General features: G+C 36.0%; 4 protein-coding genes and 2 long non-coding RNA genes across 12 annotated transcripts; 5 read left to right on the top strand and 1 right to left on the bottom strand.

The window, feature by feature from the left end:
* Positions 1-14,640: 14,640 nt before the first annotated feature.
* Positions 14,641-36,074, top strand: LOC113040947 (laminin subunit gamma-1-like). The gene is made up of 28 exons (XM_026199165.1): positions 14,641-14,757; positions 17,510-17,848; positions 21,110-21,240; positions 22,670-22,836; positions 24,210-24,398; positions 24,599-24,716; positions 24,902-25,000; positions 26,264-26,400; positions 26,536-26,658; positions 26,754-26,943; positions 27,388-27,500; positions 27,664-27,885; positions 28,306-28,494; positions 28,580-28,825; positions 29,279-29,432; positions 29,530-29,672; positions 29,787-29,965; positions 30,059-30,215; positions 30,470-30,675; positions 30,798-30,877; positions 30,970-31,107; positions 31,241-31,385; positions 31,476-31,625; positions 32,156-32,270; positions 32,382-32,581; positions 32,691-32,849; positions 32,934-33,033; positions 34,006-36,074. Exons 1-28 carry the CDS (start codon positions 14,641-14,643, stop codon positions 34,260-34,262), a joined length of 4,563 nt encoding a protein of 1,520 aa, XP_026054950.1. The 3' UTR covers positions 34,263-36,074.
* Positions 36,075-39,267: 3,193 nt separating this feature from the next.
* LOC113119068 (laminin subunit gamma-2-like) lies at positions 39,268-51,528 on the top strand. Its single transcript, XM_026288262.1, has 22 exons — positions 39,268-39,532; positions 42,043-42,219; positions 43,095-43,218; positions 43,310-43,452; positions 43,540-43,671; positions 43,769-43,958; positions 44,184-44,296; positions 44,402-44,617; positions 44,707-44,883; positions 45,130-45,363; positions 45,471-45,607; positions 46,203-46,359; positions 46,449-46,654; positions 46,770-46,849; positions 47,290-47,427; positions 47,553-47,697; positions 47,879-48,028; positions 48,258-48,372; positions 49,431-49,627; positions 49,840-49,998; positions 50,102-50,201; positions 50,771-51,528. The coding sequence occupies exons 1-22, from the start codon at positions 39,457-39,459 to the stop codon at positions 51,022-51,024; spliced, it is 3,420 nt and encodes a 1,139-aa protein (XP_026144047.1). The 5' UTR covers positions 39,268-39,456; the 3' UTR covers positions 51,025-51,528.
* A 312-nt stretch (positions 51,529-51,840) lies between these two features.
* Positions 51,841-60,335, bottom strand: LOC113119079 (nicotinamide/nicotinic acid mononucleotide adenylyltransferase 2-like). Its single transcript, XM_026288273.1, has 11 exons — positions 60,093-60,335; positions 58,263-58,351; positions 57,180-57,247; positions 56,980-57,058; positions 56,773-56,890; positions 56,611-56,691; positions 55,759-55,803; positions 55,309-55,385; positions 53,795-53,896; positions 53,563-53,630; positions 51,841-53,487 (listed from the first exon to the last, which is right to left on the bottom strand). The coding sequence occupies exons 1-11, from the start codon at positions 60,175-60,177 to the stop codon at positions 53,385-53,387; spliced, it is 915 nt and encodes a 304-aa protein (XP_026144058.1). The 5' UTR covers positions 60,178-60,335; the 3' UTR covers positions 51,841-53,384.
* Positions 60,336-62,545: 2,210 nt separating this feature from the next.
* On the top strand, positions 62,546-82,594 carry LOC113119012 (protein SMG7-like). Of its 5 annotated transcripts, none has more exons than XM_026288258.1 (23): positions 62,546-62,697; positions 66,435-66,466; positions 66,815-66,932; positions 67,044-67,176; positions 71,407-71,578; positions 71,703-71,774; positions 71,874-72,024; positions 72,126-72,261; positions 72,409-72,571; positions 73,315-73,471; positions 73,755-73,825; positions 73,911-73,971; positions 74,082-74,201; positions 74,375-74,786; positions 74,873-75,008; positions 75,104-75,468; positions 75,655-75,999; positions 77,660-77,809; positions 78,276-78,353; positions 78,695-78,848; positions 78,995-79,165; positions 79,536-79,690; positions 79,837-82,594. In XM_026288258.1, the coding sequence occupies exons 1-23, from the start codon at positions 62,672-62,674 to the stop codon at positions 79,948-79,950; spliced, it is 3,492 nt and encodes a 1,163-aa protein (XP_026144043.1). In that variant the 5' UTR covers positions 62,546-62,671; the 3' UTR covers positions 79,951-82,594. The 5 variants fall into 5 exon arrangements, with proteins under 5 accessions (XP_026144043.1, XP_026144042.1, XP_026144040.1 ...); XM_026288257.1 differs by having other exon boundaries at positions 74,867-75,008; positions 78,698-78,848; XM_026288255.1 differs by having other exon boundaries at positions 74,867-75,008.
* A 5,303-nt stretch (positions 82,595-87,897) lies between these two features.
* Positions 87,898-89,843, top strand: LOC113118991 (uncharacterized). Of its 3 annotated transcripts, XR_003294410.1 has the most exons (5): positions 87,898-87,912; positions 88,044-88,311; positions 88,897-89,189; positions 89,323-89,388; positions 89,520-89,843. It is a non-coding gene; the product is annotated as an uncharacterized LOC113118991 (long non-coding RNA). The 3 variants fall into 3 exon arrangements; XR_003294409.1 differs by lacking the exon at positions 87,898-87,912 and having other exon boundaries at positions 87,944-88,311; positions 89,520-89,841; XR_003294411.1 differs by lacking the exons at positions 87,898-87,912; positions 88,044-88,311 and adding an exon at positions 88,344-88,549 and having other exon boundaries at positions 89,520-89,841.
* Positions 89,844-92,559: 2,716 nt separating this feature from the next.
* LOC113118980 (uncharacterized) lies at positions 92,560-93,453 on the top strand. The gene is made up of 3 exons (XR_003294408.1): positions 92,560-92,726; positions 92,889-93,045; positions 93,258-93,453. It is a non-coding gene; the product is annotated as an uncharacterized LOC113118980 (long non-coding RNA).
* Positions 93,454-144,179: the final 50,726 nt, after the last annotated feature.

Genomic DNA, 144,179 nt, shown 5'->3' with positions numbered 1-144,179 from the left:
TTTGAGCTCTCAAGCTCGTTATTTCAACGCGGTATGCATCAGGAGCGCAACTGCCCAAGCGCTTTGGAAAGGATGAGAAAACTGTGTGTGTGTGTGTGTGTGTGTGTGTGTGTGTTAACTCACTGGACGCATTGACACATGCAACCACAGGCCTACAGACATATTCAGCTGAGCAAGCCAAATGAAGCGAGCGAAAAGTAGGCCCATTTCGACAGAAAGGGCAACGAAGTTACTTGCAAAATATGCTACGCGGTATTAAAATAAAGCAGTAGTGCAAGTACAATGCAGTATCACTTGCGACGCAAACATACACAAGCAAATGAAAGGTGCTACCCAAAGCTGGTCACTCAAGCGAGACGTTATCTCTTTATTCCCGGGACATCTGTGCCATCGGAGAAGGTGTTTTCTGTCGCGTCCCTCATAACATGTAACATTTTTATTTAATTTTTTATACAAATGTAAAAAAAGAAAAGAAATTATCGCAGCCGAAAAAATATCGAGGTTATTTTTGTTATCGAGCAATTAATGATTTATCGACTATCGCGACAGGCCTAGATGAGGCACTGGTGTTAAGGATCTTGTAGCTATCAGATGATAGCGTTAGAGGTTAGTAATTAACATTCAGGGTCTGCTGCAGCTCCTCTCTTCTGTCTATCGGATGTCTGGTCATCTGATTACACTGTTCAGTTTGGAAGTTTTTTTTTTTTTCTTGTCCACTGAAAATATGCAGAGTAAGAACAATATATTACAGTGTTGACTGTCTCCTAGATGTCACCAAATGTTATCTTGGTTCAACTGTATCTTTCTGCTCCTGGCGATACAGGAGTTCTCTTACAGAAAACGGACACAGAGGGATGTCAGTTACAATTCAAGACATTGCAAAGTAGAAAAGAATGTGTCATGCTTTGAGACAAAGTATGATCAGTCATGTTATCATCTCCTTGCCTTTTATCATTTTTTTATCCTGAGACCTGGATACTTTCCCTGTGCTTTCCTGAAGTCTTGTTGTAGCTGTAGCAGCTGTCTTGTAGCCATCTACATTGTTCGTTTTCAGCGCCAAATTTAGGCCCGGCAGACTGAACTAACTTGACTGACTTCCATTCTTTTTTTTTGTCCTCAGAGCTTGCTATTGTAGCATGTGCTTGATTTTCTGCCTGGCACAAAACAGCATTTTCAAGTCTGTGCTCATTAGCATGCCTAGCATACTCTCCTGAGCCTTCACAAGACAGTATGAGGAGGAAGAAGAGAGTGACCACACAGGAGCCCCTTTCACACTGCACGTCGGACCCGCAATATTCCCGTAACATTGCCTGGTCGCCTTCTGTGTGAAAGCAACCACGTCCCGGAATTGATTACCGAATCGAACCCGGGTCGGGGACATAGTAACATTGCGGTAATCGCTCCGGAACGAGCGCTGTGTGAACAAAAGCCAGATCTAATTCGGTATCGAAGTGATGACGCGCGTTATCGCGCGACTCTTTTACCGGCTGTTTTGAAGGAAGATCAACATTCGCGACGAAAACACATGTGCAAACTGTAATGAAGCAGAGATCAGTTAGTTCCTCACTTTCCGCGCTGACGCAGAGATCGTTTGCTTGCTTCAGTTAAAGTATAACGTGCCAAGCGTTGTCGACTCGTACATTACACGTCACGCGTTGATGTCACATGTCGTTACGGGATCTTCAAGGGTTGTGTGTGAAAGCACGCACATATACCGGGTCATCACTGGCAGTGTGAAAGTGCAAAATCTAGCGACCAGGGAACAATTACAGGAACACTTTACCCCTGTATTTGCCGGAATGGCAGTGTGAAAGGGGCTAGAGAAAAATCACAGCGCAGAAAAGACAGCGCAACACTCAGTATGGGGACTTTAACAAAGGACTTCTCGCCTTTAGTTAAACTGGCCTCATTTGTAAATGCATAACTTGCATTGTGTGCATGTTTATATTATGTATATATAATTTATAATTAGGGTTATATATTTGAATATTTTAGTGTGACGAACTCGTTGATTATTGTCTTTACAATAAATTAGCTACATCTTCGTAAAGTAAAAAAAAAAAAAAACGTTTTCACATGGTGGTAAATTCTTCAGTAAACTTTTGTTCAGCCAGCATCTTTTATAGTCTTATTGTAGAATAGAACGAAACAGGATTGTGTAAAGTACTGCCAACTGTCATATGATTGGCTAAAACCTGAAATCTTTCTTAACACATGCTGGTTCAGACTAAACACTGCGATTATCCCCTCAAGAAAATCTGTGATGAAAATCTTTGAAAATCAAAACCCTACAGCCAGCAGCTACAGCTGTGATGAGAGCAACGAATGAATGACTTGAGGTGATTTTGTCTATTAAAGTAAAGAGATAGACAGATGTCTCCTTCCTCTTATCAATCTCAGAAAGGACCCTTTGAAAAGAGCAATTATCCCCTTTGGATCTGCGCTGTATCTTTTTTGCTCCTGTAATGGCTGTTATCGCGCTGGCTCTTTGCGCTGTGTTTTATTAAGGGAAAAGCTGAGGGTGACAGACATGAAGTTGCCAGCTGATTGTTGAATCTTATTGGAAGAGAACAGAGTGATGGTGTTATGGTCCTGGTGTTTTAAATATCCCACTTGCCAGCTTTAATATAATTTAGCCTCTCAATGTTGATAATCTTAATGCATAAAGGGATAGTTTGCTTAAAAATGAAAATCCCGTCTTCTTTTATTCTTCTACATATTCATGACAAACCTATGTATGACTTTCATGGTATGCACATTGCCATAATTGGGAAAGAAGTCATCAGTTTATGATCTCATCATCCATAGCCCCTCACCTGATAAAACCACAAATCCAGCCACAGCTGAACCCGGGGCTGTTGGGAATGGGATCAAGTGAGTGGTTTGACCCGAAAGAGGCTCCTGTCCTCTGGAGGCATCGCTGAAGGAAGTTCTCTGGACAGACTGTTTGTGGGGGGCTCTTCCTCTCTGTCTGAATTTATTTTATTTTTTTTCCACAGGAAATTATTAAATGCCTCAGGAAGACCTTTCTCCTAATTATAGATACAGTCTGTGTTTATGCGTCTGTGAATGTGACAAGATGGAAAGCGATGCATTGCGCAGGCTTGCAGACGCTTGCAGTGTAATTTTACCTTGTTTTGTGTAAAGAACCATCCTCTTATAGTAGATGGGAAAGGAGAGGGGAAAATGGAGAGAAGCCATAAACGGATAATTATGGAGAATGTGTCCGACACACCAAGTGTTTTACACTTTCAGTCTCCTTTACACAGGAGACTGAAAAACTAAAGTGAAATCTTCTTGGTAGTGTCACCAGTGAAGACCTTTACTGCAGCTGCTCTCGATAAGTTCCATTCAGCAGACACACATTTGACGTGTATGACCTCGGGCTTTAATGTAAGCAGGTAACTCTGTTAGCTGTGGTTACGCAAACAGGATGTTTGTCCTTTGCCGCAGGATATGTGTTTACTTTCTTGCGGTTTTCTCAAAAACATGGGAATTTATTGGTCACAAAGTGCGAGAACCCACAAAATAAGAACATTTTAGCATACTAACTGGACTGATATATCAAAAAGCCCATCTCTATGCTCAATGGGCAAAATAGTGACTAGTTGTCTAAATATTTGAATATTTCAGAGATGGCTGATTTACCCCGAAGAGGTTTTAACCCTGAGAAGTCAGAAGTTTAAATAAAGGGTGTAGTAAATAATATCAGGGATTGTTATTTTTTTGACCCTTCACTTATGGGGCGGTCACACTGCACTTTTCTCTTCCATTCATACGCATGCGAATGCGTCAGACTGGAAACGCAAGCTCATGCGAAGAATTTCGCATTTCATTGCGTTCCAAAGTTCAAGTTTGGTGAACTCTGACCTGCGAATTCGCATCGCGTGAAGATGTGGGACCAGTAGAAGATCGATACGTCACTGCGTGGCCTCTCTGTACAGAAATTAAAAAATGAAGGAAGCAATATATAACTAGCTGTAGCCGGCGTCCTATTTTATATAATACATATTTAAAAGATTATAAAAATAAAATAAAAAAGAAGCTGCATAGTTCGTAGTGTCAGTGGAAACAGGAACAGATGGTACATTTGAATGAGGACGTTTTATATTTTTTTTATTGCTTAGGGCGTATATGTTTATACAGAGAGAGATACAGAGATTGCAATATAATAAGACGCTTTCGACGCCGTCGCAAAAGACACAGTACAAGCACATATTAATGTTGTGATACCTGTGGAGAGACCGTTTTATCTGGCTCCCGCCCATTCGCATCGGCGTCAGAAATAATTTTGCACGTTTAAAGTCTAATGTGACCGCCCCTTTAGAATGTAATCTCAATCTCTTTTTGAGAAAGCACTTAAAATATCATGTACCCCGGCACAGGGGAGGAGGAGGTGGAGGGCCAAATGAGGAGTTTGGCAGCACTTCAGTAACTGTTTATGCAGCTGTTGCATGTCCTGCATCCATGTTTAAACATGCATCTGTTAAACAGTGCCTGCTTTTTCCTTGCATGATCTCAAATAGGTTCAAACATCCTCCTCCCGTTTCCCAAGTTCAACTCCTCTAGAAATGTTCGAGATTTTTGTTGGTTTGGAACGATGCCGTCGCATGCCTTAAAGGCCTGAAGTTAATGAACAGTGAAATGAAGTGTTGAGCCAAGGCACCCTGTGGAATAGATTTTGTCAATGTAAAGTTATGAGTGTTGCGGAGTTTATCATTAACTCTTCTGTATACATGTGCAGACCTGAAAGAATGAGAAGAGGTGTGTCCTCATTTTGCCCAAGTTAAGCTGAATCAAGTGCATTGGTGGCATAATGCTGATTACCACAAATCTATTTTATCTTGTTTGTATCTTTTTATTATTATAAGATTGAATTTTATTCTTTGTTTATTATTTTTGAGCAAAAATCCAGGTTTTAGTGAGTCACTTTTTTAATTTTTGAAGGATTTAAAGCCAGAATTGAACTTCATAACTTTATAAAAACTCTTTATCTGGTAAAACTTGTCTATTACTTAAGCTGCAAGGTTTTTCTTTACAACTACTTTTTCTTTTACAACTTTACACAGAAAATCGTAGTAAATGATTCGTTTTGACAAATAAAATCAACATAAAAATGGTTCTACCATTGATTGTAAGTGTCTCACTGTAACCTAGCAAACCCTGTTAATCTTGTAGTAATCATCAACATTGTCACAAACTCTTGCTAGTTAAGCTTAACTTGTTTGAGATGAAGTGTTTTAAATGATTGCAATTCTGTTTGACTGATCACCATATTTTGCAGGTGACCTTTTAATTGCATTTCATAAGTTCACAAACTGACTGTCGTACACACTTTTACTATTTTTAACGCTAGACTGAACAAGACCAGACTAGTTAGTGCTTAGCTTCTCTGGCTGTCTAGAACTCAACAAGTTACCACCATGCGTGGAGTTACAGCACAATAAAAGCCTGTTGTTATGACTAGTCAACCACAAAAATTTGTCTATGAATGCTGTGTGATGTGGTTCGTAGGAGGCTGTGATGTGTGGCCTAGTGTCCCTGAGCGTCTGCACTGCGGTGTGGTTTGAAACGCATCAATGTCTTGAAGCTTTACCTTAAAGCTTCCCCTTGAACCAGTGATGACAGCATTTGGTTTCATAGAATAATATTCAAAAGAAAGCACATCTTTAATACTTGATTTTACTTAATACTATGCAGTGATTCATGGTTAAATTTAATGAAACTGATCCTTGTCAGTGAAGTCGAACATTTTCTAAAGATTCGTTTTGCCAGTCTGATTATGTAATATAAATAGATGCAGTGAAGAGGGATCATTTTAAACTGTTGTTATTGTTGTGTGATGAATATGTTCTTTAGATTTGTCAATAATCATTTACCTTGGTCTATTTTACTCTATAATTGCATATAGTTTTCGTTGATGCGGCTTGGTATGGTTCACTTTTGGGGGGTTTTCCACTGGATACAATACCTGGTACTGTTTCTAGTACCACCTCGGTTGAGGTTCCAAGTGAACCTTACCATTACCAGAACATGAAATGTAAACTCTGCTAATCACAGATTGGCCAGAAATAATCTTTACTACCTGTGTCACTGAACTTTTGACACAAACACAACAGAAGCGGTCCTTTCCATCTCCCACACAGCCGCGTCCACACAGCTTTCAAAAGTATACTCAACCGCAGATGAGCAAGCCCTCTTAATGACGAAAATAACATAATGCCGACGGTGCACGGATGGCCGGAAAATACTTTGGCCTTTACGCGATCTGCAACCGGACGATAATTTGCCAGTTCGGAAATCAGAATTTCTAGACAATTGTTTACCTTCATTGCCATGAAATAAGGCTTGAAAGCAGTAAAAGTAAAAATGTTGAACATTGTTTATTTGCCCTGTTGGTTGATTTGTGAGAAGGGTGTAACAATTGATAAGTTTGCAAATGTTATATTGACTTAAAAAAAAAAAATCTATTTAATGTACATTGTACTGTACATGTACTGTACATTTAAATAGCCAACATAATTACTCTGTTTAAAGAAGTGAGTAAACAGTACAGTTTGTGCTGTCCAGGCTGGTGGTGTGTGTTGTGGGAGTGTGGACGCTAACAGATGTTCGACATTTCTCCCAGCAGGCCAATGGGCAGATGGTGAAAAGTTATGTACAGGAAAAAAAAAAAACGGCCATGCCCACATGTTTAAAAAGTCAAAGCTGTCATTGTTCATCCCACCATTGAAGAATGCAGTGTGTTCATGAGAGGAAGTCTAATTGGACCAGTAGCATTGGGCTGAGGCTTTCCCTCCAGACAGACCCCCACTCATGTACTCCCAGCACTCCCTAATCATTCTAGTTCCGCCTCTAGGGTCTCCCTCTCTCTTTTTCTATCTTTCTTGGGCACCTCAGGCTATGTTTGAGACGTTTGGAAGTGTTTGGTGCTGAAGGAATGCTGAGAGAGATCCAAGCTTACAATTACCTCACCCTAAAGAACCACCTTTCTCCTGGAACAGTAGAAATAGTCTCTTTTTTTTATATATATAAACTGGATATGACTTTATTTTGTTTTGTTTTCAACAATCTGGGTAAAAATGTAATATGATTATTGGAAATGTTATTTTAGATGAATGTTGTTCAATGGTCATCTATTGAGGAATGGGTCTCCTAAATGACAGAGGACTCTTGTGACCTGACCAACGCCTTCCTTCAGCCCCACCTAAAGAGGCAGGCCTGAACATACAGGGTGTAGCTCAAAACCAATTTCTGTCATCGTGGGCAATGCCAAAAACAGAGCAAATGGTTTTTCGCACCATAAATCTCTCACTAAAATGTCCACCAACATTACATTTCAGTGTGGCTTCTAATCAGTTTAGCCATAATTATAAACATTCACACAGCAGTAAACTCACAACAGTAAAACTTTCAGAGTTGTTTAGGTAACGTAGACACTTATTCAGTTTTACTCCGTCTTGTAAACAGCTTCGTGAATTACTGTCGTCCCCTGCGAGCCAGTCAGCCTGGGGCCCGAGACGAGATTCCATTTGCTGCTTTGTTGAATGAATGCATCTTTCTTTTGTTTTAACAGAGCTGTAGCTCAATTGTTGTTGGTCTTTATCACCTCAAACATCTCTTAATAGAGCTTCAGGGTAAGCTGAAAGGTGTGAATTCATAGCACGGCCTTTGGCAAAGTACTCCACCTCTTTTTTTTTTCTTTTTTTTTTTTTTTACACCCAGGAATGTCAATCCTGAATGGAATCCCTGATTGCAAAGATTTGGGTCTCACCTTTTGAAACTTATGAATGGGCAAGACTCCCACCACACAATGAGACCTGCACATTAGTGTTATTTGGTGTTTGTTTTCAGAGGATTTAATTGGGGTCATGTGACAGTTGCATACCAACAAGTCGGACCATGTTAATGTGATGTGATTTTCAGAGTCGGGTTTCTTGGCAGTTGAGACCAATCAGTGGCCTCTCCATTTCAAAAGACACTTTAGTGATTTCCCCATAAAACTTGGATTTACCTTTGGCACACAAATTAAATACGTTCGATACTTAAGGGCTAAATCTTTTGCCCTCCACCTTGCCAAGCAAGCACGCACAAGTCCTTTGAGAACAAGCCCCTCTTCTTCATTAGACAGGCATTCCTAACAAAGGTATTGTTTTAGTTTTTGTGTTTTCTTTACACTTGCTCTAATCACAGACTGCCCACCATGTTTAAGGATCAACTACTAAGCAGCCATTAGGGCCTTTAATGTACAGTACTAAAGTACTGGTACGATTTTGTGCAAACTATTTCCTAGTACCATTTAAAGGGTCGCATTCGCACGAACCGTGTGTACTAGGCCGTGACGTAAGCCGGTGAACAGCGATGTCATTTGTGCGCGGCATTCAACAACGTAAACAAAAAAGAACAACGTTAACAACAGGAGGATGGAGGGCGCTGTCATCGGAGCTGTTTTTTTGGTATGTCTCGCGGGTTTCACAATAATGGACATGGAATGTCAATGTATACGGAAAGTGATTGAAAGAACGGAAAGGAGGATTAAGAATCTCCAACGACAACTGGCAGTGCTACATTTGCTACAAGTGCCAGCACGCCCGTCTATTTATCGCTGTTCATCATACTTGCGAAATAAGTTGACACAATGTTTACAGTAAGTTACACAGCGTTTTAAATCATGACGGGTGAGGGTGTTTTCGAATGCGTCTGTCCAATCAATGTCTACTTGCGTCACGATTAGTATCAGTTGTGCTGGTTAGACCCTGCTCCGGAGTAGGAGCTAATTTGGTTCTCGAAAAAGGCAGTCCGGTACTAAAATCGCACCTAGTTCCTTCGGTGTTTAATCTTTAGTCTGAATTTAGTCTTTATCTTAGGGCCAATGTGTTCCCATCTCAAGGCTCTGTCTTTCCTCCCTGTCCTGTCACTGTCTCTCCTCACGCTTGGTTTTAAGTGGATTTATGGTGGTCTCTTTATGCCGCGTTTCCACCGAAATTACCCGGAACATTTTTACCAGGAACTTTTTTTCCCAGGAACTTTTTTCCCCCCAGACCTGTTGCTTTCTGCGTTTCCACCGCGGTGTAAAGTACCGGGTAGATTAGGCAAATGACTGGTGAGGTCTGCGCGCGTTTCTCAATACAAATACCTCTGATTAAAAAAAAAAAAAAAAAAAAGTACGCTGTCGCTGATTTTGGACGTGCATCCTCGGTAGTTAGTTCAGACTTTGTGCATTCGACTGGGGAGTGTGATGTCTGCAACTATGCAAGTCCGGTAAATCTATAAACAGCAGCGTAACTATATACTATATATATATATATATATATATATATATATATATATATATATATATATATATATATATATATATATATATATATATATATATATATGATACTTGATACTTGATAACTTCAGTCAGCTCGTCTTGGCTACTGCAATTTTCCCTACTGTATATTTACAATAAAACGAAATATGATATCAAATACCACTGCCTCCTTTCGTTTTCATTTAAGCATAATAACAACTGCAGAAATGTACTTAGTTCAGGGAAATGTGTATATGCAGCCATTACAATGAAAGAAATATTATATAGACTTGCCTTTTTATTTTCATTTTTACATATAGATAAATTGAATACAGACCAAATAAAACCTGTTAGATTTACCCCGCAGCTGAATTATATGTTATGTTTTAACCACTAAAGACACATCAGAGCCAGCGGCGCATATCAGAAGGTCTATCCCAGGACAGGCTGCTCTCTGCGGATACATGAGGACTGAGCTCCCGCTGATCGAGTGGAGCTCACCGTCTACGAGATCGGCGAAACACATTTTTAAATAGGCGCTGTCTTTATAAATAAACAACAGATTTGAGTTTCAAACAACTACATTCTCGCCTGAAATACTTTTAAAATTACATTTCATGACACAATAACAGTAATATTTTGAAAATGTTGATCCGAATAAATGGTGGTTGAACTCAACCAATGCTGCGTGAACTCAACCAATCAGCATGTTTAGCGCCAAAGTCCCGCCCCCGAAAGTTCCGGAACTTTAAAAAAGTACCACCTCGCCAGCAGGGACTTTCTGGGGGGCATTTTTTTACCCGGAACTTTTATTTAGTTCCTGGTTCCTGCGGTGGAAACACACCAAGTACCGGACCAAGTCCCTAGTTCCTGGGTAAAGTTCCTGCGGTGGAAACGCGGCTTTAGACAGCTGCTGCCTTTCTTTGCACATTTTTCAGTGTTGGGCTCATCCTGAAATGTTATGATATATAGCGCCACAAGCACAATGCACATTTGTCTGTGAGGCTGGTTTTAAAATTCAAAACTTGGGTCTAAAACAAAGAATTTGATTCAGTTTGGACTTTAGAAGGATGTTTAGATGGACAGAAATGTAGAGCAATGTTTATTTATGCCAAGGAGAGGGAGTTGCAGTGTTGTAGCAGCTGAGAACACTATGAGAATTAAACTGTAATTTTAAACTTTTAATGTTTGGAAATTTTTTAAATGATAAGATAAGATTTGTTTGGTAAGATATTTTTTTTGTTTGTTTTTAAAAGAAGAATCTTATAATCGCCAGGGTTGCGTTTATTTGATCAACAGTAAAAACAGTAATATTGTAAAATATTTTTAGAAAAGTAGTTTTAATATCAATCAATCACCTTTATTTATATAGTGCTTTAAACAAAATACATTGCGTCAAAGCACTGAACAACATTCATTTGGAAAACAGTGTCTCAATAATGCAAAATGATAGTTAAAGGCAGTTCATAAATACATACATTTAATACATAAAGTAATTTATTCCTGTCGTGTCAAAGCTGAATTTCCAGCAGCCGTTACTCCAGTCTTTAGTGTCATATAGTCCTTCAGAAATTCAGAAATTCTCATGCTGTTTCGCTGCTGAATGTTTTTTTTTTTTCGTAAAAATCATAATGTATTTTTTCTTCAGGATTCTTTGACTAGATTTTCTTGTAACAGTGTAAAAGTCTTTAATGCCATTTCTTTAATGCCAAATAATTAAATGCCAATTAAATGTGTCCTTGCTGAATAAAAGTAGAAATTTCCTTAAAAAAGCTTACTGAGTAGAATGAAATGGTGGGTTAGCAAGGCCTGTGTTTTTATGGTTTGCACACAAGCCTCAGCATGTTGCCTGAGCCCTTCTCTCATCTTTCATAATGACCAGTTAAGCCACAATGAACCACACAGTGATGTTTCATGAACTTCCTCACCTCCTTCAGAGGACGGGCCTTAAATTTAATGCCATACATTTATATCTTCCCTTTTCCCTCTTTTACAATGCCAGTAAAGTCTTTTGCACCCAGACTAATGATCTTTTGATGACAGATGCAGGTGATGAGAATTGCATTTTGAGTTCTGAACCATACAGTATTTTTTTAATAGCACCTCTTATCACAAAAAGATCATGAGAAATGCTTTATTATATAATGTGGCTTAATGCATTTTTCTATTCATCCTTGCACCTCATTATGTACTTTTTTATGGCAACAGTTTTTGCTCAACCAAGGTGAATCTCTCATGTGTGCCTTGCATTGTTTGATTTAGTGACAAGTTTCATCAAATATTTCTCTTCCCCCCGTGGTCTTGGATGTTATCTTCTGTGTTTTATCTCTTTCTCTTAGTCTTTCTATCATGTCCCCTTGATCATTAACAGATGTTCCTTCTCTCTCTTTCAATCTCTCTTTCGGTCTGTTTGAGGCGTCACTAAATGCGGAAACACATTCCAGTCACTTCAACCAATTACCAACCCCCTTCACTCTTCGACTCCTCCTGTCCTTGTCACACAGTCTCAGTTCTGGTTATAGGTATGAGACGGAGAGAAATTGCATCCTAATGAGTCTGTTTACAGCAAAGGCTCAGTACCCAAGGCTGATAACCAGAGATATGGTGACCTTGAACAAAGCACACAAACAAACCCAGACCGCCCGAAGGGTGTTGTCCCTATGATAAGTGTTCTAACTCATCCCAGTGTCACAAGTTTTCTGTTCGGGGAGCCACACAGCTTTTATCATCAATACCCTGATTGTTCTGGAAGAAGTGGTGGAATTTCTCTGACTCTTCTGCTCAGGGTGGTCCTGAATTTGAAGGTCTTGGTACACCCATCCACCTCTGTCATGCATTCATTCGTTCAACGCTCTTCATGGACTTCTCACAACTTCTTCGTGAGTGAAATAATGTGGCAGCTTTTTTGTTGTATTATTTACACGCACTTAAATTAAGAATATACTGTGGGATACAAAAAAATAATAATTCTGAAATTCTTGGAAGAACGTAGGCTTAAAAAAAAGTTACTATAAAAATTGTTAAATAAAAACTATTGTAAATAAAAAATTTAATATATATATATTATAAAATGGAATTAAATGTACTGTATTACAATAAAAAAAGTTGGATTAATGTCGACTTCATATCTGCATTCAGTGGCAGCAGTAATGAATATGTGATTAGGCACTGAGGAATTTCCCATTAATGTGAAGGTAAAAGAGCCCTTCAATTTGCCTCCATATAAGCCTAATTAAGTTGCGTTTGTGAAAAGCCTTTTTAACTGCTGGAGTAGACCTCGACTTCACAACAACCAGCGAAATTGACTTTTTTCCCATGAGGATTACCAAATAAAACCAGCAATCACACAATAATCAACGACTAGCTGTGCGTTATATGATTTGAATGCACAACGTTGAGGCGAAGAACCACCCGACGCGCAGTAAATTATCCTGCTTATGCCATGGACCTTTCCAGCATTCACATATTAAAGATGTTAATAATATTTGCGCTGTAATATTTGACTTCAACAATAAAATGACTGTTATTATCATCAGTTGCAACTTGTTAGATGAGATAGAATGTTTATAGGAAGCAAGTTATAATATAGACAATGATTACACTAACCTGGAACTACCTGTGCAGTTAAACAAATTTAATCAACACCTTCCACCCAATCAGAATCGAGTATTCAGACAGACCATGGCATAATACTAAATAATACTATTTACTACACAAATCTCTTACATTCTAAAATATAGTCAGATTTAATTTGTTTCAAATGCTCTAATATCTTCTCCATCCTAATATGTCTACCTTCTGGTCATTTCAATTTTTCTCAGCTTCAGGGGTCACCTGTGGTTACTTCCCTCACAGCTGCAGTCAATTATGGTTTAGGTCTGAGTAATGTCTGCTCTGTTGACCCAAAGGAAATTATTAATCATCCAAATGATGTGCAATATTTTGGGGATCACAAGAACATCAGGTTTTGTTTTAACCTGGCATATGAAAATATTAAATATACATAAAAATTGCATATGTCTTATTAGCAGTGTTGTGGGTAACGTGTTACAAAGTAACGCGTCAGAGTACTCTAATTACTTTTTTCCTGAAATGTGTAACTTAACGCGTTAGTTTCGTGCGTAAGTAATCAGTAACTTAGTTATTTTTTAAAAAAAGTAATCCGTTATTTTAAGGAAAGGAAAATCCCGACTGCAGCCTGCTTTTTGTCAGACAGTAGGCCTAGGTCTACTGTGCCACCTGCGGATGTATCAGCGGAGCCGAAGCTCTGTGATCGTAAAGTCAATGGCTGTGATGCGTCTGTGCCCTGCGCCTGACCCTGTGTGTGTGTGTGTGTTTTTTATTTTTTTTCGAACTCCCGGCAAGATGGCAGAGAGGACAGCGTTTTGTTTATGGAAGTACGCACATTATTTTCAATTTGTCAACCGAAAAAGAAAAGAACATAACGGTAAAATGCACACTCTGTGAGTGACACTTTAATAATAATTAGTTCGGCTATTAAGCGATTTGTCATTTGCCTGTGTGGCAGTGAAGGATTTAATTCGGTTTGTTATCATTTTTGTTTCACAGGCAGATGTTAATTTCTGTTAGATCGTTGGCTGGCTGGTTGTTCATCATTTCTAAATGGATTTAAATCTGCAAGCCTGTTTAAGGTTGTGTTTACAAGTAAGCATACTTGTACTTTGATAACTGCATTATTTAAAGTTAAAGAAAAATCAGGAGTTATCTTGTGGTGCTCATAATAGTAGCCTAGGCTACCCGGGCTGGGTAACGTTAGGTGCGAATTTTGATTAATAATATGTTCTGTGATAATAAATAAATAAAACGCAATGTGGAATAGCCTATTGCTGACTGTCTTTCCTGTTATTGTTATCCTGCAGTGTTAATTTAGTCGGATGACTGATGTTATTCATTGTCGGGAGTCACGACTTCTAGGTGCATTTCAATGGGCCGGGGGCTGTGTCTGTCATGTGTGAGCCGCTGCAAACTGCTTTTAATTTTTGGTAACGCATGAGTACTCTAACGCGTTACTTTTATGAATAGGTAATGCTGTATCATAACTGATTACTTTTAATTGATGGTAACGTTGTAACCTAACTAACTACTTTCCAAAGTAACTATACCCAACACTGCTTATTAGGATGTTTTTTTTTTTCTTCGCTCTGATAAAAGTGCTTTGTATCACCTTTGCTGAAGTGATATAACTGTAAATGTAATGTATTTTACTACTATTATCCATCTGCCTCAATGTTTGGAGATGTTTGAAACAGTCCTCCACATTAATTCCAGTATGTAGACTGAAATCACAGCCTCTCAGTCTCCAGTGGCTTGGTGACAAAGATGAGATGTCATCAAGTGTAAGTTCAAAGAGCGTCCAGCGCAGAGTCCCCGCAGGGCCTGACCCTTTCCTCTTCATGTGTGCCCTGGCTTCAGTCATGCTTTTGAGCTCCAGCCCTGCTCCAGTGAGCACTATGAGTCAGTGCTCAAGTGCTCTTTGTCTGTCCTCCTGAAACGCATTGGCTATGTGAAGGAGCTTTTTTGTTTTGCTCTCAGCCAGCTTCTGGCTCATTTCTTCACTGGTTTGCCAAAAGATTTGGTTCATCTTGTTTTGCAAGGTTGCTGGGGAGACTTCAGAGGTGAGGCATCAATGATGGCACTGTTTGCCGTGTCGTCAGCAAAGTACATGTACGTATAACTCATGTGAATGTTTTAAGCCAAGGCATTGCATTGTTTGGGTGTTAGGTTTTGTAAGTCATCCTGCTGTTGTCGGATCCATGGCATAGCAGTGCCATATGTGGATGCGTTGGGTTGAGGACTTGAATGAGAAATGGTCCTATTTTGGCCCAATGTTCTTGCAATCGTTCCCAGTCTTTGTTTCATTGCACCTGACCTGCAGTCAATTACGATATGATCAAGAGACAAATTAAGGTAAAATCATGGCTTGAAAACATCTGGATAAGGGTTATGAGTAAGAGTTAGCAGCTGTCCACCGAGAGAGGAGTAGAATTTGAAAGGCCCGTGAGAAATATGGACATGTATTGGATAAAACTCATGCTGGAAAATACCTTTGACTCGCTTTCCAGTGTTCATGCATGGGAATAATGTCTTATTTCATGAGTGTGACCATCATCATTTTCACTCTTGCAAGAGCCAGTGCAGTGATTCTGTAAAAGCCAGTCGCTCTTAAAATGATGGTTCAACAAAGCATTAGAAATCTTTCATTTACTCACCCTCATGCTGTTCCAAATCCAGTCTCATTTTACATGAACATTGAAGAATTTTATCCAAAGTATGTTGTGGATATTCCATAAAGATTCATACTTGTGGAAAGTGGGTATCCAATGTCCCCTTTAATACTTTTTAGGATCATGACAACTAGCTATTTGTTGGTGAATGAAACTTTGAAGTCTTTGATTCACCTTTGAGTCATTGTCAACTTTTGTAAGGCACTACGTGCGGCATTGTCAACTTGTTCACTGCCAGAAAAGCAGAAAGCTCACACCCTGTTGTAAAAATCTCTCTCACTTCTGTTGAACTTTGACCTTGACAGCATGATGTGTGCAGGAGGCTCCTAAAAGTCAGCAAGTTCATTTTCATGTTAACAGCCATAATACCCTCAGAGACTGCTGCAAGGTATGAATCTCTTTGTCATTGCTTTGCATCAGTCCCTGCTTTAGCTGCACTTTTTGATGCAATCTCTGTGTATTTATTTAACACACATTGTCCCTAGTTTTTGCGGATTTGTTTGGAGAGCAAATTCTTTGCTAAAAACCAAACTTGGCCCTTCTAAAAGATAGTGTCATTTTCTTCACACTAAAAGAATGATGTCTTTCCATGCCACTTCCATTTGGCCCCCCGGTTGCAGTTTCTCCCAAACACACCACGTAGCTTGCTCAGACATGCAAAAATATGTTTTTACAAGCTCCATATAATTGCTGGAGAACCTCGCAAAGCTTCTGAAATCCAGACTAGCACAAAAAAACGAAGCTTCTTGTAAAAAAAAAAAAAAAAAAAAAGGTGTGAGATTATGCTCGTCTTTTTACAAGACAATGTTTTATTGCATGTCGTGCTTTAAATAGTGAAAAGAAGGACTTCAGGGTGATTGATGATGAAATGATTACAATTGTGGCGGAGAGATAAAAAGAGAGTTTAAAAGAAGAGATTAAACCGAGAGATTTAAAAAACATAAACTAGTTTAAAACAAGTGCCAGGTTCTCAAAAGTAGTAGTAGTTTTTTTTCTTTACATTTTGAATACATTATTATTTTTAAAAATATATTAATGTTTTTAACAGATTTGTTTTGTTGTTGTTTAAATATTTAAATTAATTCATAAACACCATCTGACATTTTTTACAACCTGAATTTATCAAAAAAAAAAAATATATATATAAGCAATTAAAAACCTACTCTTCAAAGAAGTGGTGCATTCAAGTCATGGTCAATTATACATTTCGTTATACTTTAAATAATGCACCAACAATATTATGTCACATTCATTTGAAAATTGGGAATTCCCCCTCATATTTCTAAGGTGGTTACAGCCCTGATTATTTCAGCAGCTAGAGGGAAGAAATGAGCAGAACAATGGAAATTTGAGGGCACGGATTTGCTGATCTTATCAGACAGGAAGGAACTCTTAGGCATTTTCAGTGGAACGAGGTTATGCTTGCATGGCGTTATGCCAGCTGCGTATAATATCAGGCTTGTCTGCTTAACCTTGATCCCTTTTTCTGTGCAATCTTTCAGAGATGTGTGTATGTTTGGCACCTGCAGTGCTGACTTAGTGTCTTATCCAGTCCTTGAATCCAGCTCTATCTGCTAGTGGGCCGTACCGAAGCACAGATTGTTTAGAAAAGAGAGCGTATGGTATCCAATCATCTTCCACTTTATCTGAACTCTGTTCTACCTTTAGTTTTCAGACGCTACTAACAGTCTATCTGTGTGATATCTGCTTTGCATTCTCTGTACTGTACGTTATAGAGCACATCTCCCTAATCTCACTCCTGTGTTTACCTAAATATATGCTGCATATCCTCACGGTACCTGATTCTATGTTTATCTGTAACTTCCCCATGCAATGCGTGCCAACTCCGCAAACCAACTATTTAAAATCGGTTGCATTTCCCATTTAATTATTAGCAATGATCCGTCCATCGCTGTTTTAGTGCTTAAATCTTGGTGTTAAATCTTTTCAATGTGTTAAACCGCAGTAGTCAGTGCCTTATGTTGCCTTCTCTCTTTTTCTAGGCAAGGCTTTCGACATCACCTATGTGCGTCTGAAGTTTCACACCAGTCGTCCTGAGAGCTTTGCCATCTACAAGCGCACTAGTGAAGACGGGCCCTGGATTCCCTACCAGTACTACAGCGGCTCCTGCGAGAAGACCTACAGCAAGATCAACCGCGGCTTCATCCGCACCGGTGAGGACGAGCAGCAGGCTCTGTGCACGGATGAGTTCAGTGACATCTCACCGCTCAGCGGAGGAAACGTGGCCTTCTCCACACTCGAGGGCCGACCCAGCGCTTATAATTTCGACAACAGCCCTGTACTGCAGGTAAACAAGTCTCCTGTCTCTTTTTTTATCTTTCATTCACCCTCCCTTGACTGCTCGTACTCATGAAGTCAAAAGCGTTCACATCAGTCACAGTCTCAGAAATAAGGAATCGAAAACTCTGTTTCCAGATGTGTGGTTGTGTTGTAATGTGTGACTGCAGCCAAGTTACTTTTCCAAGATTTTACTTTCCAGATTGAGTAACATTCCACTGCCTCAAACAAACAGCTCGTCATTTAGAAGTGTTTGCATGTGAGAGATATTAGTATTTGGAAAATATTACGATACAACTTCACATTTTCATTTACTGTATTTTGGAAAAAGTTGCACTGTAGTTGATAGTAGTTAATAGTAATACAAGTGATAAAATTGATATAGTAATAGTAAAATATTTGTAGGATTGGCACATTTGTAAAATCGTAAATAGTAATACGTTTTTAAGAAATCTCTTCTGCACACCAAGGCTGCATTAGTCTGAAAAAAAAGAGAAGAAAAAAAACAGGAATATTGTGAAATATTGTTATTACTTTATTTTATGTTACCGTTTCAGTATATTTTAAAATTGTATTTATTCTTGTATAGCTATTTACTCTTCAGTTCCACGTGATCAATTGATCAATTCAGTGCATCCTCAAAGTTTTTTAATTTGAATTTAAAGTCAAAATCTTGCTGAGCCCAAACTTTTTATTGGTGCTATACTTTTATTTGTATTATTTGTTTATTTTTTATTTATTGTTGAGCGCCATTATTTTTTTGCTTCATAGAAGAATGAATTTTATTTGTTAAATTGGTTTTACAACATGTTTCTGACCGTTACACACCACAGGGTTACTGTTATGCAAAAATCCTACTGTTACTTTGTTTCATTTCAACAGAACTTGATATATTTCCCGAGACCACAATCACAGCCAAAAAAAAAACAACATTTTTCAGACTAATTAGCTGAATAAGAGACAGACGCTCATCCCAATGTGAGCTGAGTCAGTCCTTCCGTGTGCTGACTGTGGAATTTGTTGTCAGGCAGAGAAAGCGCTCTGCATGCCAAACCTAAACAAGATGCTGCCGTGGTTACAGGGAGGCGAAAAGAGGTTAAGTGTGAGATATGAGCAGGAGTGGGTGGACAGCAGATAATGTAGGACAGGCAGGCAGGCTGGGGTTTGTTTGTGTGACCCGTGCTGCGCTGTCCAGGTGCCACATCGTCTCCCGCTCACTCAGCACAGCCAAAAATTGCAACATGTTACTAGGTGACACCCCACAATTTCCCACCACATTCTGATTGTGCGCGGCTGTGCACAGACACAGCTGGAAAAGAGTGCATGTGCAAGTGATGGACAACGTGCAGCGTGAACACAAGAGCTGGAACACTGGGGTCTGATTTGTTGTCTTGAATCACTTTTTTTCACCATGTGCTTTTATGTGTTGAAAATTCAAGTCGGTCCCCATGGTTTCTAATTTACCAAAGAGAATTTAATATAGATAGTGGTTTATATTCATGCAGGATGGCGCCTGCAGTCAGTGTTTCTAGTTATGTTGCGTCCTTTTAGTTATTTTGGGAGCTCTTTAGTGCATCATTGGTACTTGATTAGTATTCACGTTTATATATTTATATTCTGTACCACCAAACAAGTGCTTCACGTGTCTTCTAATTTTATTGAGAAAATTAAGCCATATTATTATAGTAAACATTTGTTTATATTTCTATTAATTTTTGTATAATGTTGTTTTTCATTTGTAACGTTACCTTTACCAAATGTACAATTTTAGCTCTGTTGCCAGATACTTCCATATCAGACATCTCATATGCCATAAAGCTATTAATACCGAAGCCCCAAACTCTTTTTATAGGAATGGATCTGTTTCTGTGGGTTTTAAATGGCTGTCATACGCTGTTCTAGAAGCGTGTGTTGAAAGTAGACGGACTAGGTTTGTTTGTGGACTTTTGAATATGATCCGCAACAAACTGGCTTCACTCATCAGCTTTCATTAATATCATTAGTTGATCATGAGCCGTTAGTTTTATATGTACTCTTTTTTGTTGTTGTTGTTGTTTCCAAGCAGTGCTAATAGTTAGATCTGGTTGTATCTCATTTCTTGGGGGTTGAAAAGGGTTAAAGTGAAAGCGAACTCAAATGTGAAAATCCTGTCATCATCGTTTTGGTTAAAACACATGATGTAAGTTTTCCGTGAAACACAATCGGAGTCCTGTTTGCTCTTTTCCAGACACTGAAAGCGGATGGTGACTACAACCGTCAAGCTCAAAAAATGACCTTATACTACTGAGTAGTACAAACAGTTTTGGCAGATTTATTTATGTATCTCCTCCAAATATGAAGTTCAAGAAAATAATCAGATGACAGAGCTTGTGTTTTAAGTGTGTAGTGCTGTCATGTATTTTTAAAATTGATTATTATAAAAAATATATATTTATTTTAATAGTATATTAGAAACACTATAAATATGGAGCATTTGACTGTAAGTTACTTTAAGTATACTGCCCATTCCTAAACTATAGTATAGCTTTGATCATTAGTGATAATCCTCATATTTCTTTGGGATAAATCTGTGTTTATGTAGCATGTTTCTCTAGGGGAAGAGAAGTGTGAAATCGTTGGCTGTCTTCCCAAACAGGAACATGCTCTGAATCACGGCCGTCAGCTGTGGATAAGGTGTCAGAATGACTTGAGGACGTTTCCTCCTCAGTTCCAGCAGATGTTTGGTGGACTGAAAACGTTCACTGTTGTTACAGGGTTGCCTGGCTCCACTTTAACCGCTGTGTTATTGTCAACCCTGCTTGTAAAATAACAACATTTATAGTGAAACTAGAGGAAATGCGTGCAAAGCTTTTAGGAAAAGGACTGAAGTCTTGGTCTGAGTCATGTTTTCGTTGGTTCCTGAGATTGCTTCCATTGGCACTCCCTGAATGTGGCCACAAACAGGCAAAGTTCAACTGCAAGTACGAGTGCGGCATCATTCTAAATGACATTTACATGCTGAACGTCACACTGGCGTTTTTCTTTTCCCATGAAACCTTTCTGCAGACATTACAGTGCCTCAAACAGCAGGTTTTGTTTAGATTAGAGGCCGGAGGATGTGTTTGCTTTTGACGTCTGAACACAGAACAGATGGGAAGAATTCTGCCCTGCTAAAACCTCTCTAATAACTACTGCAAGCTCATCTACGACTAGTCTTTCTCTAGCTACATTCTTGCTTTTACGGTCTCGTTTTTTTAAAAGCCTAATTTGTAATTCTGTTTCTCTCTATCAGGACTGGGTGACTGCCACGGACATCAGAGTGACTCTGAACAGATTAAACACTTTCGGAGATGAAGTTTTCAACGATCCCAAAGTTCTCAAATCCTACTACTACGCCATCTCTGACTTCGCTGTTGGAGGAAGGTACGTTTTCACCCTGTTGCTTCACTCTCCAGCGTTAATATGTCAGTATATAGTTTAATGAAGCATTGACATATCTTCCTTGTATTCAGACCATGGATATCAGCAGCTCCATCTGGAATGCTGGACATGTGACGCGAAATATGATTTTTTTTTCAGTGTGCAAACAAAAAAAAACAAGAACCACCGCTTTAAAAGATTAGATCGTTGCAGTGTGAGCTTTCACGCTTTGAGTGAAATAGGTTGATTTGGGACGCACTGCTTCATTTCAAAATCTTTCTGCATGGGAAAACTCACTCTCTGTGAGAGCAAGCCTCTAGTTAATAGATAATAGCACAAGAATTTCTTGTTTTAAACCAGTTTGTTCAATTCTATATGCAAAAAAAAGGACCAAAACGATGAATTCCTATGCAATTTATCTTAACTTAAGGTACAAAAATTTAAGAACTACCTCTTTGCTTCCTGTCTGTGGAATCTTTAAACCCTGACAGTGAGCTTTAGAGATGAAGGCCGTATGAGGGATCAGAGCGCTGTCGAGCAAGCGTGAAACATCTCTAGGTGCAGCATTGCATGTCTTTTCACCTTAAACTGTTTGAAATGTGGAGCAGATTTCCATTACACAGCCCACATTCCCTACATTCCTGCCTGGGAGTGCTGGATTATAGAGCGCAGTGGAACTGGAATGGGGCGGGCGGAGAGTCTGGAAAGGGAACTGAACAAGGCTGAGGCTGAAGGGAATCATTTAAACCTGCTGCCTTATAGCCCGTGTGCTCCTGTCCAGCTTCAACATCAGTGCTCACGGAGAGCCGTATGTTCCTCAAGTGATCGGATCAACAGAAACGTAGCATCCTGGGAGTTTTACTTTATCCGTGTTAAATATACAGTATATAAGTATTAGGGAAAATGCACGTCAGATGAGTGCACATCCTCCAAGTTATGATTCCTCACGTCACCTTTTCCATGAGGCTTTGCCAAGGATCACCTGAGACAATGTGCAAGAGGTGGCTTTAACTGCACAAGCCCTCTCTTGTCCCGAGTCCTCTGTCAAGGTGTCTTTGTTGGTGAATATGTTTGTTGCGTTCGTTCGTGTGCTCGCATTTAACCCGTCCAAGTGCACACACACAGTAGTGAACACACACACCCACCGTGAACTTTATTACTGCATATTCTCACCCGCTGTATCTAAGGATGGGCAGAATAAAGAAACCCACATCAGCTACTCAATCTCAAAACAAAGGTGCAGTGACGTTTCAGTGATAGGCTCAGCAAACATCATCAGAGCTCTGTGTTTGAACAGCTTTGCGGCACGTTTGTGTCTGCTTGGTTTGTGTTACAACGGCAGTATGTGTAGTCATACAGCAAGCGTGCCCTATCATTGTGTGCTGGCCCTTTTGCACCTGACCGGTCTGTTACCTTCTCCCTCACCACCCAGGTGCAAGTGTAACGGCCACGCCAGCGAGTGTGTGAAGAACGAGCGCAGCAAGCTGGTGTGTAACTGCAAACACAACACAGAGGGACCAAACTGCAACGTGTGCAAGCCCTTCTACAATGACCGTCCCTGGAGGAGAGCCACCGGTGATAACGCCAACGAGTGTCTGCGTAAGTTTGGTCTTACATGTTTAGACAACTCTTCCTCGAAAAAAGACTCATTTTGCTTTAACTGGTTTCCTACATATAATAGAAAAATTCAAATTCAAATTTTTTTTAAACTGCCAAGCTTCAAGAAAATCATGACCTTCTATCTTGTAACTTGTAACAGATTTGTGCACTGTATTCCAAATATGTGCGTGTATTTACACTTTTGTTTAAAAAGTCGGGATATGTAAAACTTTTTAAATAATTTATTAGATTTATTTAGCTAGTATGCTTTAAATTAATACAAAACCAACAGTGAAGACATTTATAGTGTTAGAAAATAAAATAAATGCTGTTATTTTCAACTTCCCCTTAGATTTCATTCATACTCTGAACGTTATTGAAGATATTTTAATTGAAATCTTAAACCGTTAAAATGATATTCACTGCTAGTTTTCTACCAGAGCTCTCGAATCTCATTTACACGTGTTAAATGACGTTTTGTTTGTAGACGTGTCATACATCGTTGTTGTCATTAACACACCATTAGTCCTCAGAAGTCATGTGACTGATTCAGCTAATTTAAAAAAATAAAAGATTCTGAGACTATGTTCCTCAAAGTTTATGTATACATTTCAAACGAAGGCAATAATCACATGCTTTTAAGATATATTTGTCCTTTTGGGAGCTAGCATGGAAATCAATTTATTTTACAATTGCGGGAAACAAAATCTTAAGTCCTGACTAAGGTCATTTGTGCCACCTTTTGTATTTCAGAAAAAAAAAACTCAAATTAAATTTAGTAGCACATAGTTTAAAAGACATATGGGGTAGAAAATATAAGTAAACTATTTGGGGGTTAACTATCGATGTCCTCTCAGCATTCAGTGGAATAAGTAGAAAGATTCCAAATCGCAGCTGTTTGACCTCCGTCATGAGTACATGGAGAACTGCAGTCTTTCCACACAGACTAACCTCCTCCATAATGAGTCACTTGTTTTCTTAAACTAATGTTATATTATAGAAGAAGGGGCTTTTGGGGACCTCCCTCCCCTTCTTTGGATGCATACATGCAGACACTTCCTGGAAATGCATGACTAATGTGCACATCTGATGTACAGCAGCCCGAGAGCTAGAGTTCTCACACCCACACAGCTCCTGCTCGTCCATCATCTTATTTCCATTTCTCTCTCATGAATGTGTCCACTAATTGCTCAAGCAGAAATCTTACTCGAAGTCCTGATGACTGCCGAACCACATCTGCGTAATTCAGTTCCAGATTGTTCAAGCATTTATTTCGTGTACAGATGTGATCGTCTGCGTAATAGTCACATTAATGCCACCCCAGGGAATTGTTACGTCTAAGTTCTGACCTGGAGGATGTGTCTCTGTTTCAGCTTGTGACTGTAATGGAAAGAGTGGCGAATGTTATTTCGATTCGGAGTTGTATCGTGCCACTGGTCACGGAGGGCACTGCCGAAACTGTGCTGACAATACGGATGGACCGAACTGTGAGCGATGCCGGGACAACTACTACAGAGACTCCTCCGGCCAGCGCTGTCTCTCCTGCAGCTGCAACCCTGTTGGTGCGTAACAGACCAGCCCAACTTTTTGTTTTTTTTGTTCATAATCAAGGAGAAAAATGAAACCGAACAGTATGAGAAAAATGATTTGACGTGAGGGAATCAATAGGGTTTAATTTGAACATTTTGTTTCGGTGTAAATTTGAACATTCCCCTGGAGCTTGAGTTCCTAACCATTTGTTTTACCGGTTCTTCCCCTACAGGTTCCCTCAGTACCCAGTGTGACATCACCGGCAGATGTAGCTGTAAGGCAGGAGTGACGGGCGATAAGTGTGACAGATGCCAGCCTGGTTATCACACATTGACTGCGGCAGGCTGCAGGTAAAGCTGGCATGGCTTAAACCGCCAGCCTGAAACACGTTCTCACACTTTATGACTTTTTAAGGACCCCAGAAACTGTCTTTCTTTTCGATGAAGGTTATATTTGATTTGCAGACCCTTTAATCAGTGTTGTTAAAGTTGATTATTTCTCCTTGACCTTCTTGCTCCCTCTTTCCCCTCTACAGTCGCTGCTCTTGTAATCGAGCCGGAAGCACGCAGGTGTGTGATGTCCAAACCGGACGCTGCCAATGTAAGGAAAACGTGGATGGATTCAACTGTGACAGGTCAGACTCCACACACAATGGCAACACCCCTGCTGTTAGTGTTGTACATACTTGACTTGTTCACAAGGGCAAATGTTGCAATTACTAAGATTGTTTAAATATGTTCTCAAATTAGAAACGAGTCATCAACAGAATTAAATTGAGCATCACGGTCCCAAAAGTCCAATAAAGATCATCCACTTTTCAGCCCCTGCTCAGTTATTAGGATGTATGTCAAAGCTTTTATAAACACTTTTAAAAAGGGGCGTCTGCCGTTTAGACAGTTTTTCTAATAGAAAGTCCCTATGCGGGTGACACACAGAGGCTCTGAAGCCATGTGTGTGTCTGAGAAACCGAATTAGGACTCTCAGTGTCAGATGGAAGAGAAAATAGCTCAGGGATGGCCAGGTTTCCCAGCCAGACCATGTAGGGCCTCCGGACTTGCAGTCACCAAAGTTGAACTACCCTGGTGTTCTGCCTGTTGACTGGTGATGGGCTGTTTCTACATTTTTCATTATGTGTTTGGAATTTACCGATTCATTTTTCTCAAATAAAATACACAAAACGTTTTGAGAGGAGTCTTTTAACACTCACCAAGGCTGTATTTATTTGATACTACAGTAAAATACTATTACACATTCAAATAAAATATTGTAAAACATTTTTATAATGTATTTTGAAATATAATTGATTCTTGTGATGGCAAAGCTGAATTTTCAGCAGTATTCAGGAATCATTCCAGTATGCTGGTTAAGTGCTCAAATATTTATTTTAGTTATCAGTTTTGTCCTCCGAAATACTTTAGTAGAAACCATGGTATATATATTTGTCAGGATTATTTAATGAATGGAATGGAATGTTCCAGAGAACAGATTTTATTTGAAATCAAAATCTTTTGTTTTATTATACATAAACATTAACATTAACAATGTTTTATACACAGATGTATGAATGGTGCTTGTGAAAAATGTTACATAAAATCTAAATTATGGTTAAAATCTCAATTATAAGTGTCATTGTAATTACTATGACAATAATTAAAATAAATATCATTATAATAATTAAAATAATATTTAATAATAAAATAAATGATTATTTTGAAAATATTTGAGTAGTTCTCAGCCGCATACGTGTTTATAGTGGTTTTGAAATATGTAAAGAGAGAATTGTATTTACATGGGACAAGAAGTAATTAAAATGATTAAAATGTCCCTGAACTTTACAAATCCATTTATCAGCCATCCTGTCTCATTACTAATTAACTCTTTTGCCTCTTTCTCTCAGGTGTAAACTGGGCTACTTTAACCTGGACCCCCAGAATCCTCAGGGATGTACTCCATGCTTCTGCTTCCAGCATTCCACTGTGTGTGAAAGTGCTGATGGCTACAGCATACACAAAGTTACCTCCACCTTCGACAGGGGTAAGTATCCAAACATTAGGGTCAACATCCTGTTTATACTGATTCCTAAAGTTATACTAGTGCCAATGTAAAATCAGCCACAGTTTCAAAGGATTGTGATAAGGAGAAAGAATAATATTCGTTATGTGTGTATAGATGAAGAGGGCTGGAGGGGACAGAAGAGAGACGGCTCTAGCGTTCCTGTGCAGTGGTCACCCACCACTCGAGAGATCTCCCTCATCTCAGAAGACTACATCCCCATCTACTTTGTGGCTCCAGGTATAATAGGAGACATGGTTTCCTCTGTATGATAAAGAGACAGAAGATTGCATGAATAAGACTGTTCTAATCATCTTTCGTTTTTGTTACTGTAGAGAAGTTTCTTGGTGATCAGCTGCTGAGCTACGGTCAGAACCTCACGCTGAACTTCAGGATTCAGCGACATGATGCACGACTCTCAGCGGAGGACGTTGTGCTGGAAGGGGCCGGCCATCGGGTTGCTGTGCCACTTATTGCCCAGGGCAATTCCTACCCAGGAGAGGAAACACAAACCTTTGTGTTTAGGTGAGGTCTTTTTTAGTAAAACTAGGGCTGGTCAAATTAATAAAAACAAAAGCTATCAAGATTGACATATTCAAGTACATAAGAATACAAAAACACTTATATTGTGAAATAGTATTACAATTTAAAATAACTGTTTTCCATTTATTATTATATTTCGATGTATTATTCCTGTTATGGCAAAGCTACATTTTCTGCATTATTCAGTAATATTTTATAAAAATAAAAAAAAGAATTATACTATGAATATTAACTGCATGCTGTAAATTGCAAGTCAAATTCATCATAATACTGTGACATATATTGCATGCATTGTTCCATAAAAATAAAATATATATAGAATTCATAGTCATCTTTTTCATCTTTTTGCAGATTAGTTGATTTATACATATGGTTAGCTTATCTGATGTACTCCTAATGTTAAAAATCATCTCTTTTCTCGTTTAGACTCCATGACACTACTGACTATCCTTGGAGACCCACCATAAAACACGCCGACTTCCAGAAACTTCTGCACAATCTGACTTCGGTTATGATTCGTGGAACCTACAGTGCAAGGAGTACGTCTACTAATTCACTAATTCACAAAGCTGTGTTTTTAGACATTCTTTTAAGACAAAATAGGAAGGACAAAATGACAATAACCTTGGGTTCTCTGTTGCAAGACTCTTAAGGTCATTTTAACGGATACTTGAACTAACTTTAATAATGTTTCTGCTGTAGGTGCAGGTTATTTAGACAACGTGTCCCTTGTGACTGCCCGCCGTGGCCCTGGAACTCCTGCTCGTTGGGTTGAGAGGTGTACGTGTCCTAAGGGTTACGTGGGACAGCACTGTGAGCAATGCGATCTGGGATATAGGAGGAGCCAACCTGAGCTGGGCCGCTTTAGCAGTTGTGAATCCTGCAACTGCCATGGACACAGTGACAGTTGCGACCCTGTGACAGGTTCGTCATCACAACTGACTTATTTGTATTTCTTTGCCATAGTTTTGATATTTAATTTACTTCTCTGCTCCCAGGAGACTGGATCTTGATTTCATTACGGAAAGTCATGTGCTCTAAATGCATGCAATATGAAAACCACTGAAATCAAATTTATTTTAGATAATATCTATACTTTGTTTTTTACCCATAAAGGTCTTAAAAGACTTTTGAGCAATACGAAAATTACATTTTAAGATTCAAGCCAAAACAGAGTTGTGCAAATACATATTTCTGGATTTTTCTAAATATGCAATGGTTACTCAAAATTCCCTCTGTACATGCTAAACTGCAGTAATGCTACTTCTTCCTTTGTGTTTATAAAATGTTGCCATCTTGTGGTGATATGTGGTATTACATGGTCTCTTTGTCTCAAACTTGCAGGATTGTGTAACTGCCAGCACAGCACCACCGGCAAGAGCTGCGAGAGGTGTAAGGACGGGTTCTACGGTGACTCCACGGTCGGCTCTCCTTCAGACTGTGAACCCTGTCCCTGCCCCGCAGGTGCCACGTGTGCTGTGGTGCCCAGGACCAAAGAGGTGGTCTGTACAAACTGCCCAAATGGAACCACAGGTACAGGCTCTGAGCATTCAATCTGTTTGGAGATTCAATATAGTAAATAATATAACACATGATCTCCACCTTTAACTGTCTCCAGGTAAGAGGTGTGAATTATGTGATGATGGCTTCTTCGGGGACCCTCTTGGTTCAAATGGACGAGTCAGGGCGTGCCGTGCCTGCAGCTGCAACAACAACATCGACCCCAATGCTGTAGGCAACTGTAACCGAGAGACGGGCGAATGCCTCAAGTGCATCTACAACACAGCCGGAGTCTTCTGTGACCGTTGCAAAGAGGGTTTCTACGGCAATGCCCGTGCCGCAAATGTATCAGACAAATGCAAATGTGAGTGTTTATTTCTTATCTTATAGGGGTTTATTTCATGATATGTATGTATATATATATATATATATATATATATATACATACATACATACATACACTACCATTCAAAAAACAATAGTACATTTATTTAGCAAGTACGCATTAGCTTCATTAAAAGTGGCAATGAAGACAATTTATTGCATGTTACAAATGATTTTGAAATAAATTCTGTTCTGCTGAACTAGTCAAAGAGTTTTTGAACACTGATAATAATTATAAAAGCACCAAATTAACATATTAGAATGGTTTCTGAAGGATCATGTGACACTGAAGTCTAGAGTAATAGCTTTGCCATCTTAAAATAGAAACGTAATTTTAAATATAATAATGTTTCCCAGTTTTACTGTATTTAAAAAAAAAAAAAAAAAAAAAAAAACATTTATTTTCTAAACCTTTCTTTTTCCACCTCTGCAGCGTGTTCGTGCTCTCCGTACGGGACAGTGGACAGCAAGACGACCTGCTCTCAGGTGATGGGTCAGTGTCAGTGTCTTCCCCATGTCATTGACAGAGACTGCAGTGCGTGTGAGCCTGGTTTCTACAACCTTCAGAGCGGCAAGGGCTGTGAACGGTATTTGGTTTATTTCTCTCTCTCTCATTTTCTTAATGATATAGGATCGACAGAACTGCAAGTTTTTTAAAACGAATCTTTCAATTTGTTTCCTCAGATGCAACTGTGACCCTATCGGCTCCACAAACGGTCAGTGTGATATCGTTAGAGGCCAATGCGAGTGTCAGCCAGGGGTCACAGGTCAACACTGTGAGCGCTGTGAGGTCAACTTCTTTGGATTCAGTTCGTCGGGTTGCAAACGTACGGTGTCCTGCTCTTTTGCCTTTCTACAGCAGTTCTGCTAAATGCACAATTGCTTTAGAATTGATCTTATATCTTAGATCTGTTCCATTTACCATTGGTTTGGTTTTGCAGCTTGCGACTGTGACCCAGAAGGCTCAGAGTCTGCTCAGTGCAAGGAAAACGGGCGTTGTCAGTGTCGCCCAGGCTTCGTGGGAGCTCGCTGCGACATGTGTGAGGAGAACTACTTCTACAACCGCTCCACTCCAGGTTGTCAGCAGTGTCCCAGCTGTTACAGCCTGGTCAGAGACAAGGTTAGAGATCATCTTATGAACACGGGACTTTACGTTTCATTACAGAGCAGATAACTTCTTATACCTCAGATTTTTCTTTTCTTCTCTTTACAGGTGAACCAGCAGAGACAGAAGCTCCATGAGCTACAGAATTTGATTGATAATCTGGACAATACTGAGAATACAGTGAGTGACAAGGCCTTCGAGGAAAGACTGAAGGAGGCAGAGAAAACAATAATGGACTTACTGCAAGAGGCTCAGGCTAGCAAAGGTATCGTCTGACAGTGTAACAAGTTTCGAAAAATTTCTTATAGTGTTAAATGCCCCCCAAAAAACAAATGAGATTTAAAAAAAATGTAATAGGTCATCATATTGATTAACTATATAAAATAAGAACAACTAATATATATATATATATATTAAAGGCAAATAAAACAAGTACTTATATTTTTAAATTGATAATAGAGCAGATATATTTCACTTTACATAATTATAATTTTGTTATCTTTAACAATTATAATGCAGAAGTGGATAAAGCCCTTTTGGACCGTCTAAACAACATCAACAAGACCCTGAACAACCAGTGGAACCGACTGCAGAACATCAAGATCACCGTGGACAGCACAGGAACGCAGGCAGATCGAGCACGGAAGCGAGTCCACGACGCAGAGGACCTGATCAACACCGCTAGAGAGGAGCTGAACAAAGCCAAGGAGGCCATCAGTAAAGTGGTGAGATTTCTACCGCACCGCCAAGAGAGAATACCGTAATATCCCACAAATACCTTCAGCTAATGGCAGCGGAGGCCATTGAAATGTCTGTTTTTTTTCATCCTTATCATCTGTTCCTGTAGGATATTAAAATCCCCACAACCTCTGGAGATCCAAACAATATGACACTTCTGGCAGAAGAAGCCCGCGTACTGTCCGAAAAGTGAGTTACAGTATTTCACGCTGTGTTAATAATGATTTTTCATACCACCTACTACAGTTTTATTCAGTATTTTTCTATGGCTCTTTGCACAGACATAAAGCAGATGCTGATCAGATCGAGAAGATCGCAAAGGACGCCAATGACACTTCCACGAAGGCCTATAATATGCTGAAGAAGGCCCTCGATGGCGAGAACAAGACGAGCAATGACATTGATGAACTCAACAGGAAGTATGTCTTGGACGTCACATTAAATGCGACTTTCATGTCTTGTCAATATTCTTGTATCGAATAGGAAAGTATCAAAGATTTTAAATGCAGTTGGTCGTGCTTTACAACTAAATTGCTGTTCGTATGTGCGCAGATACGTCGAAGCAAAGGATCTAGCCAAGAACCTGGAGAAACAGGCTGCTAAAATACAAGCTGAAGCAGAAGAGGCAGGAGACAAAGCTTTGAAGATCTACGCCAACCTGACCAGCTTGCCCCGAATCGACACCAAAACATTAGAGGTGCTGACTTCATGATGTTTTATCATTCTTACTGAATTTGCACAATCAGCGTGGATGCATCTATAATCCGGTCTCTTGAATTTATCTCAGAATGAGGCCAATAAGATAAAGAAGGAGGCATCAGACCTGGACAAACTAATAGACAAGACTGAGAAGGAGTACAATGACCTGAGAGAGGACCTGAGGGGCAAAGAGACGGAGGTCCGCAAACTACTGGAAAAAGGAAAAACTGAGCAACAGGTACGAATGCTTTTTGACTTTTAATGTACTTGTTTTGTTTGGAATTAGTTTAAAGATTTTGAAGAAATGGTGAGAATATTTAGTTGCTGTTCAGTTTAGCAGTTCTTTCACACGTTTGATATGTAATAGTCAAACACATGCAATGAGGCACAGGAGTTTCTTAAATGATGCTGATAAGAGACAAGCGATAGTCCATAGTCTCATTCTAATCTGATTGAGTTCAGTGTCAAGAGCTGAACCATGACACAATTCTTAAGAAATCTGCTCGCAGTGTGAGTTATTTTTGCAGTGTTTGATGAAGGTTGGCATTTCAGGAAGAGCATTTACATGATTACTTTTAGACTAAAATATATATCGCGTATTTGTTCCCCCGCTGTATTGCTATTCATTCTCATAAGTAATTATGTTCATGATGAAAGTCCAAAACTTCACCTTCTGAATGGTAGCCAGACAAGGCATTGAAGAGAGCGGTGTAAGAACTCAACCATTCTTGTGTTTTCCATCTCTCGTTCCGCTTCGGACTTCTTCAGACAGCTGATCAGTTGCTGGCTCGTGCGGACGCAGCAAAGGCCTTGGCTGAGGAGGCAGCAAAAAAAGGCACCGCTACCTTCCGAGAGGCCCAGGACATTCTGAACAACCTCAGAGGTGAGAGCTCTTAAGAGAGAGAGAGAGAGAGAGGAGGAATAAATAAAGATCTAAACATCAAAGTAAATACGTGTTTAAAAATGTATTTATTAATATTTGTCTTTCTTTCAGATTTTGACAAGAGAGTCAATGACAACAAAACTGCTGCTGAGGATGCCATGAGGCGAATCCCAGAAATCAATGCGACAATCAATGAAGCCAATGAGAAGACCCGACGGGCCGAGGCAGCTTTAGGCAACGCAGCTGCAGATGCTAAAGAAGCTAAAACGAAGGCAGAGGAAGCTGAGAAAATAGCTAATGATGTGCAGAAGGTACATGTTGAGTTTCAAATGAAGAATATCAAAAACATACAAAAGTTGTGGGATGTCTGTGAACTTATCAGACTGTGCCTTTATTTGATTTGCCCTTTTTTTTTATCAGGGTTCAGCAAAGACAAAGACGGATGCAGAAAAAGCTTTTGAAGACACCATGAAACTGGATGGAGAGGTGAACAGCATGATGGACCAGCTCACAGCTGCTGAGAAAGAGCTAGAGAAGAAGAAAGCTGAAGCAGATGCTGACATGATGATGGCAGCCATGGTGGGTTATGGCCTGGACTAAATGTGTTCTATTTGTTTTAAAATCGTTTTATAGACATTGAATTAACTTTGCTCTCCTTCACAGGCATCTAATAACGCTAAAGAAGCTGAGGACAATGCCAAAAATGCCAAAAATGCTGTCAAGACAGTGCTGGGCACAATCAATGAATTATTAAAGCAGCTCAGTAAGACACACGATTAATTAATTACATTTTTTTGTGGCAGACTTATAATTGAAAAATAATTAAAATCATGATAGATGTCATCTACTTTCCTTGATGCCTGTTTAAAGATGTGTGTTATGCGTTAAATTGCTTAAATTGAAATAAAAATAAAAATATGCATTTTTAGCTTATAGACGGTTTCATCGGGCGCACGCGCCTGGACCTAAGTTAACTTCCGGTCTGTGTTGTGTATATCGGTCTGGCTGCGGTGTCATCTACAAACACAGTTAAAGTCAAGGTGATGAGTAGACTGAAGTTGGGCTCAGGTGGCTGTGCAGCGGGATGTGTTTCCCATACATTTATTTATTTTTGGAGACTCGCCACAATTTTAAAACTGATCGATTTTCAAAAAGGCTTCGTTAAATAAACATGAGTAACGTTACGTAACGTACTGCATGTTTAATAATAATAATTCCTTACATTTATGTTTAAATATCAAAACGAGGCACGGGTGTTTTTATATCGCTGTATTTCTGAAAGAAGACTTGCATGTTATATGCGTGATAAAGCAGCGTGTGAGCGTACCAGCTCTGCTGTGTTTACAGCTGTTACTGGGGAAACCTCTATTTCTCCCGCTTTATGTCTATGCTTTAAAACATCTCCTGCTGGCAAATAAAGAATTAGCATTTTCATTAAGTCCGCCTGATCCACACAGAAAACACATTTTGTTTGTTATCAAAAAATATCTACTCTAGAGGGACTTGGCCTTTGTTATTGATTCTATTTGGAGTCTACCAGAAGTTAAGTTAGGTCCACAAAAGCGCTCACGCGCATTAACGTTTGTTTATGTTGATGCCGTTGAAACCGTCTATACTACTGTTGGGATTGATGATCATTTTATTTTCCTTGTTATACTGCGCAAGAAGAATGCACTTCTGTGAAATGTGTGGCGACTTAAACACCTTAATATAACACCACCTCATCCTCTTCCAGACAACATCGATAAGGTGGATCTGAGCAAGCTGAATCAGATCGAAAACGCTCTGAAAGATGCCAAGGACAAGATGGCAGGAAGTGACCTGGACAAGAAGCTGAAGGAGCTGAACGACATCGCTAAGAGCCAGGAGGACATGATCAGCGACTACGACCGTCAGATCCAAGACATTCGAAAGGACATCATGAACCTCAACGACATCAAGAACACTCTGCCAGAGGGCTGCTTCAACACTCCGTCTCTGGAGCGGCCTTAACCTCTTCACGCCACACCGCTACGTCTGCCTTACACTCCCTGTGTTCTTCAGCATCCCTCGCCACCAAAACAGCCCTTGTTTTGTTTCAGATTCTTTTACTTGCATTTTATTTCCTTTTATTAGGTTACTGTTTGTTTGTATTTCTGTACGTTTCTTCAAAATCATGTTTTACAAACAGAAGACAAAAGCAGCTTTTAATCTTTTGATACGCAGAAATGCTATGTGAAGAGGAATGGCCATGTGTGTGTGTGTGTGTGTGTGTGTGTGTGTGTGTGTGTTTGTCTGTATTTGTGTGTGCATGAGCTGTTAGGGGCCTCGAGTTGAACCCTCATGACTGCACCACTTCCGGCTCTTCCTCTCAAATCTCTTGTCTTTAAAACCGAATCAAAATTCCGACCTAATCAGAAGTCAAGACGTTTGTTTGAGGATGTTTGCTACTTAATCATTGGTAACGCTATTTGCTCAAAGCTAACAGTGAAGGAATCTTAATTTGTTCGCACTGCACATCTTCTTCACCCCTCGTGCTAGATTTGGTAATGCGAGTGAGTCGAACACGTAAACACAGTATTTCAGTTCATGTGTATATAAATAGTTCAGTACTAAAAGTCCCTGCATGGCTCCGCTGACTTCATACATTTCATGGTTGCGACACATTTCAGTTGTGTATTTGTTTAGGTTTTTTTCAGACGCTGCTGCTTTATTAAAGGTGTCCTGCGAACCACATTAACATGAGCAAAACTCAACACTATGCAACTTTGTACACTGGCGTAGCAAGACTTTTATCTGATACACTGGTGCTAAGAATTATTTCAAATGTTATATTTTTGTGTGAATGTTTTTTTGTTTCTTCTTCTTCTTCTTTTTTATTATAATATAGAGTTGAGGAACTGTTATTTGTGTAAATATGCTTAAATGATTCAGGAACGGCTGATTTTTGAATCCAAGACCCAACCAGCCACCATGAGAAAAAATTTAATAATCAGCCAAAACTTCTGCATAATATATATAATTTTATATATATATATATAATATGTTCTGTGGTATAATACGCTTGCCTGTATACATGGCTCAGTGTTGCATCATAGCTATATCATGTATTTTATTTGTGGCTAATTTTCAGCGGATGGTGGTGTGTAATGTCTTGACCCTTTAATTTGCACACCCCCAAAACATCCATATATGTCTCAAAATGTCATATTTATCAGAATGATTTGCTTTACTTGAGATGGTAAGCTTAATCACATGTTGCTAGCTAACCATCTCTTTAGTGCCTAAACACTTGGACGTAATCTTCTAAAAATGTGGACGTTGCATCTTAAGTTAAAGAGATCTTTTGAAATCCAAATAATGGTTTAGAACATTTCACTGTTTGTTTCTCTCAGTTACCGCATCCATATTTTCTTTAGTTACAGTCTCACTGGTTTGCTACATTGAGCGGTTCCTCAGCCAGCATTGCGAGAGATTCAACTATGGAAAGTGCCACTGTAAAGCATTAGATTAGATCTAGACCTCTCCTCTCTACCACTGTGGACATAAGTGCAACACGTACACGTTTATGTATAAAACAGTATTTTTAATTTATAAAGTATCAAGTATTTGTGATCTGTAGTTAGAGTATGTGTTTGCTGCACAGTCTTGATGTGGTCCTTTGGTTCTAGAGAGCGTCATGGTTTTTAAAGACTCCCTTCCCTCTGTTTTAATCAAGGCATTGACAAACACTCACCCAAAGGACCTGACACACCTCTGCTTGTTACCTATTTGACTGTAAATTCAATCATAACATTTGAATAATAAACAGTGGTTATTACAGGACTCCCTGATGTGTGATTCTGCATTGTATTTCTACTTTTTTAGAGTATGTGTGATTCAGTGACTCAGAACAGTGGGTTTAAAACTTTTTGCAGTTAAGAATCACCAAATATTATGATCATGCAAGGAAACTCTTTTCTAAAATATAAATGTTAAACTGTATGAAACTAACTTTTTTCATTTATGGATTTGGCAGTCACTTACATTAGGTACACATTTGATCTATTCTCGCTTTCCCTGGGATAGATAGATATATAGATATATATATATATATATATTAGTCATTTCCTATTATTAAAAGCTAGGACTGCCAAAGGAATAAAATAATTAAAATGATTTTTTAACAGTTTTTAGAAAGCAGAAGTGAATAGTTTTTAGAAATTCAAAAGTTTGCCATTTGTAAAAAAAATAATTAAAAAAAACATTAAAAAAAAATAAAACATAAAAAAAGCTTTTAATAAGCAAGGATGGTTTCATGGTATCCACAAAAGATTAAGTATCTGTTCTCAATTTCTTGATAAAAATAAGGGGTTTTTTTTAGCACCAAATCATACTGGAATTTCATTTTCACAGTCACAGGAACAAATTACATTTTGAAATATATTAAAATATAAAAATAGTATTAAAAAATTTAATATTTCACATTTTTACAGAATTTTTGATCAAAATAATGCTGCTGTGTTGGCAGTAAGAGACTTCCTTCAAATACATGAACAAATCTTACTAATCACAAACTTTTGACAGATGTATGCATAGTTGACATTAATGACTCTAAAAAGATTAAAATTAAAAAAAAAATGTAGTTTCAAATTGTCCATGCAACCTTCTATAGCACCCTCTTGTGGTCTTGTATGGGTCCCTGGACCCTGTTTATATTAATTAAATACATAATTGCACCAATTATTTGCAAATAAGTCAAATATTTTTCAGATCATAAGTCTGTAGTGTACAGCATATTTAAACAAGTTCATATAATAGCAGTGGAGTTCAACAGTAATATGTAGGCCTATCTGTGTCTTTATTGATGTGCAGGAAATGACACAGACTCATCACCAAGTTAGTAGTTTTTCAGTGTTATTCGCTCATCTGATACAAAATCAGCGCTATTACCAATATCATTCCTAACTACATTTGGTAAGACTTTGCCATGAATCAGCGGCCATCATCCTATGCGGTTGCATTTTATTAAATGTGTTTTTCTCCTCCACAAGCCTGGAAGTACAAAATGTGAACCTAGACACATAATGAAAAGCATTGTGCCAGTTTTGGCCATAACAGAGTTTCCAAAAGTCATTTACATCTTTAACATAGGGCTCTCTCTTTTAAGATGCTGGCAGTCATGACTGTAAAAAACTGAAATAAAGAGGGGTTTTCTCTAAATCTATCAGACTGATGACTAGATTGAAAGGAACAATCCTTTGCAAAGTCAAGTCCTTGATTCAGTTGAACTAAATGAGTTCATTAGAACTTTTATAGTCACACAACTGGATTTAAATCTTTATTATAAAAAATCACTGCTTGAATGAAGTTTGTTCTTTATTCTATATATCTGTAGCCTAGTTTTATCATTTAAAACAAACCTCTTTTGTGAAATGTTTTGTTTAGAATGACAGTGCTGAATGTTAAATAATATAAAGTGATATTTTACAAAGATGCCACATTATATATTAATTCAGTGACATTGTTACATTTTTAAATGTGACATAAATGTATATGCTCTCCGATACAGTACAATCAGTACAAAATCTATGGAGGGCATCAAATTTGCAGTGTTTTCTTGATGTAGCCTATAACTGAAAGGCAGGTTATTATTTGTATTTGTATTGTCCTCAGTGATCTATGAGAGAGCTTATGAGACTCCTCTCTCTTGCTCTATCTTCTCTCTGTGTTTCTTATCCTGTCCGGTTAAAGTGTGTGTGAGGGTGTGGTGCTGGCAGCGTCCTGCGAGAGGTAGACAGGGTGTGCTTCACACAGCCCTATGCTGTTCTCTGTGGCCGGAGCATGTTTACCTGCAGAGTTTAGGTGGGGCTCACTGCGTCTGTGTGAGGAACAAGGTGTGGACAATAAAGATGTGTGGCTCTGGATGTTTGGGTGTGTTTTGGTAATGCGTAGCTGAGACAACTCTGACTCAGCCCAGCGTATTTCCTTTCCTCTCAGAGAGTTCGTGACAGGGCGTAGCCAGTTGCACACAGTAGAAAATTCATTGCCCTCAGGCCGTGGATTTTTTTATGACTCCAGTATATTTGACTGTTCTATAGTGTCTCTTCCTGTGCGGTTCAGTTTGTGCCGGTATTTTGATGACAGCTGTGGCTTTGATATCTAAGCAATGGTCAAAGATCTAATGTTTTTTTTTTCTTTACAACTAATTTTCAATATAGGGCCTACTGTATATAACTAAAAAGATGCCAAATTGGATATAATTGAATGCCACATTAAGTCAGTGTTTGTGTAAACAGTTCAACACAACTGTGATTCATTGTCAATACAAGTATTATACAATTTGTAAACCACAAAAACAGAGTACTAAATAAGATAAATAAGATGTACTGAAAGTTTTTGTGGCCTAACATACAATGTTATATTATTGTGGATATTATACTCTTGTTAAATATACCTGTAGATGATTGTGCGTTACAGCTAACTGCAATCTCAGACTGTTTGCGATTGCTCCATTTCTATGGCTGCGGTTTGGTGGATTGGTCTTCAGTTGGGTGTGATTCTCTCATTCTCTTGCCATGAGATCAACTCCTAATAAGTAATGTCCTAAGTAACAAGAATAATAATAATTTAAATAATAGATATTTTAAGATTTCTAAAGAGGACAAAGTTTTGGCATAAGCAATTTGGAACTAACTTTAGGCTACTTAACTTTTGGCTGCCAAATTAAAGTCTATTCTTGTATTGTTTTTGTTTTTTGTTGTTTTACATTTTACATTTTTAATATTTTGTTCACTATGTATTGTTATTGATAACACTACTGGGATCTTATGTCTATTAGGCCTGCACACAGTCTCAAGCATCAATATCCTAGTTTTAATATCAGATCCAAATAAGCTGAAGCAGTGATGAACAATGGGTTTATTGTTCTGGTGCTGAAGTTATAGGCTTTTAATCAAACACGTCTTTATGTGAGGAATGGCATGAGACATTTCTTATCAGGCGCATATGCCCTGTGAATCACTCATGAGTAAATGAACAGTTAAGACAGGGAGCTTGACGTGCCCGCGCTTGTCAGATGGGAAGTTTTTAAGTGCGCGTGCAGGGATCAGCTGGCAGAAGCGTCAGGTGTCCGTCTCATCGCACCCAGGACTAACGGACCGCCAGTATCCTTAATATCCACAGACATTATAAAAGAGAGAACCTTGCATTAAATCTTGTTTCTTGGATGCGGAAAATGAAGATCAGTTGGATCTTTCTTTGCGCGGTTTGCATCTGGTCTTCAGTTCATGGAACAGTCAGATGTAAGTAAAGTTTGACTGCCTGTTAATTCATTTTTAGACATTCAGAGATTGCAGACAGCTGATACAAGTTTTATTTTTTTTATTTTTTTTTTTCATATCTGATTCAGTCCAAGCAAGCTATTTTAAGGTGTGAAAGTGAGACAGCTAGTACAATAAGTTTGTGTATTTAACATTTCTTCATATTTTTCTCTGTTTTAAATTGAACAGTGTATACCATGGTATGGTATTGAGTGGCTAATCCATTTGGCATCATATTTTAAAACAACATTAGTGACAAAAAAGTGTCCCACTTTATCTGTATTTACAATAGATTATAATTACAGAGTACAGTGAATTGCAGTGTAACAAAATATAACATCATATAACAATCAGATCATAATAGTCTAATGATAACCAAAATAATACACCCGCCCAAATTCTTAAGTAATTCAAATTCCTTAATTATTATATATGACATGTTTATGACTTAATTCAAACTGAAAGATGGATTTTTTTAAATGTATTTTTGTTGTAGCAATTTGTTGGAGGAAAATTTAATTTGAGCCCAATTCTTTATAAAAATATGATACAGTTGCCCCGCGTCCTGCTGCTTTTTCTGTGTTAGGATTCCTTATCAAGTAAAAAGACGCTCATATTTTTTCCCATTCTTCAATGATATCATATAGCCATTTTATTAGAAACACCATTGAGGCAGTGTTAACAAGCATTTTCAATTCCAGAGTAATAGGCTAAATCATAAAGTAGTGTTGTGATGTACAACTAGATGAGTAAAGCTTGAGAACCAACTCTGAGGTTGGCTTGAGAAAGCCTAGCCTGAAAGTTTGAAGTTTAAAAAGTTTAGATAGATAGATTAGACTGATGTTGTTAACATGTTTTTACATGATCAACATGTTTTAAGCAGTTAGCCTGTTGTTAGCATGTTGCTATCATGCATCTAGCATGATTAGAACGTTGTTAACATGTTTATAGCACAAAATGTTGCTATCATGTTTAATCATGGCTGCATCAGAAAACGTAGGACTTGCTGCCTCCCTGGCAGGGTTTTTGCACGAAGGCACCAAATTAAACTGATTTTGGACAGGCTTCTGAGACAGAGTGGTTTAATGATCTATAGCAAAATATAGAGAGCTTTGGTGATAACTAGTGGATATTTAATAACTGCAATATTAATTTATTCATGGAAATTTATTAAAAAGTGGAAAACGTTGATCAAAAACATACATTTACACACAAACTGACAAACTTTCAGTCGCCATCTTTATTTTTTGGCTTAACTGTTACAGAATGGAGCGCACGGGATTGTGAGATACTAAATCAGCAATGGATATATCTATGCTGTCTTCAAAAATCATCCAGATAAAGCCATCTCAGGAGACAGGAACTCAAACTAACATTAAATTCATATCTGCCTTGGTGCCTTCCTACCTTGGAATGCATCCTCCGAAGGCAGCATTTTTCAGTTTTCGAATGCAGATCAGTTAGAAAAGGTATAGCACCTGAGTTTAGTGGTTGTAGCTTTAAAGCTCTAGGAGGAGTTAGTGCTCAAACTTTAGCTGAGAAGATGAAGCGACAACTTAAATAGCAGATCAGTAAGTTTGCTTTCTCAAGCTTAATAATAATAAATTAAATATAAAAAAATAAATAAAAAAAAACTTTTCGAAACTGGAAACTCAACAGTCCATGCAAAAAAACAACAAAATTATTATTATTTTTTAAATTGTCCTTGGACCCCAGCTGGGTAGTTTTGTCTCTCATTGAGAGGCTGTTGTTGCTGCCTGCCTGTGTTGCTCACCTGTGAGGGACCCTGATGTTGCCCCGTTAGGAGGAATGGAATGTCTGTGTTCTGAGTGGATAAGGTTTGGTTCATGCTGACTTATATTACCTCATTATACCTTTTCGATAAATTGCCTACAAGAGTGAGCTTGTCCTACTCACAAAGCCTGTCTATTATCTAACATACATAATCGTCTGTGTGTTCAGCACACTGTGGGCCTGGTTGAACATGGACTTGGTTGTTTTATTGCAGGTAATCCTACATGATCTAATGTGTTTACACAGCTGAGGGCATTTCTTCTTCCCATTGAAAAATGTCCACCTATGGATGTCCGGAGTGTCTTTCAGATACTTGTTGATCCCCAGACATGTGCGGTTTTCTTATTGTATTCTGCAGTAGCTTATTATTTGTGGGTTTCAGTAATTATCCATATAATATCTTGGAGAGTTAGTGAGTGAGTATACCTTAGGGTGGGGTGTTATTTTCTGCATTTGTGGAAAATAGGTACAGTATAAAACTTTTATAGGGATATTTCTTTCCCTTGCTCGCAGCAATAATACTAAAAACTTGACTGGCGCCTAACTTTGACAATTTACAGTGATACTATATTTTCAAAGACTGTAAAAAGTCTACTTATTCGGCAGATTCCTTAACCACAAAACATCTTAATGGGTGCCTGCTTTGAACAAGAAAAAAGTTGGCACTAAGTAACGTATCTTGGCATGTTGTCTTGCAGCCTCCTCCGCCTGTTCATGTCATGGTAAGGCACAATTCTGCAGAGCAGATCATCTGGGATTCTACTGTATAAACTGCCAGGGAAACACCGAAGGGCGGCACTGTGAAAACTGTAAGGAAGGATACTTCCACCAGAGGGCAGGAGACAACTGTGTGCCCTGCACCTGCAACACGGCAGGTGAGCTGCTACTCCAAGATGTCTTTCTTTTCTTACTAAACATTGCATTGACTTTCCAAGTCATACACAAAAATAATTGTCTTTTTGGGGGGGGCATTCCTTTGCACATGATAGTTTTAACGCTGAAATAAGTAAATCCACTTCACCAACTATTCAATAGATGATGATATAGAGCTACTGCAAAAATGGAAGTTGACAAAATTCTAAGGATTCTCACTTGTTTCTCTGACACATAAGGTCTAGAAGCACAGTGGGAGATTTTACAGACATTTTTACAAACTTGTCTTGCCTTGTCTAAAAATGTCTCAGCTCCAATAAATTAGATGGAAAATATCAAATCAAGCAGCATTTGCTAACAAATGATGCCAGATGACTTTTCTCAGAACTGAGAAACTAAAAAAAAAAACACTTTTAAATTTATTTTAACCAATTGGTCCCAAGGTCATTTTTCGTGGTATGAAATCAGTTTCTTCACACTGTTGTCTTAGCAGAATAACTATCAGTATAGTTCACCATATAACATAATGAACATGTTCCTCAAAGTTTGACGACAAGAATGCGTCCAAGCCTTTTGACCTTCATTTTAAACAGTATACTTATTTTCATATTTAAAAATCTAGGAAATTGAATTTCACTGAATAAAAAAAAATTATAATTGAAATATTTTGATTGAAAGGTATACTAAGGCTAAATTTCTTTAATGTAAATTATACTTGTTTTTTTATATAATAAAAATACAGTTTTAATAGTTTATATTTAAAAATATAGTATATAGTATATTTAATAGTTTCCAAATATTTTTGTTTCCTCTCTATATATGCATTAAAGTTATATGCGTAAAGTTGTACAAAATGTGTATACTTTGTTCTGTACAGGTTCTCAAGGACCAGTCTGCAACAATGAGGGGCGGTGTACTTGTAAACAAGGAGTTTATGGAGACAAGTGTGACCGCTGTCACGATGGCTCTCCAGTCACTGCCCGTGGATGTGAGCCTTTGAGGTGAGAACAGTGAGCCTTGCATCTCTGACCGCCATCTAACTACAGTATAACTGTAGAATTACTTGGTTCAATCAATGTTCTTCTCATGCAGGCTACACTGCCGGTCACGTAACAGTGGCCGTCTCACGTACAACACAGAGGAGTGCCTGCCCTGCTTTTGCAATGGCCACTCAAGTGTGTGCACCTCAGCTGGGGGATATTCCATTCACAACATCACTTCGACTTTTGAAAACGGTGAGCTTGATGTGTAATCTCTGATTTTAGTAAACCACATTCGGTTTTAGTTGCTGGTTTAATTCAAATTGTTATCTCGTCTCACAGGACCTGAGGGCTGGCGAGCCGCAACTGTTCAAGGTGTGAAACCTTCACAAGTGCAGTTCAGGTGGTCTCCTACTCATAAAGACATTGAGGTTATCTCTAAGGAGGTCCTTCCTGTTTATCTGTTTGCTCCAGGTATGTGGATTACATTTTTTATTACTTAATATCAGTAATATACCATCAGTGATGTATTGCCATTTCCTTGACTGCTGTGCATCTGTGTTTAATGCAGCATCTTACCTGGGGAATCAGGCGTTGAGCTACGGTCAGACGCTCAACTTCTCTCTGCGTCTGGACAGAGGTGTCCGTCGTCCTTCCATCTCTGACGTTATCTTAGAAGGAGCCGGTCTTAAGGTGTCTGCTTCACTAGGAGATTTGAGAACTGTGGTGAACTGTGGCAAGAAAATCACCTACACATTCAAGTGAGTCACGTCATTGGTAATAACCAGATCTTTGTGTTTTCTGAAGAAGTGCGAGTGGTGCTTACCTTGCCCTGGTTCCTGCCTCTGTTTAAGTCTATAGATTTTTAGGGATGCATGATATATGTGTACCATATCAGCCAATTTTAGAGATGCTTTGATTGTCCTGTTTAAAGGTCTATGATTAAGGCTGAGAATAAGTCTTTTAATGCATATTATTCTTCATAGACTGGACGAACAGCCTGGCAGCAAATGGAAACCACAGCTCTCATCCACAGAATTTCAAACACTCCTGAGCAACCTTACAGCCATTAAAATCAGAGGAACATTTGGTGAAAATGGTAAGTCTTTAATCTCTCCACTCCGATAATGTATGTCACTGAGCTGCATATATTGTGGAAAGCATATATATGGATGAAAGAATTGTATATCTGCTTTCACAACAGGACGTGGTTATCTGGATGATGTCTCTCTGGTGTCAGCTAAACCGGGTCCCGGCACCCCTGCCGTCTGGGTAGAAAAGTGCAGATGCCCTGCTGGTTATGATGGACTGTTTTGTGAACGCTGTGCCACTGGATACCGGAGACGTTTCCCTGGCCAAGGCCCCCAGAGCCCCTGTGATCCCTGCTCCTGTCAGGGGGGAACCTGTGATCCAGAAACAGGTTTGTTTTTTCGGTGTTTAATGAATGTCGGTATTTCGGTTACGAAAAAGAAGCCTGAGCTGAGGAAGGTGGATTTGTTGTGTTCACAGGAGGCTGTTACTCAGCTGATGAGATACCAAATCTGCAGATGTGCCCTAGAGGATATTATGTCAACCGCCAACAGTCCAGCTCCTGCCAGAAGTGTCCTTGTCCCGAGGGCGAGGCTTGCTATATTATTCCAGGAAGCCAGGAGGTGATGTGTGTTCGCTGTTCCCAGGGGACTACAGGTGAGGAACACGAAGGAAACATTGACGTAAATGTTCACCCAAAATTGAAAAGTCTGTTGTGATGTACAGAAACTTGTTTCATTTCCTAGCTGTCGCTTTTCAATATAATAAAAGTAATTGGGTCTGACTAGCTGTACGTTGTCAAAAAGCACTATATAAGTTGAATTAGAAAAGTCACGCATTAAAGAACTTTAGCTTAAATTGAACTCTAAATTAACTGTTTACTAATGACACATTTTTTGAAAGGCTCTCGTTGCGAAATCTGTGATGACGGCTTCTATGGAGACCCTCTGGGAGAGAATGGCCCTCCCAGACAGTGCCAGCCTTGCCAGTGTTATGGCCACGTGGACCAGAACGCTGTCGGCAACTGTGACCGGCGAACAGGGGAGTGTCGGAAGTGCCTGAGTCACAGCACCGGCCCCAAGTGTGAGAACTGTGAAGATGGATACTACCACAGTTACCCCACAGAGCCATGTCAAGGTATGGAAAAATACTCGTAACTGTCAAAAGCCACAAAAAACATTGTACTAGTGAAGTAATCCTTAACAGTGACAGGTCACCTACGTTTTGCTTTGTTCTCCCTGTAGCTTGTAACTGCAACCGACAGGGTTCTGTGTCAAATTCATGCAATGATAAAGGACAGTGCAAGTGTAAGGAAGGTTATGATGGACTCAAGTGTGACAAATCAACATGTCCTTCCTGCTTCAACCCAGTTAAGAACAAGGTAAGAGAATGAACTGACAACAAAATAAAGAAAAAAAAACAAAAAAAAATAATATATATATATATATATATATATATATATATATATTATATATTATATATATACTGTATATATATATATATATATATATATATATATATATATATATATATACACACACAGTATATATATAGTAAAAACTGTAATATTTTGAAATATTAACCATGAGAAAATAACGATCAGTTAATATCATCATGTCAAAATAAGCACTTTACTCTCTACGCTGTGTGAAAGAAAAAATGAGTGAGTCCTGCTGGATTTGAGGATTGTTTATTATCTGGAGAGTGATGTAACTGTCTGATCTTGAACACTGTCTGTGTGGGTGGAATTTAATGTGCTGTTTGCCCAGGAACCAGCATGCACAAAATCCCACTGCTGTTAACTCTAGTGCATTTACAAAAGCCTGCTCACTCAAGGGGAAAAATGATTGGATTTACTAGAGTCATTTACTGTAGCGTTGGATCCAGTCCATGCACACCTGTTTGAAGTAGAGTTATATGAATAAATGGTGATGATGGTAAATAAATGATGAACATTGTGGGCTTTTTCCTTTTAGATAGAGGTTTACACAAGACAGCTGCAAGACATGGAGGATTTATTTAAAGGAATTGGAGGTGATGATGCTCCAGTCAACGATGCTCAGATGGAACGGGCTATTAGTGCCGCAGAGGTCATGGTGCAAAGCCTGCAAATCAGAGCAAATGAGCTCACAAGTATGAAAATCCTTTATTTGTCTTGTTTAATTTATTGTTTTTAGTTCGTTTATTGTCCATTTTTAACACTGGCTTTTTATACCAAATAGATACAGAGAAACAGCTTCAAGATAAACTGGTGAGCATTAGCCGATCCCAGCTGAGAGAGGACAGAAAAATGGAGGCTTTGTTGACCACAGTGGATGGGATCAGAGACAAGGATCAGCAGTACAGAACAGAAGTTTCAGAAATCCGTGAACTCATCAGTGAGATCAGGTTAAAACTGCAACAGGCCAAACGGGACATCCAACAGGCCGTGAGTATTTCATTGTGTTATATGGGTGTTTGAATGTGATCTACAGATTAACTGTCACATAGAGCGTTAATAAAAATTCTCAGCATCTCCCTTATTCCCTGTATGTCTATTTCAGGAGTTTCCCTCAGGTGATGCGCTGCCAGGCGCTGACACCCTGTCTGATTTGGTTCAGAGAGCTGCTGATCTTGCTGAGCAGTAAGTCGTGTGTTATTCTCAAATGCCACAAACAGCAAAAACAACACATGTTGAGATCCATAACTGCATGTGCATTAATAAGGCAGTTGCTTATTCAGAAAAAGCTCTAACAGTTTTCCCACAGTTTCACATGAATATCTGGTGGCTCTGAAACTTTTTTGCTTCCCAACCCAGACTTAATAGGGGACATCGGTATGAAGACATTTTTACTGTACAAAATAAAATAAAAAATTGCTATGATATCTATGCATGTTTATTATTTGCATTACATTTGTTGCCGTATTTGCATTTAGAATATTTTTTCCCTTGCTGTCCATGGAAAAAAGATTAGAACCATTGCATTAGAAATATGCCTTTAACCACTGACTAGACTTCCACAGTACATATCTTGTTGTGCAGGTCAAAAATATTTGACTGACTGAAGGGTGTTTTCTTGCCAGGCACCAAGGTGAGGCAGTGACAGTGGAGACCATTGCAGATGATTCTCTAGAAGAATCTAAGAAAGCCCTAAACCTCATCCGTGGTGTTATCAACCGAGAAAATAATGTCAAAGACGAGCTCAGAGACCTCAAAAGACAGTAAGTTGGACATAGCTTAACTTTTGTATTAGAAACACTGTTAAACCAGATAATGTTCTCCAAGTGTTTACCTTTGTTGTGCAGAGATAAAGACTGACCTTACTTTCTAATGATGTTGTTTTCAGGTATGAAGCCGATGTAACTAAAGTGCTTGACATGGATAGGAAGGCCATTCAACTGACTGAAACGGCTGGAAAGGAGAGCGGAGTGGCTCAGAACACACTCAAACAGTTATCTGACCTGGAGAAGACACTTCCAAAGCCTCTGACGGTAGTCCGTCTTAATGAAATATTTATTTTTGTAGAAGAGTTTTAGTAAAAAAAGGGGAATACAGGAGATTCAAGTCTTTGTTTGAACCCCCATTCACGTCTACAATATGTTTGCTGATCATGTCTCCAAAGATACACAATAAAACAGAACAATGTGTACTATTATCATTCTGTTTCTGCAGAAGGACATTGCTGGTGTGGTTTCCAAGTTCAACAGTCTGAAGGGCATGGTGGAGGGGAATTTATCACAGTACCAGGACTTTCAGCAGTATTTGCTCAATGAGCAGAAAGAGACAGCCGATCTGTTTGATAAGGCCAAGAGCTTCCAACAGGTAAACCTACATTCCTGACAGTGTAGATGGTTCAGAAACCAATCATTTCAAAGAACAATATGTGAAATATGTGTAACGATGTAATGACTGAAAATGAGCTTGATGTTATGTCGATAAGAAAAAATCTAAAATTGGCAAGAATGCATATATATCTCTGTGCATAGATTGACCTTTAATGATTGTTCATGGGTTGACGGGAAAATTAACAATTGTTTTAACTTGATTTAAGGTTCAAGACAAACTTTTTGCCAGGGCAAATGCAGCAGAAGCAGTTCAAAATAAATCTCTGGAAATCTTTGCCAACAACATAGGTAGCCTGGATAAGACACTTGAGACACTCAAAGGTAAAGATGAACACTAGACTTCTATAAGCTATTAAATATTATGCATGCACTTCAGTTGATAAATGAAAAGAGACATTGTGCTTCATGATAATATCCCCAAAGGGCGCATATATAAGTTAAAAAGAAGCGGCCCCGGAATAGAGCCTTGAGGTACTACACTAATAATTGGGGCAGATGATGAGGAAAACTTGCCTAGCTCTACAGAAAAATACCTTTGAGATATGAGCTAAACCATTGTAAGGCTGTGCCCCTGATACCAATCAGATGTACTAAACGACAAAAAAGAACATTATGATCCACGGTATCAAAGATCCAGTAGAATCAATACTCCATTTTTACCAGCATCAACTGCCACTAAAATATCATTGAACACTTTAAGCAAAGCAGACTCCGTACTGTGATAAGTAGTGAACCCAGATTGAAAAGGTTCTAATAAATTAGCTGTATTTAAGAATGTGATCAGTTGTAACAACTTTTTCTAAAAGCTTTGACAAAAATGATAACTTTGAGACAGGCTGAAAATTGTTAAATTAACTTTCATCCAAACCATATTACATCATTTTATGTATTGTAATTTATGTATCCCAATAAACATATCTTAAAAAAAAAGATAATTTCATCTGCAGTCCCTGTTTTTATTAGAATAACTGTGTTTGATTGTAAAATATTTGAAATATAATTTTTTCCTGTGATAGCGAGGCTGAGTTTTTAGTACCCATTACTCCAGTCTTCAGTGTCACATGATTTTTCATAATCAGATTTAAAAATAGACGTGATACATTTTTCCGAATTCTCAGATGAATAGAAAGTTAAAAAGAACAGCAGTGATTAGAAATAGAAATATTTTGTATTGTAATAAATGTCTTTACATTTGCTTTTGATCATTTTAATGCATCATTTCTGAATAAAAGTATCAATAATAAAAAAATCTTACCTACCTGACCTTTTAAGTAGTAGTGTATATATCTCCAGATAATGTCCTGTCATTATTTAAACTATCCAACACAATTAACCTTATCTATAAAAAATATGCATTTCTCTGTTGTGTCTTTACTCAGGATTTGATGACCAGATCAGTGGTAATAAGGATCTGGCAGATGCCGCTATTCGAAAACTTCCTGCCATCAATGCCACCATCCAGAAGGCCAAAGCTGACAACGTTAAGACTCAGGACATTTTGGATGCAATGTCTGCTCACTTCAGTGATGCTCAGGATACTATCAACACTCTTAAAAGCACTGCAAACAAACTGGAGGTATGACGACCTGTTACCTTGAGTGCTCATCCATTTATTATGTAAAAACAGTATTCGTGCCAGTGCCATTAAGATTTCACAGATAGACCAGTTCAGCTTCTCACAGTGTCTCTCCCTAGCTGTACTAAATGACCCCAATTGAGCAGGTCTATTTGAGTCGTATACAGAAAGTTTTGAATGTGCTCACAGGGTTCTTGTGTGTGTCTCCACAGGGAATGTCAGATAATCTTCCGCCCTCTTTGGATATTTTGCAAGCTGCCACAAAACTGAAAAAGGATGTGGATGGACTGATGACAGAGGCATCTGTAACTAGAGACAAACTGAATGAAGAGAAAAACCAGGCAAAAGCACAGATAACTCAAGCAAAGAATGTAAGAATGTCTGCTTACATAAAACTATTTGAGAAAGATATTTGAAATCACATGTAATGTGGGGATATATGTTACATTTTCTTTTCTCTGTTGTATAAATCAGGCTGTCTTGGAGTCCACTGGGGCACTTGAAAATGCAAAGAATGCCAGGGATGCTGTTAGTGATACTTTAAAGACAATCACTGATATTATGAGCTCAATAGGTGAGTTATAGCAATAATTCACCTCATGCTAAACATACAGTCAAGTGCAATGTGAAACTGTGTTTTTGTATTGTTTATATACTATTATAGTATAAATATTTTAAAATAGTTTTTGTTCAGTGTGTTTTCTTGTTTTGTTTTTGTTTAATAATTTTGTTGTGCTTTTGTAATTTTAGTTTTTTGTTAATTTTCTATTTATCTTTAATTTTATTTTTACTTTAGTTTTAGTAATTTTAGTACTTTAACTTCAACTTATTTTATTTCAGCCTAGGCACCAATAATTGATTTATTTGTATTTTTATTTTTTACATATATTTTAGTGTAGATTTATTTCAGTTAACAAAAACAATTTTTAATAGCTTATTTTAGTAATATACAGTACATTTAGTAATAAAAGTGTGACCAACTTTGTCAGAGAATGTAAAACTTTTCTATAAAATGTAACTATGATAATCGCATGTCGGAAGCAGAACTAATAAATATTATTTGTTGCTAAATATATTTTCATATGCAAATTTTTATCCCAGCGCCGAGCAAGGCTTCACCATGACTGTAATACTGTTTTTCAGGAACTCCCGGGACAGTTGACGACACACGACTGGCCGAGCTAGAGGACGCCATCACTAAAAGCCGCAGTCGCGTGGAGAGGGAGCTGAAGCCCAGACTCAGGGAGCTGGAGGAGAAGGAAGCCCAGCAGAGAGCCACCATTGCAGGCATGATCACTGACATTGACACCATCCTGGCTGACATTGCCAACTTAGAGGAGATCCGTAAAAGCATTCCTAATGGCTGTTACAACATACCACCTATCGAAAGGCCGTAAAGGCTTTAGGTTACAGCAGGGCTACATCACAATGTTACATAGTTTAATCTATGAACTTACTGACCCTATGTTTTAATTAAACAGTTTTTATTGTCATAACATGATTGTGTATTGTGCGAGATAATTTTATAGTATTTATTTTTTCAGTTTAATTTGTTTTTCTAATTTTGAAAATGATTACTGTGAAGTTTGGAATGTTGTAAATGATATTTCTGTTTTGCATGATTGCCAAAGACATTTTGTTTTGGGTGATTAATAAATAATTATATACCATATCTGGAATTGTTCTAGATAAGAAGTAACACCCAGTTGTTTCTCCATCTGCTTCAGCATCTAGTAAAAAATACTTTCAGTCATGAAAGAAATGCACAAACTAACAATTTCCATTCTTTTTTTTCTTTCATTCTTGTTGTTTTGTTTTATTAAATTCAGTGTTGTCATCAAGGACACAAGTTATTGTCATGGCAACATACTTTTTCTGTTTTTGAATGCTTATCGTACGGCCACTATAAAGTAGAAATGAATATTAGACATTATGCAAACACACTTATACGTGCTTTACACCATACACAACCAACTAAAAAAATTCTAATATTGAAGATCTCTAATTAAAATCTACAGTTTTAGCATCCTAAAAACAGAACCTTATAATCGTATATGGTGTTTTTTATGCATACAAGGAGATTTATCTTAATAATCAATTTAAATGCAAGAGGACAATAAAAATACAAGAAACAAACTATCATCAACAATATCTATTTTTGTTGCTCATGATTTTGAATGAAGGCGTGAAGAATGCAAGGAAGCGATGAAGATTGTAGAGCTACAGAAAAATACAGCATGAAAAAATATATCATTTGTGTTGTGTTTCCCACTATTGTTTAATGAATTAACGTCGAGAGAGAATTACATCTTCTAGTGATTCCTCATATACCAGTTGCTATGGTTACTGCTCAATGAAAATGAAAACAAAATTCATGCATTTATGTTGCTAAACAAACAGTGAGGTATCAGTGTGTGTTTAATAATTCTCTGTTTATTTGAGAAATATAATCCATTCAAAATATGAAATGGGGGTATTATATTTCTCCTTTAATGTCTGTGTCATTAACGAACATAACCATCAGCATATGAGGTACAGTAAAGTAAACGCTGGGTATGAAGTGGTTACACAAGGAATGTCTAATAAAGTTACAGTCTCAGTATTTTCATAGGCTTTACATATTTAAAGATTCAAATTCTGGCTTTTACTTTAAAGAGTCTCTGGTTTAAAATGAATCATCATGTTTTACCGGAGACTTATAAAGCATTATCATATGTAAAACAATAATCACAGTAATATATAGAAGTCTTCTTCATATCATAAAGCCGGAGCCTCCCATAAACTCACAAAGCCGCTCAAAATCATTTATGCACAATTTACAGAATTCGCTGAACCTGTTATTGCTCAGATCAAATAAACGTTGATTCCTTTATAAAGGTTGTGTTAGATGTGCAGCAGCTCAAATAATAATGTTCCAACCATCAAACGGCTTTAAAAAAAAAAGTAGCTATAATTAAAAAGCATTTTTTTTTTTCTTGTCTGAACAGAAAGCTCGAACGATCTCACAAAACAAAGTGCAAGGAATCTCATCCTGAAACGAATGGTTTGATTCACAGGCAGTGACTGGCTTCACTAGACACCACATCCGTGGCATGCTAGCAAGTTAATGTTAAGCAAAGGAGCTCTGTGAGAAGTAAATGTGCACGAAAGCAAAGGAAATGAAATCGCATTCTTTAATGTGCAAGCAAATACTCCACGTATACGTGAATGCACATTGAAGACAAAACATTGAGCCATAATACAGCATATGAGATGATCTCTGTACATACAGTTGAAGGATGAGTAGAAAATGTATTTAAAGATGAGATGAGTCAAAGCACAGTTTTTTTTTTCAAACACTGTAACCACAGACTACAGTCTACGTGGTGTTTTAAACACTCATGCGCTGAAAGAAAACCTTTAGGCATGCAACTACAAGTACAGAGACTATTAAATCAACAGCAAAGACTGACATTATAGCAGGCAATGAATTATCTAATTCAATCAAAAACACTCTTTTTCTGTCATAGTGGTATCGAGGCTTTCTCCTTTTCCTCCTATTGGGCACCTAAGCCCACCCAGTCCCTTAAAGCTGATTGGTGGAGCAGATCCCTCAGGCACAGTGCTGTACATCCCAATGAGACACGGGTAAGAGGGGAGGACAGATTAATGCTCCTCTACATGGAAAAGCAGTGGTAGCACAGGAGGATTATACTCTAGATTACACACAGAGAGACAGACAGGGATGACTGACGGCTCGGAAGTGGACTTCCCCATCCTATCCAGAGGCATTGATGTAGAGCTGACTCTGCAGGATGTAGTCGATGACGGGCTGGCTCAGGTATTCCACCACGTGACCGTCACCGTGCTGAAGAGCCAGTCTGGGGAGGAGAAAAGCAGAAGGTTATTGTGCAGAACGGAGAGATGAATTATGCGGAGACAGCGGGGACACGCACCTGCTCTTGGTGGAACTGACGACTGACATCGGGTGATCGATTTCATCCTTTACCACAATTATACTGTCCTGTGAGAGGACAACCGAAGCAGTATCAACATCACAAAACATCAAATACACTCTACACGGCATGCATTTTCTGTGTATTAAAACCAATTGCTGTGAAACATGTTTTAGTTGCAAATAATAATAACTACAGAAGCATAGCTGAAAGGTTATACCACAAATAATACCTTATGCTTGCGGAGCACTGATGAATGGTTCATTATCCTTTCTGTGTCAACTCCATCCCGAGGAACCACCACTATCCCAAAATCCCCCACAATCACTTCCATCTAGAAGAATATAATAATCACAAACTTAGATTAACAACACATGCTAAAGATGCATTGTTAGTAACTGATCAATCAAAACTGATATTCTTTTCTTTATTAATATGTCCTTGGTCTCAATTTTGTAAAATTCATCATATTATGAAAAACAAAAAGTATTTGTAAAGTCTCAAGTTGATTTTAATTTCTTTAATCCATACCTTGCATCAAATTTTAATGACTGTCACATTATATTTATCATTTTATACAAACATTATTACAATAGTATAGTCATATATATTAATATAACTCAAACTAAAGCTAAAATAAAATGAATAAAAACTGTATAGACATTTTAAGAAACATTAATAAAAATGACTACACAACAAAAACTACAAAACACAATAACTTAAACATAAAATTAACAATAATTAAACAGAAAATATAAAATATATAAACTAAAGCTCTTTGAACACTTTAGTTTATATTTGAGTCTGAAATATATATTGAAAAATCTGAAAAACATGTATCTCTCAGGAGTCTGCAAAATAAATACAACCTCACGTTGTGTCAATCATGTTTACCGAAACTTTTGTCCATCAAAACAAAATTCGGATAAGTTTCGTTTTTTTTGTGTTTTCAGATCCGTAGCATGCATTTTGATAGGAAAGAAAGGTGAATATGAAAAAAAAAAAAAGAAAAACCCATGCGAAAGTTTCAGATTCAGTGTGCAAAAACCTTACCTAAAAAACTAAAAGAGTATCTCGATGATACTAAAAAACACTGTTTAGTACTGTGGAAATAATCAGGGATTCTTTAGGCAGTTTATATAGTACCACCAGTAGGTGGAGACAAGTGACAAATATCTTCACTCAAATGATTCAAACCGCATGCTAACATTATGCTACTAATCTTTCTATGGCAGAATTACTACAAGTAGTATGCTACTCCGAATTCATCAATTCACTTAAGAAATTTGTTCAAAAACACAGATTGATCAAGACTGAATCCGAAATTGCCCCCTTTTAGGCCACTAACACAGTTCACTTGAAGGAGTGAAAGAAAATGAGTGAGTGAATTCAGACACTTAGTTTATGCTTGCTGTTTAATAATAATTTGAAACTGTCAAACTGGCAGCTCCGGGCGATTCTTTCAAGAACAAAACTACACTGTGTTGCCTGAAAATGCTCAACGCATGATTCTGCTTTTGATTCATTTGGAACCATTTCACTGGTGGAGCAAAACTACAACTACAATTTAACTTACTGTTTATTGAACTGTTGAATAAAAGCAATATTAACAAGGATGTGATTACTTGAGATATTGCTTAATTTATGCGAACACACAAACTGCATGCTAGAATACTATATTCTATTAAATATTTATCCATTTAGGAGTAAGAAACACAGGGAAAGAAAGAAGTATTTATATCTTACATCACTTTCTTTCCATAAGCCGGGGATGCAGAAAGATTCCAGGAGATCACTGCCACAAAGGAGCAGGATACGCAACTCTGAACAAACCACAATCACAGTTACACATCACACCATAACAACACAAGACACAGTAATGAGATGCTTTTCCTTTGCTGTGGGGGTAAACATAACAGCTCTGATAAGATTTAAAAAGTCACATTTTTCCCATGAGGAGGATGTCTTCTTCACAGTATACAGACAAACACCACAACATTCATAACTTATAGAAAGATTTCTACTGTTTTGTCATTTTTCTATCTTTGTTTTATTTGATGTTGTATTTTCCTGAGGAGAAATACACATTGAATTTATTTCTGTCCCTGGGCAAACTTAGCATTTTCTGATGACTCAACGTGACAAGCAAGGACTGATTTGTAAACCAAAAGCCACAGGAAAATCACATCATCTCACCGATTTCCTCATAGCGCATTGCAGTACCAAGGTTGGCATTTTCATCTGTTCAGAACAAAAAAAAACAAAAACAAAGACATGATAGGTCACAGTGATAACGGACTCAAAAGGAATTCACCAGTCATGTAAAATGAATACATATATCCGTATTCTACAACTTTTATTTCACAGATTGAAATAAATAGATATTTTGACATTAAAATTACAAGACTGAAAGTCTGGGGTGGTTATTTTAACACATTACATTGTAGTGATTAATTATTAAAAATAATGCAATAAAAAATGAACACAAAAATTAAATAAACTGATTTGAATGATCTGGGGGCTTTTTGAAAAAAATTCATATATGTGATTTATTGTGATCAATGTGATTAATTAATTTGCATGTTATGTAATAAATGCAGTTTAGCATTTATAAGCAATTTTTCAGCCATTGTAAAAATTAAATTAAATATGAAAGTCTGTTTCTTCTATGGAATAAAAAAATTAAAAAGGTAATTGTGAATATTTATCTCACAATTCAGAATTTTTGAATTGCAAGATATAAATTGAGAATTTATATCTCTAGAATTGCAAGATTTACACACACACACACACACACACACACACACACACACACACACATTAATTGCAACCTTTTATCTACCAATTCATGCTTTTTTCTTGTTTATTTATTTATTTTTGCAAGATATAAACTCAGTATTGTGTTACAAGTTACAATTACCATTTTTTGTCTTTTATCCATAGTTTTCCATAGCTTTTGACTGTCTTCTGGGGGTGTGTTAGACTTTTTGACTAATCAGTTACAAAATGAATATGTATTACATACTGTACATGAATATACCAACTTACCAACAAAGGTATAACGTTCCATGTGTGGGCGAACACAGCAGATTTTACCCAGACTTTCGCTCATCTTTCCCCAAAGCTTAACTGGAGAAAAAGAGACATCAGTCAATCAAGCCTGTTCTCCATGAACAGACATCAACATCAGAACATTTAAAAATCACTCACTAGCTACAGACTTGTTGACTGTGTTTTGATAAATAGGAGACGTCCCATTTTGGGGTTGACCAATCACAGGGGTTGTGGAAGGTGTGTTGACGTTGGACAAAATGCATCCTGTGACTCTCTGAAGAACAACAATACAGTTTATTAATTCAAGCCAAGATTGAGTACAATTAAAAATTTGGTAGCATTCAGACCAAACTTTAGACTAACCTTCATTAGGTCTCGGTGATGCTCCAAAACGCTACAAGTGGTCTGCCAGGTGTCCTGATAGCTCTCCCAAGGATCCACTCTGCAGAAGACCATTAACCCATCAAACATTTTATGTCCATTCTACAATATATATCCATCTTCAGTATAACTCAAGGCTAAGTGCTGCATAGCATTCTACATTCTGTCTAATTGACAGTTACCTGATCCAATCAGAAGACTGAACTGCCAGCTGACACATGGTGAGACGATGTCTGCTTGAGACAAGGCCCTAAACAAGGAAAAAACAAATCAAAACATGAAAAAGTGAGTCATCTAGACATCCACCTACCAATAAAGTATCTAAACTTCAAACAATATTATCCACTTATCGAAAGAAGGTGAACCTATCTGATCAACAGAATAGCCATTTCAAACATTTGCTTTTAATAGATAATCAGGGTTCAAAACAATGATTTCTAAAATAGTTTCTTCCACACGTGTTATACCTCTCCCATCACAAAGGGTTTAAGTTAGAATGACGGAATCCTGCTTTCTAAAGTATTTATTATTCATATTTTGTTGCTTAGAGAGAAGAAAACTAGGCCAATGTTCTTTTTAATTCAGGGTTCTGTTGAAAATATAAGAGATGATTCGTATAATTCACATTAAAACCGGTGTTGTGCCCAATTTCGACCCCCTGCAGAATTATCCCCCCCCCCCCCCCAGTATTGGTAGGTTTAGGAGTAAGTGTGGGGGAGGAGTTAGGATTAGGGGTGGGGTTAGGATTAGGCAATCAAGTAGCGATTTGAACAGGGGGGTAATAATTCGGCAGGGGGTCGAAATTGGGCACAGCACCGGCAATGCACTTTCTTATGAATGATGATCGAGTTGGGAATAATTTTCTTGACAAATTCATTCAAAAATGTTGATTCATTTAAGAACAAAATAAGTGTTTTTTTATGAGCAAGTTGCTTGATCATTTCCTAAAACAGTTCTTTCAAAAAAAATGATTCATTCAGGAACACCAATAAGATGCGCAACGGTTGTGCATTGGCTTTCGTTGGAGCTGTGTCATATGGCAAAACAAAAATAGGCAAAGCAACTGGTAATGTATCTAAAAATGTAAGTTACTGAACTGCAATTCTACACACAGCATTGGCCTCAACATCGATACAGATGTGATTATCTACAAATAAAAAGTCAATAGCACTCTCTTTCTTGGATATTACATCTAGCATGTAGTCATTGCTTAAATATACAATAGTAGAACAACTTTAGACCTTAAAACGAACAGATTTTCTTACCGGTTTGCCATAGGAATCATGTACAGGTGAGATGATACCCCCAATCACAATGAATCGTCCAGTCTTGTGTAGGTACGCTCTGGCTTTTTCTGCAAACCAAACAGGTTACCTTGTTATCTCATGAGCAGTTTTTTGTTGTCTGTTACACACTATATGCCATGTTATAAATGTAGACTGGATGAAAGCAATTCTCTTAGAGACATAAAAAAATGAAACAACTTTTATGTGAGAACAGCACCTCTGTTTTAACTTTGATGACTGATATCTGATTCCTCTCAGCATGTAAGCATGTATTCTTCATCTGTCTAATTTAACCTCACACCCCCAGCCCCATGAAAATATTGACAGAAGTGAATGTCAGAAACAAGATCTCCTGCTGGGGGAGACATAAAATGAAATAATCTGAACAAATCTCCTAAGAAAATATCTCTTGTGTGCAAAACAAACTACAAAGAAAGAAAAAATGAGGCCATATCGAAAAGCAGAGGCTACAGAAACCAAAATATTCAATGCTTAATAAATAAAATGCTAGGAATCGAACATATTTTTAAAATCATATTCTCCGTCAGAAGCATTGCTCAGAATAAGCCATAAACCCCTTTTTTATTTTTGTACCTCAAGATATGCAAAGGCATGCAATAGAAGAAGGCTTAAAAATTAGGTCACGAACACGCAGATGCTTTTGCTTCAAGGGAAAAACAGTGGAAATGTATTGATCGAACTGTGGTGGTGGTACTCCCCTTCTTGCTTATGCTCTGAGAAATACAGCTGCAGTAACTGAATTAAGGAAACTACAAAGCTCCTAAGTTCTTTTCCCCTTCTATATTTATTGGCACACTGAAATGTGGAGATGGACGAGCCGACGGAAGAAATCTCTCTCTCTCTCTCTGAATGTCTCTTCCTTTCCCACATGCACTCTTAAGTTTCTATCACATACAGTATAAATGCATATTTCAGTGCAAACATCCAAGCTTAAACCCATGTGTCCTTTGGAGATGTACTTAAATAGTTTTTTATATATACACAAATATATATAAATATATACATATTTGTCATGTTCCTCTGACTTAATCAAACCCATAGGCAAAGTTTTGAATTCTTAACATTCTGTCAATATTCTGTCATTATATAAAGCACAATGAAACAAATCAAAATAAACATCAGACAGTAGTGTACTGAGAGAAAGAACATTGTGAAACAACTTGTGAAAATTCATTGCATTTATTCATGTTTACACCTAAAACATGGGTCACATATCAGTATTTATTGGAGGATAAATCAAGCTGAAACTGAGTTTATAATTTTATCAAAAGCTCCTTAGATGCCCCAAGAAGGTTGGTCTATATTAAAGTCTCTTGGACTTCCAACGTGCATATTCATATCATATTATGTTAAATGTACAGTGCTGATTGTTATTTGTCTTCACATAAGCACTCTAGCATGCCAAGTATCATTCGCAGAAGTCATGATTAATTACGTTTGTTGAAATATCATAAATCATAGTTTTATATTGCTTGCGTCCGCAAAATAGTGGATGAATATAAAGATTTATTTGCTAAAAATGCGGCTGCGCAGCACCATCATCTGAACCTAGAAGCGATTTGATTCTTCGAGTTTTTGAGGCTGTCGCCCATTTCAGCACCTCCGCTTTGGACAGCGAACGTCACTAAGAATTTATTACAGAAACATCTAATCGATCATCAAGCGTCACATCACCATGTCTGAAATCATCACTGTCACCATGAATCCCTTTACATACACATTCAACACACGGCTGGATTAAAAATCAGCTCGCGCGTCCACTCCATCCAGAATAGGCGAAATACTCACCGAACATATGAATGTGTCCCTTCGTGATGGGGTTGAAACTTCCACATGACAGCAAAATGACATGTGTTTTAGTGGTCTCCGTCATTTTGGTTGCGCTGGTCTATCGTTTCTTAACATATGTCGCGGATTTTAAGGCCTTTTGTTTTGTTGTGAGACTGCAGTAAGAGGCGAGGCTCATTAGGCTGCGGCAGGCGCGAGAGGCAGAGCGTCACCGTGATCTGATCCTGCGCACTTAAAGGAACATGGCTTTCAGTTCCGATTCATCTTTATGACTGTTTTCTCTTAACGTTTCCGATTCTTTAGTGCTTCTTATTTCAGTTGTTATCTAAGAGCATGACAAACATTTTCAGATATCAAAAGATCATATGACAGTTCGGAAAATAAATAAAATGACTGCAAAAAATGCATTTTTTTAAAATTACATATAACGTATAATGTATATATAATATATATAATGTACAATTGATATATTTATAGATTTATGCACAATTAAATTAATTGTCAAAAACAAAAAATGGATCCAATTGCAAGAAACAAAAACAATCCACGTCCAGACACTCACATAATATGTAAAAAAAACACACAATAATTGTGTGTATATATATATATATATATATATATATATATATATATATATATATATATATATATATATATATATATATATATATATATATATATTATAATATAAATATATGCTTTTACAGGTGAAAATAAATGTGATTGTTGTTATTGCACAGCTTCACATTTACTTAAGATAAAGGCCAATACAATAGCTGTTTGAAAATAATTTTAGATTAATTAAAAGTGTCAAAGAATCTTCTGAAAAAAGATGAGCTGAGGCCCATAATTGGGTGACACACAAATAAGACTGTATGCCAAAAATGGACACAAACAGGTGTTTATGAACAGCTGCATAGCTTTTCTTTTATAATCTTGGAGTCTATTATCCCACACAACTGCTAAAAATTATACATTTATCAATGTCAGTACATTGTAAGAAAACTTCTGAAAAATAAAAATAAAAATAAAAAACACAGAAAATGTGAGTTTTTTTTCTGCCAGGACACTAGTTATTGAATTTACAGACATATCCTTTAATCCTTAAACACAACAATGCATAATTCAAAATACTGTAAAACACCAATGGAAAATCAATATGGAAATTTCCTTTTACACAATGTGTCTTATTTTTTACAAACTTTTCTTAGAGAGTGCAGCAGATTGGTATGCCCTGTGGGAAAACCGCATTTGCACCCCATGTTTGTCAACACTAAAAATACATTCAATACACACATCATGTGCTGACAAGCAGTCAAGATAGGCAAGCCAGGTGCCCTCATTAACACTGGCTGCCTCTGTCTCAAACAAAAGGTCCTATGGCTGCAAGGTGTGAATCATGGATCAATTTGAACAATGCCTGAGTGGATTTGTCTCTCTCAGACTATTCTCAAACCAACCATAACTAGTCAGCAGCAAATGCTGTCCAATAATGTAATTAAAAGTCCACCTGCGAACAGAGCTGCTTGGATTAATCACTTCTGCTTGTGTTATTCTCATCCTTAAGTCACTTTGGATAATAGCCTCTGCTACAGTCAATGGATAAATGTAATGAATTAGACTTGTGTTCAGTTTTGAATCAATGCCATTTTTTCTTAGTTCAGCCTTAGTTGAAGTCTTTTAAATTATTAGATTTAAGATTTTCCCTCACATATTTTGGCATGGCATCAGTGATGTGTTTATCAGTACAACGAACGAACACCATCCTTGATGACAGGCATTTGAATATGGAAGCACTATAGTCACAGTGTGACTCATCAATTGCAAAACAAGCTATATAAAGCTCTCAAACATGTTTCAAATGGTGAAAACAACTCAGTTTAACAAATCATTATATTGGAAATGTTATGCAGTTTTTTTTTCTCTCTATAAGCAAATGCAACCAGTAGATTATCAGTTCTTATTTACTCACAAAACCCATCAGAGCCCTTAAAACATAAAGGACTAGAAGCATGAGTGAATATTTACAAGGGTTTGTGCAAATCATTTGGTACAAGAAAGTTGGTGAGGTTTCCTTTTGATAAACATTCTTGTCAAATGTGTTGTCTGTGCCTCCAACCAGGGCACCACAATCAGGGAAAAGTTTTTGTGGCTGTTTAATTTGTCAGTGCCAGTTGCCAATTCTTTTATTTGACACACTTTTTTATTTTTAAACCGAGATTGCGCTTTAAAATATATAATGATGTTAAAGCTTAGCAGGAAACATTTAATAATAGTAGCAGATTTGTATTGCTTGCAGTGTAGCACACCAGATTTATACCTACCCCGTAGATTTAGTTTAATAAGAGGTCAAACTGTATGGACCCTTTAAAGTATTTAGCCTCGCTACGATGCACGCACAGTCTGGATTTGGACAAGCTATGAAAAGCGAGGGGGCGGGGTCTGTGACGTGGTTCAGCGCGCTCCTGTGTGTACGTCTGGTCCGTTTCTACCAATGACGATGTGATGGACAATATGGCGCCGGGAGTAGATTTAGCTTGTGAACCTGTCGTTGTCTAAAAGACTGGTGATCCGACAGGATGAACCTCTGCGCCCAATACTTACGGTAAGTAAAATCCGGAGGTTCTATGGCTCGAATTGACGACCGAGTCCGTGTTTCTAACGTTGAGGCCCAATGTGGTTCATCGGAATGTTGCTCGGCTACCATTGGCTGGGAGTGCTAGACGCTAGGCTAGTTAGCATGCGAACCTGTAAACGAGACACGAAACTGAATACAGAAAGAAGCTGCTGACATTTAGACCTAAAAATTGAAAAAAGCATTGAAAGATGGGCGGTTCGACAAATCGCGACATTTACTTGATGTAACGTTAACGATAACTCGTGTCTAAATGGCAGCTGTTGTGGGAGGGCATGCTAAGTGCTGTGCTGTGTTAGCCCGCGTTAGCTACAAACATACCACTGGATGAAGTCAGAAAACAGTCCAGTCACACATGCTCGCTACATTAGTCACATTAAAGCATCGGGTGACTAGTCATCTTCAAAATATACCTAAAAAACAAGACTTCATTTGTTACGTATCTGCTGTACACAGGTTTCCTTTCATTTCAGGTTGAATAATACATTACAGTGATGAGCCAATGGTGACAGTGAACTGATGTAATACGTTTTAATAAAGCTGTTATGTTATTTAATGTTTTTTTATTTATTTATGTGGTTTACAAGTGTGTTTGACCTTGTTTTAGTGTGTCGCTCGATCGTTTTAGCTGTAGGACGTATCGATTTGGACCAATAACGTTTAGATTCGGAGCAAAATCAACATGAATTTCTTAAGAGTTTTCTTTAGACTTTTTGAGACCTTATCTGTGAGAATTTCAGGTATGCAAGTCATTGTTTTTGCATCTGACATGCTTCAGTAACCTTGAGTTGGTTCAAAACAGTGTCTGTGACATGAATCGACCAAGGGAGTTTGTAAATGAAATTAGTGGCTGGTAATGACAAATCCAGGCCATTTGAACGTGAAAGGTTGTCAGCAGTGTGCTGAGTGGATGCGTTTGTTGTTGAGGAGTGTTGTGAAGGAATGATGGTGCTCTGATGATGCACATTTCTGCTCCAAACTGACAGTGAGTTGAGAACATGTCTTTATTACTATGGTTTGTACTTGCTGAAACGGACAACAGAAAAGCTGTATGTTGTTATGCTTTTATGTAATCAGATCACTTTATGAAGTCAGCAGTCAAGTTGTAGTCGATTGTTAAGAGACTTTCAAGCCAGCTGTTTGAATCGTCACTTGCTCAACTGGTCCAGTGCTACATAGTCACAACATTTTATATTTCAATGCTCTTGTACATCCGACATGTTTTTTTTTTATGCCTTACAGAACATTTAGCTTTGTATGATATTTTCTATAAAATTTTGTACATTGTTGTTGTTTTTATTTGTGTAAAACTGCTGCTCTAAATGTTACCATCTTATCAAACTGGGTTTTTTGATGGTCTTGGATACATGTGCAAGAATTAATTAAAATTCTAAACCTATATATAGTGGCGGCTCGATTAATGAGGAAAAGTCACCCATTCAATTGATAAATTAACGGCTACTTAAAGATGTAAAGGGAACTGAACTACTATAGGATTCATAAAAAAATAAATAAACGGACATTAGGAATCAATCTCTTGTTCTCGTTATGTTTCTATATGCGTGTTAACAGCAGCAAATGAAGACTTACGCCAGGATGTGGTTTTTCCAAAAAAACTTTTTACTTCGGTTTCAGCTTAATAAGGAATAATTCACATAATTATTATATTTTAAAAGTCACATAAATCACTGTTTACACAACTCACTTATATTAAACTGCTCATTTATATCACATTCCTCACTTAGAATACACTGCTTACTTAAATTACTGACTTATATTACACTGCTCCCTATTATTGATATGAATCTTTGCTCTTTCGTGTTTTTTCACCTTCTCCGAGAGATGATGCATTTCGGTGACACCTGTAGTTGTCCATGAGATGTTTGTCATGCTCTCGCGATGGAACAAAATGCAACGGAAATAAAGCATCAGCTACTTCGCAGCCTATTAGCCTTTTACTCCCCTCATACCACGTCTTCGAAAATCCTCGTTTATACGACTTCCCGTCCTTTGTAGATACTTGTTTGATGTTTAAATTTCGTTTGTGTGCGTTGGGAATCATATTTTTCAAATAAAGCCAGGGTAACACTCATTTTACATACAGCACACAGAGAAAATGACATGAATATGACAGTACGCAAATGCATAAAGCACAGCATTATTTGAAATCACGAGTTTAAAGCTTAAAGCATTAAATACACATGGACCGACTGTCACACACTGAACACATGATCATGCTTGATAAAAATGCACACTTCACAAGATCTCACCGCTGACTTTTGACTAAGTTTGATGGTTTGAGAAATTAAATGTTCATTAGCCATTTAAAGATTTGTTTAAATAATATAAATGTGTATTTTCTTAATGTTGACAGCAAACGAGAAAGTATTATGATGTTTGCCTTTCTGTTACTAATAATATAAGCAATCGTTATAATACTTTTTGTATACATTAATTCTAGAGATGCACTGATTGCAATTTTCTTTGCCGATTTCCATTTTTTTGCATTCTCTTTATCAACTATTTAACATTCCAAAACTGACTGTTTTATGTTTTAGTGCAGTTAGCCACTCCGTCTGAGTGTGGCTTGTGCGCTCCACTAATATAGATCAGTGGTGGTGCGTGCGCTTTTGGTGTAAGCGCGATACCTGCGGGAATTACTTAAAATAATGAGCAATACAAGCACTATTTAACCGGTGTGAATGAGACGTGTGTTAGAGAGAAGTAGGTCTGAAGCCTCGGCCAGTTTACAAGGCAAAAGAAAAAATGCTTACCAGTTTTCAGAATAATCCAATCCGAGTTATGTTAAAAATTCTCCTTGCTCTTCCAAGTCTTTCAATGGGGTAAGCATGTGATTGTTGTCAACAGTTCAGAAGACGTGAAATAAAGTGCACACATCTGTAATAAAGCATCCCTCACATGGCACCGGGGTGTGAATAAAGGCTCCCCCCCCCCATAGCGAATCCATGCGTTTGTGTAAGATAAATATTGAGATTTCAAACATAATAAAAACTTTTTTTTCCTCACTTCTGCTAGAGGGACATCTATCAGCATTTGTACAGCATTTGTTTAATCCTTTGTCAAATAATTAAAAATTTCTTAAATACTACTAATATATATATATATATATATATATATATATATATATATATATATATATATATATAGGTTTATATCGGCCCCTGCTATATCGGCATCGTCTGTCAAAATTCCAATATCGGTCGACCACTACTTTGTATTAAACTATGCATACATGCATGGTGCTGTTTTTTTTTCTTCTAATTGTTTAAGCAGCTTTATTAATTATTTATGGTTTATAAACTTTATTTTAAAAACTATGCCCTTTTTTTTCAAAGATAGCTGTTATTTTATTCCACTTTGAAGAAACGTGCTGCATAATATTTTGCACGATGAGTCCTCTTGTGGCCTCAGGAGAGAAGCCAAAAGTTTTTTTTCCCCCTAACTGAAATTATGCCTTTTAAATTAGAATATAATCGTATGTTATCACGAATCACTTGAACTATGTGCTTGACAAATATAAAAAAAATCCCAAAATGCACTTGAGCTTGAGGAATGTATAATAATGAAGCCCTGAACTGTGATGCTTTCCTGTTCACTCCAGAGCTGTGTTCACCAGACCTTGCTCAATGATTCTCTCTTCAACCATCTCCTCATTAATTAACACATTCATTTCTTGTTTTGAGCAGGCAGGCAGAGGCCCTGAAGGCTGACATGACAGGTATGTGTTAGTTTAGTCTAATTTAGTTAGGACTTATATCATGGTATTTAGATGTTTATCTAATGTGTAATCTTTAAAATATTGATAATATGAGTGCGTTGGTTGTAAGTTGCACGTATTATTAAAATTATTGATGTGATGTATGAGGTTGCTTGGAGTCTATTGCTATATTTTGTATTTGTCATCTTATCGCTGTCACTCTGGTAACCATGGCATTGAATGTGGTTACTAAGACGTGCAGGTCTTTCTCCAAATGAACAGAAAGGCGCTATTAGACTCCGTCAGTCACGTCCTACAGTGCGGCTGCAGTGTTAGCTTTTAACATGTTCCACTCCGTGTGTCATGCAGATTCAAAGCTTGGTGCCGCAGAGGTCTGGACGTCAAGGCAGGCTCTTCAGGACTTGTACCAGAAAATGCTGGTTACTGACCTGGAGTACGCCCTGGACAAGAAAGTGGAACAAGATCTGTAAGAAAACCAATAACAATGCTATATGTAATTGACATGCAGAAATCCTGGTTTTGTGTATTTTGTTGAAAATATCTGATTGACTATCATCTTGTCTCACTTTTGTTTTAGCTGGAACCATGCTTTTAAGAATCAAATAACCACACTACAGAGTCAAGCTAAGAACAGGGCCAATCCCAATCGAAGTGAAGTTCAGGCCAATCTCTCCCTGTTTCTTGAGGCAGCTAGTGGATTCTACACACAAGTAAGATGCGTTATTGTACAGTGCTCATTGTAATGCTCATTGTTAACCACAGACCAGATTTTTGTCACATGACAAATTGTTATGCCAGTCTGCTGTTCTTTGTTGAGAACAGAGTCTTAGTGCCTTTTATAAAGAGCTGGAAGATTAATCTAAAAGTAATCGAAACTAGGGCTGTCACTTTTAGTTCGAAAATCGATTGCACAATCGATAGGACCAACCAAAAAAGTTTCGAAAACGTAAATAAGGAAACGATTTTAACCAAATATGTACACTATTATTTTTAAAATAATTAAACAATTAAAAAATTTAGATGTAACAAAACTCACAAACAAGAAGAAAAAGAAAATAAAGAAATCCGAAAGTGCTGAATGCCATGCGAAAGCTAAACAGAAAATACCAGCAATTTTTTACGCGCCTACAAGACCCAGTGACGTCGCACCAAATGCGAATAGAGCGTCTGGCGCGAATGATTTCAATGTTAAGTCAATGTAAAGATGTGTTTACTCGCGTCTGGAGGTCTCGCAGCGCGGTAGACGCGAATTCGCCTCATGAGTTATGAAAAGGACCATTGCAAGCTGACAGCGACCGGCTTTTGTGGTGGAAAATTGGCAGTAATACCCCCACCTTGCGCAGCTGTACCTGAGTGTCCCTGGGACATCAATGCGGTCGAAGCGCGTCTTCTCAACAGCTGGACATATAGTGAATAAAAAACGCTCTGCTCTGGACCCCGAAAATGTTGATTGACTTGTTTTCCTGTCCAATAAAATTGTAATGGCCCTAGCCTTCAATTATGCCTGCCTAGTGCCGCCTAGCCTAAGGTGTCGTTTACCTTCAATAAAAAAACACACATGGCCTGTTCTCAAGTCCATTTAAAGTTTCATTTTTTGAGCAGTTGTTTGAAATGCATTGAATCATTATTTAAAATAATCTTGTTGATTTTTGAATTGCCTAAATCATAAATGCAGCCGGGTTGAAGCCTGCAGTGATGTTTTTCTTTTGTTATGGCAGCCGTCCACTGTGCATATATATTTTTTCGAGAATGTTGCACTCCTGTTGCTGTCTGCATGAAACTTCATGCCAATAAATAAGAAATATTGCTGACTTGTGCGTTTCCAGCGCTCTCTTTACGTCCGTCCGTTATTTGACGTTGAAAAAGGAAACGCCCTTTTTTAGACATGAAAAATCGATTTTACAATCGGTTCAATGAACACTTATGTCTTAAAAATCGAAAATGATTTTTTTTTACAAAAGTGACAGCCCTAATCAAAACCGAAATTCAGAACATTTAACCGACCTGCGTCTTTTGCAGCATTTCGCACGAGTGTGCTTTTTTTTTTTAAGATGCGGTGTCAAGTTAATCCTCCACTCATCAATGTCAGTTCCAAAACAGTGGACCAATCAGAAGACCGTGGAGGCTGGGCGAGCGTCGTGAGCTTCTGTTTACAGTTGCAAGTTGCTATGGCAACATGGCGGAGGAGGCAGTCTGCACTGTTTTTTTTTTTGTAGTTTTTTTTACATTCCTGAGCGCTTTGTTTTGCGTTTTTAGGTGCAAAGATGCCTTCTATGTGGAAGGCCAGTAAGAAACTAGATTAAATACTTAATCTGCATATGGAGTGACCGGACAAGATCACTGAAATGAAGATCACATGCAGCAGTGATCATGAGTCAGATTCTCATCTATAACTAGGGATGCACGATATTGGATTTTGGCCGATATTCGATATGCCGATATTTTCTAAATAATTTTGGCCGATGCCGATACCGATATCGATATATATACAAATATATACTGATATATTTAAACTTTAATTTTACTGAAGAGAAATCCATGTATCTCTTCTGTACTGATTCTACCATCAATTTATTATTTTACAAATGTAGACAGACATTCACATCTGAAAAAACAGGTCAATTATTTCACTTGGAGAATATCGGTTTGGCTCATCGGCAGAAATATTCATATCGGCCGATACCGATAATTGTCATTTTAAGCTTTTATCGGCCGATACCGATGTTGTGCCGATATTATCGTGCATCCCTATCTATAACGTTATGAGCTCACAGGAGATACAGCCTGCTGAGCCATTAGAGCTGCCATGTCCTGCTCTTGCTCTGCTCTTGCTCTTAATCAGCAGTGTTCTATTTACATTTTTGCACATGGCATTATTTAAAATATTTGTTTAATGGAGATGCAAGTTATTATTTTCTACTATTCCCATGACAATATTTAAAATGTATTTTGTTTGCAAGAGATGCTGGTTATTTTCTACTTTTGATATGGCAGTATTTAAACTCATTTATTTATTTTTTGAAAAAAGAAAAAGAAAGTTATTTATTTTCTACCTTTTTAGGAAACTTGCTTTTTACATTACAACTGAAATTGTACTTTTTTTTCATAATACTTTCATTTCAAGCAATGTTTGTTCTATTCTAAATACTCAATAGCCGCATTTCCACTGTCGGGCCAGTGCGTGCCAGGGCTTAAAGCTGGCCGGGCGGGGCTCATAGCCCCGGGCCAGTAGCACCGAGGCCAGAATAGCGCAGGGTTTCCACAGTGGAGCTTGAAGCACCGCTGCACGTCACTAAAACATGCCCTTTACACGCCTCTCAGGACAACGTCACGCAACCCCATCATTTCACCAACAAAGAGAAGTTATCAGAGAACTAAGAAATAAGTCACTGGAACATGCGCGATCACAAAACGAACATGATAAAAGCAGCAGTTTGTTTGCATGCTTTGTTATATATTCACATTCAAAAGCATCGATGTTACTATAGAATAAGTGATACGTTGATCATATTGATTTAATTTATCAGGACTCAAAATTAATCACACATAATACACTTATTTCTATTTTTTTTTTTTTTTTTTAACGCTCATGAAAATAGCCTGCTTATTCAGTCGAGTCTGTTTCTGTTTATTAGCCACAGTAGCAGTCACATTTAGAATGAATGATAATATCGCTATTTTTATAAAAGCTCCCGAACATAAAAACATTATTAGGCTCTATTCTTTTATGATAGGCAACGTGAGAAAAACTCTTGAGACGAGGCTTGTGACATATAATATAAGTTACTTAATAAATACACGATTGTGATAGAGAATAAGGAGCTGACGTCTGATTTCTTAAAGCGGTCATATTTTACCATGTTTACTGTGGTAACATGTTTAGCGTGCATATCTTTTTCATCGCTTATAAATATTTCAGTCTTGGTGATTATAATCCACATTGGATCAAGTTATTTCAAACACTCGCTGCTGACTGAAAGAGAGTTTTGAGCTCGACACTCGAAAAAAGTGTTTAATGCTGGTGTTAAAGCTGTTATCTTTCTGAAATGATCCTCAGCGCAGACTCTCTATTTTTATAAAAGCTCCCAAACAAAAATCATTATTATATTTTGATGATATGCAACGTTGAGCTAAACTCACGAAACGAGACGACAGATAAAATGTTACTTAATAAATACACAATTGTAATAGAGAATAAGAAGCTGACGTCTGATTTATCCAAGCGGTCATATTTACCATGTTTACTATGGTAACGTTAATGTTTAGCGTGCATAGTCTTTTATATATATATAAATATTTATAAATATTTCTGCCTTGTTTAGTGATTATAATCCACATCGGATCAAGTTATTTCAAACACTTGCTGCTAACTAAGAGTGAGTTTTGAGCTCATCTTATTTTAAAACGTCTTTAATGCTGGTGTTAAAGCTGTTATCTTTCTGAAATGATCCGCGCTGACGCTCTCTAGACACGGAGAAGCTCCGCCTTTGTTTATAACCCCTCCTCTAGCCCCAGCTGGCCCGCTTTGGCCCAAGGTTTTCGTCGGGCCAAAAAACCCTGGCCGTTGGCCCCGAGGAAGCTCCGGCGAGGCACGATCAAGCCCCGGAAGTGACAGTGGAAACGCGACTGGACCTGGCACGCACTAGCACGGCCGGTCCTAGCTCGATAGTGGAAACACGGCTGATGAATAACCATAAATAATGTGTTTCCTTTAATTATTTTCAAATCACAAAGATAAGAAATGCACTCTTTTATTAGAAAAAAAATCCCACATTTAATATTTGAACATATTTACAGTACAAACCTTGTCAGTGAACTGTGAGGGCTAACAAACAAAAACAAAATAATCGTTTATTTAATCAAGGCCTTGATTTTTGGTCATATCGTCCAGCCCTACTTTTATATATATAAAAAAAAAATCTCTCTCTCTTGATCCTTAGCTGTTGCAGGAGCTGTGCACGGTGTTTAATGTGGACTTGCCTTGCCGTGTGAAGTCATCTCAGCTTGGCATCATCAGCAATAAACAGAGCAGCACCAGTGCCATAGTGAAGCCCCAACCCAGCTCCTGTTCCTACATCTGCCAGCACTGTCTTGTCCATCTTGGAGACATTGGTGAGCTCACTCAGATTTCTTGTAGCTAGTTTCCCGAGAAAACCAGCAAACTGCTTTGCTGCCTTATTAATATGAAAGAATGGGAGGATTTAATTGGTTGTGGTTTATTTTATGCAATCCACAGCGCGTTATCGGAACCAAACCAGCCAGGCTGAGTCGTACTACAGACATGCAGCTCAACTTGTTCCCTCAAATGGTTGGTTTTGTTTTCACATTCTCAAGCACGCCACTGACATGTGAATATATATATATATAACGAATGAATTAAAAGTGATATTTTCCCCTCTGCTCTCAGGTCAACCTTACAATCAGCTGGCCATCCTGGCTTCCTCTAAAGGAGACCACCTCACAACAATCTTCTACTACTGCAGAAGCATTGCTGTCAAATTCCCCTTTCCAGCTGCCTCCACCAACCTACAGAAAGCTCTTTCCAAGGCCCTAGAAAGGTCAGAATATTTACATTTATTGGATCATAAAGTTTTGCTCACACTATCATATGCAAGTAGGAAACTAGTGCTTAATTCTCTTGTGTCTGTTTAATCCACAGCCGGGATGAGGTCAAAACAAAATGGAGCGTGTCTGATTTTATTAAGGCCTTCATCAAGTTCCACGGCCATGTTTATCTCTGCAAAAGCCTGGATAAGTTGAACACCCTGAGAGAGAAACTAGAGGAGCAGTTCCAGGTAAGGCCAAAACCACCGGCTGTAGCACTTCATGTCATTTTTCCCCATTAATGTAAGGCGGCAGATATTTGACAGATTTCTGTCTCATTAGTCTTTCTTAGTTTGAATTTGCATGCTCCTTAATCTTCCTACTAATGCGCTCCACAGAGGCTGATTTTGCAGAAAGCCTTCAGCTCCCAGCAGCTGGTCCACATCACAGTGATAAACCTGTTTGAACTGCACCACCTCCGAGACTTCAGCAATGAGGCAGATGAGCACAGCTACAGCTCGGATGAGCAGATCAGCTGGATTCAGCTCCTCGGCCTCTTCAGTATGGCTTTCTTTTCACACTGTTCTCAAGCCAAGTCTTATGGTCTTTTTAAATTCTGGGTTAAGTACATTACCGCTTGTAATTTTGAAAGACACTAAAACACACCATTCAAAAGTTTAAGGGGGTAATTTCTTAAGTTTCTATTTATTTGATCAAAAATACAGTTAAAGTGCGGTAATATTGTGAATATTATTACAAATTAAAGTAATTTTTCTTCTATGTTTATATATTTTATAATACCATCCTGTGATGCAAAGCTGAATTTTCAGCAGCTGTTACTTCATTCTTCAGTGTCACATGATCCTTCAGAAATCATTCTAATATGCTGGCTTGGTGCTCAAGAAACATTTCTTAATATTATCAGTGTCAGAAACAGTTGTGCCGCTTAATATTTTTTATGTAAATCTTTTGTAATGTAATAAATGGCATTACTTTGACTTTTGAAATGTAATGCATCCTTGATGAATGAGTGATAAAAAATAATCGTATTACGCTAATGTTATACCACTTTTAGCTCTAAATGTTTTTGGTTGTTTCGCTGGTTTATTGATCTAATAAATATAGAAATATAGTGTGAAATGTTGAAAACTGACTACCCATGATTGATTATTATTGGGACCATTGAAGAAAATTTAATTATATAATGTCATTGTGCAAAATGTTTAAAATGTGGTGATCGATTCTGCAAATAAAACTTGTAACTCTAGTTGGTGCAATGCTATAATGTTAATGTCTTTCCCTAGTGTCTTTCCTGGGTGTGATGCTAAGCCGAGCTTTACTCAATAAGAACCGAGAGGAGATCATGGGGGAGTGCCCTCTTCCTGCCATCAAAGTGTCTCTGGACTGGCTGAGGCTTCGACCCAGTGTGTTTAATGAAAGTGCTCTGGACAAACAACAGTAGTAAGAAAGGCTTCTTTTTCTCCTGTGACCATAGTACTGAACACTATTTCAAAACCGAAGAACGTTGATTTAGCATTTGAATGTGTTTATATTTGATGGGGAACTTGAGGTAGTTTCTAAATAGCCCGGGTCTCTTTAATCCACAACTTGCATAATCCCAGGAACAATACCCACCATCCATTGCACGGAATGTCTGTTTTTGTCTTTTTAAAATGATTCTGCTTGAGCGAAGATTTTGAGGTATTGAATACTGTTAAGATGACACATCTTTGGCATCTCACAGCATCTGGCCATGGCTGGTGTCCATTCTGAACAGCTTTCAGCCTAAGGAGGAGGATGTGTCAAATGTGTCAGGTAGTGAGCACTGCATCACACGCTGGAATTTCCTCATGAACGTTTCTTTTCTTTTTGTTAATAGCCATGATTGTTTGTTTCACAGTGATTCCACTTCCCGAGGAGTTTGAACTGCAGGGCTTTCTAGCCCTTCGGCCTGCTCTGCGGTAATTCTTCATGATTAATTGATCGCTGTTCTTGTTTTAACTCCTTATTTCACACACATAACTATTTTAGCTGTATTTGTTCTCTTAAGGCTCTTATTTAATGGTTTCAGAATGCTGGACTTCTCTAAAGGGCATCAGAGTATCGTGGTTGGCAAAGAGAGCCTGTTAATTCATTCCCGACACCAGAGACTCATCAGCGTAGGCAAGTGGGTGGCTGACAACCAACCACGGTAAGCTGTTGTTTCATTTTCTATTCATCATTTCTATGGCTTTCTAGGACTTTCTTGACGTCTGTCATTTTAATTTTTCTTTGCTTTTATTTGCATTTGATCCCCTTTTTTGATTTGTTGCATTTCCTTGTGTGTGTGTGCAAAAACGTAATTTTTACTTTTGGCATCAACAGGTTGATCCAGTGTCGCATAAGTGATGGCCTTCTGCTCTTCATCACTGATATCCCTGAGATGGTAGTGGAAGAGCCACAGGAAAAAGACTCACCTGTCCTCCAGGAGTCCTCTAATGGTGAGCAGACCCCGAACGACAGCACCCAGGGCCTGAAGTCGGTCCTCTCGGCGGGAAAGAATCAGAACAGTGGGCTGGATGGCAGTGAGAGACCTGTGGTCACCTTCAAAGAGAACATCAAACCTCGAGAGCAGAGTAGAGAACCGATCCAGAACCAGAGGGATGCAGGGAAGGACAGAGCTGGATTTAATAAAGGAAATGGAATACAAGGGAAGAACGAGCAGAAGAAAGAGGGCAAGAGAAAGAGCGAGGTGAAGAAAAACAGTCATGATAAAACAACAGAGGTTGGGAAACAGGTAAGAGAGAGCCTTATTTTGTTGTAATTCTTTTTCAAATGTGTCAACACCTCCTGATCTCCGCTTTGATTTGCTGCAAGGTGAAGACTCAGACTGAGATGAGGAAGACTCCAGTGTCTGAGGCGAGGAAGACTCCAGTTACACAGACTCAAACAACATGCTCTTCACAGTTTATCCCCATCCATCACCCAGGAGCTTTCCCCCCTCTGCCCAGCAGACCAGGTACCCTCACACACTTCCTACATTCCACACCTGAACATTATTAACACATGGGCTGTTCACTTCCTCACTTCCTTTTTTTTTTTCTTCTTCTTCAGGTTTCCCCCCACCAGCATATGTGATCCCTCCTCCTGTGGCATTCTCCCTGAGCCCAGGGTTTACCTTCCCAACAGGTGTATCCGTGCCTGCACCCTTCCTCCAGACTGCTTCCCACCCTCAATCTGCCAATCCGGTCCAGACGGGCAAACCCTCACACATTCCCTACAGCCAGCAGAGACCTTCGGGTCCTGGAGCCCTAAACCAAGGCCCTCCACAGCCTTCCCCTACACAGCAATCCCAGCAGGCCTTGCAACAATCTGTACAGCTTCAAGTACAACAACAGCAGCAGCAGCAGCAGCAGTCGCCCACAAAGCAGAGCTCCCAGCTTGGAAAAAGTCCACCACATCATCACAGCATGCAACAGGTAACGTGACGCTTTTGTTTGGCTTATTATGCCCATTTCATTGGCTCTCGTGGTGCTGAGGTTCAATATCTGCTCTGCTGTTTCTATGACAAGTCCGATTACCATGGCAACTACTTAGAAACATGCATGTTACTGACCTTGTTGGGTAATGTCTCTATTTTCTCTAATTTTATTTTGTTCTTGCAGTCTTACATGCAGGTGCCTGAACAGCCTGGTCAAATGTGGAACCAGCACCAAACTCAGCCCACCATGCAGAAGATGCCCATGCAGATTCCAGTCAAACAGCCTTTCTTCATGCCCAGCCAGGACCCAATGAAACTCTTTGAGCACCCCATGAGCATGCAGCCGCCTCAGCCCAGCATGGACAAGAAGATGAAGTTTCCAGAGGTCAAAATGCAAGATTTCTACTGGGAGCCTTCTTACCATATGGGAGGAGAGGGCAGGAGTGGAATGGGGGACAGGATGAGCAAACGTCAGCCTGGAGTCTTCTGCGCTGACCAGGAGAACATGCCCAGAGGCCCTCCATATGAAGTTAGCATTCTTTGTCTTCTGTTTAGACAAACGTAGTTATGTTACAGACAGGCTTAACATACCGTATTTTCCGGACTATAAGTCACACTTTTTTTCTTAATTTGGCTGGTCCTGCGACTTATAGTCAGGTGCGACTTATTTTCAAAATTAATTTGACATGAACCAAGAGAAAACATTACCGTCTACAGCCTCGAGAGTGCGCTCTATGCTGCTCACTGCTCTTGTAGTCTATACTGAACAACATAGAGCTCCCTCTTGTGGCTATAGTCGGTAATGTTTTCTCTTGGTTCTTGGTTCTAAACAAATGCGACTTATAGTCCAGTGCAACTTTTGTTTTTTTTCCTTGTCATGACGTATTTTTGGACTGATGCGACTTCTACTTAGAGTCCGAAAAATACGGTAATATTAACATGATTTGATAATAGCATTATATCCTATTACTCAATATTTAGTATGCATACTGTGTGTACAAAAACAATCATATTGTGAAAACGGAAGTAGTGACAGATAATTTCTTCTGTGTTGTGACGCACATCTGAGAGTAACGCATCATCATAAAGAAAATAAATGGGAACATGGTTCTTTGGATTGTAAAATGGATTGTTCTTTGGGCTGTGGATTGTATTTTGAGATGTGGCCATTGCACTCACAAATGGTGCAAAATGATCATGCAAAAGGCAGGGTTTCAATGATTTAAGTCCTGTATACATCACCTGAGAGAAGTCGGCTGTTTTTTCACCGGAAGGTTCGCTTATGACATTTTGATATATTTTCAAATGTAATTTATTGATGGCAAAGATTTCCAACTGCCATTTACTCCAGTCTTCAGCGTCTCGCTATCCTTCAGAAATCATTCTAATACGCTGATTTGCTGCTCCAGAAATATTTCTTACCATTATGTGCTGCCTAATATTTTTGTGGAAACTAATTGCATAATGTAATTAAATGCAATATTTTATTTCAGACGGCCAAGTGGCAAGACGTTTTAAACAGATTTGGATTTTAAATATTTGATTTCCAAATTAATAACTTTCATCATTCATGAATTTAAAAAGGACAACATGAGGTTAAACATGCAATATAGTTCATAAATGCTTTAAACGTTTTCATAATGTGTTCATGTTATTTATTAATAGTGTACTGCTTGGCGCAGTGTTCCCTAAGTAGTAAGCAAGCATTCCTTTCCGAACACAGCTTCAGTCCTTATTCTCAGTCACTTGCTTCCACTTGCCCTTTTGTTTCTACGGGCTTAGCATCTGTACAATATCTGTTATGACTATGATTATCATAGTTTTCCGGCTTTAGCTGGGGATCATTTACAGCCATACTTTGTTTTATTGAAACTTGATCTCCGCGCATGCTTTCTAATTTTTCATCTCTTCTTTCACGTTTCCACCTCTAGCTGTTTAACTGCTCTGAAGCATTCTGAGATGCGTTTCTGTGTTGTTTGAAAGACTATTTGACTTTTGAGTAAGTCAAACAGCTTTATCACAGGTCGCAAACAGAAATCAGGTTGAGAATCGCACTAATCTTCACAGGCTGCTGTTTTTCTCAGCTATGACAGGCTGCTTCCTTTTTTCTTACATCCTGTTTCTCTCATCCCTTTCCCTCCCTCCCTCTGTCTCTCCTTCCTTCCCCTTTGTGCCTCGTCTTTCACTAGGACAACAAGAGCTCCCCTCTTCTGCCCCCAGACCTGTTAAAGACTCTGGCGGACTTTGAGGAGGAGGAGGAGCTGCTCTTTACTAAACCTCATGATTTCTACCAGGCCTTGGCTGGCCCTCTTAATTCTGCTCCTGGAAGGAACATGTTTGTATGTAGTTCTCCTCCTATCATGTCGTCAGGCTGGAGTGGATATAGAAATTACATATATGCTTCTGTGGACAAAACAAAAAATCTGTTTCCTGTGTCCAATAGCAGTTTGGTAATAACTACTAAATTGTTATTACCGTTTTCCACATATTGGAATACACAAATAATAAAAGTAATTGAAACTAAGGAATTATAAATGTATGGGACACATGTAACTTCGAGGCACATCCTGGAATACTTTTAAAACCATATTGAAGAAGGCTATTCAGATTTAAATTAATGTATTGGTATAATTTATTTTTGTTTATTAATAATTTTATACAAATTATTTGTTATAAATAATGTTTGGCTTTCTGGAAATATATATTTTTTCCTACTACTGTGGTCTGTTGGAAATGATTGATCGGTGTTGGAACTTGCATGTCTATTGCGGAGTTCTCATCTTTTTTGCTTCTCTCTATCTGTAGCTGCCAAATCAGTCCCGACTAGACAGTGGAGCTGATGTGATTGGTCAATCCTCTCTTCTCCCCCGATTTTCCATTCAGGTAGCCTAAAACTGCTTTTCTCTTTCTCAAACAATCACTTTAGTCTTGCATTTTAAATCAAAAATCACCAGGTGGCAGTGTTTTCATTCTAAACATAACCAGTTTTTGTGCTTTTTTTGGGCTGGGTGTTGCTATATTCTTACTTTCCAAACATGCTTTGACTGGTAATGAAAATACAAAATCTTTTTTAATAAAAAATTATGAAGTGCAATAACCCAATATTTTCCAGATAGTATTCTCCCCGTTTTCTGACCTATCTCCGGTATATCTATCAAAGCTAGTCGCAAAAAGGCAAAAAGAAAATAAAATATTGATTAAATAGCTTTTGTTGTTGTTTACAGGAGAACTCCTACCAGAACAGCATTTTTAGCGAAGCCTATGGTAAAAATATGGCTCCTGTGTCTAAGCCGGACATACCCATGATGCACCAGGAGCCTTCACTCTACTCCCTATTTGAAGGAAATCCATGGTCCCCTTCCATTCCTGCTAGCTCAGGTACCATGTTGTAATTTTGATCTACTGTAGAATAGGATCAATTATAGAAATCATTTAACGATGTTTAATTTTGTTCATAGCCGTAATTTTAGATTGTACAGGGGATCAGTTTGTTAATGATTTGTTCCTATCTTTTGTTGTTCTAGATCATTCTACACCAGCCAGTCAGTCCCCTCACTCTTCCAACCCAAGCAGCCTGCCTTCCTCCCCTCCCACCCACAGCCATGGCTCTCTGCCCTTTTCCAACTTTGGCCCCATTGGGACGCCAGACAGCAGAGACCGCCGTGGTACCGATCGCTGGAAGGCTGAGAAAACTGGTAATATTGGTTATTCCCATGCAGAGAGTGTGCTCCTTTGGTTTATGTGTCTCTTCTTTTAGTCATCTTTATTACCACTGACCAGTGTCAGACTGCACTGTAGGCTATGGTATTTACTTTCTTTATACTACAACATGATTATAGAATAAAGAAGTAGAAAGTCTGTTCATTTTACAAGTTCAACCCACCCCCCCCCCACACCAACTTTGTTTCATTTTAAATTATTTGTATGTTTTAGTAAATGTTATGTAGAATGAATATACATTTAATAGCAGTTGTTATGCTTGTATTATTTACATTCTTAAAATGAAATGGCCTGATTGACCATAAGTAGTAGTTAATAAACTGTTAATCATATACTGTCTTTCAGGTGTGAGCGGCTTTGGGTTGGACTACCTGCCTTCTGCCTCGTCCTCCTCTGTGACAGATACCAACAGCTGGCACCAGGGGGCGCAAACCAGCAGCTGGGCAGCCCAGGACATGCCAATGGAGGACTCCTCCACTGTCCTCCTTGACAGTTTCAAGGTAGCATGGGATGTTCTGTCTAATATTTAGTGTGTACTGTTTTCTACACATTCACTGGCCAACAACAGAGTTGTTATATATTTTATCATTTTACTTTAGTCTTAATTAGCCTCCATATTCCCTTTCTTCTATCCCTTTTTGTGTAGTCAATCTGGTCGAGCTCTATGATGCAGCCCGGTCCGTCTGCTCTGGAGCAGCTCCTGATGCAGCAGAAACAGAAGCAGCAGCGCGGTCATGGCAACATGAACCCGCCACACTGAGAGTCCACAGGAAGACGCACATGTGTGAAACATGATTCAACAAAAGAGGTGAAACACCACAAGCTCCAATCGGAAATTTCCGGCATTACCTGCGCGCAGAAGCTGGAGACGGCAAACGATGTGAAGCGACAGGCTCAAAACGAACCGCTCGCCTGACCGACGAGGGACGTGCAGCCCTCTCCTCTCCTCTATCTCTCTCACTCACTCTGTCTCTCTCCCTGTGAGGGCGTGCAAGCACCTGACCCGTCACGCTGCTCCGCACGTAGCCGCTGCAGAACACTGACTCTGAGGGGGACAAACTCTCTCTGATTGCAACACCTCTCTTCCTCTGGGGGGGGGGTCAAAGGTCATTCTCCTGTCTCATCTGGACTTAAGACTCTGGACTAGACACCCTCATGCCCCCTGCTTAAATCTCTCTCTGTGACCGGCTCGCCGTACGTTAAGGAGTTGGGTGTGTGCGTGTCAGAAAGGGATGTTTATTGACGGCAGATGTGGTAATACGAGGGACAAAAAAAAAGCAAGAAGGACTGGTTTTGTGTTTTTATTCCAAGTCTGGATTCATTTTCTCAGAGGGATTCCTGTCGCTGTGTTCAGAATAAAAAATAAATAAATAAAAAAATGAATGAAGGATGATGCGAACGGCGTGAAAGTGCACTTCTAGAGAATGTGCTCGGATATTAGATTGACACAGGCATGGATCATGGTGTTGTCATGTACAGTCTGTTGTTTTGTAAGAAGAGTTCGCAGAACGGGACAGGGAACGTCTCTAAAGTTCGAACCATTATGAAGCTCATAGCGACATTATAGCTCGATCAGTATCAAGCGGAGTTGGGGGTTAGACTATAGATGTAGGATGTAGTATCATTAGCTGCAATAGAGACTGCATTTATTAACAATACTGTATTTTGTGACTTGTTCTGTAGCAGTTTTAGCTCTCTGAAATATTATTCAGTAAATATGTTGAATAGTTTACTGCTAACGGGGGAGTTCATTCGCTATAAATGTGTGCTTCCCCTTTTCCCTCCTCTCCTCATTACTTTATTCTCTAGCTTAAACGCATAACGGCTTCTTTTGTTCTTGTTCTGCCTTTTTATTAATAGTTTTAAGCTTTATCAGCTCTCTTTGTGCCTGGTCTGTGTTTTTGCTCTTCCTTTTTTTGTTCTTTCTCTATTTTTGTTTTAAGGAATCGTTAGCATCGGAATCACAGTTGGCACTGTAGGGGTGAGGAGAACGGGGCTAGCTGTGACGCTTGTTAGCTCGGCAGAAAGGGATGTGAACTGGTGAAACTCAATTTCCCACAGCCACTGTACTCGGTTTAAAACCACAGAACGTACCTCCGAAAAGTCCCTCAGCTCCCGTTACACTTAGCACTAAAAAGTTGTCTCTGAGGAAGAGCGTCAAGCCCGATTACTGCTTCATTCTGAAATCTTGTTACGTATAGGATCGGTTGCCTTGGGTTAGCGTCACATGGCCATGTTTCTCAAGCTAGAAAAGGGACAAGTCGTCATAGACGCCCTGTTCGCAGCCTGTTTGGTTTTTTCTTCGAAGTAAAAAGCAAATATTGTAACTGTTCTCTTTTCAGTAGAGGATATAGCACTGAGTAGGCCTTTGAGACCTTTTGTGGGTGCCACTGTTTGGTAGAGATGTTCTGGGGCCAGGGGTTTGCGTTGGATAGGCTGAAATATCTAGAAAGCATTCACAGTGGTCATTTCTTCCTGGTTAAGTAAGATGTTTTTGTTCGGCGAAGGTTATATGAAAGACATACTCTCTCGTATGATGAGAATAAAGCGTGTTTTTATTTTTGAGTAGAGAACATTTTATTAAAGACGAACTTTAAATGATGTGTCTATTTGCTGTGTGATTGTGCTTCTCTTGTTGCATTTAAAATTGTATAAAAAAAAATAGAGGAATAAATGATTAAATGGAACCATAAAAGTTGAGTTCAGTCTAAGTATCATCTGCGGAAGAATCTACAAGCAAAGTTTCAGTGGGAGCCGTGTGCCCCATTTTGTTCATCTTTTGTTTTCCTATTAAAATCGTTCATCAAGTTTCAGAAGCCAGTGCTCTGATTGGTTGCTGTGAATGCCCAATATTCTTAAAATTCTTTTATTTTGGATGACTTTTGGTGCACGGTCTTGTGTGGATGTGCTTTTTTCGATACCCTCTATCTCAATGCATTGTAAATGTGGATTTTTCCCCTGTTGTTCAGTATTCCTTTTTTTTTTTTTTATTGTGGCTTCTGTAGTGACGTACATTACAATGCTGATCACAGGACAACAGCCTTGTGCCTCTGGGCCGTAATATAACATTCCAATAGTAAAGCTAAAAGAAAATATAACAGCCAGCTTTTTACATTCAAATTACCACTAAGACAGTTTGTCCCGACTCTAAATTCAGTCTGTCACTGATTCTGCATGAAATCCATATTTCAGAATGCCTTGTATTTTGGATGAGGGAGATATCCAGTCAAGGGATTTTTTTTTTTTTCTTTTTTTTTTTTTTAAAGAGGATTTTGTCAGGGAATAGTTGGGGGTGAGGATATCTCCTTCTATAATGGGCTTGATTTATTGTGTTCTTGTCTCTTTGTGGACACTTGTAAACTGGAATCAGCTATGCCTTTAATAAAATAAACCATGTCCTCATAGTCGGACTTGAGTCTTTTCTGTACCTCACACTTTCTCATACCTCGAAGTTCCTCCTTCTACCTTGAATCACAGACAAGTGCATGTCAGGGACACGGATGACTGTTAACCACAACATAAATTAAAACTTCATGTGTTTAAACAGCTGGTATTACGTCATGACCCAATATCCTTTATAGCAGCCATCAATAATTTTCTAGTATGAAATAAGCTTAGTCACGGTTTCATTTCTGAGCTCTGTAAGAAAATCTCTGGTCTTTGCTCATTGGTTTTATGGTGCATTCTGGAAAATGATGGATCGCTTTATTGCAGCAACAAATCCACAGTACTTGCAACTGTGATTACATTTACAAGTGAATTCCACAAACTTAACTGTAGGGGGCTTCAAAGTTTAAAAATGCACACAACTACATAGTTGATTTAATTCATTAGTTATCATGAATTATAGTGTTCATATTGGTTGAAGTTTATAAATGTTTTGGTTAAATTTATAAATGTATTTTATTTATTTTTTTCATAAGAGAGAGTTTAAATTTGTGTGGAAAGTTACATATTGATATGCTATTTTAACACATTTGACAACTAATTAATGAATTAACTAATGAACATTTAATGTAGACATAACCCTATATTTAAGCATTACCATTTTATTTGATCACTATCCAGTTAATTATTGTACATTTGATTTGGTATAATATTGACTTACTTGAGGGGGAAATGGGTTTTACTGTAAATCACAGAGGAATGAACCGTGAACTTGATGCTGTCTAGAAATTGAAGGAACATCTCTCAGCTCCTCACCCACTTCCTGAGAGGAAACCAGAGTGGTTGAAGATCATCTTACCACACACACCAGCTGCCATATCATCTCTCTCCTTAATGCAAGTTCTATTAAACCGTTTTTGCCACAGAATATTTCAGTGTGTACTCGGGGCCACGTTGAGTAAATCTTTGACAAGCCCCTGCAAAAACTCACATGTCATTTTATTTCTAAATGCGTGTCTGTTTCCTATGCTGTTAGCTTCAGTTAAACCACACCCTCAGTCTTGGCCTGATGGCCCTTAACACGCTACCACAAATCACTACCAAATTGTCAAACTGTCTGTAATATAAAAATAGTATAAATTGTAATATTAATATTTATTCTAAAAGCTACATTCAGAGCCAGAATCTGTCTTTGAATTCAAACTAATATATACTTTATCTCTAGGTTGTTGATTAAAAGATAAAATCACAGATTCCTACACTGTTAACTAGAGGCTATAATACATAGTACTATACATTTTTAAATTATTCAATGCAATAATTAACATGTATGAATTACAAGCATTGTATATGTAACTGTATATCTGTATGCGGTAGTAGTCACAGTTTCACCAGGTTAAGTGCACTCTATCTGTATTGTTAATTTTAACAATTAAATTATGAACCCAGTTAACAGAAGAATGCATATTTTGTAATTTGTTCTTCCTAAAAGTGCCTTATTCACAATATGCAAAGAGGATGTAAAGAAGAAGCATTTTCTAGACTCAGGTTTGTTTGTTTGTTTTATAGTTTTCTTTTTTTTTATCATTTGCTTAATTACATAGATTAGTTTGCAGATGTAGATGTGTTAGACTGCAACACAGAGCTATGTTTATGAAGGGTAATGAAAGAACCCCAATATATATCATATATATATAATATAATGTGCATAAGAGAAGAAAATGTATTTATTATATTTAAATTATAACATACTTTGTTTTTATTTTCCTATAATTTTCCTGTTTTAGAAATAAGGAACTAATCAGTCAATGTGATAAATAAGGATCAATCAATGTGAACATGCATCTGCTCTGGTTTCTACTGCACTGAATTCATTTGAACATCATTATGTTTTTGTAATTTGCGAAGCCTTGGGATTATGTTATGTAATGTTATACAAATGTCAGAACTCTATATATGGTTGACTGTGGTTGACTCGCTCAGTTACTATGGGCATTTGATGACTATGGCTGGACATCCTTGGCATCAGCGAGGTTAGATGGATGACAATTGGCCGAATTAGCAGTGACGGCAAGACCATCTTGTATGTGGGTCATGAAGAACGGCACTAACGTGGAGTAGGTCTTATCCTCCGCAAACGAGTGATGAAAGCACTCCTCGGCTGGAAGCTCATTAATGATCGGATCATCACAGCCCGTTTTGCCCATGGACATGCCAAAGTGCCCATGGTGCGAGTTTATGCACCTATGGACAGTGCGGATGACACCGCAAAGGACAACTTTTATGAAAAACTCCAAGACATCTTCTACAACATCCCGAATCACGACCTGAAGATTGGCTCGAAACCATGATCGGTGACCATGCGTCATCTGCTCTCATCAGTAACAATGGGGAATGGGGAGACCTGGCAATCATCAGACGGGCGAAATGTCAACAAGATCGACTTCATATGCGTCTGCCAAAAGTTGAGGTCATCACAGCACGATACAAGGGTCTACAGAGAAGCAGACGTTGGATCTGATCGTTACCTAGTCAGGGCAGATATCAAGCTCAAGCTCTTTAACCAAAGGCATCCCATACCAAAGAGACCGTTTGCTATAGTTCAAAGACCCCTACGTCACAGATGCTTTCACCCTGGAACTGAGCAACTGCTTCGCCCCTCTTAAAGAGATGGCGGATGTAGAAGACCTCTGGGGAAACCTCAGATATACTACCACAGAGTGCACCCAAACGTCGCGGAGAGACGTCTAGAAAGATTGAAGGAACAGTTGATCCAAGATTGATCGTGGAAGTTGATCGATGATAGAAAAGCTGCAAAACTTAAAAGGGACCAGGCCAAAACAATGGTGAGATGGAAGAAGCAATCCGAAGATATGCCGGGCTGGACAGACCTGTGAAGAAAAGCGAAAGGATAAGAAATAATGGCTAGAGCATAAGGGTGGAGAAGAGCAGGAAGCTGCTGACGGAAATGACTCCAAGACCTTGCAACCCATAATCCATGAACTGACTGGAACAAAGAGTAACTTCAGCGTTCCAATCAAGGAAAAAAACGGGAAGCTTTGATTGCCCAAGACGAGCAGAAAAAGTGATCGATGGAACATTTCCGTGAGACATTCAATTAACCAGATCCGACAACCACACACAATTTCAATGTGGAGTATGCCCAGGAGGAGCTTAAGGTGAACACTGGTGACATCACCATCGAGGAAGTGAAGATCACAATCAAAAGCCTAAAGAACAACAAGGCGGCTGGCTTGGATGATATAATGGTGGAATTCTTGAGGTATGGAGGGCAAGGCAGTTTCCGTGGCTGAATGTCACGCAGTGAGCAAATTCGTTCTCCGTAACATTGAGCAGTGCGTTGAATACTGGCATCCGCTAGCCATCAACTTCATAGACTTCAAGAAAGCCTTTGACAGCATACAACGCGAGTCCCTTTGGCGGATCCTGTGCTTGTACGGGGTACCGGAGGCCTTTGTCACCATCTTCAAGGACCTGTACCTATGCTCGAGACCGAAAATGGCCACAAAGACTTCTTCGAGGCAAGGATTAATCCTGTCCTCCCTCCTCTTCCTCGTCACCCTCGACTACATCATGCGAAGCACACGTTAGGTCTCAGCGACCTGGATTTCACCAACTTCATTGCCCTCATTGAAGAAGATAAACCAAAGCTGCATTATGCCACGGCCACACTGGAAGGAGAAGTAGGCAAAGTTGGCCTCAGGATCAGCTCCAAGAAGTCCAAGATCATGCATGTTATCAACACAGTCAAGACATGGTGAGTCACAGTCGGGCCACCGCAATTGGAGGAAGTAGAGAAGTTGCCTCCTCGCCGTCCATGTCGCTGAAGATCAAGCTTCATCTATTCACCTCAATCGTGGTCCCGACAGCCGTCTACGCCAGTTAGACCTGGTAGGCATCAAGAAGCATCAACAACAAGCTAAACGTCTTCCAGCAGAGGTGCCTGCACCGAATTCTGAAGATACATACAATTTTATGATCACATCACCAATGAAGAGGTACATTGAAGGAGTGGCACATGCCAACTTCATAACACCTTGGCCCGTAGAAGACTCCAACTGGCCGGCAACATCCTTCATACGGAACACAACTGGATCAACAAGATGGCAATGCAATGGGTCCCCCTTGATGACAAAAGATGACCTGGCGAAGAATGTTCATACAAGATCTGAAGACGCTTAACACAGCATGGGACGATGCTGAAGCTCTCGCGAAAGGACCCAATGATCGCTACCAAATATGCTACATAGCATGGGAGGAACTAAGTCTAAGTAAGTACTAATATATTATATTGTATTTTATTATTTTCTACTACATTTTTGATCACAAACTTTATTTTCTCAATAGTAAAGGTAAATCCATTCATTTTTTGTTCATATATAATGAATTTAAGGTACTAAATTCAAGAACTTGAAATGTAACTGACAAGCTGCGCAAATCCAAGCTGAAAATGAATGTGGATTTGCGCAGCTTGTCAGTTAACTGCAGCTTCCGTGTAGTAACAGCTATGTGAAATCACGCACCTGACTGAATTTACTGCTGATTAGAGAACCGGAGTTACTGAGGAGATGCGCATTAATTATCGGCCGATATATATCGTGCACCTCTAATCTTGTGTAACATGTGTACTGTATTTATATACTGATATATTAGTCAACTCAAAAAATAAATACTTAAAATTAATCTAACAACAGATTATAGTGCCTGTGTCACTATTACGTTAATAATTAATATTACGTAGTAATTATAATATGTCAAGTATATGTTCAATAGTAAAGTTCTCACTTACTTTTTTCTTAAGCTGGATACATTGTCACAAAAGCCCTACTGTAAGGTAATTCCAATTATTTAAATGAATGCTCTGTTTCTAAACAGTTTTCTTTGAGGTGGTCTTTTAGGTGCCAATTTCTCCATGTATTTGTGCTTAGTTATTCTGAAGTGATTCTATCACACCAAGGAGGATGGTTTTTGTTTCGAGTTGTGTCATTGTGGACTGGGGTACCACAGTGATTCATTTCTGGTTTTGCCTCATACAAAAACCTCACAGAGATTGATTTGCTGCAACTGAATAATTCTTCCGAGGCTGTACTGTCATCATAGATGTGAACACTTCCACTGCAGCTTTTTTTCATCTCATGGATATGGATTTTTTACATTAACAGCAGATTAATTCAAATATGTCTGTTGCGAAGATTGTAGAGATGACAGCATTTCTCTCTCTCCCATATGAGACAGTCCCTCAACAGAAGCCATAGTTTTTGTACTGAGGTTTTTCACCGTGTTGGGAGTACCACAGTGATACATTCTTCATTAGGTGCTGTACAAAATCTCATATCACTGTTATTTCTGTGTATAAACTGTATTGATAAATTTAAACCAATATCTGACTGAAAGACTGAACTATCACAGAACTGCTCACTCAGTTTTGTTGCTTTTGACTTGAAGGCTTTTCTTCCAGCCACTTGTTTGTATGTGAATGGTGCAGACATGGATATATCATGAGGATGGACCGACATATGGAATTGCCTTCGAAAGAATATCAAACTGGATTTCTTTGACTGGATATTTCACATCATAAGTCCAGATGAGTCTATAGTGTATTTCTTAAGATGTTAGGATACTTTCCATTACCAAAGGATATTGTCAGAGGGCTGACTGAAGTGTGCCGACCCACTAACCTTTGGGAATCCCATCCGTCTCACGGTCAAACCAAGTAAGTAAATCCACTTTCAATGTTATTACAATGCAGTTTTCCAAACCATACCATGATTTTGTGAAAACGTGAACTTTGGTCAGTTAGTTGTAGTTACCAGGGCTCAGTTAGGTCAGTTCGTCAGTCCAAAAGCTAGTGTAGGGTCAGCAGCGTTTTTGTAAGGGTTACGGTAGCGGTGCATTTTCAGCTACTGACACCTTAACATTCGGAAAGCCGATAACCCTCAAGGTCGTACCAAGTAAGTACATTTTTTTAACTGTTCCAAGCGTTTACACCAACATATGTGCTGTAGAAAATAGTGAAAAACCCCACAATATAGCTTGAAGCAGTTGGTTAGTTGGTTGTGCCGATATGTTGCGTTCTGCTTCTGATCACATTATGTTTGAGGACTTGGGATGTTGCTCAAACATTTCTAGTGGAGTTATTTGTTCTTAAGGCTATGGATTTATTTTGTGCATGAATAGATGATTGCAAAACTTTTTCACTGACATCATGAGCATAGTTTTGCAAATGCCACGTGTAGAAAGTATGGTCTTACCAAATGATTGAAATTCTGATGAAAACCGCATATTTTTCTTTGTTCAGAAAATCAATTGGCAACTCCTCCATTACTGTCCATTTTGTCCCCTTTGGGGGCAAATGGACCGGATATTTGCCTGGCCGCCGGGTTCTTTCCTGCGGATAAGACTATGATTTTGACTGTGGAAGGTAAAAGCCCGGTGAAACTTAACACCAGCGAAGCACCCTTGTTTCATTCACAACCTATTATTATGCTGGATTCAGTAAAGATGATGAATCGATGAAATATGATGAAGTGCAAAAATGTGAAATGGATGGACGAACAGTAGACAAAAGTGTTGACGTTCCTGAAACAACAGGTTTGTACTTCTTAAATGGATGATTATAGTTTCTTTTACAATTTTTCTTAAACTTGATTTTTTTTTTAAGTATTGTATGTATGATATATATATATATATATTTGTTTTGTTCTTCTTTATATTTATTCTGCAGAAATACCCCCAATACCGACTCAGTTTTGTCCAACTAGTCTTGGTGCCTCAGAGTTCATAGACACTGGTTAGTAATAAAATACATAAGATATTCTTCATGTATATCTTGCATTTGTGAATTGATCTACATTATGTTATGATTTACAAGATTTAAATAAATGTAATATCAAAGGATGATTATTATTATTTTTTTTTCAGGTGTTCCAAAAATGAACTCCATGAATCTTCTTGTGTCAGGTCTGAGAATTCTGCTTGCTAAATGTGTTGCAGTTAATGCATTGATGACTGTCAAGGCGTTCATATTTTAAAGGTTCAATTCAGACAAATCATCTGAATAATCAAAAATTGCAACTGTATCTTGATCAAATATTCATGCCAAACAGACAAAAGTGATTATAGTCAGCCACAAGGTCACTGTTTATACACTACCAGTCAAAACTTTGGGATCAGAACGATTTTTTATGTTTTTTACAGGAGTTTCTCATGCTCATCAAGGCTGCATTTATTTGATCAAAAAATAAATAATATTGTGAAATATTATTATGATGTAAAATAACATTTTTTCTCTATTTTAATATACATTAAAATAATTTATTGCTGTGAAGCAAAGCTGAGTTTCAGCATCATATCTTCAGTCTTCAGTGTCACACGATCCTTCAGAAATCATTCTAATAATTTGCTGATTTATTATCAGTGCTGGAAACTGACATGCTGCTTAACATTTTTTTTGGAACCTGTGATACTTTTTTACAGGATTCTTTGATGAATAAAACGTTTAAAAAGAAGAGCATTTATTTAAAATATAAATCTTTTATAACAATATACACTACACTCAATTTTGGGAAAAGTAAATTTTTGTTTGTTCTTTTCTGAAAAAAATTAAAACTTTTATTCAACAATGATATATTAAATTGTTAGGAAATGATAGCAAAGATTTATATTATTAGAAGAGATTTATATTTTGAAATAAATGCTGTTCTATTAAATTTTTTATTCATCAAAGAATCCTGAAAAAAGTATAGCAGTTTCCCCAAAAAGTGTTTGGCAACACAACTGTTGCTAACATTGATAATTCTAATAATAAATCAGCACATTAGAATAATTTCTTAAGGATCATGAGACACTTTATACTGGAGTAATGGGCGATGGAAATTCAGCTATGCATAACAGAAATAAATTAGAAATGAAAATAGAAACCATTATTTTACATTGTAATAACATTTTTTGGGGGCTAATTTTGTTTAAATAAATGCAGCAATGATGAAAAAAACAAGTCTTACTGTTCCCAAACTTTTGAACGGCAGTGTATATTCTGACTAATAATGTTACATGGAATGAAAAATATAAATTGTTGACAATGTATTTCAAATTTTAAAGAATATCGATAAAACTTTATTGTTAACTTTTAGAAACATTTTTGAATTCTTTGGTATAATGTTCGTATTGCTCTGCTATAGTGTGTGTATTTTCAGCTTTATTTGCAGATAAGTGCAGGTTAATTTTGTAATACTTTTTAAAGATTTCTTTTTTTTTTTTTTTTTTTTTTGTTAACAATACAGTAGTGCATTGTTTAATTGTGTAACTGCTAACTATTTGACTTAACTATTGAGACTCTGATCTTTGCATGTACTATTATTTTTCACAAATATGCAAAATAATAAAATGTCTTGATAAAAGAGAAGTTTCATGTGAGTATGTCTAAACCACAGTTTTAACAGCATATTTGCACTGGAGGCAGAGTCTAACCACAGCATCAGATACAGATCAACTGCTCGCTTTGGGTTCCAAGAATTACTGTTTTGTCGCTGCGTTTTTTTCACCTCAGAAAGTCTTAGAGAGAGAAAGTCTTACAGCTAACGTTTTGGTGGTCATTTTATTATTTAACTTTTATATAAAAGTTTTATTCTACAAAATAGTTTGTCAAACCACTGTTTTGATAATGACATTTATGAAAAATAAGTTACTAAGTGTATTGAGAGCACATTTTTCTTTAGATGCATTTATAAATCACTTAATTTATTATTTATTTATTAATGAATATTTTAGTGAGATGTTTTCACTCTCTTTCAATAAAATGGTGAGCTGAGCTTGCTACTCATCTAAGATTATGAAATTAAGTGTAACTGCCCTCTTGTAGCTTTTAGTGGGATTTTGCCGTTTGTTTTAACCTAACAGGCGGACTTAAGTGACCTCTAGTGGCCGAATGAGCCTACGCATCCAGTGTGATTCCGCTTATTCCATGTTTTTTGACTGTGTGTGAACATGCAAGATTGAATTGGGGTAGGAGCAGGCAGATCTAGGGCCCAGACAGTTTTACGCCCCTGTTATTCCTCAAGCATCCAGCAGGGGGCGCCTGTAGGCTACAGTATGAGCTCTTCAGAACAGACAAAGTCAAGAAGAGACACTAGAGGTTATATAAATTAGAGGTATGTTGAGAAGTTATTATTGTTCAGCAGTCATGAAACGTTGCAACATTTATAGTTTAATGATTAGCTAAGCGTCTATGTCAATTAAAATTATTATGTTAATAGGTTTATAAATATATTTATTGACAGTCAGGTAGATGTAAGTAGTAACATTTGCATGTAACGTTGTTTTCTTTGTTTAAAGAGCTTAGACTTTTGTGTGTGTGCAAGCTATTTTGATTGTTTCTCTTGCAGATTGGAAATGCCTTGCTGAAACTCGTCTGTGAAGAGGTTTGAGCACATATAAATCTTTTTCATATTATTTTATATCAGCTGTAGTTTATTTGAGACCTCTTTAGAGAGTTTCATCATGTCATATTTGAATGGTAAGTGGTAGTCTGGTAATAGTTTTTTCCCTTTACTCTCACAGGAAAAAGACATATACCCTGCCAACATGCGTGTTATTGCCACAATCCTCTAGCCTACTCTCCAGAATGCATAAATCATACTATTTTTTATCTACCATAACTCAGAAGTAAAATAAAATGTATTCTTTATTGGTGTTATGTTTTTTCATTTAATTATTTATCTATTTTTATAGGATAATGTTTTCTTCAAAGTCCCTTTAAGGGTATTCTATTGTCTTTGCTTTCATGAAGGATGCATGAACACAAGCTCAAACTAATCATTTTTCGTTATGTGTAAGGCTTTACATGGTATAGCTCATAAGAATATAGGTATTATTTAACCTTGTGTTTTTTGTTCTTTTATGCTGGTTTTATAGAGGGTGATTTTACCCCAATATCATAAGGCAAAGATAATAAAAATGTGAAATGGATTTGTCATAACACTTTTTTTACACTCCTTGGCCATAACCATTGTTTATTCATCCTTATACTGTAGGTACAGAAGCCAGTCTTAAGAGAGAACCTCCTTCCAGTCACTCTGTATAGTAATCAAAGCCTGGTTTTGGAGATGACAAGCACAGAGACATCTTTAGGTCCACAGCTAAGAGATTCTTGATAAACTACATTTAAACAATTTAAATTAAACTAAAACATTGTAATGATCTAATTATGATTCTGCCTGTTTATTGTCAGTAAAGAGTTTTCGTATTTGGGGTGGTTTCATCAAATTAAAATGTTTTCCTTCTTTTCGAAAGGTAAGGCAGCAGCCAAAAGAATTCAAAGTGGCTTTACACTTTTTCCAATGAAGATCAGGAGCAGACAGATCCGATCCACTCTCACCTGACTTCAGTTCTGGACAGCACACCCACAGTGACCTGATCAAATTCATCATGGATGTCATTTTTTCCAGAGGTATGTGTCATGTGTTAGCTGTGCTCTGCATGATGTCAGATTCACATTGTTTTTAATGTCAATTAGTTTAACCATAATGTGAGACCAATGCTCTAATAATAATGTTTTTTTGTGGTTATCATAGAAGAGGCACTTTGTGTTTTGTTGTTAAAAGCTAAATAATACTTGGCTAGTTGGGGTGTGTGATCAATCTCAATTTCTTTCTCTGGTAGAGTCCTTTATCTGTGCCCTGGCTTTTGTGAAAAATCTGTCCATCCTGGAGGCTGAGGAGAACAACTTACAAAAGGTACTGTAAGGATCCTATAAAGGAAACATGTCAGACATGACAGCCTGCCATTATTCACAAATAAAGCAAGGCAAGACAAGGCATTTTTATTTCTAGAGCACATTTAAAACAGCAGCTGCTGACCAAAGTGCTGTACAATCTAAAAGCATAAAATGATCAAATACACACACACACAAAATACAATACAATACAATAAAACAGATAAGCTAGCAAGTGGACATCCTGATGAATAAAATTACATTGATCCAAAAGCCAGAGAGAAAAGGTATGTTTTCTGCGAAGATTTAAAACACTCATCATCTGATGAAAGCCTGATGTGTACCAGCAGATTGTTCCACAGTAGTGGAGCTGCCACAGAGAAAGCACAATATCCTTTTAAAGGGGTCATATGATGTTACTAAAAAGAACATTATGTATTTGTGTATTTGGTGTAATGAAATTTGTTTATGCAGTTTAAGGTTAAAAACATTATTTTCCATAAACTGCACATTATTGTTTCTCCCCTATGCCTCGCGTTTTTCTGAAATGCGTCATTTTTTACAAGGCTCATAGTTCTGAAGGCCGAGGTGTGCTCTGATTGGCCAGCTACCCGATGCTTTGTGATTGGCAGAATACCTCAAGCGTGTGGTAGAAATGTTATGCCCCTTAACATACTGTGATGCATGCCCCGGTCAGAACACCGTTGCGGCAAGACAGAAACATTAAAATCCATTACAAACGAGCCATATGTTGCATCCAGTGGGGACATAATGGATTATAATGTCTCATGCTGTGTTTTTACACGTGGCATTGCATCACGCTGCTTAAACATAAAACCATGTATTCATTTGAGATTGGAGAAACAACAAACAACAAGCACTACTCTACACCAGAGGTTCTCAATTCCAGTCCTTGCGTCTCCCAGCTCTGTTTATTTTGCACATTTCTCTTTGTTAACACACCTGATTCAGATAATCAGCTTGTTAGAAGTGTGCTCCGTGCATGGACTGTGTTCCCATTGACATGTCCCTACATAGTGTTCATTGCTCCCTACTCTCTGAGCAGGGGAAATCTGTTGAAGTTTACCACACTTCGTAACATTCATTCATGGATTTCCACTGCGCAGTGTCTTCTCACACACCGACAAGTGTGACATCATATATCTCTCTAAACAAAAAACTATTTAAATTCATCTCTCTCGCACACATTAATGCACTTTGAATTAAACATACTTTGAGCTGTAATCATGGCGGAATATCCTGTGATGTCCACTTTGCAGGGCATGTAAGTTCGAATAGTACAAACATCTGAAGCCATATGAGAAACATACAAAATGAGCAGAGCGGGTGGGCATGAGGACTGGAATTGAGAACCACTTCACTTCACTGCTCAAAATGAGCGTTTGAATCATCAGTGGCAAATCCTTTAAATATATGTAAACATATTCTTACAGAGATTCTCTGAGTCAGAACAGCCGGCATTGTAGTCTTCTCTCCCAGGATCAGGAAACAGTCCTCCATAAAATGTGCTGCACACATCTGAATATTTGGGTTGAACTTTCGGGAACAGTGTTGTAAATGCAACTTAACCACTGATTTCTAGTTGTGTCCTCTTTTGGAAGGCCAAACAAAGCATTCTCGCTTTCACATTGAAACAGCGTCTCTACAACATGGCTCTGGCGGCAACAGTGAGAATCAAAGTTAAACCTTCTTTCTTTCACTGAACATTTGGGTGGTGTTATGCAAATCTTCCCACATTGTGACATAGACATGTGGGGGCATGTTTAAAAGAAGCGTTTTGGGGGGCGTGGATGAATCCTAGAACTTTTATAAAGAGACTTTAGTCTTTGCAACTTTACAGATCTCCTTTATGCATCAAGAGCTTGTAACACTCCAAAGAGAAAAGGAAAACTTCATATGACCCCTTTAACTTCAAATGTGCCAATGGGACAGTCAGCAAAAAACTGTTTGAGGACCTTAAAGGTCTAGAACATTTCTGGTGAACAATAAGATAAGAGATGTATTGTGGAGCCTGGACATTTAGACCCTTATACACATACAATAAAACCTTCAATTTAACACTGTACAACTGGCAGCCTATAAAGGGAAGTCAGAACAGGCGAGATGTGTTCCCTCTTTCTAGCTCCAGTAAGAAAACCTGGTGGCAACATTCTTGTACCAACTGAAGTAGAGATAGAGAGGACTTAGCCACACCAAGATACAGGGATTACAGTAGTCCACCCTAGAGGACAAACAACCATTTCTTTCTACAACTATTCATCTTTTATTTTATTTGATTTTTTATCAGTGAGCAGGAGCATTTTAACTGGAGGACTGAACAACAATTAAAAGAGAGTCATCAACGGGAGACATCCTAGTTCACATTTTTAATAAATGGGGTTAATAAATAATATTTTTGTACACAAAAAGTTGTCTTTTTTTCCCCAGATGGCTAAATGACCCTTATAATTTTAGAAAGGGGAGAATTGTGTTTGTCTTCATAAAATGCTTTGTTCTGCTGCTGTATGGCAACCAATATTGAATACTAAAGCATAAATAAATATTAAATAAATAATCGATTGTCCATAAGATTACACTATGTCTGATGGGCTTAATATGGCTAATATCTGAATGTAAATTTATATATAAATTCACAACAACATAATATATCACTCTGTCTCCTCTATATATGAACACTTCAAGTGAATATAATTAGGCTACAGCAGATCATGATCATTACATTGTCCATTTGAACAACAGCGCCGTAAATCTGTCTGGGCCCTAGACCTGCATGCTCCAGGTCTGCAGTCTCCCCGTTTAGGGCAAGATTTGCAAAAGCTGTTGGCTCAAGGGAAACATGGCTTGAGTCGGTGTGGCTCTTGTCCCGTTTTCAGTCTGGCTTTACCCCGCTGTTAGAAGACACTTTAGATCACAGAATAAATTGTGTCTTAGCTCTCTGTAAATAGCACAGTTCTATGTTAGTGTCCTAAACTATCCTAAAGGTTTGTTTTAGCTCCACTGAATACAAAGCGGCACTCAATATTAAATGTTTTGGTTGAGCACAAATGTTAATTTAGAGCTTAAAATACAATATACATTTTTACTATGTCATTTAGTTTTACTTTGCGTTGACAAAACAAAACCGTGTTAAGCATTTGTAAATATTAGCCTATTATTTCAGACATTGTGTCTAGGTTCACAGAAATGAAGAATAAATAAGGCCATGTTTTACATTACAACTAGGCCAGTAGAACACCGATGTCTATATGAAGAGGTGAGTTACCATTTAATGCTCATTTGAATGATTGTCTTCACCTAAAGTAAAATGTTATGCTGGGCAGGTGTCATTTTAATTCTCTGGTTTGGATTGATGAATCTGCAAAGATTGACATGCAGGTAAACCCACTGATACATTTAATACACTGTTTCTTACAGAGTAAGTGCAAACATATTCCAGCATCCGATATAAATTGGGAGTAGGGACGCTAAGGTAAGGATTTAAACTGTTTCAGAATTGAATGAATATCAAAATTGTTACACCACAATTTCACGTTTAAATGTATTAGAGAGGTTTTGGCATCATGATCATTGATGCATGATATTATCAGTGCCCAAGTACTGATGGTGTGAGACCAGGGGCAGTTCTGGTGTGACTAAATATGGGGCTTAGCCCACAGACATCCATGTACACATGTATGTGTCAAAATATATTGGATGTGCTAACTAAGATATATATTTATTTTTTGTTCATTAAATTGTTGCCCTGGTACAGATTTGCATGTCCCAGGAAGACACGACAGCATATTATTATATGATTAAATATCTACAGGGTGTTTGATTAAATATCTACAGTGACAGTGTTCAGTAACAAATAGCCTAATTTCAAGAATAACAAAATCAGTATTACAGCGATAAGTTAGACACCTGAAGCAGCTGCTGTGAATTTTTCTTGCTGTTTGGCCAGTTTACATGTCAAATCAGAAGTACAAGCCTCAATTGGGGGTCTCGTAGGCAGTGAATGACAGTGGAAGTAGATGTTGGATGCATGGAGAGCAAATCTGCAGTACTAATCGAAATCATTTTAATGCGCATGAAAACTCAATGATGATTCGTAGAGGGCGTAGTAAAAACATTTAGGGCTTTACAAATAAAGATTTTAAAATGCAGGATAAGTGTATGTTCAGCTTACTGTCAGCCTCTTACATGTATGCTTCTCAAAAACAACTAGCGGATATGTATATAAACAGCTTTTTAATTAACAGCGTAGAATAATCATGGCTGATAGTAATATATGCAAACATAAAAAAAGAAAATAAAAAAAAATCCTGGCAAGCGGTTACTTAATGCGCAACTGGTTAATGAAAACAAGGAAATAATCCAAGAAGAATTAGGAGTTGGGGTAACCTCGAAATCCAAAGGCGATATCTTAAGTCCTAAATTTAGGATTGACACACCCATTATTTTAAGAGCTACTTTTAGGCTTTAGATGTTTTGTGAATACAGGCCCTGGCCTGAACACATCGACATGCCAAGATTCAGTTATAGTCATAGCGCCACCTACTTTCAATAGGAAGTGGCATGTTTAACACTGTGATGCACTATTTGCAACACAGTATAACATGCCATTGGGTGCTAAACATGTTAGAAACATGATCAGACATGCTAGCAACACTTAAGCATGCTATTAACGCCATCAAACAGAAAGTTGTTGTAACTAATGCATACAATGTCCAATCTGCATCTAAGAGTCCTGCCCTGAAGACATCTATATGCTCATATTCGTTTATAGTTATAGTGCCGCCTTCTGGCAACAGGAAGTGACGTTTAACACTGTGATGCACAATTAGCAATACAGTAAAATACGCTGTTGTGTGCTAAATATTGCTAGAAATATGCTCAAACATGCTAGTAACAGTTACTAGGTGCTAAAGCATGCTATTAATGCCATGAAACAGGAAGCTGTTGTATCTCATGCATTCAGCTGCAGTGGCCTAATGGTTAGCGAGTTGGACTAGCTAGCCAAAGGTCACTGGTTTGAGTCTCGGTGCTGGCAGGACTTATAGGTGGGGGGTGTGAATGAACAGCGCTCTCTTCCACCCTCAGTACTCATGGCTGAAGTGCCCTTGAGCAAGGCACTGAACCCCCAGTTGCTCTAGTTGCTGCATACATATCTGCCCACTGCACCAGGTGCAGTGCTGTGTGTGTGCACACTTGGTTGGGTTAAATGCAGAGCACCAATTCCAATTATGGGTTACCATATACTTGGCAAATGTCAAGACTTTAAATGCCCAATCTACTGCACATGTTCTATAACGTGGCCTGAACACATCTAAAGGCCAATATTCAGTTATAATTATAGCGCCACCTGCTGGCAAAAGGAAATGACTTGTTTCACACAAACTTAAACATGCAATGTCCGATCTGCCCCTAACGTTACATATTTGGTAAGAGTCCTGGCCTGAAAACATTTAAATGCCAATATTCAGTTATAATTTATAGTGCCACCTTCATGTTTTACACTAACTCAAACATACCATGTTCAATCTGCATCAAATTTCATGGATTTAATAAAAGATATGTACATGCCAACATTCAGACACAGTCATATACAAAAATAGAAGACTACTGAGCATTTTTAAGATATGATCATTGATCTTGAATATTTGGTAAATGAAGATTTTAAACTATCTGTATCTGTATCTTGTGTGCAGAGGTTTTATGTCGGAGAATGCAGCACTGTGGACGTCTGGTTCTGGCTCTAAGTTCTTAATGGGATCTGGAGCAAAGTTAATTGTGCAGCCCAGTGAGTATTATTTTAAATAGCTTTCATTGTTGCTTTATAACATGAAATAATGGCTTGAAACTACTTGTAAATTTTTTATTTAATTTTTTTAAGGGTAGTGAAATTAGTGATGATGACTTTCGTATCATCATCACTTGTGATAATTCAAAGCATATAACTTAAATGCTTCGTTTTGACAAAAGTAGAACAGTTGAAGTTGTTTGCCTTAAAGGAAATTTGAGATGGTGTTTAGTGTTGTGTGAATGACCAGGCAATCAATAATCTTAATCTCAGCTCTGGTGCGAAACTTACTGTATAGTGGAATCAGGTGAGATTTATCATTCTTTATTGCATTTAAGTTTTCTGTAAAGCGAGAAAGTGACATTCATCTACTACTCCAATTATAATACAGCTTCACAAACAATTTTATTTTTATTTTGAAAGTATGGAAAAGTACAAACGTCTTTCTGCTTGCATTTGATAGTATATTAGTTGCAAATACAATGTTTGACTTACAAAATGACTAACATAGCACATAATAAATGTTTCATTATTATTATTTTTTAATTAGTAAAATATTTTAAATGACAACAAGCAGTGGGAATTGCCTAGAAAATATTTTTGAGAATATAAAATTAGATCTAATACAGTATCACTCCTTAAAATTGGATACATTGGTGATCATAATGCTTTTGTTAAGCGGAGCACTGTGAGAGTGCAATGGGGTGAACCAGGTCGTATGTGGCCATGATACCAGATTCATTGTGGAATCAAGTAAGTAGAAAATAAGTCTCTAAATTCAGAAGATTACACATGAAACTGATTGAAGGTCCAATGACATTAAAAGATTCCACTTCATACAGTAGCTGCATTAGCTTAAAGTGTTTAGTATTCAGTTTACTGTATTGAGTATTTCTGTATGATGGGTTTGAGGCAGTTACAGGAAGTTTCTGTTATGGTGTATAACTTTGTGTGACTAGAGGGAATGAAAAGCTTATTTTTGCATATAACATGAAACTAATTGTGGAAGTAAGTTTCTGCTCTCTCTAATCTTAAAATCACTAAAAATGTTTATCTTAGACTTTTAAGTATATACTACAACATATATATTGTGTGCATTTTAAATCTACTTATTTTTGTCACAGTTATTCAAAGCATATTTACATATTGCATAATTAAACATTGAATGTTTGTGATTATGTTAATACATTTGTCCTACAAGCACAGAATCCCTAATGGCATTGCCTGGCTATTTTCAGAGGTAGAATTAAAACAGTCTAAATGTTACATACAACATGGCACATTTTTTTGAACAAACAAATCTAACCAAATATTTTAAAGTAAATAAATATGCCTAGTGAGATCTCCTCTGGTAGCATGTAGTTTTAGAGATTGTCTCTGATGAATAGGTTAATGTATGGATGTATAGCCATGTGTGAATACTGGCAGCCTTGGAAAGATGATCTTTGGTAAAGGAACCAAACTTTTCATCCATTCAAGTAAGTTTGAAACATCTTCAGAGTTGTGCATATATATACATATATTATTTTATTTATTTTTTTACATTAAAACTTGAGAAGGTTCTGTGACTTTGGTGGTAGTATTGCTTTAAGAAATTAAGAAATGTTGAAACTATATGAAAGTGGTTCAAAAACTAAAAGGTTGCTGAAAAAAAGTCCTGGAGAAATTATGAGTTGCTCTCTGTTCATGAAACAAATGCAACAAAAAGCATTTGCATCTTATATATGAAATTTGAATTATTTTAAACATGCCCAATTATTAAATACATTTTTGATTTTAAAGTCTTACATTTTAGATTCTAAATCTATGCTTTTAAAAATAATTATAAAAGGATTATATTATTATTGTATCGTACTACAAAGATGCATAGTGATATTCTTCATTTGAAATCCTAAAAAATAAAGGTGGATGCATTTCTGCACTGGTTTAGCTTCATACATTAATCGTAAAAAAGAAATGGTTATTGTAGTGGGGTAGTCAACTGTGTGAATGTTGGTGGTGGAAATAAGCTGATATTTGGTCAAGGGACCAAACTTTTCGTTGAATCAAGTAAGTAAAAGATTATGTATGTTACAGAAAACAGATGAAAAACTTAGAAAACTGAATTAAAAGTAAATGAGTTAACTATATAGATTTGCTAAAATGTTTTGTTTTTACCAAGGTTATTATCATCCGTGTACACTTGCAATATCTTTGAATCAATTAAGCACTGAATATACCTGTAAAAATATCCATTGAGGAAATAATAATGAGGTTTGTAAATGGACATGGAACTGTTTACAGTAACATTTGGGAAGTGGCACAAAGCTTGTTCTGGAAAAAAAGTAGGTGTATTTCTTTCCCATCTGGTCAGATTTGATGGTCATTGTTTTGGTTATTGGACTGAAAATGTGATAGTTAAAAGAACATCAACACAGTATTACACAACACTTTAATGTAAAAAAAAAAAAAAATACAATTTCCTACATCAGTTTTAAAAATTCTAAATCTTTCTAATATCTAAATATTTCTGATATGACAAGTAGTGCATTGAGTATTTGATGCAGGTTGTAGTACTGTGAGGATGCAAATACCGACAAGTTGTTTTTTGGACGTGGAACACGGCTCATTGTTGAATCAGGTATTTGTATTTGAGTATTTTAGTAATTAACTTGTATGTGCATGTTGTGTCACTGAATTAAGTGATGTTGTACAGGCAAGCTCACACCATAAGAGTATTTATCTCATTAGATCTTTGGCATGTAAATCTCATTTGATTTATAGTACAGTATGGTCATCCAATGCATCTTTGATGTGAATGGATAGAAACTCTTAAAAAAAGTTATTTGTTCATATTGTAGTTCATTGGTTTATTATAAAAGGTCTCCAAATAATTGTAGTGATAATAATTGAGTGAAGATTGCATGACATCATCATGTACATACAATATATATATTTTATCTTCTTATTTTGCTTTCTAAAGTTGCATAAGTTTAGTGACTGAGAACTAATCTGCTGGTAAAGGGTAATGAATATTAATGTTTATACCATGAAAGTGGCCTTGTATTTGTTAGCACACAAAACACTGTGTGTCTAGTAGTGGAGCCACAAGGAAGATTCTTTTTGGAAAAGGAACAAAACTCACAATAAATTCAGGTATGAAACAAACATACCCAGTCTCATGACACCTTTAGACAATATTGCAATGTAAAAAATAACTGATTGCTTAAAATCATAAAAATATGTGTTTTTTTTAAACATCTAGAATATATAATGATAAATAAATTATTGCCTCAGGTAAGTAGTTTTCAAAGTCTTCACATTGTGTGCCTAGAAGAAACAAACCTATTTTGTTTGTGAAAAAGGGGGGAAAAATTTACAGCAAAATTTCTGTTGAAATCCACCTTTCCATTCATTTATTCATTTTTACTAATGTAGAAGTTAGACCATCTGAACAGGTGAAGAATAACATCTTGGCCATTGCTAAAATGGTTTAACTGCTTTTAATATGCATAACAAATGCCCATACAAGAACTATGCATATGCAGAAAATGACATATTTAAAAGGAATGATTATACTTTCTTTACATTTTTAAAAATAAAACACTTCTAAATGTGAACAGCAGTTCTCTGCAAATAGAGATATGCATGGGGTATTTGGTATAGATCGTAGCTCTGTGTGAATACAGGAAATTATAAGATTATTTTGGCAGTGGAACAAAACTCATTGTTAAACCAGGCAAGTATTTATTTTTGAAAGTTACACTTTTAAAAAGCTTTGCCTTATACACCAGGTCTGTTGTTTAAATTGGTTTAGTCATGTGCTAAGAGAAGGTTAGTATGAGTATTCCTATTTAAGTTGACCAGTTTGCTTTCCATGGATTTATGACATTCCTAATAAATATAAATAGATTAGATAGATATGAGTAGATATAGTTAGATTATTAGATAGAATTAGAACATTTATGTACTGTTGGGTGTATTTCACAGAGTATTGATGAGGGTTATATTTGAGAGGAGTTATTGCTAAAGAAAAAATTGGTGTGTGTCTAGTGGAGACTTCAAAGTCTATTTTGGCTCTGGAACTAAACTGACAATTGGAACCAGTAAGTGCTTTGTATAGATTTGCATTAATGCATAACATATTAGTGTTATTATTTTAAATATAATGTCTTGCTGTACATGTTTCTGATCATGTCAGTATGCTCAGTGTTAAGCTATATATATATATATAAGTGAAAATTATTGCAATTTTATTTATTTGCTTTTTCCATGTTTACCAAAACATATAGACTTCCCTATAGATTAGAATGTCTAAAGTTATAGGGTTTTTGATTTGTAGTCTGATACTGTGTGAATGCTGGAGTGGCAGGAAAGGTGTTCTTTGGAACAGGCACAAAACTGATGATCCAAAGCAGTAAGTTCATAAGGATCAGTGATGTTTACTTTTTATAATTTCATTTAGTATTTTCTAGATTAAGAATTGGGCTTGTTTTAATTAAAATGGAGGTAGATAAGAGAACCAAGTGCTTGTGATGGGTTGTTATTGTATGACTACAAGTGGACTGAAGGTTATTTTTGGGAGAGGCACTAAACTAACAGTCAATGGCAGTACGTTTATTATTCTCGGCCCTGTTTACTTCAAAGAAATAATTCAATAAGGTTTATTCTATTGATGTAGTCCTCAGGAGAGAGTGACATGTTAGGACATTTGTTTTATTATCTTGATTATTCAACATTTACGTTGTATGTATGTTTATAGACCATTCTCTGTTTGGTTTCCCTCAAACATTCAGCATGTTTTTGTGTAGCTATATAACTGTGTGTGACTTATTCTGGAACGCAGAAATTATTATTTGGAACAGGGACAAAGCTCAATGTAAATGCAGGTAAATTATTTCTTTTTACACATTAGATTTAGATCAGATCTCTTACTCAAACTAACATGCAAACAGCAATCATGTTTCCAATTGTGTTATTACGTATAGTGCAGGGAAACTTTATTTGGAGGTTAAATTTAGGTAAAGCCTGTGAAAAAACTGTAAATTTAGTAACGTAAAAATGTATGTAAAAATACATTTATAAACTGCGTGTTTAAATTAGTTATATCTGTTGTGTTTATACTATTGACTGTTACAGTCAAATACTCAGCCAGTGAGCTGTAATCAGTTATAGTTATGATACTTCACATAGTGTGACTGATGGATATGGAAAAGTGATATTTGGTTCTGGCACAAAATTACAAGTTAGTACAAGTGAGTATGCAGAATCAAACACAGTTTACCTTTTTTTTTTTTCTGTTACCAACTTTCCCAAATTGACTGTAAAATGGACAGTTTGATTGTGGAAAAGAATGACAGGTCATAAAACTGGAGCAATAACTGACTTTATATGTTTTAATATGTGAAATCAGCTTAATCAAATAGCAGACTGTTGTGTTGGAAGGTTTTGGTTGAGTGGTGTCATGTTGTGTGACTACTGGAGGAGGATATAAGATCATCTTTGGGTCAGGCACAAAGTTAATAATTGACACAAGTAAGTTTATTCATTTCAACAGTGCATTAAAACTGCACGTACTTACATTCTTTTTCATATTTTATCATATTTGCTTACAGAGCTATTGTTTGTTTGTACATTACCAATGTCTTTACCTAGACACTGAACACTTTAAAATTTAATGTAATCTGTTTTAATAATCAGGTTGGTAATGCAGGGGAAGGATGCTAAACACTTTAGTGCATTTTGTGATAAATGAAGTTGATCCATAAAATAGTGTTGCAATGAATCCAGTGATGTTTTAATGGAAATGTCGTATAAATTTTGGTTTATCGTAGTCCATATCCCTATAACCTCACACTGTTATTAGTAACACGGGGAACATATTTGAAATCTTAGTCACTAGTTTTGATTCACTTCTTCATGCTACATAAATCATTGATTTAAAAGTTGAAAGTTATTGTGATGGTAAACTGCATTGTGTGACTTCATCTGGCCTCTATCAGATCTATTTTGGCTCTGGAACCAAACTGATAATTGAAACACGTAAGTGTCTATAGAAAATTGAAAAACATCATTTGGGATCCAGATCATGATATTAATGAGAAATTAATCTGATTTAGACATACTCATAGACTCAGTGCTACAGCACTAGTGTTTATTTTATTTAGATATAAAAAATTTTAAGCACCTTTATTAAAATGCTTTTAATTAGAAATAATTAATTTTCACTTCACCATTAATAGGTTATGACAGGTTTATGTTCAGTGATCTGTTATTGTGTGACTTCTGGAGCTGGAGGCTACAAGATATTTTTTGGGGCAGGCACAAAGTTAATAGTTGAAAACAGTAAGTTTGTTTATATTGGAATATAATTGCTGTTCAAAGTGTGCTAAATTCTTCATTTTATTTTTATTTATTTATTTTGTGTGAAATCAAGAAATCAATAATTCAATATATCCATGACTTCTAATTTAATATTGCAGTTCAGTGTCAAATGTCTAATTTAATATCGCTGACAAACTAGAGATGGAATCTGACACTATTACTTGGTAATACACCTTGTCTACAGGATGAATGCTATTGGAAAATGTGAAGCTTGCTTGGTAACACTTGAGGTTAAATTAGTTCAAATATATTAGTAGAAGTTAGCATAAACCTAGATTAATAAATGCTGTAAAAGCAATTTTTTCCTCTATTAAATGTTAGCTATTGCATAAATTAATGTTAGCAGATTGAACCTTAACATAAAGTGTTACAGCTTTCTTTTATAGTTCATGTAGTAGCATTGACAAGGTTTCTGTAGAGGCAAAATATTGTGTGTGACACAAACTGGAGGCTTGAAAATCATTTTTGGCTCTGGAACCATACTGACAGTCGAAAACAGTAAGTGTTTTGCCAATTTAGAAATTGCTGAAGATTAAGCGATTTTTTTAGGAAGTTAATAGTATGTAAGCATAAAAGGAGCAATTCGTCTGACACAACATTGGCAATGTATGCAAAAAATTAAGTAATTAAGTAATTTTATGATCAGTTTATAATTGAGGTTTAAATATAATTGTGTATATAGAGTTTTGACAAAACACACTATTATAATTGTGTGTTTTTCAACAAAACCTATAGGTCTGTGTTGTATCTGACAAGAGATTTTGATATGTGGTGTGACACTGTGTGTATACTGGAGGTGCAGGAAAAGTTATTTTCGGGAGAGGCACACAATTAACAGTTGATTCAAGTAAGTTCATTATGTTTGGCACTACTTACATCGCTGTGAACACTTTATCTAGTACCTCTTAGATCATTTGAACATTAAAACTGAGGCATTTGTGTTAAGGAGTAGTTTTTCTTTCATCAATCCCAATCATGCCCTTTGCCATATAAAAAGATCAACACAAGGACACTTTTCTGCTTGATCACATGCAAGTGTAATTTGTCTTATTAGCACAAAGCTGCTCAATGACACAAGTAGGTTAATTATAATTATCTTCAAACAGCGTACAGCTAATTCCTGGTGTTAACACTGTCGCAGTTTTGGTAAATTAAGAAAGGCCCTGTTTTTGGGAAATGTAATTATTAACTAGTTTAAACTTTTGAGTATTTTATAGGTAAACTAAAAGCAGTCAGCATGTTTTGTGTGGCAATTTAACAGTGTGTGACTGGTACTGGGTTGCAGAAAATAATATTTGGGAAAGGCACAAAAGTCACTGTAAATGCAGGTAAAATTGATTTAATTTTGCACTAATGTTCAGGAATGCATATCAATATGCATATTTAATAAATTTAAAATGAATCATATTTAAATACAGTCCTCAAGAAAAATTAAAAGTGTTATTTACTAGTGTGCTGTTCACTAATGTCAGTTCATTAATGTGATTTAAAATGTATATTTTATATACCCTATCAATTACAAATGGTCATATTAATCAGATTCATTGAGGAGAATTAAGATTCAGGTCAGGTAGTTTTTGTTTAGTGGTCTTATAATGTGTGACTTCTGGTAGTGGACTAAACAAGCTTATCTTTGGTAAAGGCACGCAATTGATAGTTGAAACAAGTAAGTTTGATTATCAGTTCTATTCAATGTGTTCTGATTTCTTTTTTGTCACTAAATAATCTTGTTCCCTTGATCCAGAATGAATGTTTCTTAAAACATAAAAGTAATACGGCTGTAAATCTGTAATTACAACATGCATCATTTCCAGCATGTTTTTGTGTAGCTGTATAACAATATGTGACAGGACTACAGAAAGTAATATTTGGGAAAGGCACAAAGCTCACAGTGAATGCAGGTAAACAATATGTTTCCCATTCTTATAACATTCTTAAGAGAAAATGGGCATACCACTAAACTTGCAGATCCTAACAAAGAATTTAGATATTTTAGACATATTCTCTCAATTTCAAGTCAAAATCATTAGTATAGACTTTCCTACATATCAGGTATCCAGATCATGATATATTATATATATTTGGTTTTTACATGTCTATGAAGTATATTTTAAAATGTAGTTCTTAAGAGAAACTAACTCGTATATGAAGTATGCCAGATTAGTGCATGTACTTGGACAGCGTTTCAATACTGGATAGCTTAATAATATTGAAAAAAATACTTTCTTGTGACATGAAAGCTGATCATTGTTAACTGTTAATTTATGAAAGGCTGATTGAGCCACTCAGACCAGATAGTATTTGTCTGGTAGTCTTACATTGTGTGACTTCTGGAGGTGGCAGATACAAGATTATCTTTGGGAAAGGCACACAACTGATAGTTGAAACAAGTAAGTTCATGTGGTATTGTGTGTGAATTCGTTGTATTTAATATTGTTCCTTTTTAATTGTTATCAATTTGAAGCAAACATTTTACACCATTAAGGGATAGTATGGCAATGAACTTGATATGAAAAAATAAATCACGCAAAGGAAGCCGTTAATTTGACAGGATATAATAAAAAGCCATGGGATGCTTGTAAGGATGTTATCTTTACAGTTTTTAATGAAAAAAAAAAACCGACAGTTTTTTTACAGTAGCATAAAGTTATTGCTTTGGTAAACTGCATTGTGTGACTTCATCTGGTGTCGGCCAAATCTATTTTGGCTCTGGTACTACACTGAATGTTCAAACAAGTAAGTGTTTTAGAGGCTAATAAAGATATAAACTATTTTTTACGTAACACCAATATATAATAAGATTAAATAATACATTACAAATAAGTTAATCATGTGTAGTCCACAAGATAAACTAATGCATAATTAATACATCCACATATAACATATAATTAATACATCCACATATATCCTAAAGACAAAATGGTTATTTAGTAATGCACTTTTATACCAAGTATCATTGCTACTATGCTTTGACTTGCTTATTTATTATCTTTTATCAAAGACTGCCTAAGTAATTAAGTTTTTGCTTAGTTGTCTAATGTTGTGTGTCTTCTGGAAGTGGAGTTTATAAGCTTTTCTTTGGGACAGGCACAAAGTTGATAGTTGAAACAAGTAAGTTTTTTATTTATGTTAGTAAAAAGGTATTTACTAGTGTGCTATTAGCTAATGGTAATACATTAACAGCTCAATTTACTATTTAAAATGTATATTAAATATACCCTTTCAATCAAAATTGCTCATATTAATCAGATTCATTGAGGAGAATTAAGATTTAGGTCAGGTAGTTTTCACTTTGTAGACACTCAGACCGAATAGTTTTTGTTCGTTGTTCTACCATTGTGTGACTTATGGAGGTGGAGGGAACAAAATTATCTTTGGGAAAGGCACAAAAATGATAGCTGAAACAAGTAAGTTTATGATTATCAGTATTATGTGTCATGAATTCATCGTATTTGAAATTGATATATGCTTGTAAGTATGTAATCTTTAGGTCATATACTGTATCATGAATGTTTAAAGAGTGCTAGAGCGTTAAAAGAGAATTCATTTTGACTTCAGACCCAAAGGAGTTGTTGGATCTGTAAAATATTTTTTACACATTTGATCTAAAACCAGCATTATAATAAGTTTTACATTCTGATTGTGTCTTTGTTGGTCAATCATCTATTTTATTATCAGAAGCAGTTGAAAATTTCAGCAAAAGATCCCTTTATCTGGAAACAGTAGTACATATACAGTCCAACAGCTGAGTTTGAAGCATCTTGGGTATCCCTAGTTTTTGGTGTTTGGTTATGTAATGTGTGATTGGAGATGGATTCAATAAGCTTATATTTGGGACAGGCACAAATTTGATTATCGAAACAAGTAAGATATTTATTACTTACTGTACACCAGAAGTTGTTTGATATGTTTGGAAAAATTTTTTTCGTAGGATAACACTTTAAACACTTAATAGGACAGAATCTGTTAACATGACAGCATAACACTGCTTTAAAGCATAAACTAATAATTACTAAAGCGCTATATTTTTTGTATTAAATTCTATATTGAATGTGTGTTTCCCTTAAGCAGTCAGCATGTATTTGTGTAGCTAAATAACTGTGTGTGACTGACACTGGAGTAAGGAAAGTGATATTTGGGAAAGGCACAAAACTCTTTGTAAATTCAGGTAAAACTCCTCTCTCTTTTTACAAGAGCTAGTTTTTGGCTCTGGCACCCAATTACATGTTAATAGAAGTGAGTATACACGTTTTGTTATTAGGGGCCAAGCACCGAAGGTGCGTAGGACCCTCTTGTTTTTGTTGGCGTTCTTATTAGGGGCCAAGCACCGAAGGTGCGTAGGACCCTCTTGTTTTTGTTGGCGTTCTTATTATTATTATTAGGGGCCAAGCACCGAAGGTGCGTAGGCACCTATTGTAATCGTTGGCGTTATTATTATTCTGCTTCTTCTTCTTCTTCTTCTTCTTCCGCCGCAAGTCTATGGCAGCCCATAGAACCGATTGCGGGAAAGTTGTATAATTTGGCACACTGATAGAGGACAGTCCCAACATTAACTATAGCAAATTTGAAGTCTCTATCTCCTACTCTCTAGCGCCACCACTTGTCCAAACTTTCAATGTTTGTATGCTAATAACTTTTGAACCGTAAGCCAGAAAATGGAAATTCTTTTTTCCTCTGAATCCTTGGCTCATGCCAAGTCGAATGAACCCCAAAATTCAAAAATCGCAAGGTTTAGTTTTTTCGCTATTTTCAATTAATCGAAAAACCTACTTTTTCGAACTCGTCTCAGATGGTTAGTCCGATTGCCACGAAAATTGGATCAGATCATCTTCAGACCATGCTGGCAAAAAGTTATGGAATTCAAGTTGATTCGTCCAACTGTTGTCGAATGACACGTAAACAAATTTGACGAAAAGCACGCAAAAATGCACGTGAGGCTATATCCCGGCAACGGTTTGTCATATTGAGACCAAACTTGGTGTGTGTTATAACAAGCATGAACTGAGACTACTTGCAGTGTTTCGACACAGCGCCACCTAGTGGTCAGGAGATATGAAAAATGCATATTTTGGCTTATACCTTCTGAATGGTTTGGCCAAAAATCACACAACTGGTCTCTTTAGATTCAGTGAGTCATGTCGAGTCAAATGATATCCAATTTTCCCGTGTCGGCCATTTTAGGCGTCAGCCATTTTGAATTATGAATTAAAATGCTGTATTTTTTGAACGCAGCATCGTATCGTTTCGCAAATAATTACAAAAATATTCGGCTCCATGCCCTGAAGGTACTCAAAAAGTTTGGTGGCAGCGCCACCTTGTGGCCAATAGTTATAATGAAATATCACATAAATGCTAATAACTTTTGAATAAATTAGTCTATTAAAATGAAAATGGTCTCGCTATATTCTGTGGTTCATGCCGAGAGTATTGATACCAATAATGTGAAAATTGGCCTTACTTCCTGTCCGCCATTTTGCTTAATGTTGAAAACCTACTTTTTCGAACTCCTCCTAGACCGTTAGTCCAATTTTCACCAAATTTGACGTGAATCATCTTCAGACCATGCTGGCAAAAAGTTATGGATTTCGTGTCGATATGCGTAACGGTTCTCATTTAGCACATCAACGAATTTGCTGGAAGGGTGCCAAAATGCATTTGAGGCTGTATCTCTGCAACACTTTGACATATTTGGACCAAACTTTGTTTGTGTCATCGCCACCTCACACTGACCATGCCACATAAATTTGGTCACAGCGCCACCTATTGGTCAAGAGCAATAAACCATTCATTAACCATGAGTAATTACACTTTTTAAAATGCTAATAACTTTTTAATGCATTAGCCTATTTGAAGGAAACTGGGCTCAAAATATTCCCTGGCTTATGCCGATAACATAGATACCAAATATACTACGGTAAGCTGAACTTCCGGTCCGCCATTTTGATTTATGTTGAAAACATACTTTTTCGAACTCCTGATCAACCGTATGTCCGATTTTCACCAAATTCGAATCAAATGATCTTCAGGCTATACTGATTCAAAGTTATGGATTTTGAGTCGATAGACAAAACCGTTTTCGCATACCACATCGACGAATTTGAGGCACAATGAGAAAATGACACTTGAGGCTGTATCCCTGGAATGCTTTGGCATATTGACACCAAACTTTGTGTGTGTCATTGAAAAGACACACAGAGTACACCAAATTGATTTTATAACAGTGTCACCTATTGGTCAAGCTTGATAAACCAAGTAATCATGCTACTAGAGGTGGTATTGGTGTTTTTTTTTTTTTTTTGCCATTTCAAATACAATAATTCCAAAATTGCTGTTATTGCTCATTAATGTATTTGGTGTGATGCTTTATGCGATGCTTAGCTACTACATTTGCCGTTGGAGTGCTTGGCCCCGTAATTGCTGCTTGCAGCTATATTTATTATTATTATTCTTCCGACTGGGCGTCTATGGCAGCCCATAGAACCGAATGCGGGAAAGTTGTAATGGTTTGACATTCTGATAGAGGACAGTGCCAACATTAAGTACACCAATTTTGGTGTGTCTAAGTCAATCCCTCTAGCGCCACCAACTGTCCAAAATTTCACTTTAATTTTGTTAATAACTTTTTAACCCTAAGGCCAATCAACGAAATTCTTTTTTCCTCTGATTTCTGAGCTCATGCCGATTCGATTGCACCCTACGAAGTCATTTCCGTCATAGAAATATGACCGCCATTTTGAATTTCTTTAAAAACCTACTTTTTCGAACTCGTCCTAGACGGTTTGTCCGATTCACACGAAAATTAAACCATATCATCCTCAGGCAGTGCTGACCAAAAGTTATGCAAATCAAATTGATTCGTCAAACCGTTTTCGATAAACGCTCTAACAAATTTTATGTAGTGCTTACAAAAACAGTCGTAAGGCTGTATCTCGGCAACGACTTATCCTATTCAGACCAAACTTGGTACATGTCATAACAAGCATGACCTGAGGCAACATGCTGTGATTGGGCGCAGCGCCACCTACTGATCCGGAGATATGAAAAACTGCTATTTTTGCTTATAACTTCTGAACAGTTTGTCCAAAAATCATAACATTGGTCTTGTTAGATTCAGGGCAACATGCCGAGTCGACTGATATCCAATTTGACCATTTTGGCCATTTTGACTGTCGGCCATTTTGAATTTTGTGCTAAAATGCTGTATTTTCTGAACACATCAACGGATTGTTACGAAACATGGTATGGGTCATCAGCACAATGTCCTGAAGGAGTATGAGAAGTTTCGAAACAGCGCCACCTAGTGGTGATCTTCTATTTTTAAATGCTTATAACTTTGGGTGTGGTTGACGTATTTTCACCAGACTCATCAAATTGGACTCCTGAAACCTTACAGAGTCCTACAATACCAAACATGCTAGGTTTTGCCTTACGGTTTGTGTAGCGTTGTGATTTAGCGCTTAAAAAACATCTGGCTATATCTTTGAAACCGCTTGTCTGATCGAGACGAAACCACCGTCAGAAGTTCGGAAACATAGGTCGATAGCTATACGCCAATGCCCAAATGCCAAAATATTGATAGTAAGGGGTAGTAATATTCAATCAAAGTCAAGAGTCAGTCAATTTTTACATGCTTTTTCATATAAATGCCCATAACTCTGAAGTGAATTGAGATATTTTCACCAAAATTGACACACATATGTATGGGCTCACTCTGAGCAAACATAAAAAAAATGGTGGGACTGAGCCTCTTGGTGGCGCTATAATAGAACAAAACATGAAATTCTCATTGACTTCAATACAGTTTTGTGAAATAAAATGCTATACTAAACAAATGCATTGGTGTAATATTACGAAACTCAGAATGTGTCAACAACACCATCCCCTGAAGGTACTCAAAATATTTTGAAACAGCGCCACCTAGTGGTCAAAAGTTATAACTCAATTTACTTAAAGGCTAATAACTTTTGAATAAATCTGGGTATTGACATGATGCTGGTCTTCTTAGACTCCTTGGGTCACGCCGAGAAAATAGATATAAAGTTCTTTTTATTTGGCTGAACTTCCTGTCCGCCATTTTGATGAATGTTGAAAACCTACTTTTTCGAACTCCTCCTAGACCGTTTGTCTGATTTTCACCAAATTTGACGTGGATCATCTTCAGACCATCCTGGCAAAATGTTATAGATTTCGTATCGATATACGAAGCGGTTCTCATTTAGCGCATCAACGAAACTGCTGGAAGGGTGCCAAAATGCATTTGAGGCTGTATCTCTGCAAAGCTTTGACATATTTGCACCAAACTTTGTATGTGTCATCGTCACCTCACACTGACCTTTCCAAACTAATTTGGTAACAGCGCCACCTATTGGTTACACGTGATAAGCAAATAAATCCTATTACTAGTTTTTGTGTATATTGTTTTCAAGCCATTTTGCCTAAAATAATCTTAAAACTGTCTTAATTACTCATTCCTGCCGTTCGTCTGAAGCTTGCTTCTGTAGTGCTTGGCCCCGTTATTGCTGCTTGCAGCTATATTTATTATTATTATTATTATTATTCTTCCGACTGGGCGTCTATGGCAGCCCATAGAACCGAATGCGGGAAAGTTGTAATGGTTTGACATTCTGATAGAGGACAGTGCCAACATTAAGTACACCAATTTTGGTGTGTCTAAGTCAATCCCTCTAGCGCCACCAACTGTCCAAAATTTCACTTTAATTTTGTTAATAACTTTTTAACCCTAAGGCCAATCAACGAAATTCTTTTTTCCTCTGATTTCTGAGCTCATGCCGATTCGATTGCACCCTACGAAGTCATTTCCGTCATAGAAATATGACCGCCATTTTGAATTTCTTTAAAAACCTACTTTTTCGAACTCGTCCTAGACGGTTTGTCCGATTCACACGAAAATTAAACCATATCATCCTCAGGCAGTGCTGACCAAAAGTTATGCAAATCAAATTGATTCGTCAAACCGTTTTCGATAAACGCTCTAACAAATTTTATGTAGTGCTTACAAAAACAGTCGTAAGGCTGTATCTCGGCAACGACTTATCCTATTCAGACCAAACTTGGTACATGTCATAACAAGCATGACCTGAGGCAACATGCTGTGATTGGGCGCAGCGCCACCTACTGATCCGGAGATATGAAAAACTGCTATTTTTGCTTATAACTTCTGAACAGTTTGTCCAAAAATTATAACATTGGTCTTGTTAGATTCAGGGCAACATGCCGAGTCGACTGATATCCAATTTGACCATTTCGGCCATTTTGACTGTCGGCCATTTTGAATTTTGTGCTAAAATGCTGTATTTTCTGAACACATCAACGGATTGTTACGAAACATGGTATGGGTCATCAGCACAATGTCCTGAAGGAGTATGAGAAGTTTCGAAACAGCGCCACCTAGTGGTGATCTTCTATTTTTAAATGCTTATAACTTTGGGTGTGGTCGACGTATTTTCACCAGACTCATCAAATTAGACTCCTGAAACCTTACAGAGTCCTACAATACCAAACATGCTAGGTTTTGCCTTACGGTTTGTGTAGCGTTGTGATTTAGCGCTTAAAAAACATTTGGCTATATCTTCGAAACCGCTTGTCTGATCGAGACGAAACCACCGTCAGAAGTTCGAAAACATAGGTCGATAGCTATACGCCAATGCCCAAATGCAAAAATATTGATAGTAAGGGGTAGTAATATTCAATCAAAGTCAAGAGTCAGTCAATTTTTACGTGTTTTTTCATGTAAATGTCTATAACTCTGAAGTGAATTGAGATATTTTCACCAAAATTGACACGCATATGTATGGGCTCACTCTGATGACACATAAAAGAAATGGTGGGACTGAGCCTCTTGGTGGCGCTATAATAGAACAAAACATGAAATTCCCATTGACTTCAATACAGTTTTGTGAAATAAAAGGCTATACTAAACAAATGCATTGGTGTTATATTCCACAACTCAGAATGTGCCAACAACATCATCCCCTGAAGGTACTCAAAATATTTTGAAACAGAGCCACCTAGTGGTCAAAAGTTATAACTCAATTTACATAAAGGCTAATAACTTTTGAAAAGATCTGGCTATTGACATGACGCTGATCTTAATAGATTCCTTGGGTCAAGCCGAGAACATAGATATCAAGTTTTCCTTATTTGGCTGAACTTCCTGTCCGCCATTTTGATTAATGTTGAAAACCTACTTTTTCGAACTCCTCCTAGACCGTTAATCAGATTTTCACCAAATTGGACGTGGATCATCTTCAGACCATGCTGGCAAAATGTTATGGATTTCATGTCGATATACGAAACGGTTCTCATTTAGCGCATCAACAAATTTGCTGGAATGATGCCAACATTCATTTGAGGCTGTATCTCTGCAAAGCTTTGACATATTTGCACCAAACTTTGTATGTGTCATCGTCACCTCACACTGACCATTCCAAACTAATTTGGTAACAGCGCCACCTATTGGTTACATGTGATAAGCCAATAAATCCTATTACTAGTTGTTGTGTTCATTGTTTTTAAGCCATTTTGCCTAAAATAATCTTAAAACTGTCTTAATTACTCATTCCTGCCATTCGTCTGAAGCTTGCTTCTGTAGTGCTTGGCCCCGTTATTGCTGCTTGCAGCTATATTTACTACTGTTGTTCATATGGCATAAAAATGGAAAATGGCCCACAAAATAGAATACATTAAATATATAAGCAGGTCATAAAACTTTATTTATTTTTTAATTAAACTTTACATTTCCTTAAAGCAGATTCTTAAATAAGTTTTAGGCATGTGGTCTTATATTGTGTGACTGGAACTGGATATAAGATAACTTTTGGGGCAGGTACAAACCTGATAATTGAAACAAGTAAGTTTATTAATGTTTGTGGTATTCTCAGCCATATAAATTTATACATATCAATTGCTATTTATTATGTTATTTTTTATTATGTTACTTGTGATCCAAAAAAAAAAAAAAAAAAAAAACCGTAGCGGATACTAACATTTACAGAGGAAACAAAAAAATTGTGACAACTTCATAAGTAATTTTGACAGCTTAATTCTCCAAATAAACTAAACTAACACATATCTAAAATATGCCAACAAAATCGTGGAGCGCTTCAATATTTGATAGCTTAGTATGATCGTAAAAATGCTGAATTTTCACTTCATGTGAAGTTAGAACTGATCATTGCTAATTATTGATTTATGAACGGTTGATTGAGCCACTCGGATCAAATAGTTTTTGTTTGGTGGTCTTACATTGTGTGACTTATGGAGGTGGAAACTACAAGATTATTTTTGGGAAAGGCACAAAATTGATAGTTGAAACAGGTAGGTTCATCATGAATTTATCGTATTTGATATCTGTATTAAAAGAAAAAAAAATATTTAATGGATGTTTAAGTAATACAACAGCATAAGTAGAGAATTCATTTTGACTTTAGACCCAGTGGGAATATTAGATCATATTGTCAAAAATTTCAAAATGTCTATTTTACATATTACACCTAAATACAAAACCTAATATGATCTACATTCTGATTCTGTTCTTGTTGGTCAAACATCTGTTTTACTATCAGAGGAGATTTTAAACTTGAGTACAAAGTCCCCTTCAACTGGAAACAGTAGTTCTGAGTTTTACAGAGTGATCTAAAGGATCTTGAGGATCCCTAGTTTTTGGTGTTTGGTTTGCCGGTGGATTCAGTAAGCTTATATTTGGTACCGGCACACATCTGATTATTGAAACAAGTAAGTTAAATATTCCTTACTGCACTCCAAAAGCACCACTGACATGACATTGTGAAAAGCCTTATTTTTTCTTAACTAGGATGAAACTTTACATAATTAATAGGACAAGATCTGTTAGCAATAAAAATGAATTATTTTTGAACTAAAGCTCCATACAGTATATTTAAATTTAATTCTGTGTTGAACTGATGTTTCCCTAAAGCAGCATGTTCTTGTGTTGCTATATAACTGTGTGTGACTAACACTGGAGTAAAGAAAGTCATATTTGGGAAAGGCACAAGGCTTTTTGTAAATTCAGGTAAAACCTTTTCATATTTTTTAACAATAGATAGCACAAAAACAAACATTGACTCACTTTTGCGAAAAATAAAATAAAAATGTGAACAAAGTATTATAGCTTGTGAAAAAATATTATTTATTTTTTAATTAAACTGTAAAAAGTCTTAAAGCAGATTCATAAAATCAGAGTGGTGGTACTTGTGTTGGAAGGTTTTAGGCATGTGGTCTTATATTGTGTGACTAGAACTGGAGATAAGATACTCTTTGGGGCAGGTACAAACCTGATCATTGAAACAAGTAAGTTTATTAATGGTAGTGGTATGCTCAGCTATATATATATATATATATATATATATATATATATATATATATATATATATATATATATATATATATATATATATAATTTTATTAGATTATTATTATGAGTTGTTATTTGCTTCCTTGTACCCAGCCATTTAAAAAAAAAGAAAAAAGAAAAAAAACTATCCGACTTTACAGTAAAAATACTATAGCAACATTTCAGGTGTTACGGACTTTAATTTACACAAAAAAAAGTAGCTTTTCCACAAGTTAAGTAAATACTAATATACAGAAGGTGCATGGTGTAGCACTCAAAACAAAACAAAACATACACAATATAAGATTTAAAATAAAATCCTAATGTTCATTATTGTTAAATTACGTATATGAGAAAAGCTAAGAAGAAACAATGAAAAACCATTACATGTAAAGTATCTCACATGGTATTCTGGGGTTGCCAATTTAAATGTTTCACTGTAAAATATAAATTGATTTTTTCACTTCCAAAAACAGTATTTTACTGTAAAAGTTTATGAAATGTCCAGTTAGGTAATTTTTTTTATAGTATAGTTTCTTTCTTATATACTAAGGGAACTTAGTTTTAGTTTTTTGTTTGTTTGTTTGTTTGTTTTGATCTTTATAAGTTACACTATTGTGTGACTTCAGCTGGTGTCAGGCAAATCTATTTTGGCTCTGGAACCAAACTGATTGTTCGAACAAGTGAGTGTTTAGAAATCAGTAATGCATATTAACATAAGAAAAAAAAGTTAATCATACGTAGTTCTGAAGAGAAACTAATGCATATATATACCAAATGTCATGCACTTTGAAATCTATATTTAATATCCTTTATCCACCACAATTTGTAACATTAATCTTTGGCTGCCTTAAAAAGTCTTTCAGGTAGTTTTTGCTTAGTGGTCTAATGTTGTGTGTCTTCTGGAAGTGGAGCTTACAAGCTTTTCTTTGGGACAGGCACAAAGTTGATAGTTGAAACAAGTAAGTGATTTTTAATAAAGAGGTATAAAACACATTTTTATAAATAGTAGTGTTTTCTTTGAGATTAGTAAAGAGGTTTGAAACAAGACATTTGCATTCCTGATATATATATATATATATATATATATATATATATATATATATATATATATATATATATATATATATACCAGCAAAATGCTTATTTAACAACATGCCATTTACTAATAGTCATTCATTACTGTTCTTTAAAATGCATATTTAACGTACCTTATCAATTACAAGTTGTCATATTAGTCATGAAGGTTGAGGAGCATTAAGTTTCAGGTCAGGTAGTTTTTGCTTAGTTCTCATACGTTGTGTGACTTCTGGAAGTGGACTCAAGCTTATCTTTGGGAAAGGCACGCAACTGATAGTTGAAACAAGTAAGCTCATGATGATCAGTGCTAATTAATGTGTTGCGATTCCTTTTTGACGCCATTTAATCTTGATTCTTTGTTCCGGAGAGAATGTTTCTGAAATAACAAAAGCAATAATAACTGTAAATCTCTAATTGATCTGTGATCTGTCATTTAACATGGCATCAATAATCTTTTCAGTTAGTAATGGTCATATGAGAAGGATGGTAATAGTTTTTATGTAAAACAAATTTGACTTGATACCCTGTACCCTGCCTTACTTTAAGGAATGAATACAACATTTACATTAAATAACATTTATAAGCTTTCGTTTATCATTTCAGTGGCAGAGGTACAACATATTGTTGAGGAAGTTAGTGTAGAGATGAAATATACTGTGTGTCTCAAGGTGGAGCCAGGAAAATCCATTTTGGCTCTGGAACCAAACTGACCGTTGAAAGTAGTAAGTGATTTGTAAATAAAATGTAAAACATTTGTTGGAAAACGATTATTTCCTCCAAAATATAGACTGGTAGATAACGCAGTATTATTTAAAGTAGTATAGAAATACCAGCGTAATATGATAATGAGTTAGATATAAATCATACTGGATCATAAAATTTGAGCTGTGACTTGAAACAGATTAATAATATTGGAGAAGATAGTATGCATGAAGATTTGTATTATTTTGTTTAGACTAGAGTCTTATAGTTGTTATAGTTTGAGGGATTTTGTTATGTTGTTTCGTACTGTGTGAATCTTGGAGGTGGACAAAAGATTATTTTTGGAACAGGCACAAAACTAGAAATTCAGACAAGTAAGTTTTATTCTGTTATTTTATTTATTGGTACAGTTGCATAGTATTTGTGCAGATTTGACTTCTGAGATTTATTTTTCTTTGTGATTTATTTTTATATGGTGCAGCATAGCAGTTTCTGGCATGTCTTCATTAATTAATATTAATATGGCCCTCAAAAAGTGATCAGTCTTCCCATTTATGCAGTGTTAATTTAACAAACCCACATTAATCCAGTGTTTACATAATTTGCAAAATACCTTTAGAGTAAGACATAAACAGTGATCATTGACCTTAATAGTCTTGTGTTTCTAAGGCTGTGTAGTTTTTGCTCTGTGGTCACATACTGTGTGTCTACTGGAGTTAATGTTAATAAACTTTTCTTCGGGACAGGCACAAAACTGATCGTCGGAACAAGTAAGAAGGAAGAGAAGTTATTTTATTTTTAATTATATTAGGAAAGTTGTTGATTTTTATGACTCTAATGGGTCCCTTAGGTATGGAAATAGTTTTTTTTTTTTTTTTTTTTTTTTACAGAGTTATTGATATACTTTATGCTAGAATGTGGTAAAAAAATAAATCTACAGAGGTTTGAAGTCAGAGATGTTTTTGTGCAGCTATACAATCCTGTGTGACTAGCACTGGAGTTGGTAAAATTATATTTGGGACTGGAACAAAGCTCATAGTACAGTCAGGTATGGCACAATAATTTATTCCCCAATTTATTTTTCTTAACTTAATATCCTGTTAGATGTCCTAGTTTCAGAATTAAAGTGAAATTGATACTTAAAAAAGTAAATTCAAATTATTAAATTCAAAGAAATATACATATTTAAAAACAATCCAGGAAAAGCAGAATGACATGGAAATTCCATGAAAATGGAAAACGTTATGAATCTCAGCACTGTCTCAAAAAACTATGGAGGGATATTTATACTTGGTGAAGGCACAAACCTACTTGTTGATACAAGTAAGTGCCTGCTTAATAATGTCAATAAACAATCATCATTTTTTTAAACTGAAATCCAAAGTCAACAACAATAATGGATAATATATATGTGGATATACATGCATTCTCAAAGAATATAAAAATCTTAAAAACTAAGAAATGCATTGTTAATAACTCTGGTGTATACAAGTTTATTTTGGGGAGAAGCAGAGTTGATTAATCATCATAAAAAAGAAAAGTTAATCATCCACTTTACTCAGATAAAGCCGTATTGCAGAACTGTCCTTTAAAAGCTCAGTGTAGTTGGACACTGACCTCTGGTCTTAGTGATTGAGAGAACGATGGAAGAGCAGACAGAAAATGTTAAAAAGTTTAGCACTGTGTGTCTGATACCTTTGGAGGGAAACTCACTTTTGGTCAAGGTACAATTCTGCAAGTTGTCACGAGTAAGTGCTTTTTTTTTGGATTGCAATATTATGGAAGTAGGTAAAAATTGTTTTAATTTGACAAGAATGCAGAAAGGACAGTTATACTAGCAAATCAAATTAGTTAATGGCCACTAAAAAGCTATACATTATCATATGATGAGTTATCCAAATCAAGTTATTTGAAGTTTAATAGAGGGTCGATAATTGCCTAACATTAAATGAAATGCATGAAATGCATAATTTGTAAAAATTTTGCTAAATGTTTTGGTAAGAGTCAAATCGTCCACTGTAGGGAGTTGTAGTTCTCAGGTTTAGCACTGTGTGACTTCTGGAAGTGCATATGGAAAGATAATCTTTGGGTCTGGCACAAAATTAGAAATTCACACAAGTGAGTATCCAGATCTGTATCTATTCGTATTTTATTTCAAACTTCTTGTGTTACAAAAAACAAGATTACACAAGATTATTTGTGATTATTTGCTCTATTACAAAATCCTTAACCATCAGGTTAGTTTATAGTAAAAAATATATATATTTTAAGTGCAAAATGTAGAATTCCTATACGAATGTTTGTAGAATATTGGTGTTTATGTGAGCATAGAGTAATTGCTAAGAGGAAATGCAGTGTGTGACTGGAACTGGAAACTGGAAAATAATTTTTGGCTTTGGAACCAGACTTACTGTTGAGACAAGTAAGTCAGTAATACCTTTAATGTTGAAGTTTTAAACTGAAATGAGAAAGGGACCTTGTACAAATTCAGCAGTGCTTAGAAGTATACTCAAATCTAGCACACATCATAAAATATATCTAAAATATAAATAACTGTGTTGTTTTTTAATAGAAGAAAAAGTCTTGATTTTTTGTAGTGTAATTGTAAAAAATGTAAAATCCGCAGTCTATTAGAATATTTATTGAAGTATTTTGTGGGTGAAGAGTAATTGCAATGAGGATCTGCAGTGTGTGACTGCTGGTGGAAACTATAAAATGTATTTTGGTTCTGGAACTAAACTTCATGTTGAAACAAGTAAGTGATAAATTAACAAAATTATCTTTGGGTCAGGCACAAAGTTGATAATTGAAATAAGTTCCTGACAAAAAAATAGCTAAAAGCTTTTTTACTTAACGTTTAAGACCTTTTCATCACAGTATTATTTTAGATATCATATCCACGTGATGTCTGAAGTTCCCCATAAATAATTAGTAGAAGTTTGTAAAAAATGTAACATTGTTAATTCTTTATATAATTTTCCCAAAGATTTTAGTGCTTCACTTATATTATTGGAAAAAATTGTACTGGTGAAAATTATTTTTTTGTTCCTTTAAAATAAACTAATTTCTATGCAGTACAATGTAGAAATAATCAAAAGAGGTCATTTTTATATTTGCTAACACTGTGTTCTATTCTGCTAATAAAGATAACTTATGTTTACGTAAATTAAAGTAAGTAGAAACAAACCTGAATTATTCATTTATCGTTTGATGTGTAGTCTGATAGATTTTGCTGTGCAGTGTAATATTGTGTGACATATGCAAGTGGAGGAAACAAAATTATCTTTGGGACAGGAACAAAATTAATCATAGAAACTAGTAAGTTTGTTTTAATTTTTGTTGAGAAATGTTAAAAATATACGGTCACTCTTTATTTTAAGGTCAAATTCTAGCTGTTAACAAACTATTAACTATGAACTTTGCCTCAGTAAACTCCTAAATTTCTGTTTATTAGTTATTGGTAATTAAGTAATTTATTAATAGTTAGTAAGGTAGTTGTTTATTTTATGTATTGGGTAGGATTAGGCACGTAGAATATGGTCATGCAGAATATATTTATAAGCACTAATAAACAGTCAATATGTTAATAAAAGGCATGTTTCTAACCAAGATAATAGTGAGAGTTGGTCCCTATACTAAAGTGTTACCAAAAAAATTAACCTGACATTTAGAGTAAAATAAAGCATTTATTTACATGGGGCCCTATTTTAACGATCTGAAACGCAAGTGTCAAAGCGCGAAGCGCAAGTAACTTTGTGGGCGGGTCTCGGCGCTGTTGCTATTTTCCCGGTGGGATAAATGGCTCTTGCGCCCGGCGCAAATCTAAAATGGGTTGGTCTGAAGTAGCTTCATTATTCATAGGTGTGGTTTGGGCGTAACGTGAAATAAACCAATCAGAGCGTCATCCAACATTCCCTTTAAAAGCAGGTGCGCAAGTTCCATTATGGATTGCTATTATTATGGCGTATTTACCAGGCGCACGCCAGGAGCGGTTCACAGCCGAGGAGACTGATGTTCTTGTAAGAGCAGTGAAAGACAGAGAAGTTGTGTTGTATGGGGATGGGAGAAACCCACCCAAAATAGCGTCGGTTAAACAGGCGTGGGAGGAAATAGCCACAAATGTTTCATCGAATTTTTTTTTTCCTGGTTCTTGACGGACAAACCAATTTGTCAGATGTCCTTATATACATATATGACCTCAAACAGGTCTGATCCTTAATTACTACAATTAGCCTGAATAATTTGTAAGCTAGATTTATGCCTATTTTTTCACATCTTCGTGGCACACCACAATGATTTCCGTCATCTCATGTGTTAATATTTTTTTAGTGTAACAATTTATGATTTGCAAAAATAACTGTTGCATCTGTTTAGATTACATGAGCAAAGTGTATGCGCGTTGTGCACGCTATACATTATGGTCAAGCATGCGCCCTTAAAATAGCATAATGAACAACGCGCAACGCGCCACTGACTTTAGACTAGGTTTTTTCTGGTCAGTGGCGCAATTGTTTAATGGAACAGCAAAATAGCACCAGGGATTGTTTGCGCCGGAACACGCCTCCTTTTTTGCGCTGAACCGCCCAGGGAGCGCAAGTTCATTCACTAGTTTAGCGACGTGCTTCTGTGGAGGGAAAAGCGCGCTTTGCGCGGGTGCAAAATAGGAATGACACATGCGTCGGTGTACAAAGTCAATTGCGCTGGGTGCAAGATAGGGCCCATGATGTCTAAAACTTGGGATGTTTTCCATTAGTAGTTAGGATGTTTTAGTGCTGCCATGTTAAACTGTGTGACTGATGCAGGAGGAAGGAAATTAATATTTGGAAAAGGAACAAAACTTAACATCAACTCAGGTAGTGCTTAATTTTCACAAATTGGTTATTTTCATACACCAATATTAAACAACAACAACAGCAAACATAAATACTTGACACAATCCAAGGATTTTAGCATTTTCAGTCATATTTCTGAAAATAAACAAAAACATCTGCGCATACACACAAAACCTCAAAAATGCACTATTAAAATATTTGTAATTTGCCTGCAAAACTTCAAAACTGCAAAACAATCTGATAATCACCAAAGTTAATTATATGATTGCTAACAATATTCCAGTAAAATAAGTAAACAAACTAATTTGAAATATTTAGTTCACAGCGAAGTGTCTGTTTTCAAACTAGAAAGACTGACATCATAAGAGCATTTATAGTGTCCTTTTTGCAATTTGCTCTATAGATTAATATAGTTTAATTGCTTTTCTCTGTTGAATTTTAAAGTATATGTTTTGGAACCAAATTGATTGCTTAACCAGTTAGTAATTATTATTCAATTAACCTGAATAATTTAATCTGGCCAGTCTCTAATTTGTCGTTTTTGTTGCGAGGTTTTTCATTGTGTGAATAATGTGGGAAATGGCAAGATTATCTTTGGAACAGGAACAAAACTGATAGTTGCAACACGTAAGTGAACAATCTTGCTGTTTATTGAAGTTAAGATAGCATAATATTAGATCATATTTTTCATATCATTCAACTCATATAAGTTGATTTAATATTCTGTAAATAAAATGTCTTAAGTTCTGAATAGTGCAACATCAACATTTGTGACTAGTTATAGGTTTTACTAAATCAAACAGCAGCACTCATGAATAATCTTAGGTTTTTGTAAAGCAGTGTAACTATCATTACAGCATTTTCATTTTATTATTTTATCTATTTATGTAAAATGCCCGTTTTTAGTAATTTTTTCTTTAGTCATTAAAAAAAAAAAAATCACATCTACATTCTCATTCTGGATAGTTTTTGTAATGAAGTTACTGGTTGTGTGAAAACTGGAGGATTTGAGAAGATTATCTTTGGAACAGCATCAAAATTGATAGTAAATTCATGTAAGTGTATTGCCTACTGAGAAGTTTTGCTTGATTAATCTGACATTGGTCTCCAGACATCTCTAAAAACTTTTCTCTTGAGATTTTAGAAATTATTTTTCCTGTTGTGTGACTGTGGGAGTGAATAAGATCATTTTTGGGAAAGGCACACAATTACTAATTGAGCCAAGTAAGTGCACTAAATCAGTGTTGTCTGATTTGAACCAAAATACAAATTTAAATAAATAACACTAGATATTCTTGAATTTTTCAAGCTTTACCAATGCATACTGAAGACATACACATCAATTAATGTAGATCAACATGCATAGTATCCTGTTCCAAATATAAAACATTCAGTTAAACATTTAGTATTTCATAAAGAAAGTTAGCAAGCACATTTATTCAAAGTATTTGACATTGTATTGAATATATAAAATATATATACATCAGTTCTTGCATCCTCTGAGAATCGAACCCATGACTTTTGGGATTGGGCTGCACAGATGTTTTACTATAGATTTTAATAATTCTAAAGCACTCTAAGTAATTGCTGGGACATTAGCTACTGTGTGACTTATTCAGGGGGCAAAATAACATTTGCCTCTGGAACATCATTGACTGTTCATTCAAGTAAGTGTATATATTTTTAGAATTAATTGACATAGTAAAAAGCTTCATTTATCACACAGTTGTTTATCATTGAAACTTTGCTAGTCTTTTTTGCTGGACACTTTCTCAAGGTACATTTGTCTCAAGTTAAATGATGTTGAACCACATTCAAGAAGATATTTATGATTTATTGTCTGTCGTCCAGCATAGTAGTTTCTGGCATGCCTTCATTAAATAACGTTAATATGGACCTCAGAATCTTCCCCTGTTTTGATGCAGCTGCATCTGATCCTCATTTTTAATTTAACTTAGTTTTTGCTCTGTGGTCACATAGTGTGTGGCTTCTGGAGCTAATGCCAATAAACTATTCTTCGGGACAGGCACACAATTGATCATCGGAACAAGTAAGAAAGAAAACAAGCCTATTTACTTTTATTCAAGTGTATTCTGAAAGTTAATGATTTGAAACCTGATGGGTAAATCTACACATATTAGTGCACACAATTCCCTCATCGTCTTAAAACAATAATTGAATAAAACTAAAAATAACAGTAATAAAAACAATAATTTATTAAAATGTGAATTAGTATTAAGTGCACTTTAAGCTAGCATGTGGCAGGAACATATTCTATTTATTTATTTTTTTAACAAAGACTTGAAGTCAGAGATGTTTTTGTGCAGCTATATAATCCTGTGTGACTAACACTGGGGGTGGTAAAATTATATTTGGGACTGGAACAAAGCTCACAGTACAGTCAGGTATGGCACAATATATTAAAATGTCACAAACTTAGTTGTTGATGAAGGTAAGAATGTCCATAATATGGAATTTAGTGTAAAAACTAAATTTTGTTGATTTGTGATTCACAATAATGGATATTGTGGATATATATTCATTTTCAAAAAAATGTAAAAACAAAATGATTCATACTCTTAATACAAATGCTCAGGTACACCTCATAGCGAGAGAGTTAGAAGTATGAGGTTGAGCAGTGTGTGGATGCTGGATTCGGAAAACTGATTTTTGGGTCAGGTACACAATTACATGTTTACTCTAGTAAGTATCCCAAATCAGATTAAATAAATATTCTACACTGATGTGAGAGTATGTTTAGAAATGCTTCTTATACTGGGTCTGATAGTAATTCAAATGTTCATTTAATGGGATGTCAGGAGTAGTGGTGTAGATTGAACTTTGGTTGAGGAGTTTTAATTATGTAACTACATCTAGTTTTGACTGTGGAACATCTGGAATATAAAGTTGATTAATTATCATATACTATTTCTCAGATAAAGCTGTATTGTAGAACTGTCCTTTAAAATCTCAGTGTAGTTGGACACTGACCTCTGGTCTTGGAGATTGAGAGAAAGATGGAAGAGCAGCCAGAAAATGTTATGAAGTTTAGCATTGTGTGTCTGGTAACTATGGAGGGAAACTCATTTTTGCTCAAGGTACAATTCTGCTTGTTGATACAAGTAAGTGTTTTTATTTTTTAAGGATTGCAATATTAATATATTCCTTATTGGATATGAATAGTACATATAGAATGCATTTTAAAAGTTCATGATGGAAGTAGTAAAAACTAATTAAAAGCAAATTAAATTACATTAAATTACAACTAACAGCCTCGGAAAAAAAGCTATACATTTTCATAAAATAATGAATCCAGGTAATTTTATTTGAAGTATAGTTGAGGGTAGATTTTTGCTTAAGTGTCATGGGCTGTAAATATGAACATATTTTGCTAAATGTTTTGGTAAGAGTCAAACTGTCCACTGTAGGGAGTTGTAGTTCTCAGGTTTAGCACTGTGTGACTTCTGGAGGTTCATTTGGAAAGATAATCTTTGGGTCTGGCACAAAATTAGAAATTCACACAAGTGAGTATCCAGATCTGTATCTATTTTATCATGTATTTTAATTGTATACGTTGTTTCAAACTTTTTTCTGCCATCTTTATAATCTATATCACAAAACTTATTATTTTTGTTCTATTAAAAATATTTAACATTCAGGATAATTTATATAAAATACATAGATCTGCAATTTTGCTATATTTTCCAAGTGCAATTGCAAATTTTTTAATACCGTAGTACAAATGTTTGAAAAAAACGTCAGTGTGTAGATTAAGTGCTAAGAGGAACTGCAGTGTGTGACTGTAACTGGAGTCCGTAAAATAATTTTTGGCTCTGGAACCAGACTTACAGTTGAGACAAGTAAGTCAGTAATAATTCTTGAGATGAATTTAAATGAGATAAGTTATACAAATTCAGCAGTATTTAGAGACACTGTAAGTAAACAAAAGTACTATATATCTATATGTAAATACTATATATATATATATATATATATATATATATATATATATATATATATATATATATATATATATATATATATATATATATATATATATATATATCTTTTGTTATTACAAAAATGTAGTATCCTAACAGTCATATTAGAATATGTATTGAAGTGTTTTGTGGGTGAAGAGTAATTGCAACAAGGAACTGCAGTGTGTGACTGCTAGTGGAAACTACAGAATCTATTTTGGTTCTGGAACTAAACTTAACGTTGAAACAAGTAAGTTTTAAATACATTAACAAACACAGAAGTGTAATTAACAAAATTATCTTTGAGACAGGCACAAAGTCCATTTCATCACAATATTATTTTAGATATCATATTTTAGGTTCTAAGTAGAATACATGATGTCGGAAGTTTAACATTTTTTCCATAACTAGTTTTGTATCAGGTTTGCAGATAAAGTTAAAATACTTAAAGATTTAAAACTTGCCAAAGATTGTTGTACTTTAATTACAATTCTTAGAGTTAAAAAAAAAAAAAAAAAAAAAAAAAAAAAAACAGCTAAACAAACTCAATTGCAACATTACATTGCATATTTTTATGGCAAAACTTAAAAATAATACTTTACACAGGCAGTACAATGTAGAAATATTCAGAAGAGGTAATTTGTATGGTTGCTAACACTGTGTGTCATATTCTAATAAGATAATTTTTGGTCAAGGAACATAGGTCATCATAAATTCAAGTAAGTAGAAACAAACCAAACTAAATTATTCATTTATCATCTTAAAGTAAAGTGTCTGTTTTCATTTTCACACATTTCAATACCATTAAAAATAATCTTTAAGCCATTCAAAATAATTATAGTGTTTACTGATTTTGTAATATAATTGAGTTTTGGATCTTTAAAGTTCTGAAAGACCTATTTGTCAGGTCTGATAGATTTTGCTGTGCAGTGAAATAATGTGTGACTTATGGAAGTGGAGCAAACAAAATAATCTTTGCTATGGGAACAAAAGTAATTGTTGAAAAAAGTAAGTTTGCTTTGTTTTGTTTTTGTTTTGATTTCCGTTTAAAAAAAGATTAAAAACATTTGTCCTGATTTGAAGGACTCAGTAAAAAGCATAAAGCAGGAGGATGGAAAGTAATATTTGGAAAAGGAACAAAACTTACCATCAACTCAGGTAGTGCATAATTTTCATAAAAACAACGACAATAACATAAAAAAATCAAATACCACCCCCCCCCACACACACACACACAAAAAAACTCTTAAATTAAGTTTCAAAGTTGCTTTAAAATTCTATAAATAAAAAAACTCTTGGATTCTGAACATCAAATTTTATGCATTCTTATAGGTTTTCCTAAATCAGCAGCAGATGTGTTTAAGCAGTGGTACACATTTCTTAATTAATGATCTTAGGTTTTTGTAAAGCAGTGTAACTCTGTGTGTCTAACAACGTAGGACGTATAATATTTGGGAAAGGAACAAGACTCACTGTTGTTTCAGGTATAGTTCAAATCTATCATTACAGCATTTTTATTTTATAAAAAAAGTGGCAGTTCTGTTTTTCATAATCCTTTTATTTAACATTAATGTTAATGTTAACATTTGGCACAAACTAAAACACTGAAAAAAAATTTGGTGTATAAACAGAAAAAGAAGTTAAATAGTTTCCTGTAAAATGTGTTCCTACTCTTTATTTTTTTTACAGTTATATTTTACACAATTTTATTTATTTTTTGCATTACTTGCTTTGTGTGTAGATGTTTGACTAAAGATTTTAATAATTCTAAAGAACTCTAAGTAATTGCCGGGGCATTAGCTACTGTGTGACTTATTCAGGGGACAAAATACTCTTTGCCTCTGGAACATTATTGACTGTTCATTCAAGTAAGTATACAGAAGCTATTACAATTAACTGTCAAAGTAAAAAGCTTTATTTATCTTGCAGTCGAGTTTATATAAGTAAATTTGTTCTCTACATATTTTCGCAATGTGATTCAGATCATGAGGTCGGGAAGTGTTACCAAAGTACTACTGTATATACAGTATAGTTATTCTAGGACAGTAAAATACTTTACGAAATGTATGGATGCTTTGTAAGCACTGACAAATCAAGATTACAAAAAATATTTAAAATACAAATTGTCTATAATATAATTGTGTCAAAATAAATCAAATTAAATTAAAAGGCCTTATTATATTGACAAAACTGTGACACTCTCTGATAAAATTATATTTGATCAAGGCACAAAGCTGAATGTTGAAGTAAATAAAAATGTTGACGGTGAAAAACAGAGTAGATCTAGGCTATATTTACAATTTCTTTTACAATTCAAATTAATTCTTTAAATATTTATAGGTTAAAAACTAATTTGAGAATGCAACAGTTTTTGCTGCGAGGTCGGGTACTGTGTGAATGATGGGTCTTGGAAGATTCATTTTGGAAAAGGGACAACTTTGTATGTAAAGTCAAGTAAGAAACGTATTGCTTTTTTAGTAGAGAAATATGCTATAAAATACAATATAATAGTTTACAATTACTTTAAAACAAAATTCAACAGTAATAGGCTTAATGTTTAAAAGTAACTAAAATTATGGAAAGTAATCTCATATAAATATTCAAATCCTAAAATATATATTATTCTATTAAATATATTCTTGTTTTTATAATCAGCATACAAATCAAACACATTAGTTGCAGTTTATGGTAAACTGGCCATGTTTTTGTTGTGATGGTTTCTGTTGTGTGGATGGTTCTGGGATGAAGATCATTTTTGGTCAAGGAACAACTTTAACAGTTGAATCAAGTAAGAGACTTTCGGTTTTCTTATTTTAAAGCCACTTTTACATTTCCTAAGAGACCAGTTTAATAAAAATACTTTATTAACATTAACATTATTTCAACATTAATAGCAATGCAATTTGGCATCCAAGACTATCACAACTAAACAAATCTAAGGCTTTTACAATATCATCAACAGTGATAGATAAGTGGGGGGAAAAAACAAAATGTGCAACTGATCAAAGCTTCAGATTTTGTTGCAAATATGATGTACAACAAAGTACTTGTCTCTGAGGAAGAGCTTATTGAAGAGAAGTTTGTTACTGTGTGAATGATGGAACACGAAAGATCATCTTTGGATCAGGGACAAAACTGTTCATAGAACCAAGTAGGATAATCTTTTGTTCTGTTCAATATACTTTTATAGTACTCTTTAATGTGAAAATACCTATTTCTAATTGATGTAATTCAATAATCAAACAATGTCCATGGCAGCAGTCCAAAATGGGGAACGTTAATTTGTTGAGGGTCTAAGAGCAATGTGTGAAATCAAACCTTAAGATCATATTCACAACAGGGACAAAGTTAAATGTTGAAACCAGTGAATACTAACCTCTATCTTGATTTTTTTCTATTTAGACTAATGGAACAGCAATGATTATACATAGAAAGATGAATATTACTGAGGCTTCAGTGAGTTTGTTTTTGTGAGGGATATTAATATTGTGTGAATATGGGGGCTGGCAGGATCTTGTTTGGAGAAGGGACAATGCTGCATGTAGAAGCAAGTAAGATTCACATTAATATTGTTTTTAGGTAGCCTAGGAAAGATTATTAATCTGGTATTTAATACAGTACATGAAGTATGACAAACTCATATTTGGTCAGGGAACACAGATACATGTCTAGATACATGCTTATTCCAGTATGTTCATTTGTTTGATATTGATTACTGGCTTTCTTAGTATTTATGAGTATCATATTTTGCTATTGAAAATACATTAATATTTAATTTACAGCTAATGTTGCAGTTGTAGTCTCATTCAAAATATGAGCAGTATTTGACCATTCAAATAAACATCCAAACAGACATGTTTCTGACTGTTTACTCAGTAGTAAACTAGATAATTATAGTTAAATTATGAAATAAATACTGTTAAAATAGATCTCATTCCCTGAAATAAAAACAGTTTTACAGTTTGTTATCAGCACTTGCATCATAAAACGTATTTTAGCCCCAATGCCTGGTAAACTGGTCAAATTTTTGTTGTGATGGTTTCTGTTGTGTGAATGCTGCTGGAGGGACAAAGATCATTTTTGGTCAAGGAACAACTTTAATAGTTCAATCAAGTAAGAATCTTCAAATTGCTTTTTATGTACTTTTTACGATAATGAGATGTGATTAACACGGTTAAATGAAGAAAAAAAAGTTCCATTGAACCATTGTCATTGACACATTATAAACTTACACAATTCATAAAACTATATTTACTTCCTAGTAGGTCACCAAGATAATCAAGTATATTATCACATACACATAATTGTAGTTTACTGTACTGTACTTAATGAAAGGCCTATCCAAGAACATTTTGTCTGAGTGTTTGTTACTGTGTGAATTATGGGAACAACAAGATCATTTTTGGAAGTGGAACAACACTGACTGTTGAATCTCGTAAGATATATATATATTTTTTCATCATAGATGTGCAAAACAGACACTAAAATCTTCAATTACCATTATTACAATAATGTCTTAGTTTACCATTAAATATTTAGCCAAAGTGAGTAAAAACAGGAACGAAAAAGTATTATTATATATTATAATATATTATATATATTATTATATTATATACAAATGTTATTATATTTTCTGCTTAACCAGTGGTTGAAAATAGTAGCCGTTTACTAACTTTTGTTGGTATGTAAACACTGATCAAATCTATTTTATAATATTTTTCTGTTTACAATTAAAGCAGTTGAACATGTAGTTAAAGTTTTCACGAAGGAGCTGTTTGTAATATATTTAGCCAAACCATAACAAATGTAGTTTTTGTGAGGGCTCTTTATATTGTGTGACTACTGGTGCAAACAAGATCATCTTTGGAGAAGGGACAATGTTACGTGTAGAAACAAGTAAGAGGCTATTTATGATTACTATGATCACTATTACATATGAGATTTTAGAGCAAAAATAAATAATGAGCGCCTAGACAATGCGGTTGAATCCAGTTTGAATTACAGCATCAATATCATATTTGGTCAGGGAACACAGCTTCATGCTTACTCTGGTAAGTACAGTGTTATTTTTTTGCGTGATAAGAAATTACAAATTGTTTGTTGTTATATTAATTTATGTATAATTCTAAAATATTTGTTAATTCAATGGAAGCATAAAACAGTGAAGTGTGAAATAATTACAATAATAAATGGACATTTTGTGTCCAAGAGCAATAAAAATAAAATTGAATCTGACGAACCATAAAGAAGAAACAAAACAAACTTATTTATGAATTTCATAAGTCTTTCAATAAGATAATCAAAACTGACCATATCACAGCATGTGCTTAGAGAGTTTCTGCTGAGGCTTTTGTTAGTGTGTGAATTACGACAAGATCATTTTTGGAGCTGGAACAAGGCTAATTGTGGAATCTCGTAAGACCAAACTATGTTTTTCTTTGAATTCCTCTTATTAATACAATAATTAATACAGTATTAAGTAATACAGTAATTAATACAATGTTTACTCCTCTCGAAATATTTTTTTTTTTTTTTGCTTTGCATTTAAATTAAAAGCTGAAATGTATAAACAGTCCAAGAATAAAACGTAAAAGTTTTGCATATTCTCTTAAACAAGACAACTTTGCAAAAGAATGAATAATAACAGACAGAACAAGAGTGATGGTAAAAAGTTCATGGCTGCCATTTTTGATATAATGGAATAGCAAAACATCTTTTGTAATTTGACATTTAAATTTGTATGTTTTAGTCATGTTAATTAATAAACACTGATATAATCTGTAGGTTTTATTTATAATCAAAATTATTCAGACATAATTTATAATAATAATATTCCAAGAAGTAATACAGAAGCTTTTTAAGTTATGTACCACGTTTTTGTAGGTAACTAGATAACTGTGTGACATCTGGACTAAAGATAATATTTGGAAGTGGTACACAACTTATTATCGAGTCAAGTAAGTGTATTTATTCAATCAAACTCGTTCCACCTTTTAACCTAATTTGGTCCATTTCTATTTTATTAAGACTATCCAAAATGTTATTTAAGATTGAGTTCAAGTCTTTATCAATAAGTCTTTTCATCACATGTACATAGATGGTAACATTTATAGCAACACAATTTGACCTACAAGTTTATCAAACTAAACAATTCTAAGGCTTTTAAAGTAAAAACAGTCCAATTTCTTAATAATATACTTCATTAATCAAACAATGTCCATGGCAGCAGTCCAAAATGAGGAACATGAATTTGTTGAGGGTCTAAGCAATGTGTGAAATCAAACCTTAAGATCATATTCGCAACAGGGACAAAGCTAAATGTTGAAACCAGTGAGTACTAACATCTGTCTTGGTTTTTTTTCTATTTAGATGATTGCTGTTACGTAGTCTTAACTAATAGAACAGCAATGATTGTACATAGAAAGATGAATATTACTGAGGCTTCAGTGAGTTTGTTTTTGTGAGGGATATTAATATTGTGTGAATATGGGGGCTGGCAGGATCTTGTTTGGAGAAGGGACAATGCTGCATGTAGAAACAAGTAAGATTCACATTAATATTCACATTAATATTCACATTAATGATGTATGACAAGCATATCGGCAAATAATGTAAAAAAACATATTTGGTCAGGGAACACGGACGCATGTCTATTACAGTAAGTACATTTATTGGATATTGATTAATGGCATTCTCAGTATTTTTGAGTATCCCGTATAAATCTAAGTCCAGTAATAAATCTCATTCACTAAAATATAATTACAGTAAAAAAAATACAGTTTATTGTCAGTACATACATCATCATATATATTTTAGCCCCAATTCCTGGTAAACTGGTCCCATTTTTGTCATCACTATTTCTGTTGTGTGGATACTGCTGGAGGGAGAAAGATCATTTTTGGTCAAGGAACAACTTTAATAGTTATATCAAGTAAGAGTCTTCAAATTGTTGTTGTTTTTAACATAAATTCAGCAATAAGGAGATGCAATTAATACCGCAGTTTTATAAAAAGAAATATATATATAAAAAATACTGCCACTGAAACATTGACGTTGAAATAGTAGAAACTTCAAAAACAAATGTATAAAATGATATTCAATTATTACAAGGCCATCAAGATGTAATCAAGTCTTTCATCACGCACACATACATAATTGTACTGTACTGTACTGTACTGTACTTAATGAAAGGGCTATCCAAGAACATTTTGTGTGTTAGTTTCTGTGTGAATTATGGGAAAAACAAGATCCTTTTTGGAAGTGGAACAACACTGACTGTTGAATCTCGTAAGACAAATTTTATTAATCAGAATATCATAGATGTGCAAAACAGACCCTAGATTCTGCATCAGTTACTCTTATCAGAATAATATCTGAGTTTACAGCTAAGTAGGCTATCTGTCTTATCTTAAGTCAAAGTAATGAATTTTAAATAAATATTTAATAATATTGTTTTTACAACTAAAACAATTGAGCATGTAATTCAATTTTAAATGAAGTTTTGAAGGAGCTGTTTTTTATTTGATGTAATTAGCCGAACTTCACAAAGGTAGTTTTTGTGAGGGTTCTTTATATTGTGTGACTTTTGGTGCAAATAAGATCATCTTTGGAGAAGGGACGATGTTACATGTAGAAACAAGTAAGAGGCTGATCATTATTTCTTACTTTGCATTTCTGTTTGCGTCTAGAGGACAACATATGTAGATTGTAAATTAATTCATAGAATATCACATTTTAAGGCTAGAATATTAGTAAAAAATAATGAGTGCCTAGACAATGCCGTTGAATCGAGACGTTGTTGCTCTGGATTTCAACACAGTGTGAATTATGGCAACAAGATCATATTTGGTCAGGGAACACAGCTTCATGTCTACTCCAGTAAGTACAGTGCAATTTTTTGAGTGATAAGATACATTTATATTAATAAATCTGTAATAAATGTATAATTATTAAATATATATTTTTAAATAAAATATTTTAATTGTATTTAAGCTTAAAACAGTGGAGGGTAAAATTATTAAAAAATCAAATGGCATTTCTAACTGTGTGTCCATTATAGTGTCTTTATTAAAAGTATGAATAACATCCATTACTGTTTATGATGTGCTCTGCTGTAAGTCACATTCAATGCTCAAGGTCATAAATAAATAAAAAACGATATTAGTGAATCTAACGAATCATAATTTGCGCAGTTTAAAAGTTTATCAGTAAGATAATCAAAACTGACCATATCACGGCTCTTTTAATGTGCTTAAAGAGTTTTTGCAGAGGATTTTGTTAGTGTGTGAATTATAACAAGATCGTTTTTGGAGCTGGAACAAGGCTAATTGTGGAATCTCGTAAGACCAATTTCTTCCTATGAATTAATCATATTAATACAATAATTGATGCCGCATTAAATCTTATAATTAAAAGTAATTTGACAATTTATAGAAGCAATGTTCTCAGAAGTAATACACAAACTTTTCCAAGATATGTATCACGTTTTTGTAGTTAACCAGATAACTGTGCGACATCTGGAGTAAAGATAATATTTGGAAGTGGAACAAAACTTATTGTTGAGTCGAGTAAGTGAATTTATTTAATCAAACTAATAATCATGAATTTGATTAATTTATATTTTATAAAGACAATCCAAAATGTATGTTTAAATTTCAGTGTACGTACTATGTAGGCATGTTAAGACACTAATTGAAACTGAAATACAATTGTAAAATTGCATTACGCTTGATATCAGACTCCAAAAACAGGCACAATTAACTCGGGATGGACAGGTTATTGCCTAAGGTTATAGCAATGTGTGACAAATACAGCAAGAAAGATCATTTTTGGAGAAGGAACTAAACTTACAGTGGTAGCCAGTGAGTATTAACATATTTCAGTCATCGGAATAATGTTCCATTAGGACTGTTATATTCCCTTTAATTACACTGATGTTTTATTAATTGCATGTACACATTAGTAAGGGAAGTACATCATATTATTAATCTCAGTTAACTAAAAAAGCTGAGAAAAGGCCATGGTGGACCTGCACTTGTGAGTGCAATTATTTGCAGTTAGTTGTGGAAGTTTTTCATATGCAGTGACTGTCTGTGTGAATAATAATTACAAATTAATGTTTGGGAGAGGAACACAAGTGCACGTTGAAGCAAGTGAGTGATACAGACTTACCATGACTATATAATACATATTATACTGTTGCATGATTTTTGTAAAAAAAAAAAAAAAAAAAGCTTGAATATATATCTTATATATACATATGCATTTGGATGATAATTTTATGCGACATGCTCTACTGTTTGAGTAGGAAATCTATGGAGATTTCTACAGTATAGAGAGAGAACATACGTAAAACAAAAATGTATATCCAAAGCATTTATATTTTGGCGAAATCTCATCATAAAAGATTGTTGGCATTGTACATGTATATTTTAACTACTACTTTTTTTTTATACTTGCCCATTTATTTTCTTTGTTTGTTGTTTTAGACACAATTAACTCAATTAAATACGGATTTTTGTTTTATCTAAAGGTGAAACATTTAGAAACATGCTTTGTATAACAACAGCAAATGATGGGGAATGTTCATGAAACCTGTTTGGAAACAGTCATTATTGAATTGAAAATTCAGAAATTACACACTTTACCCCATTAAACATTTAAGCCTTTTAATATAATACATCCCCATATATAACAAAATAGATTTGGAACTTGGAATGTTTTGGGGTTTTTTGGACTCTTGGGATGCCCTTTTTGTTGAGAACTTCAGCAATGTGTGTATGACGGGACGTACAAACTCATTTTTGGAAGTGGAACTTTGCTCTCAGTGGAATCCAGTAAGAAACATTTTTTTTTTCACCATCGAATTAACTTAGTGGCTAAATTTAATTAATTTAAATTCAAATGATAACCATACATCTCATTATTTTTGTAAATAATTTTATTTATAATGTCCAATTACTAATAATTTAATATAAAAACACTCGTACAGAATCACTACAAATATAGAATCTAATATAGAATCACTGAAAAAACACTCAGTATAGCAAAAATAATGCACAGTATGTTAAGTATTTTAAAAGTGCACCCATATAAAGTATTATGATACATATTTGTATTATATTTACCTAGACATAATGTGCAAAGCATTTCTGTTGTATGGTTTTGGCACTGATGGCACAATGGCGCATTCATAGCACATTTGGTTTTTGTTCTGTGATTAGCTGCTGTGTGTATACCGGCAATAAGATTATATTTGGAAGAGGGACACAATTAGTTGTTACTGCACGTAAGTTATATTTTTTGTCTTCTGATATCTGACTCTTAGTCTGTAGTTTCTAAAAAAAATAGTCCATTAAAAAAAATTTGCAAACATTTCTACAAAATTCAAAACAGAATCTACAATACATCCAATAAAAGGGAATAGGGGAAACAAATCTATTTTATTCCTAAGCATTTTTTCTTATGAACCAAGTTTAAAACAAGTTATCAGTGCAAAACAAGTTATTTATTAATGAAATGGGAGATATAGATCCTACTGGTTAACCTGGTATGATCTGATAAATTCAGTGTAAATCTTAATATAATGAGAGCAAAGTTATTTTAAATATAATGAAGAAATTATGTTCACTTCATCTTAGCAATAGTACACTAGTTAATGTAGTAACTGCATATACTGTGTGAATGATGGATTTGGAAAGATCACATTTGGCTCTGGGACAAAATTAATTGTTCAGTCAAGTAAGTTATTTCATTTTACTAAGAGTATTATGAAAATATATAGTTATAATATTAAATTGCTGAACTACTTGTAAAAATGTTTTTATTTCTGTTAGGCTATATCTTTCTATTCTTCTTATTATCATAAAACATATTTAGAATAAGCATATTTCTTTTATTGTAATTTTTTATAATTAATGAAAAAAAGTTAGCATTAGCTATTTGTAATGGGATCAGATGATGTGTGACTGATGGAGTCAGAATAATATTTGGCAAAGGAACAGACCTCACAATACAAGAGAGTAAGTTTGAATTTTTCCAGCTTAAAGTGAACTTTTTCAAACAAATGGAGTCCATTCTGCAATCTATCATTTTTTTTTTAAATATATACATTCTTTTGTCAATAGTTTTGTTTTTTAATTAGCTTTATTCTTTTTCCAATCAATCCAAAAATCTAAACATAAAGAAAATAAATTTAAACAAAATTATTTATACAGCAATTTAATAGTAAAATTTTTGTGCACAGTTCTTTCATTGTGCGACAACAAACTGGAAGGTCATTTTTGGTTCAGGAATTAAACTGAGAGTTGAAAAAAGTGAGTATAAGTCAAAGCATTGAAAAATGTATTAATTTATTTTTCTCAGCTCTCGCTTTAGATTAGATTAAATATTATAGAAATATGTTAGTTTTATGTGAGTTTGCGAGCACATAGCTGTCAACTACTGGAGTATTTTTTTTTTAAATCATAGGATTTTATCTATTAGTTACTGACTTTATTTGAGATGTAGTTTGGCATTGTGATTCCTGATCAGCAGTTTTGTGATTACTTTTAGACTAATGCAAATTTGTCCAATTTTAATTGACTAAGCAACCAAGAGTTTTTAGTGCATGTCTAAATGCTGTGTGAATACTGGATATAAGATTTTCTTTGGTAGTGGAACCTATCTTGTAATACAATCAAGTAAGTAATAAGTAATTAATAATAATATCCATAATAATATAATACAAAAATAATATCCATAATAATACATTTTTGTTCTGTCCCCTAATATAATATGATCCAGCATTACTAACACAAAAAAATAAACAAAAAAACACAGTAAAGATATTTGAAACATTTATGTTGTGTTTTTATAATATTAAATAATATACCCTATGTACTGCCCAATGTTAATGATGGCCTTTTTGAAATACAAGTTTTTGGTGCACGCTCAGTGGCTGTGTGAATACTGCTAATAGGATTGTCTTTGGTAAAGGGACAAAACTCAACATAGAAGCAAGTAAGTCTTGAAAATGCTTTTGGGTAGTTTGTTATGGCTGATAATCATACTGTAGTTATTGACAAAATTATGCTGTCATTCTTTAGAAAAACATTAATGTAATAGTTAATCTTTCATGTTTGCATAATATTATTGCCAGTTCAATTATTTTGTACTGAGGGAAAAGTAGCTTTCATTAATGCACAACTGCACAGTCGAAAGTTCATTAAAAAACAGTATTACATAAATATAATAGGCTCCTACAACATTCCTTAGCATTAGCATACACGAGTTACTGTAGTGAGTTTATATGCTGTGTGAATCAAGGATATGGCAAGCTGACATTTGGTTCTGGGACAAAATTAACTATTAATTCAAGTGAGTTATTTTTTTGTCACCAATATTTTATATTGCACTTTAATACAAATAGTACTAAAGAAAAAAATCACTGTTTAGCAGAGAACTGTTTTAAAAGTTAAATATTATTGCAAAACAACAACAAAACCATCAGTGTGATTACATTTAGCAAAGATTGTTAAAGTATTTGAATTTATTTCATTTATTTAATAAAATAAGAAAAAATAACTTAAAACTCACAACACTCCAAACAAGGCTAGATGGTTTTTGTTATGGATCCAACATATGTGTGAATAATGCTCAAAAGATCATCTTTGGGATGGGGACAGTACTCGCTGTAGAAGCAAGTAAGTTTGCATTTCTAAATCAATGAAAACCCTTTAAAACACAAAATATAAATACTTAATAAAACTGACGAATGCAAAAGTACTTGATGCTTTGTCATTAGTATTATAACGTTTTCTCATTGCAGTTTAAACACATATTTTGATTAAATCTAATGTAATAAAAAAAAATTACATCCTTCTAAAAGAGAACCATTTTCATTATCAAAATATAATTTAACCCCTTCACTCTGCCCATCAACACCATACAAATGCTTAAATTTTTATATTAAGTACGTCACAGTTAGATTAACCCATTAGACAATGAGGTTTTTGTGATGGAGTCAGCACTTGTGTGAATGCTGGCAACAAGATTATATTTGGAAGTGGAACAAGACTAATAACACAAACAAGTAAGCTCATGTTATCAATGTCGCTGTTGGTGTTAATGTTACATTGAAATATACAATAGGTCAAATGTATTACAATTAATACTAGCCTATAACTCCATAAAGTATGTGAAATAGCTGGAAGGCATTAGTTTTTGGCACATGCTCCAAGAGTGTGTGAATGTGAATAAGATTATCTTCGCCAAAGGAACCAAACTTGTTGTTCAAACAAGTAAGTAATACATTTCTGACAGAGTCAACATTAACAAATACTAACCTCTTAGAGATCTGATCATATATAAAAGCTGTGTTGTGGTATTTACATGTTTTTACTTATTTAAAATTGAACGGAATCATTCAACAAACTGTTTGTGATATTGTAGAAGTGTATTTGATGTTGACAAACTCCCAAGATCGGGAATTTGCTAATGATTAGTGATAATTATCATGATCACTTGTGTTGTTATTTTCCAGCCAACAAAACTTTGCAACCGAACACATAAAAATAAAATATAATGACCCACAAAAAAGATGAGATCTCATCAGCCTAACATGTACTGAGGGTAAATGTACGATAATATACTGATGTGTGAATAGAGCGGGCAACACGATCATATTAGGAACCGGCACCAGTCTCATTGTTACTTCAAGTAAGATTTTTGGGTTGTAAAAAATGTGGTAACATGATAATTTTTTGCCTAAATCCCAAAACATTTATTGCTTCCCAAATGTAAATGTTCAATAATTCCACCATTTAGTGTTAATTTTCACAAGTATAATATAAATTGTACAAGAATAAAGGTAATGCCAACCACAGTAATGATATTAATATATTACATTATATACTGTAATTATAGGGTTTAAATTGTTTTATGAATTGTTTATGATTCAAACAATTTTTTAAGTGTTAATAGACTGCTACTAGTTTTGGGCGTATGATAAATGGATGTGTGAATGCTGGATTTAAGATTTTCTTTGGTAAGGGGACCGAAGTCATAGTACAATCAAGTAAGTTAACATTTATCATCTTACAGTTAATTTCATGCAGTTTGACTAAATAAAAAAAATGTGAGTGAAGTTCATCACAACAAATAGTATAATATTCATTACTGTATTGTTGGATTAAATTATTTGGCTACGGAGTCCTATTTTTAACCGGCAATGTAATTACATCTAACATAAAGTACTTGGATTTAATTAATAAAATAAAAAATAACTTAAAAATCACCTCAATACATACAAAACTAGGTGGTTTTTGTTATAGACTTAACACGTGTGTGACTAATACTGACAAGATAATTTTTGGGAAGGGGACAGTACTCACTGTAGAAACAAGTAAGTTTGTATTTCCTAAATTAACAATCACTTAATATGTTCATTATAGTTAAATGCATATATAAAACAGTGTTTTTTAGAAAAGGAACTAAACTGACATTTGAATCAGTTCAGTATTCAATCATTTTGACAAAACAACAACAAAATAAACTAACAATTGTTAAAGTTATGCATTTAATTAATTTAGTAAAATTAAACTCACCACACTATAAACAAGGCTAGAGGGTTTTTGTTACAGATCCAACATATGTGTGATTAATGCTCAAAAGATAATCTTTGGGACGTGGACGGTACTCATGGTAGAAACAAGTAAGTTTGCCTTTCTAGATCAATAAAAAGCTTTTAAAGTAAAAAAGAACAACACAAATTTAGAGAAGGAACTAAATTAAAAACAAGTCAGTTTGAAATTAGTTAGAGAAAACAACCCCAAATACTTGCATTTATTTATTTTATAAAGTATTTTATAAAAACAATCAAATTTAAACCTCACCACACTATACATAAGGTTTTTGTTAAGGATCCAACATATGTGTGACTAATGCTCAAAAGATAATCTTTGGGACGGGGACGGTACTCATGGTAGAAACAAGTAAGTTTGCCTTTCTAGATCAATAAAAAGCTTTTAAAGTAAAAAAGAACAACACAAAATTAGAGAAGGAACTAAATTAAAAACAAGTCAGTTTGAAATTACTTAGAGAAAACAACACCAAATACTTGCATTTATTTATTTTATAAAGTATTTTATAAAAACAATCAAATTTAAACCTCACCACACTATACATAAGGTTTTTGTTAAGGATCCAACACATGTGTGACTACTACTCAAAAGATAATCTTTGGGACTGGGATGGTACTCACTGTAGAAACAAGTAAGGTTTGCATTTCTAAATCAATTAAAATTAAATTTAAAATAAAAATAATAAAAACACTGATTCTCAAAACTGACTAATGCAAAGAACTTGATGTTGTGCTTAATAATGTTTTGTAATAAGTGCTATATAGTTTCACATTGCAGTTTATTCACAGTATATTTTGATTTAAATCTTATTTAAATAGTAAAAAAAAATAACATACTTCTAAAAAAAAAATGTTTATGGTCTGTTTAGTTTGTATAGTCAGTTTTTTTTTCTTGGACACTAATATGAAAATATAATCGATTAATAAATTGAATGCAAAATTTAAATTAGAATGAGAATATGCAGTGTTAAAAGAATATAGAAGGAAATGTTACATTATAAGACCAGTTATTTCTCATTTTCACATCAGTTTCACAAGAAAGATTAGGTCAAACGTTTTTGTAACCGAGCCTGTCTTTGTGTGACTATGGCAAACAAAATGATATTTGCAACAGGAA

The sequence above is a fragment of the Carassius auratus genome, chromosome 2, assembly GCF_003368295.1.
Source record: "Carassius auratus strain Wakin chromosome 2, ASM336829v1, whole genome shotgun sequence".
Classification (NCBI taxonomy): domain Eukaryota; kingdom Metazoa; phylum Chordata; class Actinopteri; order Cypriniformes; family Cyprinidae; genus Carassius; species Carassius auratus.
This window is presented reverse-complemented; position numbering and strand designations above follow the sequence as displayed.

Excerpts from the sequence above, each read along its gene's own strand:
- LOC113040947 (XM_026199165.1), top strand. The coding sequence starts at position 14,641 with ATGTCATCAAGTGTAAGTTCAAAGAGCGTCCAGCGCAGAGTCCCCGCA. Across the intron at positions 26,944-27,387 it reads ACACAAACCTTTGTGTTTAG|ACTCCATGACACTACTGACT; the intron begins GTGAGGTCTTTT and ends TTTCTCGTTTAG. Across the intron at positions 31,626-32,155 it reads AAGGAAAAACTGAGCAACAG|ACAGCTGATCAGTTGCTGGC; the intron begins GTACGAATGCTT and ends GGACTTCTTCAG.
- LOC113119068 (XM_026288262.1), top strand. The coding sequence starts at position 39,457 with ATGCGGAAAATGAAGATCAGTTGGATCTTTCTTTGCGCGGTTTGCATC. Across the intron at positions 48,029-48,257 it reads AGGCCAAGAGCTTCCAACAG|GTTCAAGACAAACTTTTTGC; the intron begins GTAAACCTACAT and ends ACTTGATTTAAG. Across the intron at positions 50,202-50,770 it reads TGATATTATGAGCTCAATAG|GAACTCCCGGGACAGTTGAC; the intron begins GTGAGTTATAGC and ends ACTGTTTTTCAG.
- LOC113119079 (XM_026288273.1), bottom strand. The coding sequence starts at position 60,177 with ATGACGGAGACCACTAAAACACATGTCATTTTGCTGTCATGTGGAAGT. Across the intron at positions 58,352-60,092 it reads GGGACACATTCATATGTTCG|AAAAAGCCAGAGCGTACCTA; the intron begins GTGAGTATTTCG and ends TTTGGTTTGCAG. Across the intron at positions 53,897-55,308 it reads GCTTATGGAAAGAAAGTGAT|ATGGAAGTGATTGTGGGGGA; the intron begins GTAAGATATAAA and ends ATATTCTTCTAG.
- LOC113119012 (XM_026288255.1), top strand. The coding sequence starts at position 62,672 with ATGAACCTCTGCGCCCAATACTTACG. Across the intron at positions 72,262-72,408 it reads AACTAGAGGAGCAGTTCCAG|AGGCTGATTTTGCAGAAAGC; the intron begins GTAAGGCCAAAA and ends TGCGCTCCACAG. Across the intron at positions 75,009-75,103 it reads CCCTCTGCCCAGCAGACCAG|GTTTCCCCCCACCAGCATAT; the intron begins GTACCCTCACAC and ends CTTCTTCTTCAG.